Below are 109820 nucleotides of genomic sequence, written 5' to 3'. Positions count from 1 at the left end.
GTGCCTGGAAGTTAGTCCTGACACAGAACCCCAAGGACTCACTGTATTTAATTTATCCTGATACACGTTCTTTTCAGGTTTTAACATCTCAGAAATCAGGTTAATCAATGGCATGCCATAGTTTAATTGGCAGTCTTTTCTCCTCTTAGTAGCACATAAAATGTGCATCTTACCATCAATTGTGTCTTAGATTTATAAAATAACAGTAATATCAGGAGGAGGAATTGAATGACTAGTGAGATTCATGCATTTGAGGAGAGACTAGGACTTTCAAGGAGAAGGCTGTTGCTGAGATAACTGATGTATCTGTGGGAGCTAAAGATGGTGACATAGTTCCTCCAACATTGCTGGATATTGAGTGTTGTTCAATTTCTTTCTTGTGGCCTGTATCAGCTGCAATTGTTATATTTTATTGCAAGATTGGAAATTCTCATTTGGAGAGAAGCAAAACACAGAAGTGTATGTAGGCTCTTAACAAGCTGGTTAAACAGGGAAAACATTCTGCCCTCATGGTGCTTCTATTCTAGCTTAAATCTTTACATTCAATATTGTATGTGTGTGTATGCATGGGTGCACTTTGGGCCTTTTATTTATAAAGGAAAACACTGTGCCTGACAGTCAATAGTTGCTAATTTAAGTGGTAAATCCTTGGCTGCACAGAGGCCTATGTAGGAAACTCAATCCCAGTTAAAGAAAATTGTATGAAATTGCATGACAACTTTGGACCAGGGCCATGTGAGTGTTAGTGTCTGTGGTTAGGAGTACATCTTTAGTCACACACGAGTGTCTTAAGGGTTTACCTCTCAATAGCTGTAAGGTCTTAAGTGTATTATTGAGCCTCCTCTGCTTTAGTTCCTCACTTATAAAATGTGGATAAGCCCTACCTCATTAGGATTAAGTGAAGTGAGGTGTGTAGAGTGCCGGGGACGTAACAGGCTTCCGTGTGTATTAGCTGCTGCTGCTCCCACCCCTGTTGTTGCTATTATTGCTCCTCCTATTATTACTGCTGCTCTTGTTATCAATGATGTTTTTGTTATTGTTGATGATTTTGTTGTAGTTACCATTAATTATGATGATATTGATGTTCCCTCTGACTCAGGAGGCTGGAAGAGAAGGGACACCAGTGGCCTCCCCAAGCCTCTGTAGACTCTCAGAACCTATCACCACCCGTTCATAGATGACATTGCTTCCCAAACTAGTGTACGTGATTGGCTGGAGGCGTCCTGCGGGGAGCAGAGTTGAAGGAGCTAGCCGGGAGAAGACTAGAGGGCAAGGGGGCTGGAATCTCCAGGGTGTGGGTGATGGCAGCTGGGTTGTGTGGATACCTCACCCACATGGAGGGGGGGCACCAGGCACTGAAAAGATGAGGTGTCGGTGGGTTGGCCGTTCGGTGTGTATTTCCCAGAGTAATGGCATATATTGGGGTGAGAAGGAAGATGTTGCCCAGTGCCCTGGACTCAGGACCACAAGGACTTCTGCTCATGCCACAGTTTATCCCATGCACCCAAGACTCCCCAAAGGCCCTGCCCCAGCAGCTGAACCAAAGTCACATGATAACTGCTGCTCCAAGGGAAACTGAGCCACACATGTCCAGTCCAGTCTAGAGCTAGACTTCTCATGAGATGTTGCCTCTGTGGGCTCACATGAAGAGTGAGACACATTCCACTTGAACAGGGTTGGCCTTGTGGGCCATGTGGCCCCTGTGGCCGGGAACCAGCTCTATAGCATGTCAGACAGCCCAACCTCTAGGAGACTTACAGGCCCTTCTGTTCCCACAGGCCATCCCCAATCTCACTTTGCCCTGCTCCATCAGTATTTGCAGCATTTCCCTCTTCCCTCCACCAAATACTAGTGGGAGCTGCCGTGTTCATTTTGATGATGGAAGAGTCATGACCAGGGCCTCAGTTGGAGTCTTGTGCTGAAGGAGCAGCAGGATTTGTGTTCTTACTTCCTTGGCCCCCAGTAGTGGAGCTGGGGTCCCTGACATGGGCACCTCCCTTAGGGAGACGTAATTGGACTCAAGGACTCTGGGCAGTCAGCAGTGGCTGCTGGACTGGTGAGAACAGGTCGTCTTGGGGGCTGAGGCAGCTACTTTCTACCATGGGCAGGGATGAGAATGAAGGGTAGAGAGAAGAGCAGAGACAGGGTCATGTGGCCTTATAGAGACAGTAACGTGGGGCTGAGACAGAAACAGGGTGGAGCATTGGCATTTCCCAGCCCCCCAGAGGCCAGGCTGCACTTACACTGCGAGGTTCCCTGATAGACAGCCAGTGGATTCTCCTGTGTCACTAAGGCTCATTCAGGTGTGTTCTTGCCACTTGTCATCTGAGATAGCCTTAACACTCCCTATGTGTGGTTTTTGTAGTTATTTTTTTGGAACCGAATGCTTTTAGTTGAAAAAGCAATCCATGCATGTGGTAAAGAATTGAAAAGTAGGTAAGGAAATGAATGAAAAATGATCCTCTTTCTCACTGGAGGCCCCTCCTTGGAGACCACAATTGTTGATGCTTTCTTGTGTATCCTTCTAGAGACATTTAATGGGGGGGGAGGGGCTATTTCTGGACACATAGGGTATAATGTTTTGTGTTCTACGTTGATTGATCTCTTCACCGTGTGTTCTGGAGACCATTCGGTGTGTGCATAGGTGTCTGCCTCAGTCTTTTTAATGGTCTCATAATCAGGTATACAGATGTATCAGTGAAGATTGATTATTATAAACAAGTATTTGATGCTATGAATGCTGCACTATAACATCCTTCTGTCATTTTGCACATATGTGCAACTATACCTGGATATACTTGGATAAATTTGTGGGAGTGCAATTGCTGGGCCAAAGGTATATGCACTGAAACTTTTGAGAGACATTGCTTTTGAGAAACTTTTGAAAGAAATTGTCATCCAAAGAGGGTGAACAGTGTATATTCTCAGCAGCAGTACCTGTTTTCCCATACCTTTACCAATGTTCAGAGCTGTTAAACTTTCCCAATCTGATTATGAAATGTGGCATCTTGCCTTAATTTCGTTCCATTTATTATGAAGGAAGTTAAGCATCTTTTGATAGGGTTATAAGTCACTTTTATTGCTGTTTCTGGATTTTAATTGCCTATTCCTGTACTTAGTCCATTATTCTCTCTTGAATTGTTTTTCCTTGTTGATTTGTAAGAGCTCTTTGTATATTGAGGACATTTAGCCATTGCCAGTCTTATGTCTGTGAATATTTTACCAACAATTTGTTTTTTGACTTCAGTTATGGTAATTGTTTTCCCATGAAAAAAGTTTATTTTTTTATTTTTGGTGAGGAAGATTGGCCCTGAGCTAACATCTGTGCCAATTTTCCTCTGTTTTGTATGTGGGACGCTGCCACAGCATGGCTTGATGAGTGGTGTGTCTGTCTGCACCCGGGATCTGAACCAGGGAACCCTGGGCCGCCAAAGTGGAGCATGTGAACTTAACCACTATGCCACCGGGCCAGCCCCCCAAAAGTTTATTTTTAATGTAGTTAAGTTTATCATTTTTTTCCATATGGTTTCCGTGTTTCTTATTTGGGTCTGTACAAGACCTATACAAGACAGCAGCCATTCTCTCAGCAGGAAGTATTATTTATAGTGTTCTGATGGGTTCTGCCAACATGGAACCGGGAATTAATTTACTCACACAGACTGGAGCTGGGATCATCAGAACTCCCTCTCTCCTTGGTCTTTATAACTTCACTTTGCTCACTGGACAAAAGGTGAGATCCACAGACCAGATTCTCAACCAATTAGGCTTAGCCGACTCCTTGATACCTTTGTATAAATGGATCCCTCAAAAATGGCAGATGGCAGTGTTTGGATTAAAATATCTCCCAAGTGAAAGCAAAAACAAAAACCTATACAAAGACTTTCAAAGTCTTCCTGTTTTCTTTAAGTCTTTATTGTGGCTTCATTCTTTACATTTAAATCTTAAGTCCATCTGGAATTAATTTCGATATAAGTAGTGAAGCATTGGGGTCCAGCTTTTTTTATTCCCATTTGGATAGTCATTTGTCCCAACACTATTTATTGAAAAATTGTTTTCCTAATGGAGTGAAATTCCATCCTTATCAGAATCCCACATTCTAATGTGTATTTTAACATGCGTCTGGACTCTGTTCCATTGATATGTTTTTCTATGTCAGATACACTTACTTATTTTTTTATTTTTTTATAATTTTATTTATTTATTCTTCCTCCCAAAGCTCCGGTAGATAGTTGTATGTCACAGCTGCACATCCTTCTAGCAGCCGTATGTGGGACGCGGCCTCAGCATGGCCGGAGAAGCGGTGCGTCGGTGCGCACCCGGGATCCGAACCTGGACCACCAGCAGCGGAGCGCGCGCACTTAACCGCTAAGCCACGGGCCAGCCCCAGATACACTTACTTATAATAGTGGCTTTATGGTATGTACAAAGTCTCCTCATAACACAAGTCACATATGACTTTATCTATACAGAAGTATTATCTATACAGAAGTATATAGAATAAAAGAATTATATTCTGCCTTTACCCTTATGCCCTTGCCATAGTTAAACTGTGCTAGTAGCTGCTATGGACTTTTTCATACTCTCCTCTATGTAGTTACATACATATATACCTTCATACAGAGGCAGTGCAGTGCAGATGTCAGGAGCAGGACTCGGGGGCCAGACAGCTGAGCTCATATCCTTTCTCTGCCACTTCATAGTTGTAGGGACTTGGGCAGGTTACGGAACCTCCCTGCCTCAGTTTTCTTATCTGATAAATGAGGATGGTAATATTACCTCATAAGGTTGCTGTGAGAATTAAATGAGTTAATATATGTAAAGTCCTTAAAACAGTGCTTAGCACTGCTATATAAGTGCTGTATAAATGTTATAGAATTGCTGTTGTTAACATTTTTATACAAGTGTATACATAAATATGAGGTTTGGGGGGTTTGTATTAATTTTTAAATAAAATAACTTTTGCACTCTGCCTTTCAGTGTGTGTGTGTGTGTGTGTGTGTGTGTGTGTGTGTGTGTGTTTAATTTTTGTCAAAGTGTAGCTAACATGTATCTGGTAGAAAAAGTCAAATGATGCCAAAAGTTCATAAGGAAAAATGGCAGCTCCCCTTCTTTCTCCTGCCCTCTCCCTACCACTACTCCTCACCAGAGATAACCACATTCTACTCTTTCAAGTGGTTTTCCTGGCATTTACTTCCAGTTACTTCTAAATACTTGTACATACTTTTCATTTCATACAATGAAAAAACAGAATAAAAGAAAAAAAATCAGTGAAACCTAAGGCTGTTTCTTTGAAAAGATCTATAAAATGGATAAACCTCTAGCCGGTGGGACCAAGAAAAGAGAAAAGATACAAATTACTGATATCAGGAATGAAAAAGAAGATATCACTACAGATCCCACAGACATTAGAAGGATAACTAGGGTATACAATAAACAACTCTATGCACATAAATTCAATAACTTAGGTAAAATGACCCAATTCCTTGAAAGACAAACTATCAAAACTCACTCTCCAAGAAATAAACTGAATAGGCCTAATATCTATTGAAGAAGTTGATTCTTTTCAAAACAAACTCCAGGCCCAGATAGTTTCATTGGTGAATTCTACCCAACATTTAAGGAAGAAATGATGCCAGTTCCACACTTCTGGAAAGTAGAAGAGGAGGGAACACGTCCCAACTCATAAGGCCAATATTACCTGCATACTAAAACCAGACAATGACAAGAAAACTACAAATTGCTATCCCTCATGAACACAGACACAGATATTCTCAATAAGATATCAGCAAATAGAATCCTGCACTATGTAAAACAATAATGTAACATGACCAAGGGGTTTATCCTGGAAACGTAAGGCTAGTTTAGTATTTGAAAACTAGTCAATGTAATCCATCATATTAACAGACTAAAGAACAGAAACTGCATGATCTTATTAATAGATGCACTTGACAGAACATTAACAGAGCACTTGACAAACTTCATTATCCTTTCATAATAATAACAGCAAACTAGGAATAAAAAACTTCCTTAATCTGAAAAGGGCATATACAAATAACCTCTAGCCAACTTTAGCACTGGTTTAAGGACTTTACATAATTAATGGTGAAAGACTGATTTCCCCCCAGTGATTAGGAAACAGATAAAGAGGATGCTTTCCCCACTGCGATTGAAATCACATTTGAAGTCCTAGCCAATTCAATAAGATAAGAAAAAATATAAAAAGTGTACATAATACAGTTCTCATCAAACTCCCAGCAGGATCTTTTGTAGACATAGACAAGCTTATTCTAGAATTTATATGGGAAAGCACTAGACTTAGAATAGAAAAAACTGTTCAACAATTTTTGAAAAAGCAGGAAAAATGGGAGGAATAACTGATGATAAGGTTACTATTTAGCTACAGTAATCAAGAGTGTGTGGTTCTGACAAACTGAAAGCTGTTCTTGGAGGAAGGATAGGCTTTTCAACAAATGGTGTTGGAGCAGTTGGACATCTGTGGTATAATAAAACATATTTGGTCTTTGTTCCTTACTTCTGGCACAAAGCTCTTAAAACCTTTGGAATTTTCTGAGTGATAGAAGTGTCTTCTTATTCATAAGGAGCCCCTTTTGACCACACCTGAGTTTATACTAATACGGTGATGTTGGATGGGGCCCCTAGATAGCTTCAGGGTGGTGAGTGGTCACCAAAAGGAAGGGAGAAACTTTCAGTCCCACACCCTAACCTCCTGGGAGAGAAGGGGGCCTGGAGATTGGGTTATAAAAACTCTTGGACAAGGGGATACAGAGAATTCTGGGTTGGTGAACACACCATGTGCTGAGAGGTGGCATGCCTGGAGGTGGCCTGGGAGTTCTGTCACACTGCCCACCTCCCAAACCCTGCCCTATGTGTCCTTCTGTTTGGCTGTTCCTGAGTTATATCCTTTATACTAAATGGGCAAGCACAAGTAGTTTTCCTGAGGTCTGTGAGTCATTAGTTCTCTAACCTGAAGGGAGGGTGTTTTGTGGAAACCACCAAATTTGTAGTCAGCCAAGCAGAAGTGTGAGTAGCCTATGGCTGGCATCTGAAGTGGAGAAAGTCTTGTGGCACTGAGCCCTTGACCTTTGGAGTCTGCACTAATTCTGGTGGTCTTAGAATTGAATTGAATTGTTGGATACCCAGTTGGGTTGCAGAATTGGTTGGTGTTGGAAAAAACTACACATTTAGTGTCAGAAAAAAGACACCCAACATCCATAGGGAAAAAAATTAACCTCAACATAAACCTCACATCTTATACAAAAATTAACTCAAAATTGATGATTGACTTAAATGTAAAAAAGTAAAACTATAAAACTTTTAGAAAAAATATAGGAGGAAATCCTCAGGGCTAAGCAAAGAGTTCTTAAACTTGACACAAAAAACATGATCCTTAAAAGGAAAACTGATAAACTGGACATCATCTAAATTAAAATTCTTTGCTCTGCTAAAGGCCCTATTAAGGGAATAAAAAGACAAGCTACAGACTGAGGAAACATTTGCAAACCATATATTTGACAAAGGACTTATATCTAGAATATATAAAGATCTCTCAAAAAGCAAGCATATGGGCAAAACACTAGAATATGGGCAAAAGACATGAACAGACATTTCACTGAAAAGGGTATACAGATGGCAAACATGAAAATATACTCAACATTATTAACCATTAGGGAAATGCAAATTAAAAGCACAGTGAGATACCACTACACATCCATCAGAATGGCTAAAATAAAAAACAGTAACACCAAATGCTGCTAAGGATGTGGAGAAACTGGTTCACACATACATTGCTGGTGGAAATGTAAAATGGTACAACTACTCTGGAAAAGAGTATGGCAGTTTCTTACACCACCAAACGTGTGCTTACCATATAACCCCGCAACTGCACTCTTGGGCATTTACCCCAGAGAAATGAAGACTTATGAAGGTTCCCACAAAACCGGTACACGAATGTTCATAGGGGCTTTATTTGTAATAGGCAAATACTGAAACAGCCCAAATGTCTTCAGTGGGTGAAGGTTAAACATATTGTGGTATATCCATACCGTCGAATACGACTTAACAATAAAAAGGAATGAGTTATTGATACACACAGCTTGAATGGATCTCAAAGGAATTATGTTCAGTGAAAAAAGCCAATCTTAAAAGGCGACGTTTTCTATAATTCTATTTATATGACATTCTGGAAAATGCAAAAACTACAGCCTCGGGACACAGATCAGTGGTTGCCAGGCTTATGGGTGGGGAGAGGGGCAGCAGGAGGGAGTTTTTTTGTGTGGTGGATCTATTCTTTGTTCTGATTGCGTTGGTGCTTATTTAAGTTAAAATTCATAGACCCAAATACCCCAAAATGTGAGTGGTGGTGTATGTAAAAATAAAATAAAATATATAAAATAAACTGTTCCAATAAACATTTTAAAAAATCAGTTCACACAAAATGACAGCCTCATAAACTCTGCTATCTAGAAAATTCTGGAATGGGAAGCTGCGTCCTAGCCCTTGTCCTGTTTGTCCTGTCTGCTGGAGCAGCGACATCTGTTTTGGGCTTCTGAGCACATCACTCGCCCAGTTGCCTCCTTGTCCTGTTTGTCCTGTTTGTTGGAGCAGCGACATCTGTTTTGGGCTTCTGAGCACATCACTCGCCCAGTTGCCTCCTTGTCCTGTTTGTCCTGTCTGTTGGAGCAGTGACATCTGTTTTGGGTTTCTGAGCACATCACTCGCCCAGTTGCCTCCCGAAGCCCCCAGCGTGGCCAGCCTGCGCACGCTGTCAGTTCCCTGGGTACACAGAACCAGTCTTTTGTAGCAATCGGTGTCTCTGGGTGTCCCCACCTCTGTTTCTCAGGCTCGGGTCTCCATCTGGGTAGTCTCCCTGCTTCTCTCCGTCTCTGTCTACATCTCAGGGTCTTCTCATCTCAGGTCTCTCTCCGTCTTCCCAGTTCTGGGTTACTCTTTTCTGTCTCTGTCTTTTTTTTTTGGTGAGAAGATCAGCCCTGTGCTAACATCTGCCAATCCTCCTCTTTTTTTTGCTGAGGAAGACGGCCCTGAGCTAACCTCCGTGCCCATCTTCCTCCACTTTATATGGGACACTGCTACAGCATGGCTTGACAAGCAGTGCGTAGGTGCGTGCTGGGGATCGAAATCAGCGAACTCCTGCCCCGAGGCAGCGGCAGCAGAGCGCACGCACTTAACCGCTTGCGCCATCGGCCGGCCCCCTTCTGTCTCTGTCTTTGTCCCTATCTCTGGGTTTCCGGCCATCTCTGCGTCTCTCCATCTCTGGATCCCCCTTCTCTGAGCCTTTCTTTCTCCTGGTCACCGTGTCTGTCTCTCGGTCTCCTTCTCTGGTATCTCGCCACCTCTGAGACTCTGGGACTCTTGGTCTCCCGTCCCTCTCTCTCCCTCTCTGGGTGCGCGCGTCCTGGGTCCTCACGTTTCTGTCACTCCTGTCTCTGCGTCTCCCCGTCTCTATCTCTCTGTCTCTCTTCTCCGCCTCTCCCAGTCTCTGGTGTCGCGGATTGTCAGGGCAGTGTTTTTTTTTTTTCCTGCGCATGTTTACCCCGTTGCCACGACATCGAAAGTGACGCAGGCGCAAGGGCTGGTGAGACGCCGACCGAGGACAGCTCTGCCTCTGATTGGCTGTCCACGCTGCCATTGCGGCGTCACCCGCCCCCGTCCGCGGGGATGGCCCGCTGCATTCCGGGAGTCGTAGTCCGCGGCGCGGGCCCAGCGGGCACGCGCAGTCTGGCCGGCCGCTGTCGAGCCGAGCTCCAGGCGGCTGGAGCCAGCCTGAGGCCGCTGCGCCGGTGAGGGGGGTCCGGCCGGTGGCCGTGGGCGCCGCGACGTGCCCTTCCTCAGTGGGTCGTAGCGGTCTGGCCCGTGTGCGCCCCGCAGCCGCGTTCTGGGGTGACCTGGGGGCGGGGAGGAGGGGGCGGGGCTGAGCGACCCTGGGTGGGGGAGGGAGGAGGGCGTCCCTGGGGGAGGGGTAGAGGGAGGGACTGGGAGCCCCCGGAGTGGGGGTGTGCCGGGGGACGAGTCGGGAGGGGGCGGGGCTGAGCGACCCCGGGCGGGGGAGGGGCTGGGAGCCCCTTCCTGGGACTCCGGACGGGGAAGGGTTGCGGGCACCGTGCTGCAGACTGAGAGGGGAGGGGATTAGGAGAGGGTCTGTGGGGGCCCCTGGTTGTGGGTCCCGGGAGGGGGCCTAAGGCCGAGGGTGCCCCCCATGGCGGAAGAGGTGCGGGCTGCGGCGCCCCGGGAGGGAGCGGGGGAGGCGGGGCCCTGAGTGTGGGTTCAGGGGGGCAGGGGCCGTGCCATGCCGCCTTGGGTGGGGCCTCGGGTGGCGCCCTCGGGACGCCCTGCCTCTCCGATACCCCGGGGTTGGGTTCGGTTTCAGGTAGTGTCTGCCCCTGCTCTGCGACCCCTTTGGTGGGCGAGGGAACCCCACGGGAGAAGGGCAAGAATGGGTCTCCCTGTTGCTGCCGGCGGAGGAGCTGGCAAGGAGAATGGGGACCACTGAGGATTTTTTTAGACCCTTAAAAAATGTTTCAGGGCCGGCCCTGTGGCTTAGCGGTTGAGTGCGTGCGCTCTGATGCTGGTGGCCCTGGTTGGGATCCTGGGCGCGCACAGACCCAGTGCTTCTCCCGCCATGCTGAGGCCAAGTCCCACATACAGCAACTAGAAGGATGTGCAACTATGACATACAACTATCTACTGGGGCTTTGGGGGAAAAAAATAAATAAATAAAATTATAAAAAAAAAAAGTTTCAAATGTATGGAAGAGTTATAAGGAAAGGCTGTAGAACTTCACATACCCTTGCTTAGGTTCACCTGTTGGTATTCGGTCTGTTTTGCGTCACCTCTTTCTCTCCTCTCTCTCTCTTGTCTCCTCTCTCCCGTTTCTGTCCTCACTCCCTTTTCTCTCCTCACTCCCAACTTCCTCCCCTTCTCCGACCTCCCCCTGCCTTCTCTCTCCTCTCTCCCCACCCCACTCCCTGTCTCACACACTTGCCTGTATCTTAGCTGACTCCTCGGAGGCCAGGCTGGACAGCCCCCCCCCCCATCCTCACCTCCATACCAGAGTTTAGTCCCTCGTTCCCCCAGTCACCCCAGCAATGTCTTTTAGAAGTTTCTTTTCCAGCAGAAGTTTCCTTTCCTGCTGCGGGCCTCATGTTGCTATTGTCGCTGTTTCTCTGCACGCTCTTTGGGTCTGTGACTTCCTTTGAGTTTCTGACCTTGAGGCTTTTGGGGCCCTGGCCAGTCGTGCATACATCTCTTGGTTTGGGTCTGTCTGTCCTCATGTGTGGGTCCAGAGTTTACTTTCTTGGCAGGGACCAGAGAAAGCAGCTGAAATGTTAAAGATGATCCTTTGCTCCGAGCTTTTGCATTGTAAGGGCACCTTTCCCCGTTTATAATGAGTAGGTGATCCCTGGGTGAGGCCACGCCACCTATGAATATCCTGAGTCCTTGAGGTGGGAATGTGGGGGGAGGGGGAGGGGGATTGGTAGGGCCTGGAGTTAGAGCTGAGGAGTTGGGAGCCAAGCTTGGTCTCTGCTCAGCCCGGTGTGAAGGGGATTTGCCTGCAGGAGGTCCACCAGGCTTGGGGATATCTCAGCTCAACCGCCCACCCATGCACCCTGACTTCCTCTGCACCTTGGGACTAGGCAGGTGAGGCCCACGGGATCAGCTCTAGCCATGTCCATGGTTGGGGGAGGGAGCCTGGGCTCCAGGAAAATCCTCTCCCCATCTAAGGCAAATCATGGGGGTCCCCAAGGTGTGTGTGTGGGACGGGATCTGCCTGGTGACTGAGCCCGGAGGAACTTGGGCAGCGCTGCATGGCCTCAAGTAAGCTGGGGTCAGGAAAGGATCCTGGTGGTCCCTCTGCCTAACCAGAAAATCCTTGCAGCAAGTGACTGGGCTGGGACCAGGGTTGTGAGGCTCTGGTGAAGATGAGCCCGGTGCACACACACATTAGCGAGTTCAGTTACTTTTGTGGCCGGGTTCCGTGCAGGATGAGCCTGCCCATGGTATCCTAAGAAAACCAAAATGACATGCTCGTGTGACCACAGATCTGCCCGTATGCCGCGTAGAGCTCCGTGTATCCTGTGCCTGTCAGGATAAATTCGGCTGTGCCAGCCGGCTGGAGCTGGCGGTAGTCCTCCCACCACGGGCGGCTCTAGATGAGTCAGAGTCAGAGACAGAGACGTGGTTAAAAAATTAAAGTCTGGGGCCGGCCCGGTGGCCTAGTGGTTAAGTTCGAGCACTCTGCTTCGGTGGCCCCTGGTTCGCGGGTTCGGTTGCTCGCGCAGACCTACACACCACTCATCAAGCCAGGCTATGGAGACGACCCACATACAAAATAGAGGATGATTGGCACAGATGGTAGCTCAGGGACCATTTTCCTCACACACATACACAAAAATCTGGAACAGGGGTCAGCAAACTGTGACCTGCAGGCCAGCTAGCCGCTTGTTTTGTAGTGAAGCTGTTTGGGGACACAGCCAGGCCCATGGTGTACAGGTGGCCCCAGCTGCTTTCCCACCACGAGGAGGAGCTGAGTAGTCACAACTGAGACTGACTGGCCTTAATAGCCTAGAATATTTTCTGTCTGTACCTTTGCATTTCCACCCCTGCCCTAGCAGAATGAATGCGAGAATGCGTTTCTAATCCTGAGGTCAGGAAGGAAGCCCTTTCTAATCAAGTTTCTGAACTCAGAAATCTATTTAAAAAATCTAGTGACTTTGACAATTAGAAACATTAGAACCTCATGTGTGGCCGAAAGAGCATGAAGTAAAAAGACAAGCCACAGACGGGGACACCTGCACGTTGGAGCCAGAGAGCACTTTAACTACTTGACAGAAAGGGAGCTATAAGAAAAATGCCACGGAAAAGCGGGCGGTTGACACACAGACATAAAGAAATCCTGAGAAAATGCTGGCAGTGCAATGAGGAGATTCTGTGGTCTGAGGGTCCGGTCCCCAGTGTGGGGCGTGAGGAAGGGGAATCTTGTGGGTGCTGCCATAGTGGGTGGCAGGCTGAGGGTGCCTCCTGTGGGCTGCTGGGTCGCTGCACGCGCCCAGTGGCCCAGGTGTCTGACCTCTCCATTATCTTCCAAATATATCACCCGCCTGACCCCATGTACACGGATGTGAGGGTCTGTAATGGCCAAAGAAACTAGGCACAGCCAGCATGCCTCTCAACAGAGAACTAGCACCATTAAAAATCAGTTATGTGGTAAATGGATGCTACCCAGGGGCCCCCCCGTGAGTAACCCCTGCTCCCCTGGGGTTCCCCATTCTGGTGGGGCAGCAGGCAGTAGGCAGGTGGAAGGCGTTGGGGTGAGGAGGGCTGGGAGCTCGCAGGCAGTGGAGGGAAGGTCTCCCTGTGGGAGGTAAGATGAGAGGGACCCTGAGGAGGGGGTGAGGGGAGAGGAGGCAGGAGTGGGGAGATGGTGGTGATAATGGTGGTGTGGCAGGGCTCTTTCTTCCTGGAGGGAAAAGGAACCCGGAACCCCAAGTAGAGTGTCTTCTGAGGCGCTCAGAGTTCTAGCCTCAGAGGGAGAGGGGAGCTGTCGACCGTGGAGCCTCTGTCAACGTTTTTTTTCTTTTTTTTAACAGCTTTATTGAGATGTCATTTGCATACCATAAAGTTCACCTGTTTAAAGTATACAACTCAGTGATTTTTCGTATATTCACAGAGTTGTACACCCATCACCACAATTAATTTTACAACGTTTTCATCACTCCAAAGAGAAACCCTGGGCCCCTTAGCAGTGGTTCTCCTCGATCTCTCCTCTGCCCCTCTGGCAGCCACTGATCGGCTTCCTGTCTCTGTGGGTTTGCCTGTTCTGGACATTTCGTAGAAATAGAGATGGAATCAAACACCCCCAGGGCTGCAAGGTCCTGGCACCCTGTGCCCGGTGGAGACAGAGCTCACCAGCGCTTCCTGGGAGGCAGTAGGGGACGCCTGGCCCCATGTCAGCTCACTTGCAGAGTTTTCTCTGTGAAAGTGGGATTGCCGAGGAAGCGTTCTCACCGCAGCAGTGGTCACGCACAGATTTTCCTGAATTCCTCAGCCGTGTGTTTGGAAGAAAACTTGGTTCGTTTCTGTGGCTCAGCCAAGGGGAGCATTCCCACTGGATTTTTGGTGGCTTTTGTCTGGGCCGGCTCCCTCCCAGCAGGGTCTGTAGATCTTCTGGTTTTTTCCGGGAGAGGTGCAGACCCGGCAGGTTCTGGGAGGAGTCGGAGTTCATGTCCCTGTATGTTCACAGCCACTGAGAACATTGTGGGCCGAAGGCCGGCGGCTGGAGGCTGGGGGCCTGGCCAGCTGCGGCCTGCTGGGGTCTGTCGTTTAGTTTAGTTGGTGTTTCCAACAGTTACAATCAAGAGCTTTCACCTCAACTTCCTGAACCTGGCTTCTCTTGAATGATGTGGCTGCCTGTCAGGATCAGCTGGGGGTGGGGAGAGGGCTGGTCAGGGCCTGAAACCCACTCACCGCAGTCTTCTCCCCCCATGGTACCCCACTTCTGGCCCACTTATTACACCTCCTGCCTGGCTCTGTGGGTGCGTCAGTCCAGGTCTGCAGGCCTGTGCCATTTCCAGAAATGGGTGCAGGCTGTCCACCGATGTGTTTCAGATCTTTAGCTGTTTTTAATAGGAGGAGCAATCCTGACACCTAGCCCTGCCACGTTATTGGAAAGTGAAGTCCCCATAATATATTTATATGTATATAACTTTTTTTTTTTTTGGTGAGGAATATAGACCCTGAGCTAACATCTGTTAGCCAGTCCTCCTCTTTTTGCTTGAGGAGATTTTTCCCTGAGCTAACATCTGTGTCAGTCTTCCTCTATTTTGTACATGGGACACTGCCACAGCATGGTTTGATGAGTGGGGCAAAGGTCCATGCTGGGGATCTGACCTTGTGAACCCTGGACTGCCAAAGCGGAGTGGGCAGACTTAACCACTATGCCACCGGACCAGCCCCCTAATATATTTTTTAGTGTTAAACAAACGTCATGTTTCTGGGATGAACCCAAATCTGGTGTGATGTTACATGCATCACGTATGTAAAATACATTGTTGGAATGAGTTTACCAATGTTTTAAGATTTTTACATCTTTCTAAGTGAGACTGTCCTGTATTTTTCTTTCTCCTATCCGTGACTGATTTTATTTGTTAATCTTGGTAATAGCAGTCTTACAAAATGAGTTGCCATTTCCCACTTTTTATGTTAATTTTTATCTACACAAGTACAAAACTCTACTGATATTTAACAAGCGGATTGCTTGGAAATAGTTCTGCGTGGACTCTGGGTGTGGTGGGTGCGGGGCTGATGAGTGAGGAGGCCCCTGCTTGCTCTCCTTTGGTGTGGTTCTTCTCACCTCATGGGCATCTCTTTGTCTGTCCTCCGCAGGTCTGGACTGTGGCTGAGATCCCAGAGGACCCTGTCGTCCCTGCTGTCTCTCTGTTAGAGCTGCAGTTGTATGGACTCGCCCTCCATGACAGGCGCCCTGTCCCTGTTGAGGCACAGTCACATTTCCCAGTGCAGGTTTGGAGAGATGCTGCCTTTGGAGAAGGCGTTTGCCGCCCCCAGGAACTCCGCAGCTCCCCCAGCACCGCCCACGCCACGGTCGGCAGCCGGGGACCAGCAGGAGGAGACCATCTCCAGGAGGGGCCCTGCTGACCTCGAGTTTTCCCGCCTGCACTTCCGGAGCTTTGTCTACCAGGAGGCAGCTGGGTCCCACCAGGCCCTGGCTTAGCTCTATGAGCTGTGCTGCCAGTGGCTGCGGCCCAAGGTGCGCTCCAACGAGCAGATGCTGGAGCTGCTGGTGCTGGAGCAGTTCCTGGGTGCCCTGCCCAACCAAGTCCAGCCCTGGGTGGTGGCGCAGCATCCTGAGAGCTGCAACGAGGCGGCCTCCCTGGTGGAGGACCTCACCAAGGCCCTAGAGGAGCCAGGTGAGGCCACCACCCCAAAGGAGAACATGCCTTAGAGGAAATGGGGAGGGGGCTGGCCCTGGAAGGATTGAGATAGACAGCATAGCACCCAAAGCCCAGCTGGTGGCTTACTTGAAAGAGTTTAGTTCCTCTACATGTAAGAGTCACAGAGGAGAGCAGCCCTGAGCTGGTGGGCAGCTTCTCAGTCAGCGGGGATTTGACCCCCACCCTACCTGGTGGCATCACCCACAGGGTTGCCTCATGGGCCAGGAAGGCTGCTTGGGCTCCTGTGCTTGCATCTACCTTCCACATATAAGGAAGCAGGAGGAACCAGCCCCTTAAATACTGAGTAGATGTTCTGGGCACATTTTGGCCCCTCCCCTCAGTATGGGAAGAAGGGGCGCTCTGGGGCTGGGTGGACAGAGTCTCCATCATATTTGAGGGTAGGGGCTGTGGGGCTTGTGGTGATGAGGTCATGGTGATGTGGCCATGTCCACACCCGCCCCCCGTGGGTTTACTGTGATTGTTAGCAGTGTCTCAGCCTTTTCGGCTCACCCTCTGCTCTGGTGGGGCCAGAGATGCTGTCCAGTCCTCCCGAGGGGGTCCCCCAGGGGCCGTCCACAGCTTTGAGCAGGTGAGTGTGGGAAGCACACTGAGCTTTTGTCATCTGCCATTACCAGGTGGGCCGGCGAGGGCCGCGAGAGCCAGTGAAGACCCGGAACCCAGTGAGACACAAGTGTCCCCCGAGACCCATGAGTGACTAGCCAGCCCTTGGGTGGGTGTGGTGGGCCGGGCTCTGATTGGGAGAGGGTGGAAGGGAGACGCGTGCATGTCATGGGAGCCAGAGGGAGGCTGGGTAGCCTGGAAGTCCGTGCTGTAAATCTGACGTTTTACTTAGGCTCTGGTGAATGTGAAAAGTATTATTTTTAATTAATTTTCAAAGTTGTGCAGATCATGCACGCTTATCTCAGACAGTGAAAAGCATTGAGGTATGAAGAAGAAAGTAATAATCTCCCCACTCCCTTGTACCCTCTGAAATAAAACCAAGGGGCATGCCCTGGCCCCTGTCCCTTCGTGTCTTTCTGTGCCTCTCACACGCACACATCTCACACATGTGCACATGCCTCTCACATGCATCTCACACGCGTGCACACACCTCTCACACATGCACATGCCTCACGCATCTTGCGTGCACACGCCTCACACACATATCACGTGTGCACACGCCTCTCATGCATCACACACGTGTGCACACGCCTCACATCTCACGTGTGCACACGCGTCTCATGCATCTCACACGTGTGCACACGCCTCTCACACGCGTGCACACGCCTCTCACATGGCCTGTGTGGAGGGTTTGGGGCCGGTTTCCCTGGAAGTGGTGTCCTTGTGCCTGAGCACGTGCTGTTCCCACGGAGCGGCCCCTCGCCCCCCGGGCCCCTCTGGTGGTGGCCGATACCCAGGGCCATCTCACCTTCGTGGCCGTTGGTTCACAGGGTCCGCCCTTCCCCGTCCCGGAGTTGGCGTTTACTGCCATTGCGGTTTCCGCCCCTTCCTGCAGAGCTGCAGGGAGGCGTGCTCAGATGTGCCTGGGTGTGGGAGCTCTGTTGGTGTGTCTGGGCTTCCTCAGGGTCGGTGGACAAAGGGCATGTTCTCACGGTTTTCCAGAAGTTTTGTAGTGTACGCGGTGCCAGTGTACGAGGGCGCCTGTTTCCCCACGTCCCACCAGCACTGCTGTCATTGCTTTTTCAGGTTTCCACCAGTGTAGTGGGTAGAAAAGTGTCACCTTCTTTGTGGCTTTAGTTTGAGTTTTGGGGTCACTGCTGAGCTTGAGGTTCATTTTTCTTTCTTCTTAGCCATCTTGCTCTGTCAGTTCAGGACAGATGAAGGGGGGTCACTTGAGCCGTGGGACCTGCTGTGACATGAGCACGCTGGGCCTCCCTGCCTCTGTCTGAGAACTCTTCGCTCTCTTCCTGGGACCTGTGCGGGGAGGCAGTGGGGTCTCCCTGACTGATTTAGGGGTGCCCTGCTGTGGAGAACTAGTCTCCTCAGCTTTGCCTTCCCCTCTCTCTAGCCTGTCCGGCTCCAGACCCCGTGCTTCGGGAACAGGGTAGCGTTGGGGAGGAGAAGACCGAAGAAGCCAAGCCCACAAGGGCAGAGCCGAAGGTGGGTGGGTGCTGCCTTGTTGAGGGCCCACTGGGCTTGTCCCCCGCTCCCCAGCGTATCAGCCTCTCTCCCTCCCCCCATCGTCAATATGCCACCAGCTGCCAGGGAGGCTGGAAGGGGTGGGAGCCCGGCCAGGGGACAGGAGTGGGAGTGGACCGAGGTTCCAGGGCTGGGCACCCAAGGCTGCTGCCTCCTCGGGAAGCCCAGTGATGAGCCTGGCCCGGGGTAGGGGTGTGTGTGGGGCAAGCGGAGGTCTCTGTGATCAGAGGGAGGGACCCGAGCCCTCCACCGCCACCTCACAGTGCAGGCCAGGTGGCTCCTTACTGCGTGCTCTCCCCCAACCCAGTTTGTGGTGACTCCTGGCCTGGCCCTCTGCCTCACCTTTCCTGCTGGTCCCCTGCCCTCAAGTCCCACCTCCCACAAAGGGGACTCCTTGCTTTGCCCGCCCCCTATGTGGCAGCCCGTCCCCACTCCCACGCTCCTTGTGCCTCTGCACTGAGGCTGTGCTGCCCTCCGGGCCTCTCAGGCCGTCTTCCCTCTTCCCCGGAGACACGTCGCCCAGACCTAGGCCTTATGGCAGTGTCACCACAGGGCCACCCACTTTATCTCCTTCATGGCCTCTGTCAGGGGTCTCTGTCTGTCTGTCTCCCCTGAGGGCAGTGAGCATGGCTTTCGGGTCCCGCTGCCCTCTGGGTGCCAGCCGGAGCCCTGTGTGGTGTGGAGGGATGGAGACTTTGGGGTCCTCTACAGCAGTTGTTCTCAACCAGGGTTTCATCTGTCCCCCTTCTCTTGTCAGTACTTGGGGGTGGGGGTGCTCCTGGCATCCAGAGGGAAGAGGCCCGGGACGCTGGGAATGATCCTGCAGTGCCCAGGACAGGCCCCACCACAAAGAACGTCCGGAGTGCCGAGGCCGAGAAACCCTGCTCTCCTGTTACCCAGGAGCTGGGTCTGGGGAAACCTGGGGTCCCTGCGCAGAACCTGCAGGGTGGTGGGTAGGAGCCCCCAGGACGGTGCTGCCCCCAGCATGTCGCTGTGGTTGTGGGACCGAGGGTCTCCCCTCTCTCTGGGTGGGAGGCCTCAACCGGGGCTGTGCTGCCATTTCAGAAGTTGAAGTTTCCGGAGGTGCCTCTGTACCTGGGGGACTGGGGCCACCTGGACCCCGCAGAGGAGAACCTGAAGACCTTCTGGAAACTGCTCCTGTGGGGTGAGGCCTGCCTCCCACAGCCTCCCGCTCTATCCTCCATCTTCTTCCAGAACTATTGGCCTGGGGGATTCGGACTCCCATGTGGGGCTTTGGTTAGGACACCACAGTGTTTTTTTTGTTTGTTTTTTTGTGAGGAAGATCAGCCCTGAGCTAACATCCATGCTAATCCTCCTCTTTTTGCTGAGGAAGACTGGCCCTGAGCTAACATCTATTGCCAATCCTCCTCCCTTTTTTTTTTTCTCCCCAAAGCCCCAGTAGATAGTTGTATGTCATAGTTGCACATCCTTCTAGTTGCTGTATGTGGGACGCTGCCTCAGCGTGGCTGGAGAAGCGATGTGTCGGGGCGTCGGTGCGCAACCGGGATCCGAACCCGGGCCGCCAGTAGCAGAGCGCGCGCACTTAACCGCTAAGCCACGGGGCCGGCCCCGAGGACACCACAGTGTTTTAAATGTATTTGACCTTGAATGTATTTTAAACGTATTTGACCTTGAACACGTTTGCCCACCCTGGTCCTCACACTTCCTGATCTACACGTTTGAGTCCTGCGAGGGCCCTGGGCCTTTGAGCTTGCAGCTCCTGCCTGTAGGACCTGAAGCTTCTGAATCTGGAAAGAAATCCTGGCCCCAAGGTATTGACTTCCCATCCTTGTTGGCGCAGAGATGGGGCCTCTCGGCCTTCTTGGGTCTTCCCTGTCATTTTTTTTTTAAAGATTTTATTTATGTATTTATTTTCCCCCCAAAGCCCCAGTAGATAGTTGTATGTCACAGCTGCACATCCTTCTATTTGCTGTATGTGGGACGCGGCCTCAGCATGGCTGGAGAAGCGGTGCATGCCCGGGATCCGAACCCGAGCCGCCAGCAGTGGAGCGTGCACGCTTAACCGCTAAGCCACGGGGTCGGCCCGGGTCTTCCCTGTCTTGTGTGGACGTCTTTGCCCCAGAAACCATCCTTTGTAGGGAGGCCCCAACACGACTCCTGAGCTCTTTATGGCTTTAATTTTATGTTCTTTTGTAACTTTGCTTTCCGTTGAATTCCCCCCACTCCCCACGTGCCGTAGGCCCTTCCAGTCTTGCCCCACAGATCCTCTTCTTCATCCCTTTGCCCTTTTCTCAGAACTCCCAGCCCTCCAGGGCTCTGACGGGGAGTAGCTTTGGCGGGTGTCCCAGTGCAGAGAAAAGGACCGAGGCTGCAGTCCTGGCCCTGGCCAGGCCGTGGGCTTGAGGCCCGTCATTGGCTGCTTTCTGTTCTGGCTTCAATGTCTCTTTTAGTTTTTCTGGTTTTTTGACCCTCTCAGGGTATCAGCTTGCCCAGGCTGATGCTGCCTGCAGGCTGGAGACAGGAACTTCGGTTGGTTGCCAGAGAACCGCCAGAAGGCAGCTTCTCAGGTGAGCGTGGGTCCGAGAGTGATGGTTGGGGGCCGGGGTAGCAGGGGCGCCTTTCTTTCAGAGGTGGATGGGTGCTCCTCAGCTCCACTGGCCTCAGCCAAGACCTCAACTTTGACCTCACTCATCGTTCTCCCACCACCTGTCCCATGCTCTTGCCACACCCACTCCCCACAGGTCAGAGCAGGAGGCAGGAATCCAGCTGTTTTAATTATCTCTTGCTGCATAACAAACCACCCCAAAACTTAGTCACGTAAACAATGGCAATATTAGTTATTATGATTCTGTGAATTGACTGGGGTCAGCTGGGCGGCTGTTCTGCTCCATTTGGTGGCTGCTGGGCCATGCACACAGTCATGGTCATCTGGAGGCTTGACTAGGGCTGGAATGTCCTGGGCGGCCTCACAGACTGGCAGTTGGTGCTGGCTCTTGACTGGGAGCTCAGGTGAGGCCATCCACCTGGGTCCTCCTTCATATTGCCTCTCCAAGTTGCTGTCTTCGGCTTCCTCACAGTATGGCAGCTGGGTGCTAAGAGGAGCATTCTGGGAGGGTAGGCACCATCGGGCAGGTGCTTATCAAGCCTTTGCATGCTAATGTCCCATAGGCCATGGTAGGTCATGGGGCCAAGCCAGTGCGTGTGTTTGTACACGTGCGTGTGTGTACACGTGTGTGTGGTGGGGGGACTACCAAAACCATGAATCCCAGGAGATGTGCTTCATTGGGGGCCACCAGTGTGACACATTTGTTTACCAGACAATGGTCATGGTCATTTGGCCCTTCCTGGTGACAGGCCCAGGCTCCCCCCATCGCGTGGCTCCATTGCCAGTGTCACCTCAAGGTCCAAGATGGCTGCTCCAGCTCTCACATCCACAGCAGCAGGAAGGAGGCCCCTTCCCACTTCTTACGTTTGTGCTTATATCCCATTGGCCAGAACTTAGTCACATGGCCACTTTAACTGCAAGGCAGGCTGGGAGTGATGGTCTTTCTTCCAGGCAGCTGTGAGCTCAGGGACTGTTGAGAAAGGGAGAGCAGATTGGAGACAGGTGGTAGTCTTCTGAGACCAGCGTGGCCCATGTCACTGCACTTAGCAGCTGTTTGGTCTCACTTGAGTTCATTGCCCCAGGTTTGCCGAGAGGATTGACTTGTGACGTGCATGTAAAGTGCTTTTCGTCTCCTTACCCACTTCTCCTCGCTCGGGCTTGCCATCCTCGCCCATTCTCACGGTCCATCTCGGGCCTGTGCCTTTTGTCGGTTCTGCTCACATGGTGGTTTCCTTCTCTGAGCCCTAGACTAAGAGTTGGAACTGCTCACGTTCTGACCTTGTTTTAGGTGGCGGGAGGTGGCAGGAAAGCAGAGAGAGCCTGTGTGAGGAAGGCTCCATGTGCGAGATGCTGATGGAGAGGCTCACGAGGGAAGTTTTCGTTTGCCCCTTGACGGGCACTGCCTGGGGGGAGGAAGAGCAGCTGCAGAAGGCTCTGGATCCTCAGGAGGGGGAACCAGGCCCTGTCACCATCGCCCAAGGGCAGTCAGTCATCCGGGAGCCAGCCCAGGACAGGGGCACAGCTGGGGAGAACCTTACTGTGCCCATAACGCCGGCCACCCCACGCCAAGGCCTCGGAAGAAAGAGGCCCGACCCAGAGGATGTAGGTGGCCAGGGCTGTGAGTGTGTCTCCAGCATGAGCCACCAGCAGCAGTGCGACGTGAAGAAAGAGCCTGCTGCAGCTGGCCGAGGCACAGGGTCCCTGGCCAGGCAGGCCTGAGGTACCTCTGCTGCGAGCTGCCCTGCAGCCTTCCCTGGGATGGCCTGAGGGAAGCCCTACGCATGCAGTGAGTGCGGGGAGACCTTTGCATGGATCTCACATTTCATCGATCATCTCGGGAGCCACACTGGCAGGAAGCTCTATGTGTGCCAGGACTGCTGGAAAACCTTCCACTTCAGCCTGGCCCTGGACAAGCACCAGAAGACCCACGAGAAGGAGAAAGTCTATGTGTGGGGAAGGGCCCTGGGCCCCCACCCTGCCGCCTGTGGAGCCCATGCCTGTGGGAGGATTGGCAGGCTCCCGGAGTGTGTGGAAGGTGATGTTTTCCCTATGCAGTGTGAGGCACAGAGATGAGCCACTTTGCTGTGAGTGTCCCTAGAGAAGGACACCTTTGCCTGCCTGGGAGTCCTGAATAACGTATTGGGCTCCTTTGAGAACTTGTGTGGCTTCCTATGGTGTCTGTGTGGATGTACATTTCTAGATGAGCTAATGTGGCTAAAGCACTTAGAACCCAGGAAGGGCCCATGGGAAGCCCTCATCTCCTTGAAAACACAACCATGCAGACGCCGTCAGATGTGAAAGAAGGCTCCGCTTTCTTCTGGAGCCATTTTAGCACCACCCACACGTTGGAACATTTCTCAGTGTGCAAAGTGTAGAGTTGCCTTAAGGAGCATGATCTGCCAACTCTTCCTTGAAGTCAGCCTTGTCTCTATTCCTCCTGTTTGAGCTCCCCAGGGCTGTTGTTCAAGAAGAAATCTTGCCAGATGTTTTGGCCTTTTCATAAATACGTGATGTGAGGTTCACTTCTGAATCCTCAATAGCAAACTGTGTCCTAGTTGAACTCACATGTTTTTTTCTTTGTTTTTTTGGCAAGGAAGATTGACCCTGAGCTAACATCCATTGCCAATCTTCCTCTTTTTGCTGAGGAAGGTTAGCCCTGAGCTAACATCTGTGCCCGTCTTCCTCTATTTTGTATGTGGGTCACTGCCACAGCATGGCTTGATGAGCGGTGCATAGGTCCCTGCCTGGTATTGGAACCAGTGAACCCTCGGCCACTGAAGCAGAGCGTGCGAACTTAACCACTAAGCCACAGGCTGGCCCTTGAACTCACGTGTTTTTATGTGTATGGAGTGGCTTACCAAGATCACAAAAATGCTTGGAGCCTAGTAATGCAGTGTTTTCAAACCATGCATCTCAGCCCATTAGTGAGTTGTGAAATCAAATTAGTGGGTGGCCACCGGCATTACAAAGCAATGAAGTAGAATAAAACAGGTCAAAATTCATCATGTAGTAAAGGCAAATACTGTTTTGTGAAATTTTTCAGCCATGTATCTAAATATAAGAACTAGTTGCAATGTAAAATCTATTTCTTACTGAGTATGGGGGGTTGTGATCAAAACAGGTTGAAAACCCTAATAAAGGTTGATGAGTTCTGTCTAGGCAAGGGGAACTTAACTCCTTGGGCTACATCAGGTGACCTTTTGATTTTTACATTTATTCTCTGATGACAGCATTGTTTCTGTTGCCTGAGTGTAAACATAACTGCTTCCTGTAGACACAGAAATTGGTGCCTCTTTCTGTCACTGGTTTGAGCAGGCAGTCTGTTGTGATGACACCCAAGTCACAGGGCCTTAACATAATAAAGAATTATTTCTTCACTCACATTAGTCTTGTGGTTCTTGCTGCTGCTCATGTGTTCGTGAGAGGAGAGCTCTGCTCCACATAGTGATGCAGGGATCCAGGCTCCATCCCTGCGGTAGCTCCACTTTCCACTGGACCCTTGGATCACATGGGGAAGGCCGTACTCGCTCAGCTGGGAGACGACACACATCACTTCCACGCATGTATCCTTGGAGAGAAATGATCTCATGGCCCTATCACTTGCAGGGTGCTAGAACTGTCTACCTGGGTACCTGTCTCTGCCACAGTCACTGAGCTCAGTTCCCCTCTTAGCCTGTCCTTCCCCCAACCCTAAGTTGGCTGTGGTGCTGATAATAAAAGGAAAAAAACTATATTTACTCTCTCAACTCTTGTTCCTAGCCTGTGGTACGAGTTCATCTCTCCTGCTGCCACAGGAGGTTACCCCTGGGATGCATCCCACTCTCAGATTTCAGGCCACTGATCATAAAGCCCAGCGCTTCGTCTCTTCAGTTTCCCATCTGATGTCTCAGTGTACAGCTAGATGTGCCTCTTTTGTTTATATTTTTAAATATTTTATTTGGAAATAAATTCAAACATAGAAAAGGCACAAAAATAATAATAATAGTACACAGGTCACCCACACACCCCTCGTCCAGACCCCCCATTAACGTTTCACCCCACTTGCTTGTGGTTTGTGTGCATCCCCCACACACACATCTGGGGAAGCAGCAAGTCCACGTTCCTACTGCTAGTGACGATTCCTTTGCTCACCCAAAGTGTTGTCCAATTTCTCCGTTTTAACAAATAGGTATAATTTCCTCCTTTTAACTAATAAGCAGTCTATGGGGAGACACTTTAAATATCCTGCTCCTCACAAAAATGCCCCCCTAGCTTTAGCCTCCATTGATGATGCCTGAATCAGTCTTTACCTGATGGTTGCGAAGTGCTGGTTATCCAACACCAGCCCACCCTCCATGTTTACCAGCCGGCCCTGGGCATTCTGCTGCCAGCCAGCACCCTCCCTTCTCTCCACTTACTTGTCTTTATTACCAGAATGGACTCAGGGATTCCTGTTTTCTCAATGGTTTATAACTTATTGTGTCCTTGGTTATTTTGCTGGTACAATTTTGCTCAAGTTGTACCAGATGTGGCCAATGAGAGCCTTCAGGAAGGCTCCTGCATAACTGACATGCTTCATCTTTTTTGTGTGTGTGTGAGGAAGATCAGCCCTGAGCTAACATCCATGCCAATCCTCCTCTTTTTGCTGCGGAAGAGCAGCCGTGAGCTAACATCTATTGCCAATCCTCCTCCTTTTTTCCCCCTTTTTCTCCCCAAAGCCCCAGTAGATAGTTGTATGTCATAGTTGCACATCCTTCTAGTTGTTGTATGTGGGATGCTGCCTCAGCATGGCTGGACAAGCAGTGCATCAGTGCGTGCCCTGGATCTGAACCCTGGCTGCCAGTAGCGGAGCATGTGCACTTAACCGCTAAGCCATGGGGCTGGCCCGCCTTCATCATTTTTTGAAAACTTCCTTTCTTTTAAGTATAGTTAGATATTCCAAGCTGATCTTCTTTCACCCTGAAATCAGCCGTTTTTCCAGTTCCAAAGAACTGGTTCCTTTTAGTGGTGGATGGTATTAGAGACCAATTCTGAGTGCCAGGTGTGTTCATTGCTACTAGGGTGTCTTCTGCTGAGCTGGGAAGTATAGGCACAAATATAAACACATATTGATACACACAAAAAGGTATATGTTTGCATATACACGTACATGTACAAGGACACCTCCAATTCTAATCTGTGACTCCCCATATTTTTTATGTCCTTTCTTCAATAGTGATAATCCTGGTACCCCAAATCAACATATTTACTAATTCGCTGATTCCCAAAAATACCTCTAGAATAGTTTCAGAGTTGCTTTCTTCAAACCACTACAAGAAACAAATCTACTGAAAAGATTTCAGGATTTGTTTGCTGTTCCCCTACCACCACCAAAACATGATAAAGTACACAAATGGATGATTTATTTTACTGAGAGACAAAAATATAGCCAGATATTCCCACTTGTTAATCTCAGGGGAAGCTGGGTTGGCTCAGGCATTAGGGGCAGTGGATCTGTGCTGAGGGTCTCAACTCCCACCCAAAGGTGCAGGGACACGGACCATTGAGAAAGATGCAGCAAATGAGAAGCACAAAAATATGGCCCAGTTCTCTCCAATGGACTTGGGAGGCCTGGGAAGTGTACAGACCATGGGGTGCTGAGCCAGGACTCAAAAGGACAGAAGATATCTGGAGGGAAGGAGAGCCCCAGGTGAGCTGGCACTAAGAATGGAAGTTTATGGCTGGTTCATGCAGGGTGTCAGAGGGTGGCCGTGTTCAAAAGGGTAGGGAAAGGTAAATCACGCAGATGGAAACCTGGAAAGATGGCGATAAACTTCAATAGGAAGAAGATGCTTAAATACCCTCCGTGGACTGAGTTACATTGTCCCCCTCCCCGATTCATACGTTAAAGCTCTAACCCCCAGTGTGACTGTATTTGGAGATAGGGCCTTTAGGGAGGTAATTAAGGTTAGATGAGGTTATAAGGGTGGACTTTAATTCCATAGGACTGATGTCCTTATAAGAAAAGGAAGAGACAGAAGAGATTGCTCTCTCTCAATGCATGTGCACAAAGGAAAGGCCATGCAAGGACACAGTGAGAAGGTGGCTATCTACAAGCCAGGAAGAGAGGTCTCACCAGAAACCAACCCTGTCAGCACCGTGATCTTGGACTTCCAGCCTCCAGAACTGTGTTTAAGCCACTCAGCCTGTGGTATTTTGTTATGGTAGACCGAGCAGACTAATAAATACCCACCATCATTCTCTGGGTTGAGGAGAGTTTTGTAAATCAGGGTCAACCAGTGCAACTATTTTGGAAGGCAAACAGCCCACTTGCATTATGAACCATTCACATTTATGGTCCTTTAGCCTTCAATTTCAGGCATGGTGATTTTTCTTAAAGAATTAATGAAAACAAAGCAGAAAGCTACATATATTGAGAGGCTGAAATCCTTTCTAGACCTAGGTGGGATATTAAAAGTAAAATATAACAAGTGACTAGAATGCCCATTTGCAAAGAGTTAAATACTCAATTACAGAAGAACGATGACTTAAATCTTGATAGAGCCATTCAAAGGAAAAATAAGAAGGCATTAATGATAATTAAGACTATGTAGCAACATGGAAGAATAATTTTTAAGTGTAGCTCAAGAAGTAGAATACAAAGATTTATTCTATCGTAACTGTAAAACATGGTGGACATGGTAAATCAGAGAAAGTGTAAAGGTGAAAATAGTAGTTGCATTAGGGTCATGGAATTACAACTACATTTATTTTTGTTTTTTGAATTCCCTTGAAAATTCTTTATTTACAGGGATTTTATACTAAAATTCATTTTTCACCATTTTGCAAAGAATTCTTCCAATTATGAAAAACTTAAGAAACACAGACATGGAGGGGAAAGAATTTCCTAGGCTCCCAACTCATGAGAACTATTACTTTTGACATCTCAGTATATGTATATATATCCTTCCAGTCATTTTTCTGTGTATAAGATTTTGGTATGTATATGTTTGGTGCATAACAATTTGTGAGCATTCTCATCATAAGTGTGTGTGTCTCGAGTATCCTGAATAAGTGAATGAATGAGTGAGTGTGAATGAGTGAGTGAGTTGTGGGAAGACATTGTGGACTTTCTTCATTCAGGCAGCTGGTATAACAAGATGGACTGGTGTGTTTCTGATGTGGAGAAAGGTCCTCCTTTCTGCCTTCTGAGTCCAAGGAAAAGTCAAGGCTCAAGCTGTTCCCTCACCCCTGTGAGACTCCTAGGACAGGTCCACACTTGAGAACATTGGGATTCTGCAGTGGAACCACTTGGGGAAGCTTGAGCAGAATTCGTACTTGATGCATCCTGTCCCTGTTCCTCAAGGTGAGGCCTTCAGATCACCTGTTCCATAATCACCTGATGCCTTGGTGTACAGATTCTGGAACCCACCTCAGACCGACCAAAGGAGAATCTCAGGTTTAACAACTTCCACCTTCAGATGGTTTTCATTCCAGCAGAGATGGAGATCCACTGCCCTTGGAAGTGTTGGGCTCTGTCTTTCCCATATCTGTGCAGAAGTCCCAGGAATGGGGTTAGTGGATCCAGGGCTCAATCCAGATTAATTGGGCCTGAAGCTCACACGACTGAGGAATCCCTCTTCAGGAAGAAGAATTGAAAAGAATTCTAAGATAAAATTAGGTGTTTGGCCTTGGAAGGGGTGCAAGAGAGTGAAAGACAGTGGAGTTTCAGCTTCTTCAACTTCATGGCAAATCCATAAAACCCGAGCCTCAAATCATAACATAGCCCAGGACTCAACCCGCGAGAACCCGAGGTGACAGAAAGGACAGTTCCCAGAAGTCTCAGTGAAACAACCAGCTCTCTAGCTCCAGCCTCTAGCTGACAAAACAGTCTCTCCTGAGAGTTGGGCTCCTGAGACACGGGCCACTCACGACGGGGCAGCTGTCTGGGAAACTCTCCCAGCCAGAAGATGGCATCCCGGAAGTGTGGGGAAAGGGGCGGGGCTTCTGCAGCAGAAGGTTCCGGGTTGCAGTTTCCGGGAGTGGCTACTCTGCCCTCAGAGTGAGACTGTTGGACGGGTAGGTCTGGTTTTCCCCAGCTTGTCACCAAGGCCCTTGGGACTGGAGAGATCTCTCCAGTTGTTCCTGCTTAAGGGCCTCTGCACTTGCGGTTTGTACACCTTTTCAGAGAGGCTTGCCCCGGAGCCCTGGTTTTATTATTTATTTGCATTCAATGAGAATTTTATTTCCACAAAACAATATTATAATACTTTATAAAAATATTAAGTTTTAGGCTACCGTTATTCATTAAAAAAGTGTTTGTGCTAGAAGGTTGTTTTTGCTACTTCCTTTTTTGGTAAGAGTTAAGATCCACATTAAGATATTGAAGACAAAAAGCTGTTGGAAAAAATCTTTAAGTGTACAAAGTTGTTTATTTTTCTTGGAAATTTAAAAAACATAACCATTTAAACTGAATACACATTAAGTTAGTGTTTTATTTCCTTATTATACAGTTGATACTATAAGGAACTGCTCCATTCAGTTAAAACCTAATGAATACCATCAACTTTTCCTGGCTTATTTTTCTGAACAGAATTAGTACATGAACATATAATTTTACTATTCTTTTTTGAATTCTTGGAAAAATTATAGTATCATAGTTCACATGAAGCCCTTTAAAAATCTGATGTCACAGGTTGTAGACGTTAAGGGTAAATGATGATGGCAGTTGTCTTAGGAAGATCCTCTTGGAAGAGGGATTTAATACAAGCAGGTTACATAAACATAAGAAACCACCCCAGTTTTTAGCACCAGAACTGTTGCCAACTGGCATGAAGTTCATCTGTCACATTTCAAAATGGTTTGAATTTCAACGTAGATACCATGGCACACAGTTTTAAACTTAACAATTAAATGAAGTAAGTGATGGTAGTTAAAAATTATGATTCTAAAATATGGGGACCTCGTGTATTGCTTTATTTAAAGTGTGACTGTAAAGAGAATATTTGAAAACATAAATACCAGACTTTTATTTGTCAGATTCAGTTCTTTTGCTAGACACTTAAACTAGTAATGCTATTATTCAAATTTGTATTTTGGAATTTCTTTTTGAGTTAGTCTTAAAAATCTGTTTTATTTTGTATGTTTCACTGCTGCACTTAAAATGGGCAAAAACTGTCCCCCCTTTTCACCACTGTTATTGTTCCGAATAAGTTTTCCTCCTCAAATCAGCTAAATTCTAAAAGGGAAAAAATGATCATCATTAAGTATATTTAAAAAGTGAATGTAGATTTAAATACAGATTTGAAAACTGGAGTTCTAAAAATGTTTTGCATAAAAGCTGTATCACTGGAATTAGTGGGAAGCCTTAACTTAGCTATTTTGAGGCTATAACACTCATTTAGTGTTTACGTTAAGAAAGATTAGTTTTATAGTCATACTTTATAAGTCTTAATATCTCATAAAAATTTTAAATAAGCGAGGAGCTTTGAGTGCAAGAAAGCCATTTTGTCACTCCATAACATCAACATTAAACATAACATTCCATACCTCTATCTGTAAAACTTTCACATTTTCTTTTCTCATATTTCTTTTAAATATATTTTCCTCTCTTTTAGTCTATATTCAGTAAGCAAAAGTGCATTCAAGTCCCTGATCTAGTGATATTTTATATTTGTTGCACCCATCACCATAAGTACATATTAGCAATATCTCACAGTACCAGTCTATTTTTAAAGATTTTATTTATTTATTTATTTTTCCCCCCAAAGCCCCAGTAGATAGTTGTATACCATAGCTGCACATCCTTCTAGTTGCTGTATGTGGGACACGGCCCCAGCATGGCCGGAGAAGCGGCGCACCGGTGCGTGCCTGGGATCCGAACCCCGGCCGCCAGCAGCAGAGTGCGCGCACTCAACTGCCAAGCCACGGGGCCGGCCCCACCAGTCTATTTTTAAAAAGGATTGTTTAAATGCTGGGCCTTATTTTTTCATGCTATCTAAAGATTAAAAGATTTCACCTTGGATTGGATAGTACAATTTTAATTATACAGTGCGTTTTTTTTTAATCATTGCAACCTTATAAAAGATTAACTCAACTCTCTAGTTACTTTCATTATTCTAAATTGAGCTATTCAGAAAATGATTAAAGTGAAAAATTTCTTCTTCTATGTTCCAGTTCCATGAGTTGGAGTATTAACACAGTGCATTATACTTTCAAATTCCACTGCTGTAGTCTAACATTTAATCAAGTTTTTTTTAATTAAAAAAATTTTTTTTGGTGAGGAAGAGTGGCCCTGAGCTAACATCTGTTGCCAATCTTTCCTCCTTTTGCTGAGGAAGATCGTCCCTGAGCTAACATCTGTGCCTATCTTCCTCTATTTTGTATGTGGGACGCCGCCATAGCATGGCTTGATGAGTAGTGCATAGGTCTGGGCTTGGGATCTGAACCTGCGAATCCCAGGCCACCGAAGCAGAGTGCTCGAATTTAACCACTATGCGACTCGGCCTGCCCCTAATCAAGTTTTAGATGCTGTTTATATTCCTTTTTGCTTCTGAAAACCTGGCCCATTTCCATGCAATAGGAGGCATATATTAAGATTGCATATTAACTGTTCAACACAGAAAAAACTTTTGAGAATAATGAATACAAGAAATTTTTAAAAACTGGAGTGGAATTGTTTGGTCCCATGAAGTTCCTTGATTTTAGATTTTATTATGGTATAACTTTTTATCTCCTAAGTTGTGTCCATGATAATTTTCTCTTAATCATTCTGAGTTTGGGGAATAAAAGAAAGGAAGTGATTTATAAACAGTAGCCTTGTTGCTCTTCATTGTCATGCGATGAAGCCTTGGTTTTAATATGCCACCCCGCCCGCCCCTCAATCCACCACACACGATAATGCTGGCGTTATTTTTATCTCTGGCCAATCTTTACCTTGTCTCCTTCTCTCTACTCTGATTTACCCTGTTTATCTTCTAATGACCTTGATTGCCTGTCCCGCCCACTGGCCTGCAACCTCCATGAGGCCAGAGGCACCTTCTGTGCAGTTCATACTTGTTTAACTCTGGGTTGGGCTCTTAATACCCTTTAAAGGGGAGAATAAATAAATTAATTCCTCTTGGACAGCAAAGTCTAGAGCCTTCTCTTAAAGACCTGCTCTCCTAAAATAAAAATGACTTGGGCATGAGTGGGCGACAGTAATGTGCAGAGCAGCCATGGAAGGCAGGAAGGCCTCCCAGCAGAAATCTGATTCACTGGGTTCAGATGTGGGTGAGAGGGAACAATGTGTGGTTTGCTGGTCTCACTCTTGGCCTCTCCTGAAGACAGCAAAAGCTTTCTCTATATATGACTCTTTCTCTATATATGACTATATAAGATACATATATTTCTATGTGCCAATATAAAATATGGGTGCATTAGAATGTATAGGGGCTCTTCAGAAAAGGGTCTCTTTTGTTTTAACATTTAATAGGGATGATGGTTTTATGAGTGATGCAAACAAATGGATGTTTTACATTCCCTTTATACTTTGCAGCATGCTTTGGTATTCCATGAGCTCATTTAATTATCACTGCATCCTGAGAAGCAGGTAATTTATCAGTTGTGTTTCTTTAATTGGGGTTGGATTTTCTGTTACTTGCAGTGAGGCTAAGCCAAAAGGGAAATTGTTGGGTCGTGTAACTGAAAAGTCCAGGGGACTTTGTATTTCCCTTCCTTGCTTTATTTTTTCTCCATAACACTTACTGTGTAATGTGCCTACAACTTACTCATTTCTCTTTATTTTCCATCTCTTCCACCAAAATGTAAGCTCCTGAGGCCAAGAAGTTTCATCAGTTTTATTGCCTGGTGTATCATTCCAGGGTCTGGAGTTGTGCCTGGCCTATAGTTGGTGCTCTATAAATAGTTGCTGCCTGAGAGAATCAGAAACATACCGGGAAGGTCAGTTATTTCTCCACTCTCTATGAATCTCCCACCCAAAATGCATGTTCTTGGCTGCCAGTCACTGGAAATCCAACTCAAAATTTCCGATGCCTTGAGGATATTTTTTATTTTCCCCAACAGGAAGACCAGGAGGAGGTGAGCTCCAGGGTGAGGCCACTGGGGCTCTGCTTGAATTCTAGTTGACTCTGCGCTCTGCTGTCTTCTTTGAGTTGACTTTTTCTTCGGGATGGTTCTCCTCATACTTAAGAGATATGCTTCCTTGTTTATGTCCAGAGGAAGACAGCCTCTCCTTGCCGAAAAATGAGATGTTCCCCTTTGTCTCATTGAACCAACCTAAGCCACAGTTTCACCCCTGGACACCACAGTCACCAAGGGAATGCCTTGCTCTGATTGGCTGCAGCCTGGGTCCCTGAACCAGTCACTCACCAGAAAGATGGTGTTGCCATGACCAGCATGAGCCAAAGAGGAAACCCTGTAAATGGGGAGTCATTTTTACTGAGTCACTCGGCTGCATGGGAGGGAGAAAGGGGGTCAGAGAGGATGCTCCCTGCCCTCTGAGTCTGCTGAGAGTGCTAGACTTTAAGCCAAAGAGCAGACAAATAATGATTGTCATATGTCTTACAAAGTTTCTGGAAAGTGTTCCCTGAGGCAGAGGTCCTGGGTCTGAGATGGGAGGAAAAGTGGGCATTAACCAGTTGACAGATGGAGGGAGTGGTCCGTTAAAGAAGCAGAAAGGGTATTTCCGCCAGCCCTGAGAAAGGCGGCACATTGTGTTTAGAGCAGGGACCCTCATACTACAGAGGATTCAAGAGTCAGCATCATTATCCACCCCGAGGATTTGGACTCATTTGTTCTGGTGCAGGGCCCAGGAATTTGCATTTATAATCAGCATCCTGGTGCTTCTGATGACAAAAGCCATCAATCCCACTGTGAGAGACACTAGTTCAGAAAAACAAACCAGGTCTAGGTGGCCGACACACAGAGATCTGTGGTAGACCAAAACCCAAAAGCAGGCAGATGCCCAATCCTGCAGCACCTTGTCTGCCAGGGTCAGGATTTCCTTTTCATCTGGAGAGTGGTAGGAAGCCACCAGAGGGGATGAGGCAGGAGTAACCCAATTGTATTTGTATTAAAACTCTCCCAGAGTGTATTAGTTACTAGTGCTGTGTAACAAATCACCCCACCACCTTGCAGAATGCAACACTACCATTTGTTTTGCTCACAGATTCAGTGGGTCAGTAATTTGGAAAGCCCACAACAGGGATGGCTTGTCTCTGCTCCCACCATGTTTGGGGCCTCAGCTTGGAACTTGAAGGCTGAGATACTTTGAAATCTGAGAGGTTGGAGTCATCTTAAGACTTGTTCACATACATGCCCAATGAAGCTGGGAGGCCTCAGAGACTAAGACTGCTGCCTGGAGCCCCTAAGCGGAGCCTGTGTGGCTTGGGCATCCTCACAGCATGGCAGCTTCTGGGTAGCTGGACTTCTAACATGGCATCTCAGGACTCCAAGCACGAGGGTTCCAGTGAACAGAGGAAACTGCATGGCCTTTTCTGACCTAGCCTCAGAACCCTATCCCATTCTTCAGCTTAACCTCTGTCCACTCCCTTCGCTTTTCCTGGTTGGTATTTTATTTTTGTGTCAATAATTAAGACCTATCAGCAGCTATCCAAGTCTGTCAGGTCCTCTGGGGTCAGGAGTGCACTTGCCCTGCAGTTTTCCTGACACTCTTCAGCAGGGACTCTTGTTGCTGGTTTAGGGTAGAAGCGATACTGTGGCACCTCTCCATGGCTCTCAACTCCCTGCTGTATTCCTCTTCCTGTCATTGCAGGGGTGGATGAGGAGGGGCAGAGTGGGAAGGCAGGAGTGTGCATGACTCAGTTTCCCAGTCATCTGCCATTTTCACAGGACGGCAACAGCATGTGGTTGGGTTCCATTTTTACTGAACTGAATTGGAATAGAGGAGTCTTAACATCTTTTCCAAACGTAATGTTCTATGATAAGAATAACATTCCTAGAAAGCCTGAAATATGCACAGCCGGCATTGTGTATTTTCTACACTGGATTTAGGGAGAGGAGCCTGTCATGCCATTTACTTAAAGAAGCTGATTTTCCCAGCAAATCTGGTTTCCTTGAGAACAAGAAGCTACACAAGGAGAAGCACAGGGAGAGAGGGAAGAGACGTAATAAAGGAGGCAGGACAGAACAGCTGACCAAAGGACCAAGGCTCCTGAGCTGCCCTTTCAGTGCAGCCACTGGCTACACGTGGCAAATGAGCACTTGAAACGTGGCTACAGTGAACTGAGATGTGCTGCAAATGTGAAATACACACTGGATTTCAAAGACGTAGTGTACGGAAAGAAAACATAACATCTCTGTGATATTTTATATTGGCAACATGTCAAAATGGTTAACATTTGGGATATACAGGGACCAATATTAAATTAATTTCACCTGTTTCTTCTTGCTCTTTTTTTTTTTTTTTTGTGTGTGTGTGAGGAAGATCAGCCCTGAGCTAACATCCACGCTAATCCTCCTCTTTTTGCCAAGGAAGACCGGCTCTGAGCTAACATCTGTTGCCAATCCTCCTCCTTTTTTCCCCCAAAGCCCCAGTAGATAGTTGTATGTCATAGTTGCACATCCTGCTAGTTGCTGTATGTGGGATGCTGCCTCAGCATGGCAGGAGAAGCGGTGCGTCGGTGCATGCCCGGGATCCAAACATGGGCCACCAGTAGCGGAGCTTGCGCACTTAACCGCTAAGCCACAGGGCCGGCCCACTTCTTGCTCTTTTAAATGGGACTATTACAGTATTTAAAGTTACCGATGTAGCTTGCATTGTTTCTACTGGAGAGTGCTGCTAGGCACTATTTACGGATTTTCTTAAGTGGCTTTTAAATGATTCTGAAATTAATCCCAAAAAAGAGGAGGCTCTCCACAGGCATACTGAGGAACAGTGCTGGAAGACTATTTGCAACGTGGTTCCCCCCAGGGAGAAATTTCAAGTTAACTGGGAACTTATATCCTAGCATTGTGATTAGGAAAATCAAATTAATTGACATAACCCTGGCTGATGGCTGGTGACTGAAACCAGCCAATACAATTTAAATATGGGTTCTAATGAGGGTAGCAAGTCACTGTTTAAGAGTCATGGTTGTCAGGGAGACTGCCGTTAGTGGGTTCAGGGTTCAATGAAATACTATGGACCTTCAAGTTAAATTATATAAAAACAAAAGCTTATTAAACACCAGGATGAAGAATCAATGAAAAACAGTTCAATAGAAGATAACTTGTACATTTCTCAAAAGAGATAAATCTTGCAAAACATCAGGTTCCCATGTGGAGGTGCTATTGCTCATAAGATGGTGGCTTACCAAAGGAAAAATCTTCCTCCTCTTGTGAAACAGCAACATCTGTGTTCCTAATGCCTATGAGTCCTGTAGAGAAACTGATGGCAAGAACAGAGCAGCAAAAGCCATCTCAGAATCTGCAAGATTCCACGGAAGTGGCTTTACATTTCAAGTCTTCCTATACCAATCTTTTCAATCCCATTGCATATAATTTATTGCAAAATAATGCAGATAACTAATTTAAAATCTGCTTATAGTACACGGATACTCTGTCATATGGAATTCAAATCTGTGAGACTGGTTGCCATGTACCTTGATCAAACAATTTACACACAAATCAGAAAACTTTGTACTGACAGATGAGTATCCATGGTGATTCCATAAAGATGCCACTCATGTCTGGAACACTCTGCCATATTGTTTGTAGAGTTTATCAGAGTCAACTTGCACCATTCATAAGCACTTTCCCCCCTAAGAATGTAATGTGCAGTAATGATAAATTCTGGCTGCATTTGGTTCTTTTATATGAAAGGCATTTGTTGGGTTTCTCACCACTTTGAAAATCTCTGGTTTGGAATATGGTGAATCCTTGGACAGATGCCATCCCCGGATCCACTACATTTTTTCCATTTCTCTCTTTTGTAGGTTCTATGATGTAGCATTTGTGGCCACATTGATTGCACATGTCCCTGCTATTTGGATGACCTGATATCCAGGGATAGACTACATAGAGCTCAGTATCCCTACCATCATTTCCCTCAGTATGAACTCTGAGGGTGTCTGAGGAGTGTGTTGAGTATGAAAGCTTGTGTATAATATTTTTCTCATGAGTATCATTGGGTCAAGTCTAGTAAGGGATGAGCGATGGCTTAAGACTTTCCCGTGTCGTCGCACATGTCGAGCGGGTCTAACCCAGTATGAGTTCTCTGGTGCTTGGTGAGGGAGGAGCTGTGTGTGAAGGCTTTCCCACAGTCCCTGCACTCATACGGCTTCTCTCCTGTGTGGATCCTCCGGTGCTGAGTCAGGTGGGTGCTCTGCCTGAAGGATTTTCCACAGTCCTGACACTCGTAGGGCTTTTCCCCCGTGTGTGTCCTTTCGTGCTGGCTGAGCGATGAGCTGTGACTGAAGGATTTCCCACATTCGTTGCACCCATAGGGCTTTTCCTTGGTGTGAATCCTCTGGTGCTCTATGAGAAGGGAGCTCTGGCTGAAGGCTCTGCCACACTTGGTACATTCGTAGGGTTTTTCTCCTGTGTGGATCCTCTGGTGCTGAATGAGGGGGGCAAGCTGGCTGAAGGCTCTGCCACAGGCATTACATTCATAGGGCTTCTCCCCGGTGTGGATTCGCTGATGCTTAGTTAGCGAGGAGCTATGACTGAAGGCCTTGCCGCAGTCACCACACTCATAGGGCTTCTCCCCCGTGTGGATTCTCTGATGCTGAGTGAGGTGTGTGCTCTGCCGGAAGGCCTTCCCGCACTGGCTGCACTCGTAGGGTTTCTCTCCTGTGTGCGTCCGCTCATGCTGGCTGAGTGACGAGCTGTGACTGAAAGTTTTCCCACACTCATTGCACCCATAGGGCTTCTCTCCTGTGTGAATCCTCCGATGCTCCGTCAAGAGTGTGCTCTGGCTGAAGGCCTTCCCGCACTCATTACACTCATAGGGCTTCTCTCCCGTGTGCGTCCTCTGATGCTGAATCAGCGGTGTGATCTGGGTGAAGGCTTTGCCACACTCGTGGCACTCATAGGGCTTCTCCCCGGTGTGGATCCGCTGGTGTTTGGCCAAGGAGGAGCTGTGGCTGAAGGCCTTGCCGCACTCTCCACACTGATAGGGTTTCTCCCCAGTGTGGATGCGCAGGTGCTGGGTGAGGTGGATGCTCTGCCGGAAGGCTTTCCCGCACTCGTTGCACTCGTAGGGCTTCTCGCCTGTGTGTGTCCGCTCGTGCTGGCTGAAGGAGGACCTAAAACTGAAGGATTTCCCACATTCACTGCACTCGTAGGGCTTCTCGCCAGTGTGAGTTCTCTGGTGCTGGATCAGTGGGGCGATCTGGTTGAAGGTCCTCCCACACTGAGTGCACTTATAAGGTTTCTCACCAGTATGGATTCTCTGGTGTTTTGTAAGTGCCGAGCTGTTTCGGAAACCTTTTCTGCATTCGTGACATTGATAAGGTCTCTCTCCCGTGTGTGTTCGGTGGTGTTCGATGAGTGCTGAGCTGTGACTAAAGGCCTTTCCACATTCCTGACACTCGTAGGGTTTCTCTCTTGCATAGGTTTTCTGTTGGGCATTTAACTTTGAGTCCAGATTCTCCCTCTTTCCATGTGTCCCCCACATGTGGGGGCCTTGTCTTTCAGGAGTCATTGGCTGAGTTAGGAGGCTGGGGCTCAGACCGCTGTTTTCCCCAAGCGCATTCCCCTCCTGCTGCTCCTGAAAGGGCATCTCCTCAGGTGTGAAGGCCGCCTGCACCACACAGCCATCTAGGCTCTCATGACTCTGTTCCCAGTGGCCCTCGGCATCTCCCTGCTCAGGGCACCACAGACTATCCCAGAAGAGCCTTTCTACCAGGACCCTATTGGGTATTTCTTCAGTGATGTCTTGTTTTGGAGCTGACAGTTTGGTTTTGGGTCTAGTTTCCAAGTCTGAAAGAAACAAAACACAGAATGTCCCTTAATCCCAGTTCTGGGGGAAGAATTTGTGGTGGGTGGGCTGATGGAAGGATAAACTGATGGTTTTGAAAGGTTCAAGGCACAAGTGGCTTTTACCATTTAAAAACACGGTTTTGCATGTCAGGGAAGGAACAGGAGAGGGAAGCAGAGAGAATGACCAGGGTGCGGGAGCTGTACATGGGGGGTGAGGTTTGCGAGAGGAGCAGAGAGAATGAAGGTGGGGAGAGGGTGCTGAGGAGAGAGAGAGCCTTCAGGGAAATCATCAACAGATGCCCCAGGCTTGGAAAAAGCAGAGTGATGGCCAGGCTCAGGCTAAAGCCGCCTCCACCGTGCCAGGTGGTGATGAGAGGAAAAGCCGCCACCTGGGGAAGGCCTGCCAGCCAGCCTTCCCCTACTCAGATCTGGGTTCTTCTCGGCGGCCTCTCACTGATGTGCCTCCTCACCCAGACGTAGAGAAACCATCAGCTCCCCCAGACTGGAGACAGCTGAGATGCCAGCACTAGGAGCATGGAGAGACGACCTGTGGGGCATCAGAGGACTTGGATCTGGTTTATTGCGCCTGTCTCACTAATGCCAGGGCTCCCCAAGGGTGGGGCTTCTGTCCACCTTGGCCACCACCATACCCCCAGACCCCAGCAGAGGTCAACAGACATGCTGAGTTAACAAACAAATGTGCTCCCTCTGCCTTCTTCCTGGCAAGACAGCCTTTGTGCCTGGTACCCAGCCCTGTCTGCGCAGCCATGGCCCAGAGCATGCTGCCCCCACCCAACACAGCACTGGCCTAAAGGAAAGATGTGGGCACCTTTCCCATTTATGTTACAATCTACTGAAAAGTTAAGAATAAAAAAGAAGGTCAAGCCAGGTGTGGCTGGCACGTCCAAATCCCTGAACCCGGGAATACGCTGTCCTTGCATGTCAAGGAGGAACTGAGGTTGCTACTCATGTGACATTAGCTAATCATCTGAGATGACCTTGGATTAGCGGGGTGGATCTGACATAATCACAAGGTTCTTAAATGTGAAAGAGGGAGGCAGGAGGGTCAGAGTGACACGATGGGAGACGACGTGACCAGCCATTGCTGACCGTGAAGATGGACAAGGCCATGAGTCAAAGAATGTGGGCGGCCTCTAGAAGCTGGAAAATGAAAGGGAACGGATTCTCCCCAGACCCTCCAGAAGGAATGCTGCCCTGCTGACACTGTGATTGTAGCCCAGCAAGACCTATTCTGGACTCCTGACCCATAAGGTAAGCTGAGTTGCTTTAAGCCACGGAGTTCCTGGTAATTTATCACAGCAGCTACAGGAAGCTAATATACTGGGTAAGGGCTGGTTATTATTTGAGGCTGGGGAGACCTGGGGACCCCCTCCCACACACTGGCCATCCTTCTCGGGCCCTGGCGACGGGTCAGAGCCTGATGCCAGTGGGCAACCGCCTACCAGAGGGCCAGGACCCCCACTTCCTGCAGAGTTGCCTGAGGTCTCAGGAGATGGACAAGAGGTATGACGAGCAGAACCTCCCAGCCAACCTATAGGTACAGAGCAGAGCCCAGCCGGGATTCAGTGACCCACAGATCACGAGTCATTAATGAGTCTTTTGTCTAAACCACTGAGGCTAGAGTGTTTTTTACACGGCAAGAGCTGACTGCTCCACCACCTCAGGGCCTTTGCACTTCAGTTCCTCTGCCTGGAATTCTGTCCTCCCAGATGGTTTCATGGCTGCACTGTTCTCATTGTTCAGGCTTCAGCTCACATGTCACCCCCTTGGGAAGGCGAGCCCTCATGTCTCTGCTCAAGTCCTCCCAGCCCTGGTCTCCACCGCAGCACCTGCTTTCATTTTCTTAGCCTTCCTCACAATCTGTACTCATCGTGTTAACTGTTGTTATTACTATTTTAGCAATTATTGTGTGCCCCTTTCCCTCACCAAGAACGTAAATTCAGTGACGATGGGCACTCATCACACTCACGGCAAGAGGGGTGCGTGGTGAGTGTTCACTGAAAGTCAGTTTGCTCTGCAGAATCAGAGAGCAGGTATGGAGAGAACCTGGGGCTGGGGGGCAGCCCTCGGCCTCAGGGCTCTCACCTCACCTGGGCACACACCTCGGGGAACGCCCTTGTCCACTGCCCACGGCTCCACTGCCTGCTCCAGCTGGGAGACGACGTCTGGCTTCAGGAGCCAGTGTCCTGCTCGGGGGAGACCTGCGGAGTCAGTACTTGTGTCCCTTCCAGCCCTCTGCCCACTCCACCCTCAGTCTCCCAGGACCCAAGGGCTGGGGGCCCCGAGAGGCCACAGTTGCTGTGGTGACAGCCCCTGACATTCCTTGGGGACCTGCTCTCCCACTCTCATCCCTGACCCCACCCCTGGCCCCGGGGTGGACATGTGGCCCAGGCATAGCCAATCAGAGCTCTGCTTCCTCCCCCACGTGCTGGCAACAATGACCAGCGTGGCAGGGACCTGGCTGTCAAACCAAGACGACCCAGGCATCTTCAATGGGGGCCCAGGACACAGACCCTGCCTCTTCCGCTGCTCTCGGACCCAGGAGAGGGACCCCGGCAGCTGTCTTGTCACCTGCAGAGGGGCCCACCTGAGAATGGAGGCAGAAGGAGGTGCAGAGGGACGGGCTCCTGACAGCATCACAAGGCCACGACCCAGGCCTACCCTGGGATTCTGTGGTCATGGGGCCCAGGACACCCCTCTTACCCAATGGTTTTCTGCTTCTGGCATTTTCTGGAAGGATCTGTAAATTGGACCAAACACATCCTAACTGATATTCCCTACACTAAAACAGGTCCCTGAAGTCCAAGACACACCCCACGTATTTGCTTTTAAGGCCTAGACCTACCCCCACTTTTAACCCAGGAGACTCAGAGCCTGTGCCGGGGGCAGACCATCAGGGGCATGGGTGTGGGCCACAGAGACTAGGAGACCGAAGGTCTCCAGCATCACATCGCAGTACAGGGTCCTCTGGGCAGGCTCCAGTTGCCCCCACTCCTCCCGGGTGAAGTCCACAACCACGTCCTCAAAGGTCACTTGCTCCTGAAACACCACACATGAGTGCCCTCCACCAGGCTGAGCATGGCACTGGCTGCTGGTGGGAGCAGCTGGGTGGGAGGGGGTCTTCCCAGGCCTAGGGATTTGGGTCAGGCTTTTCCTGTGTGGCCTGGGGGCTCTGGAGGAAGGGGGAATCTTAGGATGTAAGAAGACACACCCCGTCTTCCAGCAGTTTGGCTGGAGAAAAGTCTCTTGAAGTAAGAAACGCTGCTGAGGAGTCAACAATGAAGGGGACAGTCCTGGGCATGCTGGGGTCACCAGGAACTGTCTTGTGTGGGAGGTCCCTCGGAGTGGCAGCTGTGTCTGGGCAGCGGGGGAAGGGAGCACCTGGAAAACTGTCAGGTTAGATCCCTGCCTCACCCTTGTGGCCAAAATAACATCCTGACGGGTCCAAGATACATAACGAATGACACAAAGCTCTTGAAAAAAAGAGATTAAAGGAAAAATCTTGGGGTGGAGACGATCTTTCTAAGCATGACACAAAACCCACATGTTCCCTTCCTCCTGTATTCGTTATCCATTGATGTGTCACAAATTACCCCAAAGTTAGTGTCTTAAAGCAACACCCATTTATTATCTCATAGTTCCGCAGGACAGAACTCCAACAGGGCACGGCTGAGTTCTCCGCTCGGGTCTCATAGGACCAAAATCAAGGTGTCAGCCAGACTGTGTTCTCGTCCGGAAGCTCTGGGGAAGCATTCTTGTTGCTGACAGAAATCAGTTCCTTGAGGCTGTAGGACTGAGGTCCCTGTTTTCCTGTGAGCTGTTGGCCAGAGGTCACTCTGAGCTCCTAGAAGCCGCCCCTCTCCATGACAGCTTATAACATGGATATTTGCTTTCTTCTGGGCAACCAAATGCATATCTCCAACCTCCTCGCCTGCAACCAGCCAGGGAAAACGCTCTGATTAGGTCAGGTCCACCCGGACTACCTCCCTGTCCTCAGGCCAGTTGTGTTACACAATGTAAAGCAGTCACAGGAGTGCCATCTCATCCTAGTAACAGGTTCCAGGGACTCTGCAGGGCATGTACACTGGGGGGCAGGAAATCTGGGGGCCACCTAAGAATTCTGATTACCACACTCCTCTCCAAGAAAGAGTTGAGATATTCAACTAAGTAAAAAAGTATGCACTGCCAAAACCACCATAAACAAATCTGAAGAACAAATGGCCAACTAGGAAATATATGTGCAATGTGTGATGAACCTGGGGTACTAATTTCTTTCCTTAATACATAAAAAGCACCTACAAATCAACAAGAGAGAAGCCAACCACAGCAATCAAATGCTGAGTGACAGACAAGAGCCAGAAGGGAGCCCATTTCCTCAGAGAATGGAAGGCAGCTCCTCCCTGCTGCCCACGCTGGAGGTGCCTCCTTCATCTGGGTGACCTGCCTGGTCTCTACCCGCCCCTGGGTTTGTGTCTGGATTTGGCAGGGCGGGGACAGTGGCCCCTGTGTCTGGCCAAATGGGAGTAAAGGTGACATAGGCTGATGTATACAGAGCATGTATGACGGGCTGAGCACTGGGCTACAGCAGTTGAGGATTATTAGAGGGGGCTAAGCTTCACTAAACATAAGAATATATACAAGAAAACGACAATAACTAAAACCTGTGCAGTGGGCAGGGAAAGAGGAGCTCAACAAAACAGCTCAGCTTAAAACCAAGTGCTAATATAGGAAAGAAGGAACCAAAATTAGTTAGGAAGAGAAAGATCGCTCAGGTAACATACCGGTGATAACTGTTTAGCCACATGGGGGGAAAATCTCCCACATCCTGGAATATATTCTAGATGAGTTACAGAAGATTTAAAAACCAACCCAGTAAAAGCACCTCCCACGTCACACATGCCAGGCCCTGGACCGATACTTCATCACATTTAATCTCAGCAACCTCGTGAGAGGTTCATGCCACTGCGAGCCCGTTTCACAGAGGCTGGGGGAGCGTACGTGTCTTGCCCAAAGTTATAAAGCCAGCAGGTGGCGAGTCCAAGGGTTGCACCTGTGTGAATGTATTCAGAATTTGTTCCCTATGTAAATGAAATTCAAGTATAGGAAGACCCACGTATAAGAGGCAAGTCAGTGTGGTCGTGGGAGAATTTCAAATCAGTGGACGTGTTGGGTCAACTGGCCGTCTGTTTAGGGAGTAAAAAATCACTTGATCCCTACCTCATACTGTAAATAAAAATAAATTTCAGAAATCTTAAAGAGCTGAATGTAAAAACGGAAAAAGTTGGAGCAGTATAGGCCATTAGTTTAATAACCCTGGGACAGATAAAGTCCTCACAGATAAGATATGAAACACTAAAAGTCAGAAAGAGGAAAAATGAGTGTAACAGACAGAATAGCGTCTCCCCAAAAATGTTCACGTCCTAATCCCTGGATTACATGGCAAGATGGAATTAAGGTTGCTAATCAGCCAATCTTAAAATAAGAAGATTATCCTGGAATATTCTGGTGCCCAATATAATCACAGGGGCAGAGGAGGCAGAAAAGTCAGTGTCACTGGAATGAGACGTAAGGAAGACTCAACTGGCCAGTGCTAGCTTTGAAGATGGAAGGGGGCCGGGAGCCCAGCAACACAAGTGGCCTCTAGAAGCTGGAAAAGGCAAGGAAGTGGACTCTCCTCTAGACAAGGAACACAGCCCTGCTGACACCTTGATTTTAGAGCAGTGAAACCCATTTCAGATTTCTGATCTCCAGAACTATAAAATAATAAACGTGTGTGGTTTTAAGCTACCAAATTTGTTGGGATTTGTTACAGAATCAATAGGAAAATAATACATTTAGCAATCAAAATTAATGACTTCTGGATGATAAAAGTCATCACGAGCCACCGATGACAGCAGAGGACCGATGACAGCAGAATAAGTATTTGCAACATAAATGAAAAGGATTGGTGGCCTTGTAAAGCGCTGACGAACCAGTAAGCAAAGGCAAACAAAAGGACAGAGACCCTGCCCTTCAGACAGGAGGAGGGGTGAGGACAGAGGCAGGAAGTACTTTCACAATCAACAGCTCTTTTTAAACGCATATGTTTGTTACTCCAGCAATTCCACCCCCCCCCTCCCCCCAAGAACCTGGCGCATAACGGGCAAGCTGGACACCACCAGCGGGGGAGCAGCCAGACCAGCCAGGTTCACCCACACAGGAGAAACCTGCCCAGCATAAGACGGGAACAGCCTTCCAGATAGAGAAATCCCGAATTGTGGGACGTCCCCAGCACAGTACTATTTATGTAAAATGAAGTGAAACAAAGCTCCATGCCCATATGTCAGAAAAAGCACATATAAACACAGGGGAAAGGAGGCGCACAGAGGCGACACCAGGGGCAGCTTTAGACAGAAGCCTGGCAGGGGGGCGGTGCTGGGAAGCAGGGGGACTTTCTAAACATTGTCTGACATTTTTATAAAGAGAACATCACTAGGTGTACTGTGTGGCCTCCAAAAATAAACCAGCCAACTCATCAAGCTAGAAATCACCATGGAAAATTTCAGGTTTTTGATACAAAACTAAGAACTTTAAATTTCTGAAAGTTAAAAAAAAAATTCAGAGCAAACACATAGATGGCACCTGGTCTGTGCCGGGCACTGTGTGGAGACACACAGGATTGCTCACTTAACAACCCCACAGCCTGGGGACCACATCCACCCGCTGTTCACCCCACGACGCCAACCAAGTCGCATGTAATCACCCAGTGAGGAGAGGGCTGCGCCAGGATGCCCACCCCGGTGTCTGGGCCCAGCGCTGGCCTACTGGCCCGGCGGCCGAGCCTGAACAGGCCCGGGGGCTGAAGTGGGGTTTCTGGGCCTCTCGGGCAGGTAAGGAGTCCAGCCTCCCTTCTGGTTCCTCCTGGACAAACACAGGACCCGAGATGTCACAGCAGCGTCAACTGAGGCAGGGGAACGAGGGGGCCCGGGGACACCTCAAGTGGAGTGTCCACTGGTGTCCATACAGTCACCTAGCCTCACACTCACGGAAATGACACTGTGCAGATGGTGCCTGAGTAAAAGAAGAGGGGCCAAGGACAAGGGTGGGGGTCTCTGGTGGCAGGACCCCCGGGACCGCTTCCTAGTCTTTACTTTTGGACATTTAAAAATTGGGGCAGAAACATGACCCTCAGAGAAAGGTGGGGAGGGTTCTGGGGGTGTGAGGTGGTTCTCGGGGCGGGTCCCACGCCAGCCATGTTTTCTGAGGGTCCCCCAGGAGGCGGTTCTCCCGTCACTGGTTGGGGCTTCAGGATTTTATTCCATGCACGAGGGTCGGGCGCAGACTCCCGCCACGGAGGGCTTTTCATTTCACTGGACCGAGGGCTGTGGCCGGCCAGGGGGCGGAGGCCAGGTTGACGGTCTCACCTTGATCCTGGGGGTCACGGATGCATGATGGGGAGTCAGGGGCACAGGGGGCCCCAGGTCCCGGACCAGGCCCAACAGGCGGACTCGGCCTCTGCTGGAACTTCTGCCACCCGAGGAGGGCGACCAGGGCCAGAGGGCATGAACCAGGCTTCTGGGGGAACGCTGTCAAGACCGGGCCTTGGACCCAGGTGCATCTTTTCACTGCTCTGCACCTCCCTGCCCCGACCCTGCCCCTGCCCCTGCCCTGCCCCTACCCCTGCCCTGGTCCCTACCCCCGTCCCTGCCCTGGTCCCTGTGTCTGTCAGGCCCTGGAGGGGAGGCGCCCCCGGGGAGCGCGTGCCCGCCCGGTGCAGTGGCTGCTGTACCGCGGGAGCCACTCAGACAGGTGTGCGGGCATGGCAGGCTTTCTCTTGTCTGCCTGTTTCCTCCACGTTTTCCAGACTCGGCAGGTCTTGCTCGGTGGTTATCTGCGGAGTCCTACTGAGCGCAGGGTGCTGTGTAAACGAGCCACGCCGGGCTCGTGGCGCCTGGCAGACCAGGCGAAGCTGGCAGACCAGACCGAAGACCCCAGCAGGGCCAGTGCCCTGGAGAAAAGGGAGGCGCCACTGGAGTGGCCAGCAGGGATCCGAAGAGCCACCACGGCAGGAGGTGACCGGGCACGGGGCAGCCCAGGGGCAGAGGGTCTGAGCCGGCGGCGTCCTGAGCTCAGGCCGGGCTCAGCCACTCCCAGCTGGGGGCCTCATGGGTGAGCCCCTCTGTGCCTTGGTTTCCTCCTTGTTCCCATCGCATGGGGCTGATGTGGGGGTTCAAGAGGGTGACATGTGTCCAGCACTGACCACAGGGTTCAGAACATTCATCGTTCCACCCCTTCACTGAGCACCTGCTGTGTGCTGGCCTTTGTACGTGGCAAAAACAGCCAGAACTGCTTCCCAAGGGCCCTGGCCCCAGGCAGCTGACCTAGCAGGCCTTGTTCTCACTCTTCCTGCTACACGTGTGCCTGCCCTTCACGGAAAGTGCCTGGCGTGGTCCCACCTCTGGGCCTTTGCTCATGCTGCTCCCTCTGCCTGAAACATTCTTTCTGTGGGCCTCAACCTACCCCGTCCTTTCCTGCAGGTTTCTGCTTGGGGGCCACCTCCTCAAGGAGGCCTCCCGGGCTGTGCTGGTTAATGCCTGGTCCCCAAGCCCATCCTCTTGTGGGCCTCGTTTCCCTGCACAACACTTGGCATATTTACTTTCCTCATAGACTGTGAGGCCCACAGGGATGGCAACTTCTGCTACTCCTGTCTGTCCTGCACCCACAGTGCCTGGAATGGTGCCTGGTTCCTGGCAGCTGCTCAGGACATGTCTGTCAAGTGACTGGATGAAGAGAGCGAGAAAGTGCCAGACACATCAGTGGGACGGATGAGCGATGTCTACTAGGGAGCATGGGGCAGGTGGGGAAATCCGGGAGGTCCTCTTAGAGGAGGTGAGGTGTGAGATCTGGAGAAGGACGAGGAGCTGGCTAAAGCACAGTCCTGGCAGGGGGCAGAGTGAGGGCAAAGGTCCTGAGGCCAGAACCAGCCCAGTGGGAACACAGGTCAGGGCCTGAGGGTGGCGGTGTACTCACCGGGACCCCGGCAGCGAGGAGACCAGCGGTCATTCCCTCCTCCTCTCGCCTCTTACGGGAACAGCTGGCTCCTCTGCAGGCAGTTCTGGGGGGAAAGGGGAAGTGAGAGGCTGGGCAGGCGCTGTGGTGACCGAAACCCCCGCCCTGGAAGCCCTGTGTGCAGGGAGGAGGAAGAGCCTGGAGCCCAGCACCCAGGCCAAACTCAGCCGCAGTGAAACCTCGGGCTGGCATTTTCCGAGCGCCTGCGGTGTGCCCAGTGCCATTCCGGGTGCTATTCCGGGCACTGTTGAAGGATGATCTCAGACTCTCCCACCCCACACTGCAGACAGGGAAATGGAGGGCCAGGGTGGGCAAGGGGCACGCCTCCAGCGGCACAGATGATTTCAGGGTGAGGACTGTTTCTGTTACTATGACACAAAGCCAGACAGTTCTGGGGTCCCTGGGCACGGTTTGGTGTGCCTTGGTTTCCCTCTCCCATGAGGGCTGTGACCCAGCACGGAGATGACAGGAACTGAAGGGTGAAAGGGCTGCAAAGGGTGCAGGCAGTGGTCCCCCATGAGGTGACTGCGCAGGAGGGAAGCCCCTGCTTCGTGAGCACCTCCTTAGCGCCCACTACACGCAGGGCCCTCCCGGGGTTTATAAGCTAATCCTTGGCCAGCTGCCCAAAACGAAACAGGCCAACGGCAGGACGTGTGCCCCTGGCTCTCTGTGCCTGTGCATCTCCGAATCTGCCCAGCCCTGCTGTGCCCGCTGTCTTCACTGAAGTTTCCAGGCTGGCAGTTACCTTGTTCAGCCATGTGTTTACAGGTTTCTTATCATCTCCCTGAAACCCTGTGGGCTCCAGGGGTCAGAGACAATGTTGGGGTCTCCACAGAGGCTCTTGGGCATAAGACGGGGCCTAGCCCCCAGGACATCTAAATATATGTTTGCTGAATTAATGAAAGAGCCCGGATGGTGCCTGACACGCAGTCAATGCCAAGTAAAAGCTTAATATTATGAATCTGTTTTCTGGGTCCCAGGCGCCTGGGATTAAAAGCTTGTGCTTTTGGTCTTCCTCGCCTTCACCCTGTAGGGACAGAGGCCCCCTTAGGAAGGTGAGGCTCCGGAGATGACTCCGTGGTGGGGCCTCGGCCTTCCCCACCCTCCAAACCCCGGACGTCCCACCGAAGCAGCGGAGGGATGCAGGTCAGGCCGGCTCCAGTGTTTGAAGGTCTGGCCGGCTGTCTCTCCGACTGTGCCCCCAAGCCACGAGACCCTGACCCCTTCCGCCAAAGCCAGGACCCCACCCTACCCCAACCCTCCTTTCGGACCCCGAGCCCCACCAAACCCGGGCCCCGCCCACTCGGCCCCGCCCCCACCGCCCCGAGGCGACCGGCCCCAGCCCAAAGCAGCAAAGGCGACTCGCCACAGACGCCCGTAGCTGGAGACACACCCTGGCAGGAGCCCCAGAGAAGACCCCAGATTCCTGCCTGGCTCGGCCTCCCGCGGCCCGGCCACCCCTAATCCCACTTACTCGCCGGACGGCAGGACAAAGACCGCGGCCGCCACCAGCCGGCAATGCGGCTGCACAGGCAGACGCCGAACTACATCTTCCAGAAGGCCGCGCGCTCACTTCCGTTTACTCCGGGCTCGGTCCGCCCCCGCCCGGGACTCGAACCGCAGCAGCCAGGCTCGGAATCTGAGCGCGGCCTCGCGGACTCCCACCAGGCTCAGCCTCCCCTCCCCTTCCCGACCCCACTCACCCGCTAGAGGGCAGCACTGAGGCCGCGGCCACCATCAACTCGGGCTGCACCTGCCAAACTACATCTCCCTGAAGGCGGCGCGCGCGCTTCCGGGCGCTTCTGTGCTCGCCCCGCCCCCGCCCGGGGGCCGAGCTGCTGGGGTCGGATCCGAGCTCGGCCACTCAGACTCTGCCGGCCCCATCCTCGCCGCCCCCGAAACCTTCCTACATCGCACTCCCTCGTCTAATGACAGGACAAAAGGCATGTCCGCCGCTGGCAGGACTGCGCCTGCGCGGGAGGGCGCCGAACTACAACTCACGCGGGTCTTGTGCGCATCTGCCTCGGCGCGTCGTATTATTCCGGGCAGGAATTCGAGTTCTGACGTGCATGCGTGTCACCTTCATAAATATTCTCTGCCCGCCTGCTGCTTGAGGGTCCTTGCGAACGTCGCCTCCGCGCTCTTACGACAGGTGACTGACTGGGGGACTAATTTAGACAGAGTAGCCGGGGAGAGTGAGGGAGGACGTTGAGCAGGGGCAGTGGGAAGATCCTGGGAAGTCTCCCAGACAGGACACAGCACGGGCAATGCCGGGGTGGAAAGGCCTGGGTGTGCTGGAAGAACGCCAGAGGCCAGTGAGGAGAATATTGTGAGCGTCCAGGTGAGTTCTCCGGCACAACTCACGCTGCTTTAATATTGAAAACTGTACCGTAAACTTTATTGTTGTAAAACAAACCACTGTTTAAAAAAACACACAAAAAAATTAAAACAAAAACATTCACTAAGATTCCAAACGCAAGAGCCGTTTACATTTTGCTGCGCTGACCCAGCCTTGGACAGTTCCCAGGTTTCAGTACATGCTTATAAGAAACAACACTTGCTAGACACTTTAACTTTTTAAAACTACTTAATACATGGCTAGGTAATTGTCAAAATTGTGCATTTGAACAGCAGCATAATATTCAAAGCTGGTGTGCCCTCACTGGGTGAGTTTGTCATTTGCTGAACATTGACTAAGGCCTGCCAGGCGCTAGGTCTAGGGTGCAGAGCAAACAGCGTACGAAGTGCGGACATGCACCACCTGGAATGGTGTGTACTGGATCTGGACTCACTTTAACCGATGTCCCTGGAAGGTCCATGGAGCAGTGAGTCGAAAGAATCTAAGAAAACCCAGGCTGCGCCATGTGCGTTTGCCCTTTTAAGAAACAACGCAAGCCGGGGCTTGTGTGCTGGCTTTAAACCTGAGAAAAAGTTTCAAGATGTGGGTATTTTTCTTTTTGACTGAAACAATTATTTCTTTGAAACAACGCCAACTCCGAAAACAGCAGAGAAGATAATAAGACTTCTGATGTTAGGAAAAAACCTAGCTGGTTACATTTTCTTTACACACACATAGACACTTGAAAGATATGGCTGGTTCACATATGAGTGAAAGACTTCAAATTTCAAAAGCCCTAAACCAGTGGTTGCTATGAAGAGATCAGATAGGTGGCTCCAAGTCAGAATGCACTGATGTCAACAGAGCAAAGGCAGGCCTGTTGGCTTTTCTCTAAGGGGGTCCGTACCTGACCCGAAAGACCGGAAGGGCCCACATTTGTGATTGTTGTACTGAAAGTCCACCTGCTCTTCTCTCTACTGCAGGAAGAAGGCTTTAAAATGTACATAAAATAATCAGTCATAAAATGTCAATTATCAGTTCCCTCACCCTCAAACCCAAAGGCAACAAAATACTTAATTTTTTTTCTGTTAACCTTTTCTTCCACAAAACGTATGCTCTTTCCCCCCAATTTCCTTTTACTGAATCAAAAGGTGTGAACACTTTACTCATGATGAAAGCCTTTTCCCAAAAGTTCTGGGCAGAGTCCTGGGTGTGAGCTGTTGGTGGTGCCGCCCCAGACTTGCCCGCCCGTGAGGACGAAGCCCAGCCCTGACGGCGCCTGCCCAGCTCCCTTGGGACTGGCTCTCTGTCCCCTTCCTCTGGGCTTCTAATACTTGGTCTTTTCCCAGGCAACTTTCACAAACTTAAATGCCCCCAGGGGCTGGGCTCTTTCTACAGGGGTGGATGCTAATGGCTCCAGCCAAGAAGTGCCTTGTGGACAGGTAAGCCCAGTGTCCCAGGTCTGGAGTTCTCAAAAGAAGCCAAAGATCTGTGTGACATCTCTTGATTTTTAAAAGCTGGCAGGGAATTCAAAGGTTTTGAAAACACTCTGCCAGTCAAATAAGATGAGCTGAAGGCTACCTCTCTGCTGCCCTCCTGCCTCCACACCAGGGTGTAACCACTGGCTGGGCCCTTCTTAGCCCCAGCTCGGCTTCCTTGGAGCACAGAGGTCACCTCCGTGTGGCCAAGACAGGGCCCCACCGTGAGCAGCCGCGTTACAAATCAGTGTAGCTTTGAAGGAATTCTGTAATCATATCATGAATAGCACAACCGCATTACACTGCCTTTTTGTTAAAAAAGTTAATTTGTTCAAGATATACATTTAAATATACTGCAATGTTTATACAGCCCTTTGGATACATTTCTTCCTTTTTTTTTTTTTTAATCTTTTCGGGAACCTCAAAACCTAGCAGTGCCCAGCCCTCCTCTGACCCCGGAGGCCCTGGATGGCGTGGGGAGGAGGGTGGCCTGCGTGGCTCTGGTCCTCCAGGGCACCCAGGACTGGGCCCCGCAGCTGCTCTGTGACGGGGCCGGAGGACAGACGAGGAGGCTGGGCAGCGTCCCGCTGGTAGAGTGTTGGGGTCCTGCAGGGGACACTGGCGGAGGAAGGCAGAGGGTGAGCCAAGCCTGCTCAGAGTGAGCAGAAGAGAAGGGGCCTGGTGCTCTGTCTCACGGCAGCTTGGGCAGCTTCTTGGGACTGCGGGCAGGCTGGGCAGAGAACTCAGTTTGGCAGCTTTGGTGAATTGGAGCAGCTGCCGTGATTCTGAGGAGTGACTCTCCAGGCCCAGGACCATGCGCCACATCCTCTCCCCGATCAGCCAAGGCAGAGAGCCGTGAAGGTGGCCTCCATGGTGGCCGCCCGCCTCCTCAGAGGTCCAAGTAGGCTTCCCTGGCTGGTATCTGCAGCCCTGTGGCGGCTCGGCGGGGGCTGCGGTCACCTCTTCACTCACGCCCCGCTCACCCCTTCACCCCGGGAGGGCCACTCTGGCTGGGTGCAGGCTGCAGTGAAGACTGTTCCGGGCAGAGCAGGGCCGGGAGGGGGCCCAGGGCGGGGAGTCAGGGTGGGGACAGGCAGGGGCAGAGCGGGTTCTGGTTCCGGAGGCCGGCCTCTCCCCGCAGCGCTGGGGCTATTGAAGCAGGAAGGGGCCTGAAGAGCTGGTCTGCTGGGCTTTATGTCATTTCAGTATCTGTTTCAGATGAACCCTGCAGCTGCAGGCGGGGGGATGGGATGGAGGGCAGTCGCGCAGGGGCAGCTGCAGACGTCCAGAGATGAAGAAAAGAAGGAAGAGAAGGAGCTGAGAGGAAGGCTGGGGGACAGTGCAGAGGAACCAAGAGAACAGGGTGTCATTGGGGATCCTGAGGCCTTGGATCGGGTAGGGAACCCCTGAGGGGAGGTGGGTAGTTTTCTCTTGCAAGAGGGGAAGATGAGATCTTTGGGCAAGCTCAGTTGGAGGATAGAGGGACACCAGGCAGATGTCTTTGGAGAACACTTGGTCCGTGGGATGCCCGGGCAGATATCTTCGGAGAACCCCATCTTGGGGGTTCAGGAGCTGTGAGCATGAGGATGGTCAAAGGCCACGCAGTGAGGGACCCCCCAGGGTGGGTTTGCAGGGCCTGACTGACACCCGTGGGCAGCAGCGCCCACTCATGCAATTCTTCACCACCCCACAGAGCTTGAATGCGCCTCTGTCTTATGCAGACTGTAATGAAAACTGCGTGGAATGAATCCCTGGCCCCCAGCAAATGGGGAGACTCGGAGTTCTCTGTCCACATATCCTGTTGTCTTGGCGAGCCTGTCCATCACCTGAGCTGTACCTGAAGGCTCAGGGGCTGACTGTGGGGCCGGGCCCCCACCTTGCCCCCTGAGCTACAAGGGAGAAGCTCGGCCTCAGCAGGATGAGAAGGCGGCTTGGACGGGAGCCAGAGCCCATCAGAGACTAAGGCCCCGGGTAGAGCCAGAAGCCCCCAGTGGGAACTGCGAGGATAGGCAGAGAGGCGGCAGGGAGCAGAGCCGTGAGGTCCAGCTAGAGAGAGTCTGAGAAGGCAAGTGCTGCCTGGTGTGGATGCAGCAGGGGACCTGCCCAGCCAGGAGGGGTGCTGGGGACAGAGGCCATGAGGAGGGTGCAGGAGGCAGCTTGGTGGAGAAGCAGCAGTGGGCTGGGCTGGGGCAGGTCCAAAGGCTCTTCAAGTTGAAAGGCGACTTATGGGTGATTTAAAGGAGAAAGTCTCTGCTTAGGTAGCCTCAGAGTCAATCCAACACTGTGTTTCCAAGTGAAGGCGCCAAAAAAAAAAAAAAAGGACAAAAACGCTTTCACTTGCACGGGGGCCAGTGGTGCCCAGCGAGAAGGGTTAGGAATGGATGAAAAGTTGAATCCAGGCAGGTGCCAGTTGCCCCCTGGCAGCGGTGCGGCGAACCAAGGTGCTGGAGACATCGGCTACCCACTCTTGGGAGATCCAGGGTGACCATAAAGCCAGATGTTTATGCGACATCTATGGTTTTAAAAAATGTTGGCACCTATCTCCAAAAAAACAAACAAAAAAAAGTCATTCTGTGAGTCAAACAAAACGTGTGGGTCAGTTTTGCTCAGACCTAAAGGCCCGGCCTGAACTCCACGGAGACAGGAGGCAGATTAGTGGGCGCCGGGCGCTGGGGAGGGGGATGGGGAGTGACTGGCTGTGGGTACCAGGTGCCCATTTTGGGGGTGAGGAAAATGTTCCATAATGGATAGTGGCGATGGTTGCACAACGCTGTGCACGTACTTAATGCCCCAGAATTGTGCACTTTAAAGTGGTACAAATGGCAAGTTTTATGTTATGTGTATCTTACCAGGAAAAAGAAAAAAAGGAGGGGAAAGGGAAAAAAAGGAAAAGAAGGCAGAAGCAAGGGAGAGAGAGGCAACCCCCGGGGCGTCGCCGGGAAGGGACAGCTCCGCGAGGCGCGGATGGCCGCCGAGTCCCGGGAGGGGCTGTGCGGAAGCCCCTCTGCCCTCGGCGGCGCTCACGGGGCGGCGTGGAGCCTGCAGTGGTCAGAGCTGCACGGCCCGCGGGAAGGCCCTGCCGCACTCGCCGCACGCGAAGGGCCACTCGGGGGCGCTGCGGGGCGCGGGCGGCGGCGCGGGCTCCCGGGGCCCCGGCGGCGCCTCTTCCCGGGCGGCCGCAGCGGGAGGATGCTCCGGTGGCCGCGCTGGTGCTCCATGAAGGGCGTGACCCACATGAAGGTCGCCCCGCACGCGGCGTAATCGAAGGGCCGCGCCCCGGCCGGGGAGGGGACTCCGGGGTGCACACCGCTCGCGCCGCCGCCCCCGAGGTCCTGCGGGGGGCTGCTGCTCGGGGCGCTCGGGGCGGCGGGGCTTGCGGCCGGGCGGCGCGGGGGACTCGGGGGCACGGGCCCCTCCAAAGCCGGCCCTTGGCCGCCGGGGCCCCGAAGCGCAGTGTCCCCGGGGGCGCCCCCTTCTGCCCGCTGGTTCCCCGAGGGCCGGGGAGGGTCCTGGGCCTGCCCGGGGACGGGGGACGCGTTGCCCGGGGCTCTGTCTCGGGCCAGTCCACAGGGAGGCTCGTCCCAGACACTAGGCTTCGGAGGCGAGTGGGCCGGGCCTGGGGAGGGGGAGAGAGAGGGGTCGTTAGTGGGGGGCCGCACCCTGGGCGTCTCCCGGGCCCCCCAGGGGGTGTGGAGAAGAGCAGGCAGCCAGCGACCTGTACTCAGCCCGGACTGCGCGCCCTCGAGCCTATCCTTCCTTAAGATAAAGGAGCAGTGGGGTTGGGGGGCAGTCCCCAGAGCCCTGGGCCCCCTCTTCCTCACCTGGGCTGGCCCCTGCGGGGACCCCTTGCTCCAGCATCCTCAGTCTGTCCGCCTTCGGCTTGGCCAGCCCGTTCACGCTGGGAGGCTGAGGCTCTGGTGGAGGAGCGGAAACGTCTGAGTGGCTGTTTGGGGGGCCCCTAGAGGGTCCCCATATTTCAGCCCCCACAGTTAGTGTGCACGGTTTCTGGGCAGGGAGGTGTGAGGTTCACCACTGAAGCCCCCGAACGCCACCCATTACCAAAGTCTATGGCTGGGATGGGTCCCTGATCCTTAGCCAGGCCCCAGCTCCCCTCCCAGCCCTCAGGATCAGGCAGGACCCAGACACTCACCCAGTGAGCCGAGGGTGCAGGGCCCCTCGGCCCGCGCCCTGGTGTGGGGACTCAGATGTAGCTGTGGCCACTAGCCCTGCTGGGGGAGCCCCAGCTCGGATGCCTGGAAAGACAAACACAGTCCTGCTCAGCAGCTGCCCCACACCACCCTGGCTGGGAGAGAACTGTCTTCCCCATGCCACAGCACAGCAGAGGGATGGCGTTGCCCGTCAAAAATTGTCAAAAATCCAGGAATAGCGAAATTAAAGCCACCAAGCCAATGCATAGTATTTAGGAAGAGTTTATTGTGTGTATAAGAACAGTTCAAGAACTAGGAGCTTTCAAATCCAAAACTGATGTGAAGCTCAGAGGCCTGATGTTACAGGGTGGGGTATGCAGTGCAAGTGAGGAGGGGGTGGGACCTTTACTATGGCAGTTATCACAATGCGGGTTTGGCATCAGGCGCGGGGGATTGGTTCAGTCATTATCTTATACTGTTTTTAGGAGGATGACTTAAATTTCTTTTTTTTTTTAGAAGTCTTCACTTTTTAAAAATTTTGTATTATTTATTTTTATTTTTGGTGAGGAAGATTAGCCCTGAGCTAACATCTGTTGCCAATCTTCCTCTTTTTGCTTGAGGAAGATTGTCCCTGAGCTAACATCTGTGCCAGTCTTCCTCTACTTTGTATGTGGGACGCAGCCACAGCATGGCTTGATGAGTGGCGTGTAGGTCTGCACCTGGGATCCGAACCTGCCAAGTGGAGCTGGTGAGCTTAACCACTATGCCACCGGGCTGGCCCTGACTTAAATTTCTTTTACGATTATCAGAGGCATTTACAAGAGGCGGCCCAAGTTAAGTTTCATTTGTTTTGCAGAATAAGCTAAATTAAGTTTCACTTATGTGACTTAATGGTTTTCTCCGCTCAGGGAATGTTCACGTCTGGTCTCCATTTTGTATTTAATTTAAACACCCCAAATGCACATTACCAGAAGGCTGTTACTAGGACCATCGACATAATTCGAGGGCCCCCCTGTGCACGATGGAGGCGCAGGGCCCCTTTGTGATGGTTAGTTATGTGTCAATGTGACCGAGCTAAGCGATCCCAGATCGCTGGTAAAACACGATTTCTGTGTCTGTGAGGGTGTCTTTGGAGAAGTTTAGCCTTTGAATTGGTAGACTGAGTCAAGAGGAGCATCCTCACCAATGTGGGTGGGCGTCACCCAATCTGTTGAGGGCCCACATTGAACACAAAGGCAGAGGAAGGCAGATTCGCTCTCTCTGCTTGGGCTGGCACAGCTGTCTTCTCCTGCCCCTGGGCACGGGCCCCCTCCTTGGTTCTTGGGCCCTGGAACGCAGACTGGGACTTACACTGTCGGCTCCTCTGGTCCTCAGACCTTCGATGGAACTAGCTCACTGCCTCTCCTGGGTCCGCAGCCTGCAAACGGCAGGTCGTGAGACTTCTTAGCCTCCATAATTGTATGAGCCAATTCCTTATAATAAATCTCTCTCTCTATCTACATAAATCCTATTGGTTCCATTTCTCTGGAGAAACCTGACTAATACACCCTCGTTTGAAAATCATTGACAATATCACGGCGGCGACAGCAGAGCATTAAACAGTGCACAGGGCTGTGGGTGAGGACTCAAGTCACTATCACCTACCAGGGCTCTGAACTGTCCCCGACAGCTGCGCAGTCCCTGAGAACAAGCCCCCTGGGAGGGTGACATGCTGCAGTGGGGCTTGAGGTCCCACCTGTCACCTATAATGCTCCCGTCAAATGTCCCACCATGGGCATACAAATCCCACCCAAAGTGGGGTCACCGCCTCCTTGGAGCTTGCTGCTGATGAGGAGGAATCTGAAACGGACAGGCCTGGCTTTGCGTCCAGGCTCCAGGCCCACTCGCTGTGTGACCCTGGGTGAGGAGCTTTCCCTCTCTGGGCCTTAAAGGGGACATCTGCGCAACATGCTCAGAGCGAGGCACCCAGCAAGGGCTTTGCAAAACCCCGCTATGGTCGCTGGATCATTTAGGGTGCGTGGCCAGAAGAAGAACACGGAAACACCACTCAATACAAATTGACAAGATTCGAGAGAGTGTGTTGGGACAAAACCAAAAAAAAAAAGGAGAAGCAACCGGGAGGTCAGGCACACATTGGCAAGGCCCGTCTTGGGCTGGTCTCTCTTTCTGCTGCTCTTGCCCCACCATCCTGGGGGCTCGGGGGTCTAAGGCCCCAGGGGAGGCCCAGAGGGGTTTGCAGATGAAAGGCTCTCCGGATGAGACAGGACTGATGAGGGAGGGCCTGGGGCTGGGGTCGAGTGGGAGGAAATTAAGGTCCAAGAGTCTTCGTTTTCAGGTTGGGAATATGTGGATGGTGTGTTTGGCTGGATTATTGGTTTTCTGTTTCTTGCTAAATGCTAGTTTTGATTGTACAGCAAACATCCGCTGAAACAGTCACCAGAGGAGCCGCCACCTGCAAGGAGGCAGGCGAGCCTCCCTTCGCTCTTCTTGCCGGTTCCCGACCTGAGACCCTCAGCGGCCTTGACGTGGCCAAGGACGAGGAGGGGCTGAGGGAGAGAGAAGCCCCGGGCCTCTGTGTGTGTGTGTGTCTGTGTGTGGCACTTAGGGCGGGTTTAGTCCTGACTTGGAAGCACGGCGGCCATCCAGTGCCGTCTGAGGGTGCGGACACACTCACAGGCCAGTGGAAACCAGGCCCTCCCCGGGCTCTTTCTGCACCTGCAAATGCAAGAAACGTTCCCAGATCCCGCACATCAGCCTTGGATCATTCCAGGGACAGTGAGTGGGACATGGGGACCCAGTTCTGTCGGTCTAACCAATCAAGAAAAAGAAAACAAGAATAATAGGGAAATGTGAATGCCAACCGGCTATCTACTGCTGTTGAGCGATTATTGTTAATGGTTTTATTGAGGCAATAGTGCTAGGTTATGTTTAAAAGAGCAAGAGACTTGGTGGTTGCCAGAGGCACAGGGGTTGTGGGGAGAAGGGATGAAGGGGGTCAAAAGGTACAAACTTCCAGCTGTAAAATAAATAAATCCTGGGGATGTAACGTACAGCGTGGTGATTATAGTTAATAATACTCTATTGTATATTTGAAAGTTACTAAGAGAGTAGATCTTAAAAGTTCTCATCACAAAAAAAAATTTGTAACTATGTGTGGTGCCTGCTGTTAACCAGACTTAGTGTGGTGATCATCTTGCAATATATACAAGTATCAAATCGTTAATGTTGTACACCTGAAACTAATATAATGTTGTATGTCAATTATATCTCAATAAAAATTAAAAAATAAAAAATTTTTAAAGCAAAATATTACAGATACAGTTAAAAAAAAAAAAAAAAGAATCTTTGAAGCCCAGGCCCTCCCTGCAGTGCATGGAGATGATATGTAAGCACATCTGTGATTTCCGTGGGGAGAGTCCAGGATGGAACAGGGGTTCCCTCAACATGTTTGGCTACATGTCAGACACCTGTGGTCCACCCAGGGCCGACTTCTCCAACAGGCGCCAGAAACATAGTGTCCAGGGCCCTTGAAACTTTTTTTGGAGGAGGGGGTTTCTCATGATAATGTTTTAATTTCTTTTAAAATCAGACGGAAAAAAAAAATGAACATAGTGACTATTCAAGCCTGCAATATATTCATATTTATACCAATGTGGTCATAAAATATAACTTTTAATATTATTTTGTGGAGGCTCATGAATATAATTTTTGATATTATTATTATTTTTGCTGAGGAAGATTCATCTTGAGCTAACATCTGTGCCAGTCTTCTTCTATTTTGTATGTGGGCTGCCACCACAGCATGGCTGCTGATGAGTGGTGTAGGTCTGCACCTGGGAACCAAACCCGGGCCACCAAAGTGGAGTGCACTGAACTTAACTACTGGGCCATGGTGCCGGCCCTGATATTATTTTTATGGGGCAAAAGTACTGACAGCCCGCAAAAGTCCAGCTACAACCCTGGGTCCATTACTCTGTTCTCTCTTCTTTGGTGTATGTAGTGTGTATTAGTTTCCTATGGCTGCTATAAGAAATTATGACAAGCTTAGTGGCTGAAAATAACACAAATTTCTCTCTCACAGCTCTGGAGGCCAGAAGTCCAAAATCAGTTTCACTGGGCTCAAGTCCTAGTGTCGACTAGGGCTCCTTCCTCCTGGAGGCTCCAGGGAAGAGTGTTTCCTGGCCTTTTCTCAGCCTCTAGAGGCGCCCACATTTGCCTCATTTTGGAATTTGTGGGCCAGGTGAGAGATCTGGAGTTCAGCCTTCCTGGGCGTGTGAGAACAGCCTTGCACAGTGCTTGGATGGAATGTCCCTGAGCCTGTGACAGGAGTGGTGCCCATGATGCCCTGGGAATGCAGGAGTGTGGAGTTATGGGCCCTGGGCTCACCTGGGATGGGTCTCTCTGGGACCTCGGGCTCTTCTCATCTTCCTCCTCGCCAATGCTCCCATCCTGGTGGTCAGTGAGAGATACCAGAACTGGGTGAGGGAAAGAGATGGTGAGAGAGGCCTGTGCGACCCAGAGCCCCCAAGTCCCCAGATACCCTTCATAGGGAGGGCAACAGTTCTCAGGAGCATCTCTCAAGACCCCCAGTGAGGCCGAGGCAAGAGCAACGATGTGCCACTGCTTCCATCCTTCCAACAAGCTTCTAAATGCAGCCCCACCCCCCTGCTCCAGACTCTCCATGGCTTGTGCCCATGATGAGCCAGGCATGAGCCTGTGGTGGCCCCTGGGGCAGCTGAGGGCAGGTCTTCTCATCCAACTCTCCATGCCCACGCGTGCCCCTGAGGGACCCATGAGGACCTTCACTGCAGCGCCAACTAACAAGGAAAGCCTGGACCCCAGCCCTCATCCCACAAGCAGGAAGCATTTAAAGGCATGCTGGAATATTCCTGAGGTGGAATGCTGTCAAGCAGCGCAGGTGATTGAAGCAGGATCTACCACAAAACACAACGTAGCAGGAGAAAAGCCAAGGCAAAATAAGAGCTACAGAAGGACACCGTTTATAGAAGATTTAGGACATGGGCGACAGAGCCGTATACTGTTATGGATCCAAAATGAGAGGGAAAAGTACAAACACACAAGTGCAAGGGAAAATTCAAGACCTTGCCCCCTCTGGAGCAGGGGGGAGAGAGGGGGCAACAGGAAGTGGAGATGTGCACTGGGGACCAACGAACTCCACGGTGTGTTATTTCTTCAAAAACAACCCAAAGCCAGGAGGTTGGGCTCTGAGATGGCTGCAGGGCAGGCACATGGGTATTCATTATAATACTTCCTCCATGGTTTTGTAGGCTCAAAATATGTCATATAAAAAGCAAACAGTTGCTTTGGAAGACAGTTTGGCAGTTACTCAAAAAGTTAAACATAGACTTACCATATGACCCAGCATTGCTACTCCTAGGTATAGACCCAAGGGAAATGAAAACGTGTCCACACAAATACTGGTACATGAATGTTCATAGTGGCGTTATTCACAACAGCCCCAAAGTGGAAATAACCCAAATATCCATCAACTGATGACTGAATAAACAAACTGTGGTTATCTATCCACACAGCGGAATGTTATTCAGCCATAAAAAAGAATGAAGTACTGATACAGGTTACAACATGGATGAACCTTGAAAACCTTATGCCAAGTGAAAGAAACTATACACAAAAGGTCACGTGTTGTATGATTTCGTTTATATGAAATGTCCAGAATAGGCAAATCCATAAAGACAGAAAGTAGATGAGTAGTTGCCAGGGGCTGGGGTGGGGAGAGGGAATGGGGAGTGATTGTTGATGGTGTGAGGTTTCCTTTTGGGGTGAAGAAAATGTTCTCGGATTAGAGAGTGGTGATGGTTGCACAACTCTCTGAATATGCTAAAAACCACTGAATTGTACATTTTATATAGGTAGATTATGTGGTATGGGAATTATGTTTCTATAATGCTATTTTTTTGTTGATGTTTTAATAGTTTATAACATTGTTAAATTTTGGGTGGTACGTTTTTGTTTGTCCATCGCTGTATATATGTCTCCCTTCAGCCCTTGTGCCCACCCCCTACCCGCATTGCCCCTGGTAACCACAATACAGTTTTCTCTGTCCATGTGTTGGTTTATATTCCACATATGAGTGAGATCATACAGTGTTTGTCTTTCTCTGTCTGGCTTATTTCACTTAACATAATACCCTCCAGGCCCATCCATGTTGTTGCAAATGGGACGATTTTGTCTTTTTTTATGGTTGAGTAGTATTCCATTGTATATATATATACCATGTCTTCTTGATCCAATCATCATTTGAGGGACACTTAGGTTGCTTCCACTTCTTGGCTATAGTGAATAATGCCGCAATGAACATAGCGGTGCATAAGCCTCTTTGGATTGTTGATTTCAGGTTTGTTGGATAGATTCCCAGTAGTGGGATAGCTGGATCATAGGGTATTTCTATTTTTAATTCTTTAAGGAATCTCCATACCGTTTTCCATAGAGGCTGCACCAGTTTGCATTCCCACCAGCTGTGTATGAGGGTTCCTGTTTCTCCACATCATCTCCAACATTTGTTGTTTTTTGTCTTGGTGATTATAGCCATTCTAACAGGTGTGAGGTGATATCTTAGTGTTGTTTTGATTTGCATTTCCCTGATGACTAGTGATGTTGAACATCTTTTCATGTTCCTATTGGCCATCTGTATATCTTCTTTGGAGAAGTGTCTGTTCATTTCCTCTGCCCATTTTTTGATCAGGTTGTTTGTTTTTTTGTTGTTCAGTTCTGTGAGTTCTTTATATATTATGGAGATTAACCCCTTGTCAAATATGTGTTTTGCAAATATTTTCTCCCAGCTGGTGGGTTGTCTGTTCATCTTGACTCTGGTTTCGTTTTTCTTGTAGAAGCTCTTTAATCTGATAAAGTCCCACTTGCTTATTTTTTCTTTAGTTTCCCTAGTCTGGGTAGGCATGTCATCCGAAAAGATTCCTTTATGACCAATGTCAAATAGTGTGTTGCCTATATTTTCTTCTATGAGTTTTATAGTTTCAGGTCTCACTTTCAAGTCTTTGATCCATTTTGAGTTAATTTTTGTGAATGGTGATAGCAGATGGTCCACTTTCACTCTTTTGCATGGGGCTGTCCAGTTTTCCCAACACCTTTTATTGAAGAGACTTTCCTTTCTCCATTGTATGTTCTTAGCTCCTTTGTCGAAAATTAGCTGTCCGTATATGTGTGGTTTTATTTCTGGGCTTTCAATTCTTTTATTTATTTTATTTTTTTTAAAGATTTATTTATTTCTTTTCCCCCCAAAGCCCCATTAGATAGTTGTATGTCATAGCTGCACATCCTTCTAGTTGCTGTATGTGGGACGCGGCCTCAGCATGGCTGGAGAAGCGGTGCGTCAGTGCGCGCCCAGGATCCAAACCCGGGCCGCCAGCAGCGGAGCGCGTGCACTTAACCGCTAAACCACGGGGCTGGCCCAATTATTTTATTTTATTTTATTTTATTTTTTATTTTATTTTATTTTATTTTATTTTTCTCCCCCAAAGCCCCAGTATATAGTTGTATGTCATAGCTGCACATGCTTCTAGTTGCTGTATGTGGGACGCGGCCTCAGCATGGCCAGAGAAGCGGTGTGTCAGTGTGCGCCTGGGATCCGAACCCGGGCCGCCAGTAGCAGAGCCCGGGCACTTAACCGCTAAGCCACGGGGCCAGCCCCTGGGCTTTCAATTCTGATCCATTGATCTGTGTGTCTGTTTTTGTACCAGTACCATGCTTTTTTTATTACTATTGCTTTGTAGTATGTTTTGAAGTCAGGGATTTTGATGCCTCCAGCTTTGTTCTTTTTTCTTAGGATTGCTTTAGCTATTTGGGGTCTTTTGTTGCCCCATATGAATTTTAGTATTCTTTTTTCTATTTCTGTGAAGAATGTCATTGGGATTCTGATTGGGATTGCATTGAATCTGTAGATTGCTCTAGGTAATATAGACATTTTAACTATGTTTAATCTTCCAATCTATGTGCATGGGATGTCTTTCCATTTCTTTGTGTCATCATTAATTTCTTTCAATAATGTCTTGTAGTTTTCATTGTATAGATCTTTCACCTCCTTGGTAAGATTTATTCCTAGATATTTTATTCTTTTTGATGCAGTTGTAAATGGTATTATCTTTTTGAGCTCTCTTTCTGCTGGTTCGTTATTAGCATACAGAAATGCAACTGATTTTTGTAAGTTGATTTTGTACCCTGCGACTTTGCTGTAGTTGTTGATTATTTCTAATCGTTTTCCAAGGGATTCTTTAGGGTTTTCTATATATAAAATCATGTCATCTTCAAATAGTGAGAGTTTCACTTATTCGTTGCCTATTTGGATTCCTTTTATTCCTTTTTCTTGCCTAATTGCTCTGGCCAAAACCTCCAGCACTATGTTGAATAGGAGTGGTGAGAGTGGGCAGCCCTGCCTCATTCCTGTTCTCAGAGGAATGGCTTTCAGTCTTTCCCTGTTGAGTATGATGTTGGCTGTGGGTTTGTCATAAATAGCCTTTATTATGTTGAGGTACTTTCCTTCTATACCCATTTTGTTGAGAGTTTTTATCATAAATGGATGTTGTATCTTGTCAAATGCCTTCTCTGCATCTATTGAGACGACCATGTAGTTTTTATTCTTTGTTTTGTTGATGTGGTGTATCACGTTGATTGATTTGCAGATGTTGAACCATCCCTGCGTCCCTGGTATAAATCCCACTTGATCATGGTGTATGATCTTTTTAATGTATTGCTGTATTCGGTTTGCCAATATTTTGTTGAGGATTTTTGCATCTATGTTTATCAGCAATATTGGCGTGTAATTTTCCTTCTTTGTATTGTCTTTGTCTGGCGTTGGTGTCAAGGTGATGTTGGCCTTGTAGAATGATTTAGGAAGTGTTCCATCTTCCTCTATTTTTTGGAATAGTTTGAGAAGGATGCGTATTAAATCTTCTTTGAATGTTTGGTAAAATTCACCGGAGAAGCCATCTGGTCCTGGACTTTTACTTTTTGGGAGGTTTTTGATTACTATTTCAATCACTTTACTTGTGATTGGTCTATTCAGATTCTCCATTTCTTCTTGGTTCAGTTTTGGGAGGTTGTATGAGTCTAAGAATTTATCCGTTTCTTCTAGATTGTCCAATTTGTTGGCATATAATTTCTCTTAGTATTCTCTTATAACCCTTTGTATTTCCGTGGTATCCATTGTAATTTCTCCTCTTTCATTTCTAATTTTATTTACTTGAGCCTTTTCTCTTTTTTTCTTAGTAAGTCTGGGTAAGGGTTTGTCAATTTTGTTTATCTTCTCAAAGAACCAACTCTTTGTTTCATTAATCCTTTCTACTATTTTTTTTGGTCTCAATTTCATTTATTTCTGCTCTGATTTTTATTATTTCTCTCCTTCTGCTGACTTTGGGCTTTGTTTGTTCTTCTTTTTCTAGTTCATTTAGGTGTAATTTAAGGTTGCTTATTTGGGCTTTTTCTTGTTTGTTAAGGTGGGCTTGTATTACTATGAGTTTCCCTCTCAGGACCGCTTTTGCTGCATCCCATATGGTTTGGTATGGCATATTTTCATTTTTGTTTGTTTCCAGATAGTTTTTGATTTCTCCTTTAATTTCATCAATGATCCATTGGTTGTTCAGTAGCATGTTGTTTAATCTCCACATTTTTGTCACTTTCCCAGTTTTTTTTTTCCATAGTTGATTTCCAGTTTCATAGCATTATGGTCTGAAAAGATGCTTGTTATGATTTCAATCTTCTTAAATTTATTGAGGCTTGCTTTGTTTCTGAACATATGGTCTATCCATGAGAATGTTCCATGCGTGCTTGAGAAGAATGTGTAGTCAGCTGTTTTTGGATGGAGTGCTCTGTGTATGTCTACTAGGTCCATCTCGTCCAGTTTTTCATTTAAGTCCACTATTTCTTTATTGACATTTTGTCTGGATGATCTATCCATTGATGTAAGTGGGGTGTTAAGATCTCCTACTATTATTGTGTTGTTGTTAATGTCTCCTTTTAGGTTTGTTAATAGTTGCTTTATGTACATTGGTGCTCATATGTTGGGTGCATATATATTTATAAGTGATATGTCTTCTTGGTGGAGTGTCCTTTTTATCATTATATATTTCCCTTCTTTGTCTCTCTTAACCTGTTTTATCTTGAAGTCTACTTTGTCTGATATGGGTATGGCAACACCTGCTTTCTTTTGTTTGCCATTAGCTTGGACTCTTGTCTTCCATCCTTTCACTCTGAGCCTGTGCTTGTCTTTATAGCTGAGATGTGTTTCCTGGAGGCAGCATATTGTTGGGTCTTGCTTTTTAATCCATCCTGCCACTCTATATCTTTTGATTGGAGAGTTCAATCCATTTACATTTAGGGTAATTATTGATATATGAGGGCTTAATGTTGCTGTTTTGTCACTTATTTTCCAGTTCTTTTGCATTTCCTTTGTTTCTTGTCCCATTTGTTTTGGACTTCCAATTCAATTTGGTTGTTCTGTCTTATGACTCTTCTAGTTTTCTCTTTGTTTATCATATGTGATTTTGTTTTGATTATTTGTTTAGTGGTTACCTTGAGGTTTGTATAAAAAATCTTGTGTATGAGATAGTCCATTATCTGATGGCCTCCTATTTCCTTATACTAAGTCAGTTCAGTCACTTTCCTCTTCCCCTTCTAAGTCGTTCTTGTTATACCTTATTCTTTCTTGTGTTGTGGGTATGATGAGGTTATATTTATTTTTGGTGAATTCCTTCCTTTGATCTTTGATTTTGGTATTTAAGTGGTTGCTAACCTATTCCGGTAAAGATCTACTATTTTTCTGATTTTGTCTACCTGTTTTTCTCCTTGCTCCAAGCTTTGTATTCCCTTTCTTTTCTTTTTTTCAGGCCTGAGGGCCTTCTTGAGTATTTCTTGTAGTGGGGGTCTCGTGGCCATGAACTCCCTTAGCTTTTGTTTATCTGGGAAAGTTACTATTTCTCCATCATATTTGAAGGATATTTTTGCTGGCTAGAGTATTCTTAGCTGAAAGTTTTGTATTTCAGTATTTTGAATATATCATTCCAGTCTCTCCTAGCCTATAGAGTTTCTGTTGAGAAATCCGCTGAGAACCTTGATGGGAGTTCCTTTGTACGTTATTTTTTGTTTTTGTCTAGCTGCTCTTAATATTGTTTCTTTGTCATTGACTTTGGCCAGCCTTACCACTACATGTCGTGGAGTGGGTCTTTGCCTGTTGACGTATTTAGGTGACCTATTGGCTTCACTTACTGGTATTTCCTGCTCTTTCCCAAGATTTGGGAAGTTCTCAGCTATTATTTCCTTGAATAGGCTCTCTGTTCCTCTTTCCCTCTCTTCTCCCTCAGGAATACCTATGATTCTTATGTTACATTTCCTAATAGAGTCAGATATTTCTCGGAGACTTTCTTCATTTCTTTTTAGTCTTACTTCTCTCTCCTCTTCCATCTGGAGCATATCTGTATTCCTATCCTCTATAATGCTAATTCTTTCCTCCATATTGTCACCTCTGTTCTTTAAAGATTCCAGATTCTCCTTTATCTCCTCCATTGTGTTCTTCATCTCCATCAGTACTGATTGGTTTTTCTTTATGATTTCAGTCTCTTTTGTGAAGAAACTCTTAATCTCATTGAATTGTTGGTCTGTGTTGTCTCGTATTTCATTGAGTTTTTTTATGATAGGTATTTTGAAATCTCTGTCGTTTAGCTTATGGATTTCTGTGTCTTCAGGGTTGGTTTCTGGATGCTTGTCATTTTCCTTCTGGTCTGGTGATTTCATGTACCTTTGCATTGTGGTTCCTGTATTGGCTTTGTTTTTCCTCATCCTGGAAATATCTGGTTGCAATTTCCACCCACCACCACTGTGTGGGGGTTAAAGGCTGTGTAATCTGAGCCCCCTGCGCTCTGCCCCAGCTGTTTGCTGTGATCTGCCGGCCACTTGGTCTGGTCTGGTAGGCTGAGCTGCAGTGTCCAGCTTGCGGGGAGGGGAGGGACTCTCTCTGTTGGCCACTGGGTCCTTGGCGTGGGGGGCTTCTCACTCGCCCCTCGTTATCTGCTCTCCTGGGGTGCTCAGATGTTGATGTACCCCTGTAGCAGTTCTGAATCCTCTGTGTGGGAGTTTCCCACTGGCTGAGAGAGTCCAAAGAGCTACGGTTTCCCTGCAGAGGGTCGCCCCTCCCCCCTCTCTGGGAGTTGCATGGACCCGGATCGCCGATCTGATGGGGAGGGAGAAGAGTTCTCCTTACCTCTCCCCACTTTCTCTGGGGGCCCAGCACATTCCACTCGCAGATGTGCAGCAGTGTGGATCTTTCCGGTCTTGCTTTTCGCTGTCTAGGAGTCTGTTGTTCGTCTGTGACTGTTCCTTTTGTTGTATCTTATTGGGGAAAGAGTTTATGGGAAAGCTCACTCCACCATGATGCTGACGTCACTCCAAGAGTGTATAAAGCTATTATTTTTTAAAAAGAAAACACAAGAGTAACATCACCAAAAATGGCAGAGTAGGGAGCTCTCCAAATCCATCCGTCCACTAAAGCAACAACTAAGCTGCAAAACTTTCAGAGCTCACTTTTTCAGAACTTGAATCTAATAAAAAACTTACAACAATGAGGAGAGTGCTTAATAAAGAAACAAGCTGCTAAATTTCACAAGAAAGGGTTGTGGCATTTTAACTTACCTGCCTACTAACCCCCTTCTCCAGCTAGAAGGTGGCTGTGGGCACGGCAGTCCATGTTCCTGGTGTGGCTTGCCGAAGTCACAGGAGGCAACACATATCTTGTTCTCAAAGAACTTTGGTTGTGTGTTTTGACATGTCTGGTGACTCCCTGAAGGGTTGGTTCAGGGGTTTACCTGTGTTATGTCCCCTCAGAACTCTCAGGACTGGAGTGGCCTCCCGAGCAGCATTTGTCAAAGCATTTAAAGGCATACACTAGCCACAACCACCTGAAGCAAGGGATAAGAGCTGGAGCAACAGCAGAGAGCCCTGAAAGCTTAGGAAGGAAGAGGCTGGGGAAAGAGGTACACGTGGTAATAAGGGGTTTACTGGGGAGTCTAGCAGCCATGCACATGCCCAGCACTAGTCACATCATAGGAAACATGAGAAGACCCTAAGCTTTCATCTCTGGTTGACCTTTAGGCTCCAAGTAAGCAGGAAGTGAAGGCTCAGGCAGAGTTGTAAATGGTGTGGCTAAGCACTGAAGGAGCATCTCAACTCAGAGCCAACCTACAAAAACCAAGAGAGTATTACTTATTTATTTATTTAGGCTCCAAGCATTTAAGGAAATCTCTGCCAAATCACTAGCTGACCACCAAATTAATGAAACAGAAACTTTAGTGACCACATACAACAAAGAACATCATCTTCACAAAAATAGTTTTAAAAAGTCACTAAAACAAACAATTACAACCTGCAACAGGCAGCATAAACAACCCTGAGGGGGGAAGAGAATCTGATCTCCGGAGTTACCACATTATATTACCAAATATTCAAAATGTCCAGTTTCCAACAACAAATTAAAGAGGCATGCAAAGACACAGGAAAGTATGGCTCAATCACAGGAAAAAAGAAATGAACAGAAACTATTCCTGAGAAAGCCCAGATGTTGGTCTTACTAGGCACAGGCTTTAAATCAACTGCCTTAAATATACTCAAAAAGCTAAAGGAAGCCACGAACAAAAAGGAAATCAGGAGAATGATGTTCTCAACAAATAGAGGTATCAGTAAAGAGACAGATATTATTTAAAAGAACCAAATAGAAATTATGGAGCAGATAAGTCCAATAACTGAAATGAAAAATTCACTAGAGGGGTTCAACAGCAGATTTAAGCAGGCAGAGGAAAGGACTGGTAAACTTGAAGACAGGTCAATTAAAATTATACAGCCTGGGGAGCAGAAAGAACAAAGAAGGAAGAAAAGTGAGCAGAGGCTAAGGGACCTGTGGGACACCATAAAACATACCAACAGATCCATAATGGAAAGCCCAGAAGGAGAGGGCAGAAAGAGGTGCTGAAAATATTCGAAAAGATAATTGCTGGAAACTTCCTAAAATAGATGAAATATGTGAATCTGCACATTCAAGAAGCTGAACAAACTTCAAATAGGATAAACTCAAAGAGATCCACACTGAGACACACTATAATCAAACTGTCATGTGGTTCAACACATGAAAATCAAGCTATGTAATGCACCACATTAATAGACCACAGGATCATGTCAGTTGATGCAGAAAAAGTATTTGATGTAATCCAAAACCCTTTAATGATAAAAACACTCAGTAAACTAGGAATAATAGGGAACTTCTCAACATGATAAGGGTAATTGTTGAAAAAACTATAGTGAACATCGTAATTGTGAAGGACTGAAAGCTTACCCTCTAAAGAAACAAGGATGTTTGCTTTCACCACTTCCATTCAACATTGTACTGGAAGTCCTAGCCAGAGCAATAAGACAAGAAAAAGAAATAAAAGGCATCCAAATTGGAAAGGAAGAAGAAAAACTCTCTATTCACACATGACATGAGCTAATAAATGAATTCAGCAAAGTTGCAGGACCCAATATCAATACATAAAAATCCATCGTATTTCTATACAATAGCAATGAACAATCCAAAAAGGAAACTAAGAAAATTCCATTTATAATTCCATATTCCATTTATTCCATTTAGGAATAAATTTATCCACGGAGGTGTAAGATGTGTACACTGAAAACTACAAAACATTGCTGAAAGGAATTAAAGAAGACCTAAATAAATGGAAAGACATTCTGTGTTGATGGATTGGAAGATTTAACGTTGTTAAGATAGCAACACTACCCAAGGTGATCTATAGATCTGATGCAATCCCTATCAAAACCCCAACAGCCTATTTTCTTCTCTTTTTGCAGAAATAGAAAAGCTGATCCTAAAATTCATATGGAATTTCGTGGGATCCAGAAGAGCCAAAACAATCTTGAAATAAAAGAACAAAGTTGGAGGACCTGTATTTTTTTATTTCAAAACTTACTACAAAGCTATGGTGCTGGCATAAAGACAGATATACAGAATGAAATGGACCTGAGAGTCCAGAGGTAAGCCCATCCATCTATGGACAACTGATTTTTCACAAGTGTGCCAAGACCATTCAATGGGGGAAAGAAGAGTCTCTCAACAATGGTGCTGGGACAACTGGTAATCTACACGCTAAAGAAGGAAGTTGGACCCTTACCTCACACAATATACCGACAATGCCTGGTGCTCGCCAAATGCCCATCCCACACTGTCTCTTCCTGCTGTTCCTGGTCACCCACCTCCTCCCCCTCGGCTACTGGCTGTGCACTATCCACTGTGCACACACTGTGCACCACTGGTGTCTGGCACTGCCCGTGGCCCAAGAACCACCTGAAGGCGAATGCAAAGCTCTTGCTCTCACGCAGCTCACATAAACCAGGACAGACAACAGACACACAGGGGAAAGATAAACCCTATAAACATCACAGAGGGGTGAGGGCCCTGGAGAACATGAGTGGGGTCCCGCATGGTGGTCTCTCCGAGGGGATGTCTGAGCCAGGCCTGGGTGATGAGCCGGCTGGATCCTCTCCCTCTCTCTCTCTCTCTCTCTCTCTCTCTCTCTCTCTCTCTCTCTCTCTCTCCAGGCTCTCTTGCTCTTGCCTCCCTGTCTCTCCGTGACCGAGAGCATCACTGCCAATGACACAACACAACACTCTGAGGCACCCAGGTTCCTGGCTGAACCCGAGGGAGGGACACACCATGAACTGAGACAGGAGAGACCAGTCACCAGCCGTCAGGGACTTCCAGTGAAAATACTCCGTCTGTCTTCACCCTGCGCTTGCACCAGGTGGCTGGAGAGGGCGGCCCACAGGAAAGAGGAGAGTCAGGCTCCTGTCAGATTCTAGCTGGGCGTCGGGCACCCTGTCCACAGCCCCCTTTCCTCAATGCCCATCTCAACCTGCCCCTTCCCACTCGACACTCTCCAGGAGCCTCCCCTCCCAAGGGATGAAACCCAGCCTTGAGGCGGCAGCATGCAGCTGCCACCTGCCTGTATCCCTGCCTTCCAGGTGTTCACATGGCAGGTGGAGAAGCCACATCAGGCCCAGTCGTTTGCCGCCCTGACTACCTCACTGTCCGCAGGACTGCAACGGTGCCCTGGGCAAAATGCAAACGCAGGCCCCTTGCTGGAAAAGGACGGAGAACTTTGGAGAACTTCGCAACGGCTAAGCATTGAAGCCAGACCGGGCTCTCCTGAGCTCGAGGCCCTGCGGGTGCAGGGGTCCCCCAAGTACCAGAAGCAAACGCTCATTGGCCCCTTTGCCCCAGGAACAGTGAGATCCCAGGGCCGCTTTATCTGCCCTGCGTGTCTTCATGATGCCACAGGAACCCGGGGATGCGACGCCATTGAGCGCCCTCTGATGCGGACTACGCTCGCGCCTCTGCAAGCAGGACATCAGAGCTGTCCCGAGTGCGTCCGCCGGCTTCCCCGGGCAGCAGCGTGGAGACGGAACCCTGTTTTCTGTGAACTGCAAGGCTTTTCTGAGCGAGAGCGTGGAGATGCCCCGATCCCAGCACCCGAGCCAAGCAGGGTCCTGAGGAACCTCCTCCAGACGGTGCGGTGGGGCCTGAGCGGACAGCGGGCGGTCTGGGACCAATGACCACATGCACGATGGATAAAGAGTTTCACTTCAGACCCCACGGATTTATTGCTAACAGGCAGTGGGGGTTGCCACCTGCTCACAAAATGGCCATCTCTCCCCGGGCCTTTGTCTCTGCGGTGCCGTCTACCCCGCGTCCCCACCCACCCACGCGCTCACTGACACTCCTCCCCAAGCTGTGCGGGAAACAGGGGGTTCCCCCATTCCGCGCTGCCTCGGCTGCTTTCCGGCCCATGCCTGCTTATTTTGGCCTCCCAGCATCCAATTCCTGCATTTTCGTTGACATTACTAGGAAAGAGAGAGCCCACGGGACCAGGCCCTGGGAGGATGGAAGCTCCACACGGGGCCACAGGGGCAAGACAGCATGGGACAGAGTCCCCGCAGGGGAAAAGGGACCTGAAGGGGAGGCGTGGGGTCAGGGTCACCTGCAGGCCCTGCAGCTACTGGAGTCCCCTCTGACTGCTGAGCTTCCAAAACACCCTGTGACAACTGCGGACCTGGGCGTCCATCTTTGCAGCCAGCCGCTGGGTTTCAGGGATGGGGTCTGCGCCCCACGGACGGGCGCAGGGGAGGGAGCAAGGATCTGCAGGATTCCAGGACAGGGCCTGAGGCAGCATGGTCCACAGCTCTGTGCGTGGGCTGAGGGACGCAATGTTCTTCTAAGGGAGAGCAGACAGACGCAAAGCCACAGGCCAGATGGACACATGCTAAAATGGAGGCATCTTCAAGTACCAACTGAGAGAAGCGAGGCAGAGGCTGCAGCACAATGACATTTATGTAAAAGAAAATTAAAAACAGGTGCGTGGAACGACAATGCGCGTTGTGTAGACACAGAGAGAAGGTTTGCTCGATGGCCTGGGGCGCTGCTGGTCTGGAGGGGGATGGGGACAGGAGCAGGTAGGGGTGGGTGGGAGCAGTGCTGGGTGGATGCAACAGTTTGAGTCCCAAAAAGAAAAAGAAGCGTGATCCTTGGGCGCCAGGCCATGGAGAGGTCTGCCAGAACCCAAATCCGGCAACTTCTCCCCCCACATCCACTCCGTCTCGGGGTGCAGCCTGTCCGCTCACCTTCCTGCTGCGACATCTGTGTGAGATCCTCCACCAGGCTAGCAGCCTCCCCGCGGGTGCGGGGCGCCTGTGACTGCACCCAGGTCCTCATCCTGCTGGGCAGCGCGCCCAGGAACTGCCCCAGCACCAGCAGCTCCAGCATCTCCTCCTTGGAGCGCACCTCGGGCTGCAGTCACTGGCAGCACAGCATCCAGAGCCGGCCCAGCGCGCGGGGCAGCCCGCCCGCCACGTGGTACTGGAACTGCCGGAAGCCCAGGCGCCAGGCCTCGGCGTCCCCAGGGCTGGCCAGCTGGGAGGCCCTGTCCTGCTCACTCGGGGCTGGGGTCTGGGGGAGGCTAAGGCTTTGGCCAGTGGGAGCATCTCTCCGGCCTCAGGGGGTGAGCCAGCTGGACCCCAGGACAGTCCCAGCAGCTTTGGACAGACCCAGATGGCAGCAGGCGGATGCAGTCAGCAGTCAGCGGCCTACAGAGAGGGGCAGGCACAAAGTGTCCACATTAGATGGTGGCCCTCCCTGCTCAGGACCCCCACTTGACTCCTCACCAACTTCTCCTGACCTCCAGTGCCCCAAGGAACTGACCCGAGCCCTCCCCATCTCATTCCGACCTAACCCCCTTCCATACAACCCTCTCGGGCTACAGGGTGTTGAAGATGAGGCACTGGTCACCCCAGAGCCTCCGTGTCTGCTGTTCCCACCCAAACTCACCCCTGATGTTCATCCTGGCTCAGATGTCACTACAGCAGGGAGGGCTTCCTGGACACTCTGGTTCAGGTTGTCCTCTGTCCTCTCATCCTCACTATGCTGTCCTCACAACCCCCATTCCTTCCTAAACCATATCGTTTCCTTCTTTAGTTGAGTGTCTACCTCCCCCTCTTTCATTCAGTCGTTCACACGGTTTGCTGAGGAGCTGGGAAGCAGGAATTCCTGCCCTGAGGGAGTGGCCAGCGCTGTCCAACGGAACTTCCTGTGAGGATGGAAGTATCCTCTGTCTGTGCTGTCCAGCACGGTAGCCCCCAGCCACATGTGGCTCCTGAGCACTTGAAATAAGGAACTGGATTTTACATTTAAATTTCCTTTAAATGGAAACAGCTAGATATGCTGTGTAATAGTGCAGGAGTGGCCTCCTGCTGTCTTCCTTGCCTTTTCTGCCAAGTGGCGGGGTGGGGGACACGCCGACGCTGATGTGGGAAGGGCAATGAAAAAATAGCCTTGTGCATTTTCCAACCTTCTTATAGTGAATATGTAAAACCAAAGAAAATGTTGAAAGTTGTAAAAACAAAAATGTGCAGGGATTTTTTTTAAAAAAAACAATTGTACTCTACTGATCTGCTGGTGAAAGTACAAACTGGCGCGACCTTTCTGGAAAGCACTGTGGCGGCTTGTATATCAAGAATGTTCCAGAAGTTCGCATACTGTGGAATTTGTCTGAAATCTGGACAAAGATTTAGACACTAAGATTCACAACAAAAGTGCGCAACAGTCGAGCTTGGCAGGATCAGGTACCCTCCCATCACATGGCAGAGTTTTAACAATTGTGCAAAACACATGGCAACACTGGCAACATCATAAGGTGCTCAAGGGAAGCACAGACACGACGTATAGATGGTATGAGGTGCAGGGGAGAGTGGGATGCAAAATGACAGATGAGGGGCCTGAAAAGGACCCCCGGGAAAGAGGCCCAAAGGTGGCCAGCTGGGTGCTTTCTGTTCTTCATGCTTCTCTGAGTCTCCCCCAAATGGTATTGTGATCATGTGTGACCTTCATTGTGGGGGGAAAAGAAAAAAGAACAAAAATATTTAGGAAGGACTTTTAATGACATGGGAAAATGCTTATGATACGACAAGTGAAACGCGGACGGGTATTCCAAGTGATTGTTCCTTCTTGACCCTCTGGTGCATGTTTCATGTCCACGTGTTAACAATCAGGGAGAAAGCAGGTGTCCAGGGGCAGGAGGGGTGACTCACGAGGGCTGTGCCCCGCCGGCAGCCCTCGAGCCCGCTTCTGGACCAGCACCCTGACTGGCGGTTTACAAGCTCACTCATCCCTGCTGAGACCACAGGCAAAAATACTCACGCTGTAGTAACACTTCCATACACATATTTTTGAGAGGGGAAAAAGAGCCCATTTGCAGCTCCACGGGTTCAAGCAGTCCCTCTGCTCTGGGGTCTAGGATCTACCCTTCCCTCTCCCGCACTCAGCAAAGCAGGCCCCAGGCAGAGTCCAGGGTGGAGGACTGCAGCCCCTCCACACCCTCCAGGTCTTGGGATGGAGTCTATGTGAGGAGATGCTGAGTTTACGCGAGAACTAGGTCAAGTGGGCTCCTAGCTGAAAGCCTAGGGGTGAGGGTCTGCGGTCCATGTGGGGCCTGATGTCCTCAGGTGGGGGTGTTGGGCCCATGTAGGGGTCCCAGGCTGATGAGAGGGTCCTGGGCTGATGTGGAGAGCTTGAGGTTTACATAGACGGAAGGATCTGGGGTCCACATGGGGGCTGCTGTGGTGGTCCTGGGGTCCTGGAGATGCACTTTGGGGGGAACCTGGGATTGATGTTTGGGGGGGGTCTCTGAGTGTCACTTGTGGGGCTCAAAGCCACATGGAAGAGCCAGGTTCCCCTGGGGTGGCCCCAGGATCTGCAGCCGAGGCCCCACGTCGCAAGGGGTGGGGGGCAGGAGGCTCTGGCGCTGGCCCTGGACACCGAGCAGACGGTAGAGAGATTCTCGAATGAATACGTTGGTGTGTCCGAGACGGGGGCCGCCCGGGGCCGGGAGCTCCATAACTGAGTGCCAATGGATGAGAAGAGGGGTGAGAAGACCGGGAATGAGGGGAGGGGGCCCCTGAAGAGGTGGGTGGGTCCTGGGCTGCGGGGAAGGGAGGACCTGGCCGGGCCGAGTGGGAGTGGAGTGGACAGAGGAGGCTGGGGGGCTTTCTGTCCCAAACTGAGGGGGACGCCGCCCGGGCTGGGGCTTGGCGGGAAGGGGCGCCCGGTCCCCTCCGACGTCGACCCCTGCCCCCCAGGACTCCACGTGGCTCCCGGGCGCCCCGTCTCCCTCTCCCCCGGGGACCCCTCGACGGCTCCCCGACCCCCCTCGGCCCGCCGCCGGCCTCGGCTGCGACTCTCGCCGGTGCCCGTCTTCCTCCGACGCGGGCCAGCTCCCGCCGACTCCGGCGCCCTCGGCCCGCCCGCGGCGCCTCCCCGGGGCCGACCAGCCGGGGGCGCGCTGACGGACGAGGGACAGGCGGCGGGACGGCCGGACGCGCCGCGGCGGACTCACCGCGCGCAAGCTCCGCTCCGGCCAGGAGCGCTCCGCCATGGCGGCGCCTCGGCTGAGATCAAGCCCAGCCGCTGCCGCGCGGACTACAACTCCCAGAACCCCTTTGGCCTGGAGGGGCGCGCAGACCCGCCCCGCTGCGACACGAGCTGCAGGACTCTCTTACGGGCGCGGGGTCGTGACGCACAGGGCCACGGGGGCCAATCGGAAGCCACCCGGGATGAGTTCCCCCGCCCCCACCGTTCCCTGGAGTCATCCTGGATCAGGATTCGGTCGCCGTGGCAACGGTGAACGCCGCCTGGGGAGCGAGGCGGGGATGGAGCCGAGGCGGGGCAGCGTCTGCAAGGCGCACCGAGCGACGCGGTTGGACGCTCTCTTTGCAAGGTGGCTGCCAGACGGAATGCAAGAATTCCACTTAAACAACGAACGTTTTTCTTTTTACTATAAGTGTCTTATATTTAGTATGTTAAAAATTTTTTTAATATGACTGTTTAGTATAGTACATCCCCGAATTAGGATTGCCAGATTCAGCAAATAAAAAACACAAGAGGCCCAGTTAGACTTGAATTTCAGATGACAATGAATGTTTTTTAGTATTAGTTTATATTTAGTATTAGTTTATATAGTTTATAAGTACATCCCAAATATATAGTATATTTGGGATGTACTTATACTAAAAAATTATTCATTGTTTATCTGAAATTCAGATTGGCCGTAAGATAATGATTCAAGGAGGCTCCACAGCTCTGGGACTGAGCTCCAGATGGCTGCAGCTGCCCAGTGCTGAGATGGGGAAGCAGGAGGGTAGGGGTGGGGCTGGGGGGCTGCCAAAGAAGATGGGGACCCCACTTCCAGGAGCCTAGGACTGAATGCCATTCATCCACTGGACAGCGGTTTATTGAGTGCCTGCCAGGTGCTGTTCTAGGCCCTGAGGGTGAGCAGTACATCAGTGAGCAGGACTGTTGAGGCTTTGGCCTCAAGGGGCCGGCAGTTTACACACCAGTGAACAAATAAAGCAGATGCTTGCTTGCTGGAGTGTGAGTGCCCTGGAGAAAATAAAACTGGGCTCGGAAATAGAAAGTCTCAGGAGTAGCAGGAGGGGCTGCTTAGCTGGGTGGTCAGGGCTGTGCCTCTATCTCATGTCCTGCTGGCTGCTGGTCCCCAGAGTGTTGTATTCAAGCAGATACTTGTTGTGTGCAAAAGCCACAGATGGGAAAATAAAATGAGGGTGCTGAGGGCTTATTATTCTCCTTCTGTAAATGAGGCACCTGTAATGACATGAGTCCCCTGGTTCATTTTCTTGGTAGCTGAAATTGGCCTGGCCCTTCGGGGCAGCGAAGGCTCATTTGTGCTTTATAACTGCGACGCACCTTAGGAAATGGCTCTTGAGAAAACATTCACTTAGTTTGTCTCTAGAGCCAGGTGAAAGACATGGTCATAGCGTCATAGCCACTTGAACACTAGATCCACTGGGAGGCAGCCTGGTACCGTGAAGAGGTTTCCAAACTTTTTGTAAGCAGCAGAAACTTTTGTTCCAAATGACATTAGGGTAAACCTCAATTTAAAAAGTAAATCGGCTGGAAGAAGAACTGCTGTGATTGCCAGGGGCTGGGAGGAGGGGGAATGGGGAGTGCAGCTAACGGGCACGGGGTTTCTTTGTAGGGTGATGAAAATGTTCTGGATTAGATAGTGGTGATGGTTGCACAACCCTGTGAATGTATGAAAAACTGCTGAACTGTACACTTTAAAGGGGTGAACTTTATGCTGTGTGAATTATACCTCAATAAAAATGTCGTTAAAAAAATGCAGAACTGTTTGAGTTGTGGGAAGATCTTGTGTGGCCACATCGCACTCAGAACTCAACTCCAGATGGATCTGGGGCTTGAAGCCAAAAGCAAAATATTAAAAGTTTTTGTGGGAAATATTTGAGAATGTTTCTAACTTTCGGGTTGAGACAGATTTCTTAGATAAGACACAAAAACTGCTCACCATCCCTGTGCCAAGATTACACAGATGCTGTCCTACCAACATGTGAAGATGGCAACCATCTGATAGTGATCAGGGACACACAAATCAAGACCACAGTGACTTTTTATTTTATTTCACACCCACTCGACTGGAAACACTTAGAGATCTGACAACATCAAGGACGGAAAGGATGTGGCTCTCAGGCCCTCTTCTACATTGCTGGTGGAGTGTAACGTGGTGAGCTTTGGAAAACATTTTGGCATCTTCTAGTTCACTTGAACATCTGCGTACCCTGTGATCCGGCCTGTCACACCCAGGGATGCTTCATGCACTGCTGTGCTGAAGAGCCAAACACCCATCAGAGAAGGAGGGCTGCACTCTGCTCTGTTTACACAGCGGAATATCACACAGAGAAAAAGCACCGTCTATGACAGACGCCAGCAAACTTTTTCTGCAAAGGGCCAAATAGTGAATATTTTTGGTTTTGTTGGCCGTCCAGTCTCTGTCGCAGCTACTCAACTGTGCTGCTGCAGCGTGAAAGCAGCCATAGACAGTACGAAGAAGGATGGGCATGGCTGTGTTCCAATAAAACTTTACTTGTAAAAGCAGGCAGCAGGCCAGACTTAGCCTTGAGGCTGTAGTTTGTTGACCCCTGAACTACAAGGAGGATGAGTCTTTGCCCAAGCTGGAACTTCCTTCCCCCAGAGAGCTGCTGGCGGCTTCCCACCTCCGCTAAAGCAGCGCCGCCCAGACAGCTCTCTCAAGTCCCCTCTGCTTGCATTCTTCCTGACGCTTTTCACTTTTTAGATTATTTTTGTGTTTACTTGTTTAATTGATTTTTCCCCCACACAAGGCAGTCTCTTTTGGAAGGCTCGATGACGGGGAGAAACTGGATTCCTGCTGGGTTCTCCAGGTCACTCTCAGCCTTCCGCACTCAGGAGGAGATGGAGAGGGTGGCACATTAGCCGAACCCTGTGTGGCAGCAAGAGGGTCAGGGATGGAGGACATCGAGGCAGCTTGAGCTTCACACTCCACCTGCCAGCTGGACGAATTCTCAAACCGCCATTCTGTTGTCTAACACCATAGATTGGTTTCGCCTTTTCTGGAACTTCATAGAAATGGAATAGTATTATGCATCCACTTCTGTGGCTTTCCCTCGGCATGTCTGTGAGATCCACCCATACTGCTGTGTGTGTCAGGGTGCTTCCTCTCCATGGCTGCGCAGTTTTCCGTTATATGGGTATATGGAGACACGGTTTGTTTCTCCACTCACCTAGTGGTGGACATCTTGGGTTATTTCCAGTTTGGAGTTCTTATTAATAAAGCTGCTATGACCATTTGTGTACAAATCTTTGTGTGGACATTGGTTCTCTGGATTTGCCTGTTCTGGAGATTTCATAGAAATAGAATAATATGTGGCCTTTTGTGTCTGGCTTCTTTCACTTGGCATAAGGTTTTCAAGGTTCATCCACGTTGTATCGTGTGTCAGAACTTCATTCCTTTTTATGGTTGAATAATATTCCATTGTATGGATAGATGTAATTTTGTTTCTTCTTTCATCAGTTAGTGGGCATTTTGGATTGTTTCCACTTTTTGGCTGGTATGGATGATGCTGCTATAAACGCTCACGTGCAAGTGTTTGTGTGGACGAATATTATCATTTCTCTTGAGGAGTGGAATCGCTGGTTCCATGTTTAGCATTTTGAGGAACGGCTGGACTGTTTTCCAAAACAGCTGCACCAATTTATATTCCCACCAACAGTGCACAAGAGTTCCAATTTCTACACATCCTCACCAGCACTTGTTATTTTCCTTTTTTTATTTTTATTTATTTATTTTTGTGTGTGAGGAAAATTAGCCCTGCGCTAACACCTGTTGCCAATCCTCCTCTTTTTTGCTGAGGAAGATTGGCCCTTTAACATGCGTGCCCATCTTCCTCTACTTTATGTGGGACGACTGCCACGGCATGGCTTGATGAGTGGTGTGTAGGTCCGTGCTCGGGATCCGAACTTGTGAATCCTAGGCCGCCTGAAGTGGAGTGTGCAAACCTAACCACTACACCACCGGGCCGGGCCCTATTTTTATTTTTTATTGTAGCCATCCTAGTAGCCAGCCCCGGTGGTCTAGTGGTTTAGCTTTGGTGGTCTCACTGCTGCGGCCCAGGTTCCTTTCTTGTCAGGGAATCACACCACCCATCTGTCAGTTGTCATACTGCGTTGGCTGCATTGCTGTGATGCTGAAAGCTATGTCACCAGTATTTCAAATACCAGCTGGCTCACCCATGGTGGACAAGTTTCAGCAGAGCTTTCAGACTAAGACAGACTAGGAAGACGGACCTGGCCACCCACTTACGAAAAACTTGGAAACGAAAACCCTAGAGTAGCAGCGGAGCCTTGTCTGATATAGTGCCGGAAGGTGAGAGAATGGCACAGAAAGACTGGTTAAGGCTCTGCTCTGCTGTCTACAGGGTCCCTAGAAGTCAGAATCCACTCCACAGCACTAACAACAAGCATCCTAGTGGGTGTGAACTGGTGTCTTACTGCGGTTTTGATTTGCAGGTCCCTGATGGCTAATGGTGTTGACCATCTTCTCTTGCACAGAGGGCAGCAGCCACCCCTGACTGGGCAGATAGCACCATTTCCTGCCCTGTGTTGGAGAGACGCACCCGCCCAGCCTGGGCCAGGCCTCCAGCTGCCACCTGGAGCTGAACATGCCTGTTCCTCTGCTTAGTGGCCTTGGTGGCCCTGGGACAGGAGGCAGTGGTCCAGGGCCACCTGCAGCTCTGGGGACGTCCCCCATCTCCAAAGGCTGCCAGGCAAGGAGGGGGCGGGGCGGGGAGTCATAAGGCTTCTGGCCTCCGGGCCCTCATGGGCCTCTCTCCAAACAGTGACCTGGGGACCCTGAGTTCAGCTGCACCTGGGCTTGTGGGGTTCCTGAGGTCCCTCCCGGGAGTCTGCAGGTGAGGCCCACTAGCTGTCACCCTCGCCTTGTGGGAGGCGGGGGACCCCAGAGGAAGGAGGTAAGACTTTTAATGGCCTGGGATTTCAGGCTGCCCAGCCGAGGCCCAGCGTCCTTGTCCTCCCCACGGAGTGGATCCCGAGGCTCCTCCAGGTGTGTCCCCAGCCCCCAGGCCCCGGAGTGAGGGCGACCTCCCAGATAAAAGCCCTGTCATTGTGCAGCATGGCCACACAGCTCAGGCATGTGGCTCTGCTCCCTGCTGCCTGCCCTCACCCTCGCCTTCACGGGCTCTGTCCCCGGGGCCTCCCTATCCGGGCCGACAGGCTGGCACCTGCCGGGGAAAAGTGCCCACTTCAACCAGCCTGGGGACGTGGTGGTCGGGGGCAGCTTCTCCATCTTTCGCTTCAAAACTGGCCCCCTGTTCGATTTCACGGTCCCGCCAGCCGAGCAGGCGTCTGTGATGTGAGTGGCCGCCGGGGTGCTGGGGGAGTTGGGACAGGGGCCTGAGGGCGCCTCGGGTGGCTGATTCTCAGGACCCCAGGGGATGGTGGGTTTGTTCTGTTTGTCTAAGTGTTAGTTGGTCTGTCTCTCAGGCCTCCCTCACCACTTCCCTCGTCCTTGCTTTCCTGTTCGTGCCTGTCTCTGTCTGAAACGGGGTTGCCCAGGCCACATGGACCCCAGGTCAGGGATTCCTGTCTCTTTCATTGCCACAGGCCCTCCGTGGCTAGAACATCAGCAGGCACACAGCAGGCGTGTTTGTTGAATGAATACAAGTGTGTGGAATGAACAAAGCTCTTCATGAGTTCATCAGCCCCTGGGGCTCCCCTCTGCCCATTGCTGTGCAGGGTTTCCCGGCCTGTCTTTGCTGACACGTCCTTGTGGCTGTTGTGAGCCACGTGGCCACACAGGTCCCTGTCCCTGTCTCCGTGCTGTCAGTCCTCGCAGTCACCAGCCGCCTTCCCGCCACGTGTTCCTCTCACTGTAGGCACTGCCAGCTGACGCTGACCTCGCCTTCTCTTCCCCTCAGCGTGTCCTTGTGGGGCTACTGGGTGGCCCAGAGTTTTGTCTTTGCCGTCGAGGAGATCAACCGGGACGGCCGCCTGCTGCCCAGCCTCACTCTGGGCTTCTCCATCTGGAACTCTGGGGACTTGGTGGTGGGAGCCCTCCACGAGACGATGGCCTTGCTCACGGGGTGGGAGGAGCCAGTCCCCAACTACGAGTGTCAGCTCAGCCCGCCCCGGGCCGCCCTGGTGGGAGACACGCGCTCGGCCGTGTCCATCCCCATGGCCAGGCTGCTGGGGCTCTACAAGTTTCCCCAGGTGAGTCGTCCCAGAGCCTTTTCCCTCCACAAATAAATAGTGACGGTGGTGACACCGATGGCGGTATTGGCTGCGCTCAGGGGCAGATTTCCGCTAAGGCTTCAGGTGCCCGACACAGTAACCTGGTGCTCAGGGAATGTGGATCCCACGGCATCGATGGGGAAACTGAGGTTTAGGAACAGTCACAGACGGGTCTGAGCTCATCCAGCGGGACTCAACCCGGGCGGTGGGGCTCATGCTGGCCAGCCTACCCCCCACCCCCCCAGGTGTTTCCCAAATTTTGGGCCCTCAGCGTCAGGCCCACGATGGTGGTCGTGACCAAGTGCCACCTTTTCTTCTTGTTTTCCTTTAAACTGGGTCCTATTTTAACAGGTTTACTGAGATATAATTCACACACCATACAATTCACCCTCTTACGGTGAGCAATTCGGTGGCTGTTAGTGTACTCAGCGCTGCCCCACCAGTATCACCATGATCAATTATAAAACATTCTCTTCACCCCATAAGGAACCACACCCCCCGCAACCATGAATCCGCTTTCCGTCACTGTGGATTTACCTTTTCTAGACATTTCGTACAAAAGGAGTTATGTAGTATGAGGTCTTTTGTGGCTGGCTTCTTTCACCGACCGTATGTTGTCAAGGTTCATCCAAGCAGTGGCGCGTGTCGGTGCTTCATTCCTTCCTACGGCTGAATCTCGTTCTGTTGTGTGGATGGACCACGTTGTTTGTCCCCTCGTCTGTTGATGGATGTTTGAGCTGTGGCCACTTTTTGGCAATTGTGAATAATGCTGCTATGCACATTTGTGTGTAGGTTTTTGTGTACACATGTGTTTTCTTTTCTCTTTTCTGTTATGGGAGCGTGTTACCAAGGCAACGTCTCAGGACACAGCCAAACTTGCTCAATCAGAGTCTGCGTTTTAACAAGGTCCCCAGGTGGTTTGTGTGCATGCTAAAGTTAGGGTGCCACTTATTCGAGTCCAAATGCCCCCATTTCTTGTTGACAAGAGGCAAGATGACTTGGTGGATGTCCCACTAGTTACTGACAGAACGAGGCTGCTATCCCTCCAACTAATTTTAATTACTAACAGTTATTGTGCGCTTACTGAGTCACTCTCTTAGAGCTGCCATCGCCTGCCTCACTGTTAAGATGCTCTGAAGAGGGCCCACTCTGTGCCCGGCATTGGCCCCGGCTTCTCCCATTAAATTTTCACTGTATCCCTTCAAGGTCAGACAGGAGAAATCCTCTTATCTAGAATGGGTCCCTGGCCAGATAATTGAAAAAGTCAATTAAGGTATGACATCATGCAAAACATACACATCTTCAATATTTTTTTATGCATGTGTTTTCAGTTCTCTTGGGTATATGCATGGAATCAATGTGTCACATGGTAAATCTGTGTTTAACTATTTGAAGAACTGCCGGAGCACTTTCCAAAGCGGCTGCACCATTTCACATTCCCATCAGCATCATGTAAGGATTCCAGTTTAAATTCACTCACTTTGACTATGAAACCTATACATTTGGGTAAATTCCTCTCTCCTTGAAAGCCTTAAATTTGCTGTTTCCTCGCTGCGGGGAAGGACCTTCCTTCCTACCCAGGGAGCCCGGGCCCTGCAAGGCCCAGAGCACATTCTGGGCTGTTTCCTAGGAAGGCTTTATGGGAGTTAGTGCCACAGAGGAAGTGCAACCCTTGCGTCTTCTCAGAGGACTGGTTACGCAGAGGGAGTTCTTCTCAGGTCTGACACTCCAGGTCTGGGCTCACTTGCACTATCAATTTTTCCAGTTCTATCCTGATAAAAAGGAGGACAATTCTTACAGAACCTCTGCAAATAACCACCTCGCTGGTACAGATGAAGAGGCTCAGGGGAAATACATGTGAATTTGGACAGGTCTGTGAAAACAAGATGCCATTTTAAGAATGCTGTGTTTTTTGTTTTTGTTTTTGTTTTTGTTTTGCAGAGAAAGATTCGCCCTGAGCTAATATCCCTTGCCAATTTTCCTCTTTTTTTTTCTCCTCCCCAAAGCCCCAGTGCATGCTTGTATATCCTAGTTGTAAGTCCTTCTGGTTCTTCTATGTGGGCTGCTGCCACAGCATGGCAACTGACAGACAGGTGGTGTGGTTCCGAGACCGGGAAACGAACCTGGGCTGCCGAAGTGGTGAGCGCCAAACTTTAACCACTAGGCCATCAGGGCTGGCTCAAGAATGCTATGTTTTTAAGAATGTTTGTGTGGGAGGCAGAATACTAAGGTGGCCCCTGAGATTCTTGCTGGTGCACTCACCCTGTATAATCCCTGATCCCCAAGTGTGGAGAGGAAATTGAATATCCTGGGCCAGTTGCTCTCGTGATTACATCATAGAAGACTCCAACCTAGCAGACTGAAGAGACATTTTTCTCCTCTGGCCAGAAGCAGAATTAAACTACCATGCTGTGAGAGTAGCGGGCCACGTGACAAGAACCTGAGGTGGCCTCTAGGAGCTGAGAGTGGCCCCCGGCCGAGAGCCAGCCAAAAAGTGGGACCTCAGTCCTACAGCTGCAAGAAACAGTTCTGCCAAAAACCGGTGATCCTGGGAGTGGACCTCAGCCTCCGATGAGAACGCAGCCCTGGCTGATCCCTTGATTGCAGCCGTGTGAGACTCTGAGCAGAGGACCCAGCTAAGGTAGACGTACCCCGACTCCTGACCCACAGACACTGCGAGCTAATACGTGGGTGTTGTTTTAAGCTAAGTTCCAGAGGCAATTGGTCCTTGCTTGAGATAGAAACATGGGTTCCCGAGAACAACAGATGATTGTAGCCCAGCTGCCTCTTAATCGAAATGATGATCCAGTTTAAAAATAAATTCATTAGATGGTAACACAATAATAAGAGTTTATCCATAAGAAAAAAAAAAGAGCCTTGTGAATTTGTTATTCTAAATATCATATTAATATGAGTTTGGAATTTGGTTTTCTGTCTGTTAAAATGCCAAATTGCTCCTGGCATATTCAGTCGACTCCAGGCAACAGATAGAGAAAGGTGATTTTTGGTGTAACCTGCCCAGAGAGAGGAGATTCTGAATGTCACCAAAACAACCCCTTGGGTTTGGCTGAGTTGTCATGCCCCCGGTTTACAAAACAAACAAATTTTTCTTCTCTTCTGAAAGAGCTAATTTCAATTCTGCTACATTTCTTTTTAAATCTGATCAGATATGTGACTATTACTTCTACATAATGTTTAAGATTAAGAAAAATGTAATGTGTTCAACTGAATTGAATTATCATTCTGATAAATGTTCTTATATCAATAGTAATTATGATCCATGGGGTATCAACTTAAGGGTCATTTCCAAGAGCCTAACTTAACTTTAAGAGATTGGACTAATACTAATTTCAATTAAATATTCAATGGTCTTTGGATACTGGGATAATTTCTAAGTAAGACGGAACACTGAAATGCCATCTCAAAGAATAGATTTGGCATTTCTACCTTGACTTCCCATTTGTACACATTAGAGAGGAGCGGAGATTTGGGTCTCATTAATGAGTGTGTTCCTTGTTGACACTTTAAGAAGGGGGGACAAGTATGTGTGGCTGTCAGGGAAGATATCGTGCAAGGCTATCAGCTTTGCCGTCTGCAAAATGCTCGTATAGGACAGATCCTTCGAAACTACTTTCCTCTGAGTTTTCTCTTTGAAGAAGTGAGTTACTTTGGTTAAGAGTTTGTGGTCTTGGGGGCCGGCCCCGTGGCATAGCGGTTAAGCACATGCGCTCCGCTGCTAGCGGCCCGGGGTTCAGATCCCAGGTGCGCACAGAGCACCGCTTGTCAGCCCATGCTGTGGCAGCACCCCACATAAAGTGGAGGAAGATGGACACGGATGTTAGCTTAGGGCCAGTCTTCCTCAGCAAAGAGAAGAGGATTGGCATGGATGTTAGCTCAGGGCTGATCTTCCTCACAAAAAAAAAACAAAAAAGAGTTTATGGTCAGGCCATTCTAAGAATGGAGTACAAACAACCTGGCAAGCTAACAGGCTGAGTTTTGTTTATCAAAGATGAAGGGAGTAGTTTTGTTCTAAACTAGAGTGTCTGGTTGTTCCAGAATGCAAAGGAGGATAGCGTGAGTCAACTCTTGGGCGGATTTATAAAGCTGGAGAACATTTGTGGAAAGTAAACCTTATTTGCCTGACTTTATATTTACTGCAAAAATGAGACTGAAAAGGCACAATGAAATGTGTTCGAATTTGGCAACATTTGCTGTTTGAGTGAGTTTATTCATATCCTTACATTTTTCTTAACATTATACGGAATTTTAGGAAGTTTGGATTAACTGCTCACTTCATGAGAAAACAAATCCAAGTCTTACAAAAAAAATAATAAAATAAGCACGTGAGTTATAGTCCACACATAAATCGAAGGAAAAGACCTAAGTGGTTTTTTTCCCCCTTTTTTGGTGATTAAGATTAGCCCTGAGCTAACATCTGTTGCCAATCCTCCTCTTTTTGCTGAGGAAGACTGGCCCTGGGCTAACATCTGTGCCCATCTTCCTTTATTTTGTGTGTGGGATGCCACCACAGCATGGCTTCATAAGCAGTGAGTACATCCCAGACCTGGGTTCAGAACTGTGTGAACCCTGGGCTGCAGAAGTGGAGTGCCAGAACTTAATCACTAGGCCACCGGCCGGCCCCCAAGACGTAAAGTGTTTTCAACTCCAAATTATCGAACCAAGCTGATTTGTCCAAGGATTCACTCTGACTGCCTCAACTTGGGTTTGGATATAAAATGCTTTTAGGATCGCGGTTGAGGTTTTTTCTTTTCTTTTCTTTTCTTTCAAATTCAAGCGCATGGAAGGCATTAGAAGCATTTCCTGAACACCACTCAAGAAGCTCCTCTTTCCCATATATGTCGGGTTGTCAGATTAAATGCTCACAGGACAGCCGGGTACATCTGGATTTCAGATAAGCAATGACTAATTTTTTTAGTATAAGTTTGTCCCAAATATTGCATGGAACATACTATACTAAAATATTTCGTCGTTTATCTGAAATTCAAGTTTACCTGGGCGTCCTGTATCTGCATCTCCTGAATCTGGGGGCCCGGCCTCTGTGAGATTTAGTCAGCCGTGTCTGTCTCCAGAACCAGTCAGACTACAGCGCCTTCGCGGGAAGCGCGGGTGTCGCCTCCTCTGACCCACTGTGTTCCTCCCCCTGGCGGTAAGAGGAGGCTCTGCGCCCAGACCAAGGCGTGCGAGGCTCTCACCGCCACAGGCGCCAGCGCGAGCAGCTCCCTTCCGCGCCTCGGCCCGGGTCACCGCGAACACGGAGAAGAACCCCGCGTGTCGCTCCCGGGGCGCAGGGAATCGTCGCTTCCTTGAGAAGTCAACCCACAAGCGAAAACGGACACCCCAGACTCCGTCACCTCACCCGCAGGGGAGATTCCCACCGCTCTCGCCACAAGATCCCGAGTGGTCAGAGCGCACTGGCAGGTTCCGTATCACGCCCGGGAGGGGCAACCCGCGAGCTCTGTGCAGCCGGCGCTGGAATCAGAACCCAAGCCGCCGAGACACGGACCCAGGAAACGAATGCAGGAGGAGGGCCAGCGGGAGGGAGACGGAGGGGAACGAAGGCAGAGCTCACCTGCTCCTTGGTTTCATCCCAGGAGCCAGAAGGACGGGTCTGGGCTCAACGGCCCACGCGGTGCACGTGAGCAGGCGGGGCTGCCTGGGCTGTGGCGGGGACCTCCGCGACCCTCAGAGCGACATTTTTAAAAGATTAGAGGGAATTCGCGCGCTCTGCTTCGGAGGCCCCGGGTTCGCAGGTTCCTATCCCGGGCGTGCACCGTCGCACCGCTTGTTAAGCCATGCTGTGGTGGCGTCCTATGTAAAGTAGAGGAAGATGGGCACAGATGTTAGGGCCACTCTTCCTCAAGAAAAAAGGGGAGGATTGTCACTGGATGTTAGCTCGGGGCTAGTCCTCCTCACACACACACAAAAAGATTAGAGGGGCGGCCTGGTGGCGCAGCGGTTCAATGCGCATGCTCCGCTTTGGCGGCCCGGGGTTCGAAGGTTCAGATCCTGGGCGCCTACAGATGCATCGCTTGTCAAGCCATGCTGTGTCAGCATCCCATATAAAGTGGAGGAAGATGGGCATGGATGTTAGCCCAGGGCCAATCTTCCTCAGCAAATAAGTAAGTAAGTAAATAAATAAAAAGATTAGAAAACATAGCTCTCTTACAAGGACGGAATGAACACACGACAAAGATTTCTCTAACTGGTTAATAAGACAGCAGCAGGATGGTGACGCTGGTTCAAGCATCAGTGTTTTTTTTAATGTTGTCTAGATGATTCCATGGTGCCTCGGTGGGCTAGGACCCGCTCCTCAAAGTGCAGACTGAGAATCGTCATCACCTGGGGGATGTTAGAAATGCAGACTCCGGATCCCCAACCAGCACCCGCGCCTAACAGAGTCCCCTGTTAACGCTGGAGGCGCTCAGGGCCTGGCGATCTAACGCAGCCACTGATGTTTTTGGAGAGGTGACCATGTACCAGGCTCTGCTCTAATTAGGATGACCACCATCCCCGTCTGCCCAGGACTGAGGGTGCTCGTGGGATGTGGGGCTTTCTACGGCAAAACCGGGACCATGCTGGGGGAACCGGGACGAGCTGGTCACCCCGCCTGTGTCCTGGCTGGACCCCCCTCCCCTTGTTGAAACCTGCCCATCAGCAGTGCCTGAGCTCCCACTGTAGGCTCCTTCCTGGTTCTCACCCCTCTCCTCTCTGCCCCGGCCCTTCCTGCCCAGGTCAGTCACTCATCCACTCTGGCCAGCCTCAGTGACAAGACCCAGTTCCCGTCCTTCCTTCGGACCGTGGCCAGTGACCTCACGACCTCCCGTGCGGTGGCACACCTGGGTGTCCACTTTGGGTGGTCCTGGGTGGGCTCTGGCCCAGGACGATCACTACGGGCAGCAGAGCAGCTCACTGGTGACCCAGGAGCTGGGCCAGGCTGGCATCTGCATCGAGTTCCACCTCTACGTCCCCTCCCAGCAGTCCCTGGAGAAGACGGAAGCCATCGTCCGGGAGATGGTGCGCTGCACCGCCACTGGCATCGTCGTCTTCCTGAGCAACTCGAACTTTCAGCTGATCCTGCAGGGCTTGCTGGGCCATGGCATCTGGGGCCGGGTCTGGGTCAGCGGGGACACACTGCACGCTGTGTTGGCCCTGGCCGCCCCGGGCGTGTCCCAGCTCCTGCAGAGCTCCTTCAGCCTCCTCCAGCACAGCAGCCAGGTCCTCGGCTTCCCCGAGTACTTTGCTCGCCTGCACCCCGCCCAGACCCCAGAGGACATGTTCACAGAGAGATTCTGGGAGGTCACCTTTGGATGCACGTGGCCCCGCAGAAGCCCAGGGCCAGCGGGGAAGAGCTCCGCAGCAGGGGGAGTCCGGTTCTGCTCTGGTAATGAGAGCCTGAGGGGCCGGGAGCACCCTTTCCAGGAGGTGAGTAAAGCGGACATCGGGTACCCGGCCGTCTACAGCATCGCCCACGCCCTGCAGGACCTGGGCACCTGTGAGCACGAGCATGGGGACAGGACGTGCGCAGACCCTCGGCACTTCCGGCCCTGGCAGGTGAGGGGACCGTGTGAACGCTGCAGGGCGGCCTGGAGCGGGAGGCTCACTCTGCCCAAGCCAGGGGGGCAGCGCAGAGCCAGCTCTCTCAGTGACGATGAGCAGGGAAAGGCATGATGAGCAGGGAAAGGCACGTGGCTGGGGCGCAGGCGGTGTGGAGGCTCCCTCTAGGGGGTCAGGAAGGCAGAGGCCAGGCTGGGCAGGCCCTGTGGAGTTTGGACTCGGAGTGTCATGGGAAGGCTGAGGAAGGGAGTGCATGGCCAAACAGAGTCCCAGGAGCCAGTGCTGCATTGTGACTTTTGTGGGTCCCTTCCTCCATTAAAAAATATTAAAAATTGTCTTTTACTACTGCCTTGCTGTCAAGGCGAACATAATCTGGGCTGGATTCATTATTATATAGTCATTATTACTTTATTTTTTCTTCTTATTTTACAAGAAGTTAAAATTAAAATATTTTCACGGGCCCCTGAAAGTATCGGGGGCCCTGTGGATGAGTTGGCCCTGCCTGGAGAGTCAACTGCTCATCGCCATGGTCATTGGCCCGCAGCATTTTGGACAGACCCCGGGGATGAGCACTGGCCGATCTACATCGCCCTTCCTTCCCCCAGCTTCTGCATTCCCTCAGGAAGGTGCATTGCAAGACCCCCGATGGGACGGAGATTGTTTTTGATGCCAATGGAGATATGGTTACAAAATATGACATTCTTCAAGGGCAGAAGACCGCCGAAGGCCTATTCCACTTTGTCCGCATAGGCGTACTCAACCCACAAGCTTCCTCAGGGGAGAGACTGATGGTCCAGTTGATGCAGGAGGAGCTCCAGGTGAGTTGTCTGGGTGCATAGTGACCCCGGTCCCGGCATATTAAATTCAGAGGAGAACTCAGAGGCCAGTGGTTCAAGTTGCTATTTGATGCATAAAGTGGGTGGGGCTTTAAATTGGGCCAATCATAACTCAGCTCTGTTGTTTAGCCATACTAGACCCTTCTATTAGGAGATAAAAGTCATTTATTCACCACCAAAAATGAAAATATTGGAGCCACAGAGGTTGAAGTAGAGTCTGCACCCGGAGTTCCCACTAGAGCACTCTTCTTCTCGTCTGTCCTCGGGGACCTGCTTGGTGACGAGGTGGGGCGTTTACCTGGGAAGATAGGAATACACTTCACCACACACATTCCCATCCAGCCTCTGGGAGGGGCAGAACATGTGTTTTCATTTCACTTATTAACAAAGTTAGTTGCTGCCTCCCCGTAGCTCTGGCCTGGAGGCGGGAGGCAGGCTCAGGGAGTCAGAACCATCCCTCCGCAAGTCCTGAGTAGATGGAGGCCGCTGGCTAAACAATGTGAGCTCGTGAAGGGGGCATCAGCAGCTACAGTTTTGGCTGGAGGAGTCTCAGAGGGACTGGAAGGGCGCCATCTCAGGCAGTGTTCCTGAGCTTTCCCACCAGCCAGCTGAGCACCACCTCAGGGTTTGCTTCATTGCTACATCCGTGGGTGCCTCTCCACTCCGACTTCTCTGTAACTGAGACGTTTTTTCCCCTGAAAGGAGCCTCATCTTCCTGTGGGTGGGAAGGACACTGGACTGCTTCCCTGAGCTGTTCCAGGACAGGACCCCGGGCCCCATGCCGCGGACTGGTCGCTAAGGACACCCTCTACTCATCCGTCCTCAGGTCCCCAGCTCTGCCTGCAGCACGAGCTGTGCTCCAGGGTCCAGCCAGATCCTGCGCCAGGGAGCCCCGCACTGCTGTTTCGACTGCAGCCCCTGCCCCGAGGGACAGTTCGCAGACCAAAGAGGTGAGGGCTGTGGCGGCTGAATCCAGAGAGGCCCTCCAGGCACCTCCAGCCTCTCAAATCCCCAACCCAGTGAGTCGTTCTGTGGACTTTGGATGTGGGGGGGGGGGGGCGTGGGGTGGTGGAGTGCTGGTGAGGAAGTCACTCTTATAGTTATTTTTATGTAAACATTTTATTGAACTATAACAGACAGACAAACACATGTATCCTAAGTGTGTAGCCCGATGAATTCTCCCCTAGAGAACACCCCAAGTACCTGGCCCCCAGGTGGAGAAACAGAGCATGACCCGCCCCCAGAGTCCCGGGGTTCCTTCTTGGTCATTGTCCCCCAGGGAACTGTTGTCTTGACTTCTACGGACATTGATGGGTTTTGCCCGTCTTTTGACTCCTATAAGTGTAATCGCACAGGGAATGTTCTCTCGAGTCTTGCTTTTCCTCCACGTGCATTTCTGTGAGTCACCTCGGTGATGTGTGCAGTCGTAGCTCCCCTGGTCTCGTGCTTGGCAGGACCCCAGTGCGGACACGCCGTGACTTTGCGGGCAGGGGCTGTAGTGAGCAGTGCTGCTGTGGACGCCACTGTCCATGTTGTCTGGGGACATGTGGATGCATTTCTGTCGGTGTGGCACTGCTGGGCCGCAGGGTGGACGTTCGTGTGGCTTTAGTGGACTACAAGTGTTGGCAGCACCCACTTGCTCCCTGTGTTCATTTCCTGCAGCTGCTGTAGCAAATTACCACAAACCAGTGGCTTAAAACCACACACATTTAGGGCCGGCCCCGTGGCTTAGCGGTTAAGTGCACGCGCTCCACTGCTGGCGGCCCGGGTTCGGATCCCGGGCGCACACCGATGCACCGCTCCTCTGGCTGAGGCCGCGTCCCGCATACAGCAACTAGAAGGATGTGCAACTATGACATACAACTATCTACTGGGTCTTTGGGGGAAAAAAAGGAGAAGGATTGGCAATAGATGTTATCTCAGAGCCAGTCTTCCTCAGCAAAAAGAGGAGGATTAGCATGGATGTTAGCTCAGGGCTGCTCTTCCTCACAAAAAAAAAAAAAAACCACATATGTTTATTATTTCACAGTTTCTATTGGTCAGAAGTCTGTGTACAGTGTGCCTCAGCTGGGTCCTCTGCTGAGCGTCTCACAGGCCAAAATCAAGGTGTCAGGAGGGCTGTGCTCTCTGCTGATGGCTCTGGAGAAGAAGCTGCTTCCCAGCTCATTCAGGTCATTGGCAGAATTCAGCTCCTTGCAGCTGCAGGATCGGGGACCCCATTTCCTTATGGGTTGTCAGCTGGGGGGGTCACTTCCAACTTCTAGAAGCCATTGCATTCCCTGCCACATGGGCCCCCTCCATCTTCAAAGTCAGCAATCTCTCCTGCCTTTTCTGCCCCATTACTCTGCCCTCTCCTTCCCCTCCTTCCCACTTTTAAGGGCTCATATGATGACTTTGGACCCAATCGGATAGTCCAGGATAATCTCCCCATCTCAAGATCCTTAACCATACCTGCAAAGTCTGTCTTGCCACGTGAGGGAACACGTTCACAAGTTCCAGGGCTTAGGGCGTGGACATCTTTGGGGGAAGGGGCATTATTCTGCCTGACCAGCCTTCAGGTTATTGGATCTTTTCATCTGAGCCATTCTGGTGGGCATGTGATGCTATCTCATGTGTCCAGAGCAGTAATTTTAAATAATCTCCAGAGAAAGGGAGGCAGAATTGGTGAGAATTGCTGTATTAGTTTGCTAAGGCTGCCATAACAGAACACCACAGACTGGGCGGCTTGAACAACAGACATTTATGCTCTCACAGTTCTGGAGGCTGCAAATCCAAGATCAAGGTGTTGGCAGGTAGGTTTGTCCTGAGGCCTCTCTCCTTGGCCTGCAGATGGCTGTCTTCTCCCTGTGTCCTCACCTGGTCATCCCTCTGTGCGTGTCTGTGTCCTACTCTCCTCTTCTCATGAGGACACCAGTCCTATTGGATTAGGGCCCAAGCTAATGACTTTATTTTGCCATAATGACCTCATCTCCAATTTGCTTATCTTCAAATACAGCCATGTTCTGAGGTACTGGGGGTTAGGAGTTCAATATATGAATTTTGGGGGATCTTAATTCAGTCCATAACAATTACTAATAAGAACAGTTACTGCTACTACCTGGAAAAAATTTAATCATTTAAAAAATAAAGTAAGAACACATATTTAGGGTGCACATTTTTCCTTGTGCTTCAGACGCTAATGTGGCCTATCTCAGCACTGATGACTGCGAATAATTCATGAATGAATCAATAGGGGATCTGAAGTAAGACATGACGACAATAGTTGATAACACTGCATAAGTGAAATCTGCTAAGAGAATAGAAGTTAAATGTTGTTACCAAAAAAAGAAAAAAAAAAAGATAAATATGTGAGGCGATGGATGTATTAATTAACTAAATGGGAGGAATCCTTTCACAGTGTATACGTAAATTAAAGCATCATGATGTACACGTTAAATATTTACAATTTATTGTTAATAGTTATAATTTATTTGCTGATTATACTTCAGTAGAGCTGAAAGAAAAAGAAAAACTCTTTTTCATGGAAATCGCCTTGAAATAAATAAATACACACGTGAAATGCTCCTGAGAGCTCTTGCCGCCTAGGGAGCCTCAGTGGTGAACACGTAGCTGGTTCGTGGCCGATGTGGTCCGTGTGTCTCCGCAGACATGAAGCAGTGTCTCCTGTGCCCCGGGGAGCAGGCGCCCAGCCAGGCCCGGGACCGCTGCCTGCCCAGGCCCGAGGCCTTCCTGGCCTTCGACGAGCCCCTGGGGCTGGCGCTGGCCTCGGGGGCGCTGGCGCTGGCCGGCCTGGCGCTGCTGGTCCTGGCGCTGTTCGTGCGGCACCGCGCCTCGGCCGTGGTCAACGCCAGCAACAGGGCGCTCAGCTGCGTGCTGCTCGCCTCCCTGGCGCTCTGCGCCCTCTGCGCGCAGCTCTTCCTCGGCGGGCCCAGCGCCGCCTCCTGCCTCCTGCGCCAGAGCGCCTTCGCCGTCGTGTTCACCGTGGCCGTCTCCTCCGTACTGGCCAAGACCCTGACCGTGGTCCTGGCCTTCAGAGCCACCAGGCCGGGCGACTGGCTCCGGGTGTGCCTGGGACCCAGCGCCTCCACCGCGGTCGTCCTCGGCGCCTCGTCGGTGCAGGTCATTCTCTGCGGCGTCTGGCTGGCCACCGCGCCCCCCGTTCCCGGACAGGGACACTGCCTCCGAGCCCGGCCACATCGTCCTCCAGTGCCAGGAGGGCTCCGGCGCAGCCTTCTACTGCGTGCTGGGCTACCTGGGCCTCCTGGCCGGGGGCACCTTCTCTGTGGCCTTCCTGGCCAGGGGCCTGCCCGCCACCTTCAACGAGACCAAGTTCCTCACCTTCAGCATGCCGCTCTTCTGCAGCGTCTGGACGGCCTTCCTGCCCCTGTACCACAGCGCTCGGGGCAAGGCCACTGTGGCTGTGGAGGTCTTCTCCATCCTGGCCTCCGCCGCAGGGCTTCTGGGCGGCATCTTCATCCCCAAGTGCTACATCATCCTGCTGAGGCCCGAGCAGAACGCCCTGGCCCGGTTAAGGCGTGGACGCGGGGCTGAGAGGGAAAGGCAGAGTGAGGAGCTCCGGAGCAGGCGTCCCCCCAGGCCCTGGCCTTAGAGCCTCCTGAGCCAGTCCTCGCTGAAGACGCTGGGGCCTCAGGATTTGGGCTCACTGTTTTCTTGCAATTTAAAAGAGACTTTAAGAGAGATCAAGAGAGAGAAAGCACAGAGTGCAAGATGTTAATGACTGTTAGATCAAGATGCAAGCAAGTGGATGGTCACTGACTATTCTCCTTGTATATATTGTGCAAAATTTCCACAATTAAAAAAAGTTTGAGGGCCGCCCCGTGGCTTAGGGTTAAGTGCGCGCGCTCCGCTGCTGGCGGCCTGGGTTTGGATCCGGGCGCGCACCAATGCACCGCTTCTCTGGCCATGCTGAGGCTGCGTCCCACATACAGCAACTAGAAGGATGTGCAGCTATGACATACAACTATCTACTGAGGCTTTGGGGGGAAAATAAATAAATAAATAAAATCTTAAAAAAAAAAGTTTGAAAAAAGCCTATGATGCAATAATAATAATCTTAAAGATGATAACAAATGTTGGTGAGGATGTGGGGAAGTTGAAACCCTCATCCTCTGCTGGTGGGAATGTAAAATGGTGCAGCTGCTTTGGAAAACAGTTGGGCAGTTCTCCAAAAGGTTAAAGGTAGAATTAGCATATGACCAAGTAATTCCACTCTTACATAGGTACACAAGAGAAATGAAAACATATGTCCACACAAAAACTTGTGCACAAATGTTAAGAGCAGCCAAAAAGTGGAAACAACTCAAATGCCCTTCAACTGATGAATGGATAAACACAATATGCCACATCATACAATGGGATGTTATTTGACAACAAAAAGGAATGAAGTACTGACACAGGCTATAACACAGATGACTCTTGGAAATATTCTGCTAAGTGAAAGAAGCCTGTCACAAAAGACCATATACTGTATGCTTTCATTTATATGAAATGTCCAAAATAGGCAAACCCATAGAGGCGTCAAGTCGATTGGTGGTTGCCTAGGCCTGGGAGGAGAAGGGATTGGTGGGTGATGGCTAAAGAGTGCAACCTTTCTTTTTGGGGTGAAGAAATAGTCTAACATAGAGTTTGGTTTATGGTTACACAACTCTGTGAATATCCTAAAACCCATTGAATTTATACTTTAAATGGGTGAATTTTATGGTATGTGGATTATATCTCAATAAAGCTGATACCAAAAAACAGAGAATTAATCACAAAGTGTGGCCTTTCGTTATATCCTAATTTTTTAAAAGACCAATCTATTAAAAAAATTGAGATAATTATAAGTTGGTATACTGAATATTCAATGGTGTAAAGAAGTTATTTTTCTAAAATTTTAATAATGGGATTGTGGTTATGTTAGAAAACGGTCCTTATCTTTTGGAATTACATATTGTAGTTGAAATGGTGTACTGTTTGAGGTTTGCTTTCAAATGATACAAAATGGCTGAGTGGCTGGGGGAGCACTGGCCCTGGGTTGATGGGTCATCAGGGCTACATTATGGGGACATAGAGGCTCATTGTTCTCTGCTGTCTGCTTTTGCATATGTCCAAAATTCTCCATAATGAAAAGGTTTTGAAAATTCCTTAAAGAACCACAAAGAAGAGCATAGAGAACATAGATTGGTGACTCCACCCTGTACAGAAAATGGCTGTACGAACGCATGCATGGGGCCCACAGTCATGCAGGGCGCGGAAAGTGTGGAGAAAACATCTCACGTCAAGACTAGGCTCAGACTTAACTCTGTGAGAGGCCCCGACTCTGAGCGGAAAAAATGCCTCACCCCAAGCACACACATGCGTCACCCGGAGGGGCTCCTTCTCAGACGGGAGAACAGGTCTACAAGAAGAGGTAGTCCAAGGCTCTGGTTCCAAATCCGTTCCCAAATCTAGGTTTTGCTTTCAGAATTTTATTGAGAATTCTAGTTGTCAGCAGAGGAAAGTTCTCCAAATTGAATCCTCATCACCAAGAAAAAAATGACCCATACAAGGCTATCCAACTTTACATTATTGCCAGGTGAACATAAATGCTGTGAAAATCTCGATTATAACAACATAATTAGTGATTCCGCTGGAAAAAACCACAAATTACATTTTATGGAAGAAATCTCTGATAATTTATGAATGATGCCTACCTTCATCACCCACCCAATAAACAGAAACGCCCGGACATGGACATAACATTTAAGTACGTGTCTTTATTCCATATAAAAAGCACATCGCGACATTTACTTTGATTTCGCCCCTAGGAACGTGTACTGTGAAGGCAGCATCTTTGACAGCACCGCTGAGGGCGGGTGCCCTCAGAGGCCCCGCGTGCTGCCGCAGAGCCTTCTGGGAGGTGTAGTCCGCGGATCAGTGTAGGACGAGGCCAGCGCCCGGGAAAATGGACCACAACTCTCAGAAGGTCACGTTCCTAGGCAACACCGACTTTCTGGAGCCTCCCACTGCGTCCCTCCATCCGGAAGGGACCCGCACCTCGGAGCCTTCTGGGAGGTGTAGTACTAGGCTCTAGGTGGTCAAGCGCGCCTCCTGGTGGACAAGGCTAGTGTAATTCTAATTCCCTCTAACTGCCAGAATTCTCATCCCGAGGCTTCCCGGATTCTCCGGAGCCGCCGACCGCGCCCTTCTGGAGGTTGGGACGCCCGCCCAACGGTAGCGTCTGGGAATCATAGTGAGATATATCCATCTGAGTGCGGCCTAGGCCTGCCTGGGGAGCCTGGACTCCAAGTCCCGGAACACGCCGTCCCCAGCACAGGCCCACTCGTGCACGCCCATTGGGTGGCTACCCGCACCGCCACACCGTCTGGGAAATGTAGTCTGGCTCGATGGGCGCTCAGTGGCTGGACAGGTCTAGGGCTCGGGCCGCAGGACTACAACTCCCAGAATGGCCACAGCGGCTGCGTCTGGCGTTCGAGAGTCCCCGCTGCGCACTTCCATTGGTCAGGAGGCCGCGCCGCGGGGGCGTCTGGTCACGGTAGTACCCTTCCTGCTCGGCGCCGGGGTTCGGCGGAGAGGCTGCGCTGGGTCAGGACCCTCGGTTCTGTCCGCAGGCCCGGTGCCCCGGATCTCCCTCCAGCTCTGCCGGGAGAGCTGCGGGCGCCGAGGCCCGCGGCGGGCGAGCTGGCGGAGGCCGGGGTCGGAGCTCCCTGTGCCCAGGGACGCTGGGAGGGGCTGTTCCCACGCGCCCTCCCGTCTCTGACTCGGGAAAGACTGGAGGTTGAAGGAGATGACGGCCGCGGGGCTCCTGGCGGCCTGCCCCCTGGTGAGTGGCCGCTCCCCCTCCTGACGGGCCAGGCGGATGACTCCCCAGCCCGTGAGCCCGGGGCCGACATCCCGCCTCCCTCTAAACTTCCGCACAGCCCGTCGTTCTGGCCACTGGTCCTGTTTTCCCTAAATGCATCAATAAAGTCCTACAACCATTAAAGATCCAGTCACAAACCTCCCAGCGAGAAAATGCCAGACCCAGATGGCTTCAGCTACCACGTGTTCAAGGAACAAACAGGTCCGGTCTTCCATCATCTGGAATAATTTGTCTCAGAGAGGGAACGTTTCTGTTAGTTCTTATGAAGCCAGCGAAACCGTGATTCCCAAACCTGTACACTTCTCTGAGCTCAGGTTCCTCATTTGAAAAAACAAAAAACACACCCCAGGGAGTACGAACTGCTCCGTAAGACTGTTGTGAGGATTAAGTGAATTTCCATGGGGGAAAGAGCTTACTCAGTACAGTGCCCAGCCTGGAAACCCTTGGCAGATGTTAGCGTTATTATCAGCAGATATTAGCATTATCATCTTTTTATTCCTGCTGGTGTAACAAAGGAAGGGGAATCCTACGGGGAACTGTACATTTTGATCTTGTGGAAGATCAGTAGTTGATCAAGAAATGGGTGAGATTCTTAGGGGGTAAACATTTCAGGGTTATGGGGGCTCCCCTCAGAAATGGCTGATACGGACCCCTGGCGTCCCCAGGAAGGCTCAGGTGTATCCCTCAGAAGCCAGAACCCTTTCAGGACATCTCCCTGCACACCTGGGCCCATCCTCGCATGCTCAAGTACCCCTCTCCCTGCTCCTCTGGGAGCTTTGTGAGATAACGGTCTTGGCTCAGCGGGCATGTGGGTGACATTTCAGGAGCAGGTAACCTTCGATGAAGTGGCTGTGGACTTCACCCAGGAGGAGTGGGGGCTGCTGGGTCCTGCCCAGAAGACCCTGTACCACGACGTGATGCTGGAGACCTTTAGGCACCTGGTCACCGTGGGTGAGGCTGGGACCTGTGTTGCCTCCTGTCTGCTTGGAGTCTTGGCAGAGTGGGTCTGACCTGGCTGGGAGTGTGGGGTCACTGAACCCTAAGAGGGTTTCTCCCCCACAAACCCTCACAGCCTGATCTCTAACTTGGACAGGGCTTTGGATCCCCAAGCCACATATCATTGCCCAGCTAGAACTCGGAGTAGAGCCATGGATGAGGGACAGAGGACTCTCCCAAGATTCCTGCCCAGGTGAGATGTGGGAAGGATCTTTACAGTCAGTGTTTATATCTTCCTTTTTATCTACTCTTTCTTGTACTTTTCATTACCTTTGGCATTTCCATAATTCCATCTGGGATCATCTTCCTTTTGCCTGAAGAGCTCCCTTTATTATTTCTTTTAGAGTGACAAAACTCTCCCACTTTGTGCTTGCCTGAAAATGCCTTTATTTCATCTTCATTTTGGAAAGATACTTTAGGCAGAGAATTTTAGGTTGGCAGTTCTTTGTTTTCAGCACTTTAAAGACAACATGCTTTTGTCTTCTGGACCCATGTTTTCTGTTGTTGAGAAGTCAACCCTCCATCTTATTACTGTTACTTTGAAGACAATGGGCCTTTTAATTTTTTTGCTACCAGTATTTTTTTAAATGCACAAAGTTTACATTTGAAAAATTTTGACAACTATATACACATATGTAATCATCACGCAAATCGAGCTTGAAGACATTTTCATTATCTCACAAAATTCCTTTGTTCCTCTTTCCAGTTAACAAGGATAACCACTGCTCAGCTTTTTTTCCACCATAGATTACTTTGGCCTCTTCTAGAACTTCATATACAGAGAATAATACATTATTTCTTGTAAGGCTTACCCTAAGATTTCTAAGATTTATCCATGATATTGTATGCATTATTATTCTGTTCCTTTTTGAATGAACTGCAGTTTATCCATTCTCCTGTTGGTGAACATTTGGTTGTCTGAGGTTTTGTGCTATTATGAATAATGCTGCTATGAACATTCTAGTACAATGCTTTTAGTGAATCTCTGTCTTTATTTCTCTTGGGTAAATATCTAGGAGTGGAATTGCTGGGTCATAGAGTAACAAGAGTCTGATTTTATAAATTTTCTCTTTTATGGTTAACTTTTTTTAAATAAAAGTCCTAAGAAATCTTTGCCCATGCCAAGTTTACAAAGATATTCTCCTGTTTTCTTCTGGTGCTTTTAAAGTTTTTGCTTTTACATTAATACCTATGATAACACCTTGAATTAATTTTTATGTAAGTATAAGGCATTTATTTTTTCTTATGGTTATCCAGTTGTTCTAGCACCATTTAATGAAAAAAATATTTTCTCTCCTCCATTGTATTATACTAGAGCCTTTGTTGAAAATCAGTTGAATGTATCTGTGTGGATCTATTTCTCTGCTCTCTTCTCTTCCATTTTTCTAGCCCTGTGCCAACATCATGGGTCTTAACAGTAAACTAGCTTCACAGTCATTCTCTAACTTTATTGTTTATAACTGTCTTGGCTATTCCAGGTCTTCAGCGCTGTCATCTAAATTTTAGAATCGCCTTGTCAGTTGGAAATTATCAAGCTTTTAATTCCACAAAATTCCTACTTGAATTTTGATTTGTAGTGCCTTAAATCTATAGATCAGTTTGGGAAGAATTTACATCTTAATGTGGTGAGCTTTCTAATTCTGTGATCACAGTACATTTATTTGGGTACTTCAATTTCTCTCAGCAATATTTTGCACTTTTTAAGTATATGAGTCTTGCACATCTTTCGTTAAATTTTTTCCTTGGCATTTGATATTTTTGATACTATTGTAAGTGCTATTGTTCCTTCATTTCATTTTCTATTTGTTTGTTGCTAGTGTATCTAAATATGATCTGGTTTTCAAGTGGTCTTCTATCTTATGAACTTGCTAAAATCACTTACTTGTTCTAGTAATTTGTCTGTCAGTTTCCATGGATTTCTTACACAATCATGTCATCTGGAAATAAAGATTGCTTTTATTTTTTAATGTTATTATACTGGCTAGGACCTCTAGTACTTAAAAAAAAAATTTGATGTGTAATTTATAGCGAGACCTGATGTTCTTACGAGTACAGTCCAGTGAAGTTTTACAGATGTATATTTGTGTGACCCATCTGCCAATCCACACATAGAATATTTCCATCTCCCTATACATTTCCTTTATGTCCCTTTCCAGTTAATACTCCCCCCATGTGGCAGCCATTGTTCTGATATCTTTCACCCTGGATTATCTAGTACAATATTGACTAAAAGTGATGAGTGGACATCCTCGCCTTGCTCCTGATATTAGGCGATAGCATTCAATACTTCACCATTAAATACGATCTGATGCCCTTTATCAGAGTGACGAAGTTCTATTCCTGGTTTGCTGAGTTTTTTTCATGAATGGGTGTTAAAATATAACATCAAATGCTCTATATGCATCTGTTAACATGATTGTATTTTTTTTCTCCTTTGTTCCATTGATTTCTGCTCTTTATTATTTCCTTCCTTTACCTTGATTTAACATGCTTTGCTTTTTTTCTGGCTTCTTGAGGTGGAAGCTTAGGTCATGAATTTTAATCCTTCCTTTCTAATGTTTGCAATTATAGCTATACATTTTCCTTTAAGCCTTAATTGCATCCTGCCCATTTTTGAACTGAACAATAATGAAAATACAACGTATGAAACTGATTTCTTCTTTGATTTGTGAAGTACATTGTTTAATTTCTACATGAGACTTCTGTTATTGATGTCTAGATTAATTCCATTGTAGTCGAAAGACATATTCTGTATGAATTCAGTCTTTTTAAATTTATTGAGAAATGATTTTATGACACCATATATGGTCTATTTTGGTGAATGTGTATTCTGCTCTTATTGGGCATAGCATTTGATAAATGTCAATTAAGTCAAGTTGCTTAATTGTGTTACACACACTTTATTCTTATGGATTTTCTCATCTGCTAGTTCTATCAGCTACTGATAGAAGAGTGTTAAATTTCCAACTATGACTGGATTTGTGTATGGTTTTTTTTTTTAAATCAATTTTTGCTTCATGTATTTTGAAGCTATGTTACTGGGCTTAATAACATGTCAGATTGGTATGTCTTCCTGTTGAATATACCCTCTTATCACTGTGAAATGTCCTTCTTTTCCTCTGGTAATACCTCCTGTCTTGATGTCTACTTTACTTGATCTTAATATAGCCAAGTAGCTTTCTTGTAGTCAGTGTACTGCATTATATGTCTTTTTCTGTATTCTTACTTTCAACTTAGCTGTTGAAATGTTAAAGTGGGTCTCTTGTAAACAGTATGTAATTGGGTTTTGTTTATAGTCCATTTTGGCAGTCTTATTCTTTAATACGACTGTTTAGTAAATTTGTATTTAGTGTATAATTACTGATATGTTTGGGTTTATATATGCCACCTTGTTATTCTCTATTTGTCTCATCAGGTCTTTGTACCTTTGTTTTTCCATTCTGCCTTCTTTTGGATTAATTGGGTGTTATTTATTATTCCATTTCATCTCTTCTTTTTCCTTCTTAGCTTTATGTCTTGTAATATAGTCCTGCACCACATAATGAGATTTCAGTCAAGGACAGATGGCATATACGACAGTGGTCCCATAAGATTAGTATCATATAGCCTAGGTGTGTAGTAGGCTATACCATCTAGGTTTGTGTAAGTAAACTCTACAATGTTTGCACAACGACCAAATCGCCTAATAACACGTTTCTCAGAACATATCCCTGTCGTTAAGCAATGCATGACTGTATTGTATAATCTTATATCTTATTTGCTCTAAGGTTAACAGTACAAATTTTTAACTTATCATAGTCTACCTGGAATTAGTAATATGCCATTTATTGTACAAGGTAAGAGTTGCAGTTTTCCCTGTTGTCATATATGTCACTTCTACGTAGTATATAAGCCCCATTATGCATTGTTGTTATTCTTGTTTTATACAGTCAACAGCATTTTAAAGGAATTTAAAAGTAATTTTGTACAATATTTTTTCCTAATTAGTTTTTGCATTGCTCTTAATTCCTTTCTGCAGATCCAGGCTTCTATCTTTGATCATTTCCATTCAGTCTAAAAAACACACTGTACCCAGAGGGGTTTTCAGATAAAGTCTGTCATCATTTTAAAGTCTTGGCCCCTTTTGGACTTTCTTTTTCTTTCCAGGTCATCCTGGCCTGGATGAGGCGCCCACGTGTGTTTCAGTTCTCTCTGAAAGGCAGGTCAGTTCACGGACTGTTCTTAAGACAGCAGAGAGGATTTACAGGGAGCAAATGAATGAAATTAGAACTCATGGTTCAGTTCCTCTATCTCTGGGTATGATGCTTCAAACCCACACTGCCTGTGACCTTTCACCTTTTCTTTGTTCTTTTTTGGTAAGTCTTTAATATGTGCTCAATTAAAAAGTTACATTTTAAAATGGGAATTTGGTTTTTATGTATATCTTTCCGCCAGAGACTGTCATTTAGAATGCTTTACTAGCCCTCTTTATCATAACATTGAAGTATGTAATGAAATGCTTAAAAAACATGACAACCAATGTCAAAATCATAAGATTTTTCTCTGTAGGTTGTGCCCTTAAACAGTAAGCATCTATTAGGATGAGGTCTGCATTATCACCATTTCTGGTTTCTCTATTCTCAGTTCAGATGACTAACTCAGTAAATATTTATGATGTGCCAAGTGACACATGTCTATCAGATGTAACAGGCCAGACAGATTTCAGTGCTTCACAAATACCACCACCCACGTTACTCCTGTTATTATGATCTTTCTTGTACTGATTAGGTTCTAGCTTTCTTACTTAACTTAACATATCAGTAATTTCTTCCCAAGATCAGACCCTCATTACCCAGGTTGAGCTTGAGGCATTTATAATAATTGACACTTTATTTATACAGATGGTGAGTCTCAGCCATTATGTGTTGATTTTACTAGAGTAACTCTCAGAGGGTAAACTTATTCTAAAGTTTGGAGGTTGTCTTACTGCCGCCATAGAGTATTAGCAACAGAAATTGCCTTTAGATAAAAAATTAACATCAAAGGTGGTTGATTTAAGAACTAGAAGAATTTTTTTTGAAAGATAATAAAATTAAAAAGTTAATGTTATAAATTTCAGACTTTAGGGATAGAATATTTGCTAGGAAATACATGTACATCCCAACACTCCTGCTATTCTGGTTGGTGCTGTTATGAAGGACAGTGGGGGGGAGAGGCTTCTAGTCAGACATGTAATCCTTTAAAATCCAGGTTACGCACAGTTGATAGAAGCCAGCAATAGTAAGCGATACTGGCCGACTGCAGTAGTGAAAAGATAGAGGGTCAAGGGTTAAAAGACTTAACATCAACTCATGGCTTTTCCACCAGTTAGTTAAACGATCTTTGGTTTCAGGTACCTGCTTTGGTATTCAGTTTCATCATCAGCATGATCCTAATTACCTTTCAATTCTAATGTCATATCATTTCATGTGACTGTAGAGTAGAGCAATAGGGAATAAAATACTCAATGTAAAAAAACAAAAAACACGCTCTGGTATTTCTTGTGGTACACTCAGATGGTGAAAAATTCTCTCCCCTTTTTTTTGCCTAAAAATGTCTTTTTTTTAGCCTTCCTTTTGGGAGGATTCTTTCCTAGATATAGAAGTTAAGGTTTTTCTCTTTCAGCTTTAAAGATGCTAGTCTCTTGTCTTCTCGCTTCCATTGTTTCCTGTGAGAAGTTAGCTGTTTTCTTGTTGTTCCATGAATGTAATCTGTTGTTTTCCTCTGATCACTTTTAAGATTTTTGCTTTATATTTGGTTTTCAACAGAGTGACTATGATGTTTTAGGTGAGGTCTTCTTTGAAATGATTCTGCTTAGAGTTTGCTGAGCTTGGATTTAAAGGATGTTACCTTTAATCAATCTAGGAAAACTCTCTGCCATTATCTCTTCAAATATGCCTTCTGCTGCTCTCCTCTCCTGTAACTCTAGCTACACGTTAGTCCATTTGTCAGATGTTCTGTTTTTACATTCTTTTCTCTCCTTTTATAACATCATAAAGTTTCCATTTACCTGCCTTTGAATTCACAGATCCTTTCTTCTCCTGTGTCCAGTCTGCTGTTAAGTCCATTCATGGTTTACTTAAGATACTATATTTTTATTGAGTTCTAGAATTTTCATTTGGTTCTCTTTTCAGTTTTCCGTGAAATTCTTTATCATGTTTATAATAGTTATTTTAAAATCTTTTTCTGCTACTTCTAATGTTTGGTATGTCTGTTTTTGTTGACCTTTTTTTCTTGATCATGAGTCATATTTTCCTGATTCTTTACATGTCTAGTCATTTTTTATATACTGGACACTGCAGGTGATACATTGTAGAGACTAAGGCTTGTTATCTTCTACCAAAGAGTGTGAGTTTTGTTCTGGGAGGCAGTTAAATTATTATGAATCATCCTAATCCTGATGAGCCTTGGTTTGAGGATTTATTTATTTATTTATTTATTTATTATTTTTTTTGTGAGGAAGATCAGCCCTGAGCTAACATCTGTGCTAATCTTCCTCTTTTTGCTGAGGAAGACTGGCTCTGAGCTAACATCTATTGCCAATCCTCCTCCCTCCCCCCCCCCCAAAGCCCCAGTACATAGCTGTATGTCGTAGTTGCACATCCTACTAGTTGCTGTATGTGGGACTCGGCCTCAGCATGGCCAGAGAAGTGGTGCGTCGGTGCGCGCCCGGGATCCGAACCCGGGCCGCCAGTAGCGGAGCGCGCGCACTTAACCCCTAAGCCACGGGGCTGGCCCAGTTTGAGGATTTATTAAGGTGGGCTTATTTGGTTTTCCATTAGTCCTTGAATGTGGCCCTTATTCTTAGGCATGGTCTTTCCTCTTACGGTGTAGCTTTCTAGGGTCTCAGCTGAAGGCCTCGAGTGCTTACTGAAGTCTTTCTGCCCTCGGTGGATCAGAACTCATGCCTCCCAACACTGCATACCTTCTGAAACCTCTGTTCAGGACCCTAGCAGCTGTTCTTTGCCAAGTCTTAGAGAACCTTCCCCTGTGCATTTGCAGTTAGGGTCCACCTAAGGACTCAAGGAGAAACCTTCTGCAGATTTCTGGGTCCCCTTCTTTGCCCTGCTTGACATAGTAAAGCCCTCCTCACAGTCGATTCCATGGCCTTCTCCCCATGGTCAGAAACCTGAGGCCTCCCCACCTGATGGGAGTCAGGCTGCTGGGGAACACAATCAAGTACCCTGTCTGTCAACCTCACAGACATGTCCCAAGCACCCACAGTGCTCCAGGTGCTGTGCTGGGCAGTGGGGACACAGTGTGAAAAGGACTGATGACATCCCTGCCTCTGTAGAGCTTAAGGCCTCTGGCATGTAGTGTCTGGGGAAGGGCAGACAATATAGAACCAAAAGAACAAGGTGATGACACACAGTGCTAAATAGTGCTGGGAAGCAAATAAAACAGGACAATGATATGGAAAGTGAGGAGGAACCCATATTGGCTGGGAGGTCGGGAAGGGTCTCTCAGAGGCAGTGACTTGGGGCTATGACCTGAATGATGAGAAGCGGAAGGGTGTTGACACTTAAGACCTTGGGGATCAAAGGAAGGTCATCAAGCAGACAGGATCTGTGTAGTAATGGGGAAAATGATCATATACAGTGAGAACTAAAGAAACCCAGAAGGAAAAGGGACAAGCATAGCTGTGGTAGTTTGACCCTGATTCTGGGTGTGGGGGTGGGCTGGATAGATCTAAAGAACACTCTTGGCATTGTGAAACTGGTTTGTTAGGAGGATTAATTTGGTGTCAGTTACAGGAGGAATGGATGTTAGGTGGGGAGATGGTTCATAATTCGGAGATATCTAAGCATTCAAGAAGGGTGAATATGTTACTTTTGGGAATGTCTGCTTATTCCATGATCTTTCCCCTAATGCTGTCCCCTCCGCCTGCTTTGCTGATCACTCTTTGTTGATCAGTCTTCCTGTGGACTCCTCTTGTTCTATGTAGACATTTTGTGGCTTCTCTTCTCACACTCCCATCTCTTCCCTTAGTTGATATTTAAAAATATCTACTTGTGTCAAGCACATCTTGTTGCTTATATCTCATCATTCTCTAGGAGTTTTTTTTGCAAGCACCCAAACTGTTTTTCATTTCCTTCCAGAATCGAAGAACAGACCTAAAAGCCAAGAGTCACTATCAACAGAGGCCATTTCTGGTAAGAAACTACCCAGCAGCATGAACCTGGCAAGATCCACAATGGGTGATTGCTGTCACTCTACCATAGCAGACGACTGGAAATCTGAGGATGAAGCAGAAAAGCAGAAGACGTGTGATGGCAGTGTGGGGCGAATGGAATGTAAACAAGGGCAAGTAGTGACCCAGGATGGGGATGGGGAAAATGCTGAAGTTGTGGGAAAATGCAGCTTCGCTTCAAACTTGGTTTCTTCACAGAAATTTCTTATCAAAGAACATTTCCATCAAATTGACTCAGAACTTCAAAGCTTACAGCATAATTTTTTTTTTAAAAATCATCAGGAAATCTTGGTTGGAAAGAAACCTTGTAAAGGCAATCCATGTAAAAAAGCCTTGGAAAAACTATATAAATTGAATGAGCATGGCAAATATACCAACCAGAGCATATGCCTTTCTACAGATGAGATAATTAGTACAGGAGAGAAATTTTATGGATGTAAAGAAAGTGGGGATTTTTTTACCCAAAGCTCACCCCTCTCTCAGGTCATAAGAACTCATAGTGGGGAGAAAGCCTATGAATGTAATGAATGTGGGAAAGCCTTTAAGAAGCTTTCATCTCTTTCTCACCATCTGAGAAATCACAGTAGAGAGAAAGCCTATGAATGTAAGGAATGTGGGAAGTCTTTCTGGCAGAGCCTTCACCTCATTTTGCACCAGAGAATTCACACTGGGGAGAAACCTTATGAATGTAATAAATGTGGAAAATCTTTTAGCCAAAATTCTCACCTTAATGTACATCAGAGAACTCATACTGGAGAGAAGCCCTATAAATGTGATGAGTGTGGAAAATCCTTCAGTGGAAGGTCTAATCTTAATGTGCATAAGAGAACACATACTGGAGAGAAACCCTACAAATGTAAGGAGTGTGGGAAAGCCTTCAGTGACCGCTCATCATATACACAACATGAAAGGACGCACACTGGAGAGAAACCATACAAGTGTAATGAGTGCGGAAAAGCCTTCAGCCACAGCTCTCACCTTACAGTTCACAAGAGAATCCATACTGGTGAGAAACCATATAAACGTAATGAATGCGGGAAAACTTTCAGTTTTCATTTATCCTTCACTCAACATAAGAGAACACACACTGGAGAGAAACCCTATAAATGTCATCAGTGTGGGAAAGCTTTTAGTCAAGGTTCTAACTTTATTGGGCACCAAAGAACTCATACCAGAGGGAAAAAACTACATATTTCATTTTAATAAATAAAAGCTATGCAAGTACACTTAGATTTTTGACCCATTCCCAGAGAAGGGCTGAGCCTGGTGGCATTTGATACCTAGGGAAATTGCCAGTGAGAAACAATTAGTAAGATCAAAACTCCCTTCAATAATACTAGTTAATACAGTCAACCAGTGTGGGAAAGGCTGTTGCTGAGAAATCAAAATAGGTTGATGACACTTGATTAAATGACTGAATGTACTCTTCCAAAGAGCCAGAGTGCCACTATTCAATGTT

The 109820-nt window shown here is 49.0% G+C and overlaps 4 protein-coding genes across 5 annotated transcripts; 2 read left to right on the top strand and 2 right to left on the bottom strand.

Annotated features, from left to right (window-relative positions):
- The first annotated feature begins 9744 nt into the window (after positions 1-9744).
- Positions 9745-23301, top strand: ZSCAN18 (zinc finger and SCAN domain containing 18). 2 transcript variants are annotated; one of them, XM_058530687.1, is made up of 4 exons: positions 9745-9818; positions 15421-15962; positions 20605-20695; positions 22022-23301. In XM_058530687.1, exons 2-4 carry the CDS (start codon positions 15821-15823, stop codon positions 22059-22061), a joined length of 273 nt encoding a protein of 90 aa, XP_058386670.1. In that variant the 5' UTR covers positions 9745-9818; positions 15421-15820; the 3' UTR covers positions 22062-23301. The 2 variants fall into 2 exon arrangements, with proteins under 2 accessions (XP_058386670.1, XP_058386669.1); XM_058530686.1 differs by lacking the exons at positions 9745-9818; positions 15421-15962 and adding an exon at positions 19826-19939.
- Positions 23302-36655: 13354 nt separating this feature from the next.
- ZNF135 (zinc finger protein 135) lies at positions 36656-46434 on the bottom strand. The gene is made up of 5 exons (XM_058530811.1): positions 46378-46434; positions 46038-46199; positions 41338-41374; positions 40725-40820; positions 36656-38613 (listed from the first exon to the last, which is right to left on the bottom strand). Exons 1-5 carry the CDS (start codon positions 46432-46434, stop codon positions 36851-36853), a joined length of 2115 nt encoding a protein of 704 aa, XP_058386794.1. The 3' UTR covers positions 36656-36850.
- Positions 46435-54546: 8112 nt separating this feature from the next.
- ZSCAN1 (zinc finger and SCAN domain containing 1) lies at positions 54547-76120 on the bottom strand. The gene is given in 7 exon segments (XM_058530810.1): positions 54547-54704; positions 54806-55114; positions 55320-55410; positions 60033-60121; positions 73353-73693; positions 73776-73814; positions 75921-76120. Coding segments are annotated over 7 exon segments (1227 nt in total).
- A 5662-nt stretch (positions 76121-81782) lies between these two features.
- On the top strand, positions 81783-96910 carry LOC131397759 (vomeronasal type-2 receptor 26-like). Its single transcript, XM_058530809.1, is given in 8 exon segments — positions 81783-82003; positions 82569-82860; positions 89634-89770; positions 89772-90453; positions 91062-91274; positions 92119-92242; positions 94939-95444; positions 95446-96910. Coding segments are annotated over 8 exon segments (2631 nt in total). The 3' UTR covers positions 95902-96910.
- Positions 96911-109820: the final 12910 nt, after the last annotated feature.

Source organism: Diceros bicornis, chromosome 34 (assembly GCF_020826845.1).
Source record: "Diceros bicornis minor isolate mBicDic1 chromosome 34, mDicBic1.mat.cur, whole genome shotgun sequence".
NCBI classification, from domain to species: Eukaryota; Metazoa; Chordata; class Mammalia; order Perissodactyla; family Rhinocerotidae; genus Diceros; species Diceros bicornis.
The sequence above is the reverse complement of the archived record's forward strand: the minus strand, read 5'-3'. Positions and strand labels throughout refer to the sequence as shown.

Excerpts from the sequence above, each read along its gene's own strand:
- ZNF135 (XM_058530811.1), bottom strand. The coding sequence starts at position 46,434 with ATGCCCGCACACCTGTCTGAGTGGCTCCCGCGGTACAGCAGCCACTGC. Across the intron at positions 40,821-41,337 it reads CAGAAGCAGAAAACCATTGG|GACACTGGCTCCTGAAGCCA; the intron begins GTAAGAGGGGTG and ends TCCCCCGAGCAG. Across the intron at positions 38,614-40,724 it reads TCCCCGAGGTGTGTGCCCAG|ACTTGGAAACTAGACCCAAA; the intron begins GTGAGGTGAGAG and ends TGTTTCTTTCAG.
- ZSCAN18 (XM_058530686.1), top strand. The coding sequence starts at position 20,626 with ATGCTGCCTGCAGGCTGGAGACAGGAACTTCGGTTGGTTGCCAGAGAA. Across the intron at positions 20,696-22,021 it reads GCCAGAAGGCAGCTTCTCAG|GTGGCGGGAGGTGGCAGGAA; the intron begins GTGAGCGTGGGT and ends ACCTTGTTTTAG.